The following is a 138,359-nucleotide window of genomic DNA, read 5'->3' on the forward strand; positions in this document are numbered from 1 at the left end:
CTCGTCCTAGCACTCAAGCAAGTGGACAAGGTTCACGTGCTTCCAACCACTTTGGTCGAGGCCGTGTGAATCACATTCAAGCTGAAACCGCTCAGGATGCTCCAGACGTTGTGATGGGTATGTTCTCTGTCAACTCCGTACCCGCAATAGTTCTGTTTGATTCGGGAGCTTCCCATTCTTTCATATCACAAGCTTTTGTGAAAAGAAATGGTTGGAAAACCCAAAATTTACGTGTACCAATGATAGTACATTCCCCTAGAAGGAATATAAGGGCAACTCAAATATGCCCGGAAGTTAACCTTAGAATTGAGGAAGTTGACTTCCTAGCCAAACCGATAGTCCTAGACTCGCAAAGCTTGGACATCATCCTAGGGATAGATTGGTTGGCTAAGCACAAAGGACAGATAGATTGTGCCGAAAAGTCCATCACCTTGCAAGGACCTGGAGGAAAGCAAGTCCGCTTTACCCCTAACACTCCTACCGCAAGTCGGTCTATCTTAACCTGTTTACAAGTCACCTCCTTGGAGTCGGTGCCCATAGTTTGTGAATATCCCGACGTATTTCGGGAAGAATTAACAAGAATGCCACCAGACCGAGAGATTGAGTTCGCCATAGAACTGGCACCAGGCACCGCACCAATTGCAAAAAGACCCTACCGAATGACAGCTAATGAGTTAGCAGAAGTTAAAAGACAAATCGAAGAGTTGGAGAGTAAAGGTTATGTGCGACCTAGCTCATCCCCTTGGGGAGCCCCAGTACTTCTAGTTAAGAAAAAGGATGGCTCTGAGAGAATGGTAATCAACTATAGAGCCCTGAATGAAGTAACTATAAAGAACAAGTACCCGCTGCCACGGATCGACGATTTATTCGATCAACTTAAAGGAGCAAGAGTTTTCTCAAAAATTGACTTGAGGTCAGGTTACCACCAACTGAAAATCAGATCTGAAGATATCCCAAAGACCGCTTTCTCAACGCGTTATGGTCTATATGAGTTCACAGTAATGTCCTTCGGACTCACCAATGCTCCAGCATTCTTCATGAACTTAATGAACAAAATCTTCATGGAATACCTGGACCAGTTTGTTGTGGTATTCATCGATGACATTCTGATATACTCCAAGAACGAGGAAGAACATGCTGAACACCTGAGGTTGATAATGGAAAAGCTCAGGGATCATCAACTATTCGCAAAATTCTCGAAATGCGAATTCTGGTTAGACCGAGTAGCATTTCTTGGACACGTGATTTCCTCCAATGGTGTCGAAGTAGATCCCAGCAAGGTTGAAGCTGTACTTGCTTGGAACCCGCCCAAGAATGTGTCGGAGATTCGCAGCTTCCTCGGCTTAGCTGGATATTATCGAAGATTCATTGAAGGATTCCCTAAGCTAGCCAGACCTATGACCGAGCTGTTAAAGAAGGAAAAGAAATTTCAATGGTCTGCAGCCTGTGAAGACAGCTTCCAAGAAATGAAGAAAAGGTTGACCACTGCCCCAGTTCTCACCTTGCCAGATATTCGAAAAGATTTCGAGATCTTCTGTGATGCATCAAGACAAGGCTTAGGATGTGTCCTAATGCAAGAACGAAAGGTTGTGGCCTATGCATCCAGGCAGCTCAGGCCTCATGAAGTCAATTATCCCACCCATGATCTCGAGTTGGCAGCCGTGGTTCATGCTCTTAAGATCTGGAGGCACTATTTAATCGGGAACAGATGTGAAGTATACACCGATCACAAAAGTCTTAAGTATATCTTCACACAGACCGAGTTAAATATGAGACAGAGAAGATGGTTGGAACTAATCAAGGATTACGATCTTGGAATCCACTATCACCCTGGTAAAGCCAACGTGGTCGCTGATGCGCTAAGTCGCAAGGCCTATCTCAATGTAGCTCAAATACGGCCTGACCAAGATCACCTGTGCAGAGAATTGGAGAAGTTAAGGCTGACCGTGGTACAGTCAGGTGTCCCTGCCAGCTTGACAGTACAGCCTACCCTAGAATCGCAAATCCGGGAGGCTCAGAAAGACGACGAAGGGATAAAAGAGTTAATAAAAAGAATACAGGAGAAGAAAGACATCAATTTCTCCATAGACGACCAAAGCACGGTTTGGTGCGGTCCACGCATCTGTGTACCGGCCAAAAAGGAGTTAAGAGATCTCATCCTAAAGGAAGCTCATGAGTCCGCCTACTCCATTCACCCAGGAAGTACGAAGATGTACCAAGATATCAAGGCATACTTCTGGTGGGCTGGAATGAAGCGAGATGTCGCAGAATACGTAGCCCTGTGTGACGTATGCCAAAGAGTCAAGGCAGAACATCAGAGGCCAGCTGGTCTGCTGCAACCCCTACCGATTCCCGAGTGGAAATGGGAAGAGATCGGAATGGATTTCATCACCGGTTTGCCAAGAACCCCTAACGCGTGCGACTCCATTTGGGTAATCGTGGACCGACTCACGAAATCAGCTCATTTCGTGCCAGTGAAAACCACCTATGATGGAAAGAAACTAGCAGAACTCTACATGACCCATGTCGTATGTAGATTTGGCTGTCCCAAGAAAATTGTGTCAGACCGAGGCACTCAGTTCACCTCAAGGTTCTGGAAGCAGTTGCATGAAGCCCTCGGAACTGATCTGAATTTTAGTACAGCCTACCATCCGCAGACCGATGGTCAGACCGAAAGGGTTAACCAAATCCTAGAAGACATGCTACGTGCGTGTGCCTTGGATTTCGAAGGCACTTGGGATCGTTGTTTGCCGTATGCCGAGTTCTCATACAACAACAGTTATCAGGCCAGCATTCAGATGTCGTCGAATGAGGCAATGTTCGGAAGAAAGTGCCGCACCCCCTTGTGCTGGAATGAGGTGGGCGAAGCACTGGTATTCGGTCCTGACATACTCAAGTCAGCTGAAGAACAAGTTAAGCTGATACGAGAACGTTTGAAGACAGCACAGAACCGTCAGAAAAATTACGCTGACAATCGGAGACGTGACCTTGAGTTCGAAAAAGGAGATCATGTGTACCTGCGGGTATCACCCCTCCGTGGTATGAGGAGGTTTGGGATGTCCGGCAAGTTAGCACCCCGCTACATCGGCCCCTACCTCATAACCACCAGACGTGGCGAAGTGGCTTATCAGCTTGAGCTACCTGAAGGCCTCGCAGATGTGCACAACGTGTTCCACGTATCCCAGCTAAAGAAATGTCTTCGAGTTCCAGAAGAGCAAGTTCCCCTGGGTAATATCGTACTGGAAAAGAATCTGACCTACAAGGAAAGACCGACCAAGGTTCTTGAAGAGGCAGAATGTCAGACTCGAAGGAAGACCATCAAGTTCTACAAAGTCCAATGGAGCAACCATTCTGAAGATGAGGCAACCTGGGAGCGAGAAGATCTTCTCCGCGCCGAGTTTCCGGAACTGCTCCCTTAGGTGCTGAATCTCGGGGTCGAGATTCTTGTTAGGGGGGTTGGTCTGTAGCGCCCGTTCCGTCGTGGCGCCTAGCAGAAAAATTATCTCTTAAAAACCCTAATTGCGAAATTTGTTTCTTTGCTTGTTGTCTAGTGTCCGTGCCATCTCAAGATCTCAATCCCCGATCTATCGTCGAGTTCAATTCCGAATCCAATCCCTCCAAATCAATTTCCTCCGCAAAAGTCTAGTTTGCCTCCCCCGGGTTCGATGGGCCGATTTCCGCTCGGCCCATCTCTCCCCCGGCCCTCTCTCTCTCTCTCTCTCTCGCTCCCCCCCGGCGCGTTCCCCCCCCCCCCGCTCGCTGCTCGCGTGTGCGAGAGCCGCGCCGAGCGCCCCCTCCTCTCGCGCGAGCTCCCCGCTCGCAAAGCCGGCCCCGCGCGCCGTCGCTCGCGCGCGCGCCCGCGTGGTTTCCCGCCCGAGCCGCGTCGTCTGCGCCGTCCGCGTCGCCCGGTCCCGCTGCCCAGCCGCGCTGCCCGTTGTTTCCCGCACGCGCGTGCCAAGTGGCCGACCGCCCGGTCGCCGCCGCCGTCACCCTCTGCCGCGCCAGCCCGCGCCTGTCGCCCGTGTCGTTGCGCCGCTCCAAACCGCCCCGCCGTCATCGCCATCGTCATCGCCCGGCCCCCGCCACTCCGCGCGCTAGCCTCCAAGGGGCGGAGGCAAAGAGCCCCTCTCCCTCTGCCGAGTCGCCCCGCTCCCTCCTCCTTTTCCCGAATCGGCAAAGGGGCGAGCCCCTTTCTCTCCCTCCTTTTCCTCTTTTTCTCCCCTTTTTCCCCTCTCGCCGGCGTCACCTCCTGTCGCCGCTTTGGACGCTAGCCGGAGCGCCAGCTCGCCGGCTTGACCGCCCATGTCGGTTCCCCTCTCTCAAACCGACATTGCCACCCTTTTAAACCCGTCTTCCCCCTCCCTTCCTTTCCTCTCCCATTCGCCTCCTCACCGTTGTCGCCGCTCCCGTGCTCTGTCTCGCCTCCGCCGTCCTTCGCCAAGCGCCGGGAGAGCCGGTGCGTTCGTGGACGCGGAAGGGGACTCCGGGCGCGCCCCCTTCTTCCTCTTCCTCGGCCCGAGGCCGGAGAGATCACTCCCGCGCCGTCGGCCTCTCGTCACTGCGCCCCGTCCCGCACGGTAGTGCCTCTCTCCGTTCTTCCTCCTCGCTCCATCTCCTCCCCCTAGCTTTCGGTAGTAGCTTGAGTAGCCTCCCCGTAGTTAGCCGGCGCCGCCCCGACCGTTGCCGTCGCTCGCCGTGTGCTCGCCGCCGTCGCCGCCCGAGCTCCGTAGCACCCGCTCGTCGCTGGCCTCGCTCGGCGTAGTTCCGTCCAATCCGACGCTAGCGTCGAGTTCCCGACGCCGCGTAGATGCTCTCACCACCGGGAATCGACCCCTCGTAGCTTCGTCGTCGTTTTCCCCTTCTCCCGCTGCCGGTTGCCGCCGCCACAATCTGCCGCCGTCGAGCAACCTCCGGCGAATCCGAGCCGTTGGTTCGTCTCCCCTCGTCACGAACAACCGCCCGGTGTGCTCGCTTTTGCCCGTATCACCGTGGTTCGCTCCGCCGCTCGCCGCCGCCGCCCGCCGTCCTTTCGCGGCCGGATCGTCGTCTACCTCCCGCCAGCCCACGTGGCAGCCACGTAGGCGCCACGTCGGCGCCAGCTCAGCCAGACCGGGTCGGGCCGACCCCGGTCGGTCCCTCCGCGTGCGCGCGATCCACCGCGAGCCGTGAGGCTGCGCGTGGGCCCGCCGCACTTGCGTCCACCGCGGACCGCGCGCATGCACCGCGTCCCTTCCCCGCCCGCGCGCGTGCACCGCGTGCTCCCTCCGCGCGGTGAGCCGAGCCGCTGACAAGCGGGTCCCACCCGGGACCGCGCGCGGTGAGCCTGGTCCACCGGTCCCCTCTCTCCTCCCCTCCCGTGCGCGCTCTGGGCCGCCTTTTGGGCCGGCCGGCCCATTAAGCTCGGCCGAGCCGCCCCAAATCCCTTGGGCCGCACCCTAGCCGCCCGAGGAAAGTCTAAATTTCCTCCCTCCTTTCTTTTCTTTTTCTTTTCCAAAAAGGATTTAATTAAATCCTTTTCCTTTAGGCCAAAAATTCAATAATCTTAGAAATTCAATATCTTCCCAACCGTAAATCCGTTGACTCCGTTCAACTTCCAAAATTCCCCAAATCTCGAGATCTATCTAATGGCACGCTTAGAGGTCATTAATAGGGCTTTATTTTCGCCGTTTGTTGAGTTGTCCCGTTTCGCGTGTAGTTCCGGAGCCCGAAGACCCGCAGTGCGAGGATTTCGAGGATCAAGCTCCAGATCTCGAGCAAGGCAAGCCACCTTTGAACATCTTGAGCCTATATTTGAAATTTAATTATGTTGTTTGAAAAATATTATGCATTGATAGGATCACGCTTAATCTGTTTGTCCCGTCTGCAAGGTAGATTGGCGGACCTACCTAATTTGTTGCATTTGATCCTTCCTTTGTTAATTGTTATACCATGTCCCCTTGTAACCACCCAGTTGCGCCTCGATATTCATGCACTCTGTGCGAGTATCGACGGTCGCCTTCAAACTTAAAATCTGAGTAACAACTTGGGTAAAACTTGGGTTTTACAAAAGATTTGGAAAACCCGACACCTGGGTCGGTGCTTGCGAACTAAATGAATTTCTAAAAACCGCGGACCGGGGAACGTACCGGGTGTACGGTTTTCCCGCTCTCGCACTTAAGGACCGATTCCTTGGAATTTCATCCAAACATAAGACAAGTACGACCACATGGGTGGAATGGGACACCCCTGGCTGAGTAACTAGCTTATCAGGGGAGCCTTGATGCCGAGAGACATGTGGATTCGCCGGGGTGGTGTCGGGGAGGACCCCTGGGCTTCCTGGCACAGTATGGTCTGGGACCTAACCTGTTGTTGGTCTGGGACCCCTCTCGTCGGCATATGGTAAACCTGTATCGGCTTTCGAAATGCCTTGTCATGAAAGCTTGGAGGTCTCCCGACGTGGCTGATCCCCACGGGCTGGGTGATCCGGGTTAGTAATGTCGTGTGGGTAAAGTGTACCCCCTCTGCAGAGGTTAACAAACTGTTCGAACAGCCGTGCCCACGGTCATGGGCGGATGTGAGGTGATTCCTAGCGTAGTTTTGTCTGACTACTGCTTGTGAAATTGCTGTTGTGAAACTGGGTTCGATGTTTGAAAAATCAGCAGCTGACGGGATCAGCTAGGCCCGGGTGGCCGTTTGAAAAGTTGTTGGCCCGGGTGGCCGTTTGAAAAGCTGTTGGCCGGGTGCCAACCCTGTTTCAAGATCTAAAGACTGATACATTGCACATACTCCGACCGGACGAGACGCACTGTCTCATCTGTGTCGTTTGAGAAGCACTCACTTAGACTTTTTAGAAAAGAGTTCAAACAAAATCAATTACGAAAACAACAGCCTTTCCTTGAAGCCTGCATTAAACACTTATTTCCCCTGGCTTGCTGAGTACCCCCCGTACTCACCCTTGCTCTATATAAATATCCCCCCCCAGTTGCTGAAGAAGATGAAGTGGATCCTGCTGATGAGGAGTTCTTCCAGGAGCAAGCCGGTTACGATGAGTTTTAGGGTTTCGGCCTAGTTCCCAAGTCGCGCCTGTGTTGATTGGTCCAAGTCCTGGCTTCCGTTTCCCTTTTGTAATGCAGTTGTGAGCTCGGGATCTGTCCGCAGCCCAACATGACTGTACTCCTACTCTATAATAAAGAGACCTCTGTTGCTGTGATATTCTATCTTCCTGTGATACCAGCACTGTTTCCTGGGACTGGTATCGATTAACAGGTTAATTTGGAGCGTCACGGGCTAATTCCAGTCGGGACTAGCTCGGGGCGTGACACCTGTTCCATGAACTCTAGTCCCTATGCGCTCTGAACGTAACGTTATCAGAAGCGAGAGGAGTTCTGGCATTCCCGATGTCTTTAGAGAGAACTGATTGTATGACACCATGTCATCACAATCAGGGTTTACAAACAATTTGTGCACAATTCATCTCATATATTTACCTGCGCCTCGGTAAATATCACAATTGCCCTTCGCGGCATAAATTTGCCTCCTGCGCGAGGACTTAAGAAGAACCACTATACAGAGGTACCACTTTTGCTAGATAACTTAATCAGCTAGGTCTATGCCCATACGAGAATTGCGGTCGTACTCGTATGTTCTTCACATATACTTGGCAGTCTTATGTCGGTTGGAACAGTACTAGCTACCCGAAAATCAACCATTTCTACCGTATTGTCCCAATCTAAGTTCATTATATTTTACGCAGTCTAACTAGGCAGGGCTAAACAAAAGCTAGCATATCTGGTTTGCTATGTTCAGGTTATGCATTTGAAATCATGTATGACTAATGCATGAGGTATCAGAGATATAGAATATAGGGTATTTATGCTCAAAGGAGAGGAATAATAACTTGCCTTGCTCCAACGCAAATAAATCCGAGATAGGCAACCTGATTATCTGATCCTCGAAATACCACAGGTTGCCATCCAAAAGATAATAGACTCTACTAACGAAGACGAAGAACTAAATTCAATAAAAGTCATTAAATAACAAGAAAAACAATAAAATGGTGAGAAGGGCTAGGTTTAGGGTGTAAATATTTCCTTTATAGGGTATAGGGATTATTGGGCTAATATTTCATGTGTAAGTTCTAAAGGTTGGAGGCTAGAGGGGATTAAGCAACTAATGTCGCTTATATTTCATGTGCAGGCCTTGGTTGCTTGGAGAATAAGGGATTTAACTGGTTCAGTGAGTATGTGGCTAGTATTGGTTGGTGGTAGGCTTAGGTAGTATAATACCTAGGGTTTGGTTATATTTAAGCCGTCTGCGGAGTAGGGAAGCATATCGGCTAGGCTCTGTATAGGTTCTAGGAGAGTAGGTGGCTGAGTATAGTGGATAGGCGATATTGGTAGGTGGGGTATTTGGATGACGGTTGGGTTTTAACTAGCAAGGTGTTACCTAGTATTTGGTTGTGTGCTAGTCGATGCTAGAGCATAATGACTAGGTTTGGTATTTTCTCTAGCCGGTATCGACAGATAGCATATCGGCTAGAGGGATTGGAGGTTTATACAGGTTCAGTGGGGCGGAAGTGTTACTCCGACAACCGTGAGTTGCGGCGGAGCGGCTAGGATCACACAGAGCTCGAGAGCTAACTGTGTGGTGTACTGTGGAGGTCGAGGAAATAATGAAGCTCCGACTGTTGTACGCAGCGAGGCGTAGGTTGCCAAGAGCAGCACTTCGACCTTAGGTTTGGTTTTTGCTGGGCTTTACAACCAACGGTTCGATGTTGAGGTCCGTAGACCGCACAAACGTCCCATGAAAGGCATAAAGTTCCGACCGGCGGCTTTTTAGTGGCTAAAGGGTATTTTTGGGTAAGAAGGAAATATTTGAAGGGCAAATCTAAGTTTAAATTGGAAATTCAAATATAAGATTAAATCAAATATTTATTCAAATGGAATTTGAATAAATTAAGGAAATTCAAATAAAATCTTAAAATAGCAAATTTGGTATCAAAATGTAGATTTTGAATTTAGAAGAATTTAGGTCCAAGTTTCACTGGAATTGGATCTACGGTTTAGGAGATATGGGCTTCTAAAGAATTGGATTTGAATTAAATAGGGAAATAGGAAGAGTTACTGTGCAGGGGCCCACCTGTCAGTGTTTGTTTTCTTTTCTTTTTCTTTCTCTTCTTCTTCCTCCCGTCTCTTCCTTCTTCTTTTTCAGCCGAGTAAACGAGAGGAGAGGGAGAGAGGGATGCCGGTGCTCCAGTGGCTGGGGGACGGCGACGTCGGTGGCGGAACGTGTTCCCGAGCAACGCGTACCCGGGGAGGGTGGTGGCTGGAAAAGAGGAACGGTGAGTTGGCCGGAACGGCGGCAACACGAGCTCACCTTCGGCTGGCTAAGGTGGTAATGGTGGTGGCTTAGTTTGGAGGGAGAGAGAAGGGGGAAATGGACAAAATGGATTCGCCGGAGTGAAGAGAGACTAGTGGTGCAAGGATTCGAGAAGTGGAGCTGTAGGGGAGGAGATCGGCCGGGACTTAGTGGTGGCCGGTCATGGTGGAGAGAGAAGAGAGAGCTTGTAGAGCTCGGATGATGTGGGGAAAAGAGAGGGCTTCACCGGCTATTTATAGGAGTCGGGAAGTCGGTTCATCGGAGGAGGACGAGGAAGGCACGGCGACGGTGGCGTGAGGAGGAGGATGACGGCGCCGGTCTCGTCCTCTGATTGGGCATCGATGTCGGTTCGGCTCGTGTTTGATGTCAGCGAAGTGTCATGTACATGGGCTGGGCTGGCTCTAGGCCCAACCAAACAGCAAGGAGGAGTATAAAACCAAGCCACACTATAGTTCTTGGGGGTATCGATGAACAGATATTCAACTTGTGGCTTTGCCATGGCTCTCTTCCTCCTCCAACTCTACCTCCTCTGATTCTATTTCTCTAATTCCAATCTCATGCTTCTGCCTTTTCTATATTGCTCTTCCCGATCCCTGATTCTATTCTCTTGATTGTATCCCTGAGCACTTGTATTCTTGAGTGGATTTGCAACATATCGGTGGCACTTGTGTGAGAGATTTGGTGTGATTGTGTTGGTTCGTGACACAAAGTGACGTGCAGCTGACGTCGACTTGATTTCTTAGCGGCGACGGAAGGACGTTGGCGGCCACAGAGGAAGGTACGGCACGACGTCGGCGGCGGCGCAAATCACGGCGCACGACAACGGCGCCCACAGGGAGGAGAGGGGCGGCTCAGCTGGAAGGGTTGGCTGGGCCGTCCTGGGCCAAGGGGGAGATGGGCCGAGAGAAGAAGAAAACGGAATTTTGGCCCAAAAGCAAATAGAAGTTATTTTTTGAATTTTGGAATATATTTGAAGAAGGAAGTTTGAATCCAAATTAATATTTGGAAGGAATTTAGGTGGCTAACTTTTGAAATGAATTTATTTTGGAGATAATTTCCAAAGAGAGATTTCCTAATTATTTGAGTGCAATATTTTAGAGGTAGCATATAATAGAATTTATTTGATGCACTCAAATGAAAGGGTAAGGGATATATGAATAAAATTGAATGTGTAAATAGGAAGGTGGGAAGAAGATAATTGGAGAAGGGTAAGTAGGGTTTTAGCCTCAAAATATATGGCATGGGTTTCAAAGAATTGTTTGAGGCTAATAGGAAATTTGGATGACAAAGATATAATCTGTTTTCTTAGCACAAGAGCAATTATTCAGAATATTTGCAATAATAATATTTCTTGTGCTGAGAAGAAAATCAAGCCACAAGAATTAAATTGGTGGCTAAATTAAAAGAAAGGATTTAGATATTTGGATCAAGAATCAAAGGATGGGTTAACAAATAATTCCAATAACATTGGAATTGCAAGGATTTGGTTTAAAGGATTTTCCTTGGACCACAATTCACAAAATAAAAAGGGTTTTCAAACTAAATTTGAATAAAAGGAATTTTGTCAAAATAAGGTTTTAAATTAAAACCAAATCGAGAAACACCTTAATTTAACCAAATATATTTTTAAAGGAAAGACATAAAAGAAATTAAATACCAGAGAGGGATTTTATGCAAGTTAATTTTTGGAGGTCTCTCTAATTATATTTTCCTAGGTTTAGAAGGTTCATAAGAACATAAGAACTGGCATGATGCATAATTAGAACATAGCTAATTTTCAGTATGTTACACCGCATCCGTTTAATAATATGGTTTAGGATATGTTATGAACACTATGTGTCCGAATCCGCTCCGTTTTCACCCCAATATGGACGATGAGAGACGGCGGCGGCACCTCCGGAGCCATGTGGATGGAAGGGGTAGCCCAACAAGCTTGAGCTGAAAAAATAAACACGAAACTAAAAAAGTTTTAAAAAGTAAAAGTAAAAACATAATTGGATTTGAAAATATGGTAATGGAAATGCCCCTTGATCTGATGTATGTGTCGGCCCAAGCAATTTATCCTAATTAAATGTGGAAAGTGGGCTTGTGCAAATTGAAGTATGTATTGGGCTTTTCTGGGAGAATAGCATCTGTTTGGGCCTGGGCCAAAACTTTTGGTTGTTGGCTTGGAATAAGTTCACCCTCAAAAGTCACTAAAATCTAATCCGTGACCCTAAACCACAAAACCGGATATCTCGATCCCTCAACTCTTAAAACCGGTGCAATTTGACTCCCTCGACGGTTTTGGAGGGCGGTTTCACTGACGTGGCGCCTACATGGCAGTATTGATCTGGTCTTCTTTCCACGTGGCGTTGACGTGGCGCTTAGATGGCATTAGAAATAAAAAATGTGTGTGGGACCCATTTATCATTCACCCAAAATATGGGTGGGACCCACTGACATGTGGGGCCCACATGAATCATCCCCCCTCCTCTCTCTCTTTCCCTTCCCTTCGGCGAGCTGTGAGCGTTGGATGGGGCCAGCAGTGGCGGGCGGGAACCGGCGGCGGCGACGGCTGTGGGCTGGAAAGGGAGCCAGCTCTCGCCCGTCGTCATCGATGGTCGCCGCACCCACCGCCCGCCAGCAGCGTCGGCCGGCGACAAGATCGTGATGCCCTGCATCATGACACCGGATCTGTCGCTACTGGAGTCTAATCCCGCGGGGAGCACCTAGATCGGCGGCGGCTCGTCCACTGATATGTGGAGTCCACGTGTCATCTTCTCCCTCTTTCTTCTTCCTCCCTCTCTCTTTCTTTCTCTCTCTCCCTTTCAGACTTTTGCAAGAGGCGGCGGCAGGAGGTTGGGTGCCGCCGGGCCGGAGCAGTGGCGGCGGCGGTGGCAACGAGCGGGGGCTGGAGTGGTGGCGGCGCTTCGGGCTGGAGCTGGCGCAAATGGATACAGAGGAGGAGGAGGCGGCAGCAAAGGAGACGGCGTACCCACGAGGCCAGCTGCTATGGAGATTTTTTTAGATAATGAGCTGCTATGGAGATTGATTTGCGAATTTTGCATCTCCACCACGTCGAAGCCGTCGAGGAGGCCATCCGGCAGCTGCTGCTCCTGATTAAGAAACTGCTGCAACGACGACGACGACGTCTCCAAGGGTTCTTGCCACAATGTGAGATCTCCATGGAAGTAGAGCTACTGTTGCTGATGCTGCATGCTCGTCATAGCAGGCGAAATTGTATTCTGCTTCTTGGTTGTTCTGCTCCTGTTGCTCCGGCAAGATGTAGCACTAGCTTTGCTCGCCGTGAGTAGAAGTCGATCGCGGGGACACAAACACGAGCTCGTCCGACAGCCGGCGCGGCCCGTCCACGCCGCTCGACCCACGGCGTCGTCGTCAGCTCCCTCTGCCATTCACGGCGCCGCCGGGAGGACGGAGCCTGTCCTCACCTCCACCGGCACAACGCCCTCACTGGGGGACGAGCTCCCTCACGGCACCGCCGCTACTCCCGACCGCCGGACGCCGCCGCCGTCCCCACTGCCGCTCCGTGGTGAAGAGAAAGGCTGGGGGAGAGAATGAGAGAAGGGAGAGAGAGAGAGAGAGGAGGAAGAAGGGGAGGAGAGAGAATGACATATGGGCCCCATGTCAGTGGGTCCCGCATGTCAATGAATTATTTTTCTAATTCTAATGTCACTTAAGCGCCACGTCAACGCCACGTGTAAAGAAGACTCGGTCAATACCACCACGTAGGTGCCACATCAGCAAAACCGCCCTCCAAAACCGTCAAGGGAGTCAAATTATACTGGTTTTAAGAGTTTGGGGTCGAGATATCAGGTTTTATGGTTTAGGGTTACGGACTAGATTTCGATCACTTTTGAGGGTCACGAAGTGAACTTATTCCTGTTGGCTTTGTTGCGCGAGTTGGGTTGGGCCACGCACGACGCCACGAATTAATTTATAAATAGAATGGGCTAGGAAGCTAGCGTACACAACTTTGACCAAATCCCTCTCTGCGGTTCAGCTAGCAGATGAGAGACCTCACCTTTCCAACAATAAATTAATCATAATATATACTGCTAGTGCCAGCTCACTCAACCGGATTATTCGAAGTCATGTGCTCTTTCAGCAGCGTTTGCATGTTCAGTAATTCTACAAACTAAACTCCATGAATACAAAAGGATAGGATATACTGTGCATGCATGCATATATGTATTGTTGGATGCATAATTATTTGTTTGCCAATATCATGTAATTGCCTGAATCTCCGTTATTTAGCTATCTGCAGGGGTGATCGATCAAGCAACTTAAACCACCATTTAATTTAAAAATAGTACCTCCCTCCTTTAATTTATTGATGACAAAGTAAAAAAATTCTTGTTTAGTAAGTTCCAACTTCAGAAAATTGCAGGTCCAGCTTCAACTCCAAATTAATGGGTTTGCAACTGAAAGTTTTCAAACCAAGGCAAATTAGGCAGCCACACAGGAGAGTGTGACCCACATGCACTTCAAAATAAAAATTAACCATGTATATGCTTCATTGGCAGTATCTACTAAGGTGGTATTTGAATCTCCTGAAGATGAAGGTAAAGATACAGATTAAATGTTTCACGTAAAACGAGATGGTAATAACGTGTGATTAATTAAGTTTTAATTATTATAAACTTAAAAAATAGATTAATTTGATATTTTAGAATAACTTTAAAGTTTTTGCAGGCTATATGTGTGTATGGATGTATCTGGAGCACAAGTTTCTCACTGCATTTGTCCATGCATCATCACCCAGGCTGCCAGGCAGTTGCCTTGCCTGCTGCCTGTCTGTCTGTCTTAACAACTCAATTGTTAATTATCTGTAGTTTGGAGAGGAATCTTCCTACCCCACAAAAGCCAATGAAGCTCTAAGAGCAAGTTTAATAGTATAGCCCACTAATAGCTCCAATTCATTTATAGATAATTTATACAATAGTTGCTTACTATACTATTAATATATGGTCCCACATGTCATACATACATTGTGTCTTGGAGTCCGTGCTGCAGCTGGCTATAGATCTGTAGTCCGCTGCTTTTCTCTCTCATCATTTACCTCATTAAAATATGTTTATAGCTGGCTAATAGTCTGCTATTGTACCTGCTCTAACTACTAGTAGCAACCATGCATCTCACAGAGTTGAGACATGCCAATGCAGTAGCGCCCCCACTCACATGCATGATCAATCTCTTATTGTTATGATGCCAACGAATGCAAGGCTCGTAATTCGTGCTATTAATTGGGTGCTTAATTATAATCAACGACCTAACTCTACACTTGCAGTAGTCATTAACAAGTTGCACGATAGCTAAGCTATTCTGAAAATGGGAATATTGCATCTCACTTTGTATATATAAGTTCAATCGACTCCTCTGTTGAAGTACAAGTGAATGTATTAATTGGTCATTTTTGCACCGTTAATTTAGTCTTTTGTTTGAATTAGAAGGGTATCCACAAACAACAACTATGACCTGATTGACAACTACGACAACGTAAGACGTCTACAATTTAAGCTTGTTAAGAGCATCATCAACAGTACTCTCAAATTCTAAATACAAAATATCCTTTTAAGAATCTCTAATATGGATTTAAGAAAAATCTTATCTCCAATAGATTACCTAAAATTAACCCCCTAAAATAAAAAGTAAAGTCACCTCCAATTCTCCTTGGTACGGTCGGTCCCCCTACCCCCTTGCACGATTGGCGCCTCCCCCTCCCCTTCGCGCAATCCACCAATTTGAAGTTGGAAGTCGCTGCGTGCTCCCGAGTTATGGAGAGCGAAAAAAAGATATGAGAATTCTAAATTTTGGGCATTGATTATAGGGGACTGTTGGAGCCCCATTTTCATCTAAAATTTCATAACTTTAGGATTGGGACCTGTTTAAGCCTATGGGAATGTTAGAACGACGCATGTATACAGGCTAACACAGTAATTAGGACAATTATATAATTAATTAATTTTCAGCGTAGATTGTGGAAGACATGAACTAACTATAGCTGACAAAATAAGTTACGTGGGAACATGTAAACAAAAGAACACGCTGATATGTTTTTTATTACTCTTAGTTTGGTCTCTGTTAGCGCGTTGGGTTCGGTTTGAAGTTAACACGTAGACATATAGATATAGTATGTTATGTCAGAACCAAACGGCTGGTGGAGTAGTGAACTATCAAGATGTAAATATATAAATATGTGTGTGAATATTGTTATTAGTATATACTTTTATATTGTTGTTAAGGGGATTATATTTTAATGGTTTAATTTGGTGTAATTGGTATGATATAGGCGGCATATTATATATATCATGTTAAAGCATGCACATGGATTGATCATTGGCTGCCTGCCTTCCTTTAAGGAAGGAAGGAAGAAATGGAAGCCGGGCGGAAGATGATGCATGCATGCATGATTATAGTATTAGTGTGGTGTGGTGTGTTGTTTATGCAATTCAGCGAGCGAGTAATTAACATTAGGGCCCCTTTGATTTGGAGGAAAAACATTGGAATTTGAGAGGTTTTCAATCCTATAGGAAAATTTCCTATGAAGCCCTTTGAAACAAAGGATTGAATCCTATCCAATCCTTTGAAATTCCTATGGAATGGACAGTCCTAAAGAGATTTTGGAGGAAATTTAGCAAGAGCTTCAACCTCTTGCTAACTTTCCTTTGAGTCTATCTCTTTCATCCAATTCCTGTGTTTTTCCTGTGGTTCAATCAAACGGTCATTCCTGTATTTTTCCTGTGTTTTGCAATCCTTTGTTTTACACTTACATTCCTATCAAAATCCTACGTTTTTCCTATTCCTACGTTTTCTCAATCCTGCGATTCAAAGGGGCCCTTAGAATTTCTGGTCAATGTATGCCCACCAACTCCCACATAACCGCAAATTTGAAGTCTTCGTGCATCATCTGTCGGTGCATGCAGCGTATATATCTCTAATTTAGTTAATTTAACTTGTTGATCGATCGCTATATATAAGAGCTAGCTAGCTGCCTGCAGTCCTGCACAGCCCACACAGTAAGTGTCAGCAACTACAAAGAGTCTATATAGCTACTAATTAATCATCCTCGATCGATCGATCTCGGTCGTGTATAGCAGTAGCACTGCATATGGCAATAAGCAGATTAATGGTGACGAAGAAGCAGCAGGCGGCCTTGTTGGCCGTGGTCGCCGTGGCAGCTCTGGCGCAGGTCGCGGCGGCGGCGGTGCATCCGGTGGGAGGCAATGGCGCCTGGGACACCACCGGCAACTACAATGCCTGGTCCGTCTCCCAAAAGTTCTCCCAAGGCGACTCCATCCGTAAGCACCTCGATCGATCTCAACTCTCTCATTCCATCCATGGGCCATGGCCATGGCTTGGATGAAGAAGCAACCTCTCAATTGACCATGAACATACGTACCATGCGTGCAGTGTTCACCTATCCCTCCTCGCACGACGTGGTGGAGGTCCCCAAGGCCAGCTACGACGCCTGCTCACCCGCCAACGCCCTCGCCTCCTACACCGGCGGCAGCACCACCGTCAAGCTCGACGCCCCGGGCAAGCACTACTTCATCTGCGGCGTGCCCGGCCACTGCGCCGCCGGCATGAAGCTCGAGGTCACCGTCGCCGCCGCCACCGCCACCAAGCCCAGGCACAAGAAGGGCGCCGCCCCCGCCGCCGCCCCGGCGATGCCTCCCGCCGTCTCATCACCCACCGAGGAGATGCCCGCTGTCACCTCTCCCACCGGATCTCCGGCGCCGTCGTCCGCGTCTGCTGCGTCAACCATCGCCATCAACGTCGCCGCCACGCTCGCCGCAGGGATGGCATTGGCCTTCCTCGCCATGTGAGACTGAGACTATAGGCTCCATTTAATTATTTTTTGGGCTCTGCTTAATTAATCCCTTCCCTTAATCATGTATGCATGCCACTGCTAGCTAAGCTGTTGAGAAATTTGCAGGCTTTTCGCTTCTTCTTTTCCTTTTCCTTTTGATTAAATTATTAGTTTACGTACATTTATTTGTTGTACACTTGTACTCTCTCGACGGAATAAATCGAGCTATATATTGTCATTCTTTCAGCATGATTCAGTGTTGATCCTCATGTCGCCTGTATTTTTCATCACTTAATTAATTAATACGTGCTCAGAGGTTCGCTATTTCAGAATGCATAAACCTAGGAGGGACTAGATCGAATTCCGAAATTTTAGAAATACTTGGGAAAAATTCGACTAAGATCTTCAGTATTTGAAGAAATTTTGCTAAATTAATTTGAACATTTTTCGCCAGGTAAAGAAGTACAAATAAATTTTGACCTGAAGAATACTGGGACCTACGACCGATAAAGCACGGAATTTCAAAAATTCAAATCCGAAATTGTAAACACTGTCTCTATATAGATTATCTATGTACTGATACAATGCTAGCTAACTATTGCTGAGATGCTCAATATATATATGCTCTTGTTCAAAGTCGTTGATTAGTGAAGTTTCAGTGATCAGATCTCTCTGGGCAGTGTGAATACTACACAAATAATTCAGACCATAGGAAAGAACAGACTACAAAACACCTGCATTCAACTCTCTGTAACACGTACATCACTGCATTACCTTGCAATCAGGGACCATATATATTTAACTTGTTGCCCTGTGGTCAACAACAATACCTGCAAAATCAAATCAGGAGCAACCATACAAATCCACACAACTTAATTATTTCCATATCTCAAAATGTCCAACACAACAATGCATTACATTAATTTTTTTAGTTTGGGTATTACCACTTCCGGCCAAAGTTCAATGAAAAGATACGACATTCTGAGTATTGCTCAACACATTTGCTATATATATGTTCATTTTGGTAAGGACACTCAATAATCATTTCTTCGCTTGAGAGCATGGTAATAGCTAGCAAATGTGTCCATTCCCTCATCTTCAGCGCGCTTCATACTGAACAACTGCCAAAGAAGAAGCAAATTAAAATGAAAGATTGCACATGGCAACATACTAGGGAAATGATAAATGCGTTAGAACAAAGAAGAGACAAAATTGTATACATGTTCAGATCAAACTGAACAAGACATAAACAAAGCCTCAGTATTCAGTTTTTAATCAAATATGTGATTCGCTATTGTGCTTATTGAACCATAAAGAAATGCCATGCCAATGCTCAGTTTAACTTAATTAGTCTAATCATTATGACCAAGTTAAGAACAAAGTACAAAATAGTACTAGTAATGCCTTGCTTTTGTTTGGGAGAAACATGCGTATGCTATAATTTTTACACCAAAAAAGGAAATGGATCAAGCTCAAGTTTCATTAAACAATGACATAAAACCTTTGTACGTACATTCACAACAGATGACCATAAGGGTTAATTCCACACTTTTATTACAATAATAGACCAACTCATCCTCGGATGGTTTGATATCGATCTCAAACTTATCGTCGTGTTTGTAGACCAACGTGGGATATATATCTCAATGTGATTAGCAAATATATGTTATTTCATTGCTTTCCATGTAATTTGAGTTTGGTTGTCATGGTTTGCACACTTACAACATATTGAGCTTTCCAAATTCCTTCCTCTTGTAGAGCACCTCATGCAAATATGCAATAGTTGTGATATATAAATCATTGTGATCGATCATAGTCACAACTCTTGGCCGGGTTATCAATCCAAGATCAATTAATTTGATGGCCGCAATCAAATTTCAACAGGCACATGCTATAAGGACATTATATAGTTGTATGTGTTGCAAAAGGCAACCTAATCTCACGTACTACTCCATTACACTTATACTCCAAGTGACGAGAAGCTAGCCAATGATAACACAAACAATGACCAAATAACAAAAATGTGCTACAAATAAATATGGAAAGCAAAAAGGAACAAGTTAAGGATTGGTATATAGAGTTATCGTACCTTGGCGGGTTCGCTTCTTGCAGAGGATGCGACAGCCACATTCATGGCACTGGACAACATCAGTCGGTTTGAGTAAGGTCTCAGTTCCACAATCTAAAACAAATACATATACACTTCGTATTAGGGATTAATTTAAAATCTAACAAGTCAGAACTGAACTAACCTAGAGTAAAACAAAACATCATTTCATCATGAGGGGATAGAATATATCAAAAATCAACACTTTTAGAAGAAATAGGTTATCCATCATCCTCGGTTGTAGTGCGGTTTGAATCTGGAGCCTAAATATATATGGAATACAATCATCCAATCATCTTGTATATGTGGGATCTACTTACATCCATAAGAACCAAAAAAACTAGCTAGAGGGTCATGAAATCCACAACATGAGCGCTTAGAAAAAGGAATCTTGCGTGATGATGCCTATTGTGCCTTCCTTGGCAACTCGCCAAAATCGCAACAGCAAATTGAAAAACATCACTCATCAAAGTTTGTCTAAAATTGTTGGAGGACGAGAGAGAGAGAGAGAGAGACGGGGGGGGGGGGCTCTCACCTGTGCATAGATAGCTGACGGGTTTCGGCTGCTGAGGATCCATTGGTGCCGGTGAGCTAGGGTCGTGCTGCATTGCGTTACGCCGCCACAACCACCGTGCTCAGAAAAGGGGGAGAAGAGAGCAGGAGCAGCCGCAAAGAAGGAAGGAGTTGGCTCAACCCTAAAAAGGGATTTTATATGCTAAGGTAGGATTATTGGGTTATGCAGTCAGCTCAGCCCAATTATGCTAGGGCAAAGAAGGAAAGAGTTGGCTCAACCCTAAAAAGGGATTTTATATGCTAAGGTAGGATTATTGGGTTATGCAGTCAGCCCAGCCCAATTATGCTAGGGCCATTTACTCGTACTCTTTTTCCTTTTTTTCCTTTTGTATGTAATCAAATATCAGCGGAGTTATTTTTACTATAAATAAATTGGATGGCTAGGAGCACATATTGATTCAGAGGTGATCTGTACAATTAATTCCAAATCTTGAAATTAAATGATAGATATATGCAGCAAATATCTCAAAGATGTCATGCAATCCACCCCATCAGTATAGTTGGATGTCATTAATAGATGCACTACATTGATTGCTTCCTTTGCTAGTACCTCTTTAATGGTGTGTTATTAGCATCATTTGATCGTAGTCAAATCTGTTTTTCTTTATCAGAAAAAGCCATAGAACATGCATAAATTACAGCTGGGTATAAAGTATGTATCATTACATTTATAATTTATTCAGCAACCAAAACTATATGGCTTTAGATCTAAGCACGCACCCTCCTCTTGAGAAAAAAAAATCTCCATCTCTCTTTTCTGTTCTTGCTGCAGGAGGTTTTCTTGGCTTGACAACAGCTAGTGAAATCATTCAAGGTAATCATCTTCAAGTTTAACCTTAGGGAAAGATTGGTATTATGCTTCTAGAGAATTTTTCTTATCACCTCTCTTTCATGGTTGTTTTCTTTTATTTTCTCGCATATTTGGTTTCCTTGTGGTGAAAGTCCATGTATCTTTACACCATGATTTTGCATCTTGCTAGCATACTAGTATTCATCTCTGCATGCCATAGAATGATATATTATACTTTCATTTAACTAGATCTGTACCAATTGTGTATTACAGCAACACATAAAAAAATCTTCACCTTTAGCCTATTACACACACTCTTTGTAACTAGATCTAGATATATGCAAGTATACTCATATTATGTATAGTTTTTCCTTCAACAGCATATACATAATTTTCTTCTTGCACAAATGATAGGAGTAAAGTTGTATATCCTATGGGTCCCCATGAATGTTCCTTGGGAGTTTAGATCTGTAGTCAAAATACCCTTATGGTCTCAAATGAAAAATAAGGAAGACATGATCCATAATTTAAATCTATGTATTTAGGGTGCTTTTCATTTGTAGGAAAAAATAGGAATTTTGAAGGATTTCAATCCTATAGGAAAATATCCTATGAAGGCCTTTGAAACAAATGATTGAATCCTTTTCTATTCTTTGAAATCCCTATGGAATAAATAATCATATAGAAATTTTGGAGGAAACTTAGCAAGAGCTCCAACCTTTTGGAAAATTTCCTATGAGACTATATTTTGTACTATTTTACCTTTCCAAGCATTACAGTGTGGTGGATGACACTTTAGGGTACCCAACTGTTAGCGCACATATGTAGATAACGGGGATCTGATGGGACCCCTCTTTGAGTTTGGGTAGTAAAAATGTGGAAGCGGATGAGAGCTAGGGTATATACAGGTTTGGGCCACCTAGGAGTATAACACCTTACTCCTAATATGTCTTTGATTTCTCTCCTAGTGGAAATTAAGATGTTATAAAGGTTCCCTAGATCATGGCTCCTACACCTTTGTTAAGCACTCGCCTAAAGTATTCAGACTAGTTGTGTTCCTCCTCCTCTCTTTCATATTTTCTAAGAACTTCACAGAGGGTGGCTGACCATGGGAACTTCACAGAGTCTTTCTCTCCGAGTTTTTTTTTCTCGGTCCCCCCTCTCCATGGTCCTAGCTCTCCCCTTATAATACACTAAGGAACACCACATGACCAAACTACGAAAGAGGTGTCAAGTGTATAGGCATTAGGTATGGAAAGTCTTGTTAGCAATTATCCATCTTGCTTGCTCCTCTGAGCTCGGGTGGGTCCCCGTGGGGCCATCCCGTGTCTGGGTATGGTGAGCGCTCGCCACGCACCGCCACCCGAGATGCACGCAGGCTCACTGGAATAGGTTTATCGTGTTGCCCTAGTCGTGAGGCTCATCTATTAGTGTTTGGTAAATGCTAGTAAAAACTGGTGGGCCCAGGCAAATGGCGTGGTACTCAACCACACCGCCTACGTCTCACCGCCTTGTTAGGGTGAGCTGTGGCCGAAATGATAGGCAACAAGGGTGGCAGATGTCATCATGTCCTTCACGTCTCACGCCTTAGCTTGCGTAGATATATGTTTTGTCGCCCTTAAATTGAAAGACAATCGAGTGCCAAGGCGAGACAGCTTACACCATCCAACCATTGGGAGCAGGACAGTTGTGGCTATGTGCCCTACCACCTCAATGGAGACCTGTTGGGGTAGCACGGGGATTGTGCCCAAGATGGGCCTTTGTGGCCAAGGGCTTGGGGCTCTACATTAATTGTTGCGGATATACCACTCTCCGTTGTCTTCGAGGAGGGCCACGTGTTGACCCGTGATCGTCACGTGCCATCTTCAGTAGCTCGAGAAAGAGATGACGTAGCACCAACACGCCCCGGGCCGCTGACCATGGGGACCTTGGTTCCTATGTCACTAACTCCAACTGATTAAAGGGCGCCCCAGCTCTAGAATTAGTGTATCAATGTTGGTTGGACCATGACCAAGGCAGGGCTCAAACTTAAAGCCTAAGGGCCAACTCATAAGTTGAAGTTGCCAATAAGGCCCAACCTAGACTTTAAGTGTAGGATCGCATTTATGGCATATAAAGCCCATAGCTCAAAAATGAAAAAGATTCACTCGACCATAAAACCAAGAGAAATATGTGTGAGCTAGCTTTGAGACAATCCTCTAGCATCAGTTATGTTTCAAACAAATACTACGGACTAAAATCATCCAAGAGCATTTGGCCATATGTGGATTTGTAACTCGATATATAGGATGCTACTTTCATATGTTGGGAAAGTGAAGTCTCACAGGTGTGGGGCCAAAGAAATCAAGGGGAGAGCAATGTTGACGTGAAGGATCAAACAACATGTTGCCATGATGAAGGGTTGTCAAGCAGAAAAAGACATTGTACAAAGACAATATGCAAGCTTAAACTTGCTGGTGATAGGCACACATGTCAGCGATATCAACTACTGGAGATGACGATAAAAAGGGTTTCTAGTCCTCGGAGTTTGAGTGAAAATAATGGTATTTGGCAAAAATGATACTCTTTGTATTCAAGGATTATATGAGGTAGTCTTCTATAGAGGATAGAAAGGTTTCAAAAATCTTTCGTCGATCTAATACTGCTTCTAAGTGGTTTCATCGACCTTCATGAATACCACTCAAACACCAATAAAAACCAATGAAATATGGGCAAGTTTTCCCAAAAAAAGAACTGAATCTCTTGTACTTGGCTGATTTACCGAGTAGTTTCTTGATGAGAGTAGGAGCGAATTGACCGAAAACTATGATGAGCATGTGTTTTGTCTCAGACACATCCGCAGACTAAAATCATCTGGCCATATGTGGATTTGAGGCTCGATAGAGGATGATGTTTTTCTACGTTATGCAAGTAAAATTTCACATGCATGGGGCCAAACATATCAAGGGAAGGCAATGCTCATGCGAAGGATCAAGCACAATGTTGCCAAGATGATGGATTGAAGTCAAGCCCAAGATGAAATTGCACAGAGAGCAAAAACATGCTTCAAGATCGACTATCAGTGATGATGGCAGAAAGGCATTTCCGCTCCTATGAGTTGAGGGAAAATAAGGGTATTCTGGTAAAACACACTTACTCAAATGTTATATGAGATAGGTTGTTCCCATTGAGGAGTGGGTTTCTCCACATATCCATTTGTAGTACTTGAAGAAATTCGAGTTCTTTGTCATTTTGGCTTAGTTTCAACCTTATGTTACCACCATCCTTGATGAACTGAGGGTTCCTTTCCGAGACTTGTCGTACCATGTATGGAATTGTAATATAATGTATGGTATTGAAATCTCCTTGTCATTATTACCTTGCCTATACTTCGAAGAAGCAACTAGAGATAACACACATGGTAGATTGGAAATTGCTTGAGGTTAAGCTTCGTTGGAGAGATCCTAACATGCTGAACTCTATGGGAGCAAAACCCTATAGGTACGCCATCCCTATGAGGTCTCTCGTATCTAATTGTGAAGTCCTCCAGTGATAGATGTAGGAATTTGGGATGCGCAACGGGGAGCGGGACTTGCACAGCAACTACATAACTATTACATTGGATTTTAGGGGCAAATAGAAATAATACATGTAAGAAAATAAGTAGAATTCAAATAGATATGAATACATTTTAAAATCCTAAGCTCGCTTTAGTCCATCCCTAGTATCATAGATACACAGAAGGATAATGAGCAAGTCATCAATTGGTCGGATATGGTGCATATGTTAGATGTTTTCCTTCGTGGGTGCAACCACCAAGCTCAACTTGGAAGCAATAGAAAGAGGCATACAATCTAATGGATTGAGAAGAAAATTTGGAGGTAAAATGGGTTAATTCTTAATAACTATAACATAAAGTTGTCTCAACAAGTAAGATATGTCTTTACTTTGGAAACACCATTACCATAAAGGGGCGAGGAGGAATGAGGGCACGAAAGCGATGGCATAAGGCTCGGAGTGTGGACATGCATAAGAGTTTTCGTGTGCTGGTCTGCTCTAGAAATTTAGGTCGTCCATTCCCAGTTTTATGATCTAAAGGTTCCGAACCAATGGGTATATATGTTGTGGCACGTGGACAGATGGCTAGATCAACTCTACCATGGATTTTTTTTTTTTTGGGAAGGGGAGGACGTAATTGTATTAAGATTTGATAGCTTAGGGATATTCTAGTCTTTTTGATATTGTATTGCTATGTATTTTGAGACGGAGGGAGTATTATATGCGTGGTTAATTTGTTATCACACTAGTCATCTCAAATTACATGATGAAATTTGGTGTTTTCCAGGTAAGTTGGAATTAATCAGTTAGCTTAATTTTGTTGGGTTGACAGGGCAGATCGATGGCGTGCATGGATGATGTTCCTCTATGCATCCTGCAGTGCATCATGATGTTCCTGCTGCCGGATGTGGGAGACGTGGTGCGCGCGTCAGCAGTGTCGAGGAGGTTGCGTGAGGCGTGGATGGGGATGGAGGCCTACGAGCTGGATGCATCCACCATCCCTGATCATCACCTCCTCGACCTCGACTCCACCTTTGCCGCCATCGTCGACCGCGTCGTCTTCAACCACTCCGGCCCCGGCATCAAGTCCATGTCGCTGGCGCACACGCGCTACGACACCGACGGCGACCGGAGGGTGACGGCCTGGCTGGACCGCCTGGCGTCCCGCGAGCACCACCGCCTGGAGAGGCTCGACGTCAACATTGGCGCCGCCCTGCACACGCCGGCGTCGCTGTTCCGGTGCGAGACGCTGGTGGAGCTGCGGCTGGTGGTGCACGCCGCCGCTCGTGGGTTGCGGCTGGACGTGGACGGCGCCGTCCATCTCCCGCAGCTGAGGCGGTTGTGCCTGGAGCACGCGGGGTTCCGCAGCTCGACCCAATTCCAGAACCTCATCGACGGGTGCCCGTTGCTGGAGTTGCTGCACCTGAGGTTCACGGCGGTGGCGCGGAGGGAGGACACGGTGGGCATCGAGATCCGCAGCCCGTCGGTCCGGCGGGTGGTGTTGGAAGGGTGCGGCGGGTACGGCATGGTGCCGTTCGAGGTGTCGGCGCCCAACGTGGAGGAGTTGGTGTTGTCCGGGCGGAACATGGTCGCCGTCGAGAAGGGCGGCGTGAGGAGGCTGTCGGCGCGGAAGGTGAGCCTGCTCATGGACGACAAGCTGTGGTGGTACAACGTCTTTGCACCCTTCCACCACTTCACGGCCTTCCTCAACGTCGGGACCAACATGAGTCGCATCATGGCTGGCTTCCATGGCGTCCTCGAGCTCGCCATCTCCGGCTGGTGCATCGAGGTATATATATATATATATATACACACTCATCTGCATATATTCTGCACTCTATACATATAACAAGAATATAATCGGAATTGCAATGCAAATGCAGTACCTGTCGAAGATCGTGGACAGCATGAATCTGCCGGATTGGGGAATAGAGGTTCTGAGAGTGGAGGGAATGTGGCCAAACCAAGGCCAAGCAGGCGTCGTCCTGCATCTCCTTCGCAGCTCGCCATGTCTCAGGAACCTTTTCATCACCAACGAGGTCGCTCACTCATTCTACCTCCCTACTCTCATCTTTAATTTCTAATAATGATGAATCCTAGCTAGCTACATGGCTACTTACATGATGAATATATGTGCATCAATGATTAAAGTGCAAGTAATTAATGGTGATACTACGATGTTGATCAGTTGGAGCATCCCAGGGAGATCTCGATCGATGAGAATCGGGAGCAGTATCCTGCAACGCCGGAGTTCCTGTTCGACGCCGTGCCCGGCCGGCTGACCCATCTGAGGCGCTTCTTCATGTTCAACTTCAGCGGCAACCGCAACGAGATCAGCATCATCAAGTTCGTCTTAGGAAGCTCATCCATTTCCATCAACCCGGACCAGTTCGGTGTCACTGATTACCTCGGCAACGACTGGAGTTCCACCCAGCTTATCCTAGCCTCGCTCTAGTTGATTCGCTAGCTCTCTCCTGTGTGTGTCTTCATCGACATTTTATCATCGATAGATCTGGCTAGTAGATGATGCCAGATGTTATTGCAGATATATGGTGCAACTGCACACAGACAATCCATGCAGTGGTTCATGCAATGCAAGTATGCAACAGACTGTTTTAAAGGAGAAGAAGCTTCGTTTAGCATTGCCGCATTCTCTGTTTTTTTTGTTATGTATGAGGTTCATCTGTATCTTTATATTGCTAGGGGCAAGGCTGGTGGTTGCTTTTGCCCTTTAATTTGTGAGTATGAGTATCACTGGCTAGGCAGCAAAACTATATATATTCTCCTAGTCCTAGGCTCCTAGCTATCTGAAGAAATGAACTTTTTTTTCTGCCTTCTTGATTTGTGCAGAATAGCTTTATGAGGGATAACAGGGGAAGAACTGAATATGCTTAAAGGAGATGCAGCATGTATGCCTGCTTTTTGTTTACAAATGTATGACACTATGGTGGTTGTATTGATTATATATTGGTCAAAACCTTTTCAACCTCTGTCCACCAATATGCTTTATTTATAATTATACAGGTTGGCTGATGGAGATTACACCGGTAGATTTGTTGTCGAAAAATACATTAAAAGAAAAGGAATCTACAGATTCATGGCTACACAATTCCTAGCATACATGTATAGATTAAGCTAAACAGAGGAAATGCTAGTACAGCTCATGTATCTGATCCATCCGGTGGAAACTTATGAAAAGTGACACCTGCTTCTGTTGTTTTGCGAGGAAAAATGATTCCATCCTTACAGGTCATATGTGTGCTGCCACTGCTTGTTTGTTTTGATTCTTCAAGTGCATAAGACAAGTTGATGAGTGAAAGTAAAGCCACCGACCTTCTTACATACTTCTAAGAAAACTAGCCTGTTACTGAAAATTTACAGTGGTGAATAACAGATGAAGGAAAACAAATGGATGGAGGGGAGCTCACTTTTGTCCTAGTGTTTGCCTAGAGGAAATGTAGTGGCCATACTGTAGGCTATCCACCATGCATGCAACAAGTGGAGAAGATTATATATTGCTGACTTTTCTGTTACAGTTATTTTTGTGCTTGAAAATGACATCTTCTCTTTGACACTGAAATGCCTTGAGTGTTTTATTTTGGATCCTTGAGGAAGGAGAAGATGCGCAAAGAGTAGTTTGGTGAATCTGAATGCATCCCCCAATTTACTTCCTCTGAGGAAAGAAAAGCAATTAGCAACTGAAGCACGGAAGAAAACAGTTGGAAAGGGATGTTCAGGATCCAAGGATGGTCAATGCCGGTCAAACATCCGTCGTGTGTACGGTACGAGATAGGTAGGTAATTTAATTGGCACAATCACAAACAAACAGATGAGATCCATCGCTGTCATGCTCCTCAGATAACTGAAATTCAACAAATGAATTTGATGGTGGAACAACAGAATTGTCAGGCAACTATTTGTACAGTGTAATCAACTCACGCAACATCAGAGATGAACTCAACTCAGCATTTCAGCAAGGCAAAATTTTGCGAATGAATTGCAAGATTAGCCAGAATCACTAGCAGTACATCGAATCGCCGGGCTACCTGACACACTAGAGTAGCCGCTCTGAATCTGAGATGAAGAATCGGCGGCATCAGGAGGCCGTTGGGCTTGGCGCCTCCGGTGCGGGCGGAGGAGCTGACGGTAACGCCGGCGGTGGCGTCACCAGCGCAGGCGCAGCGGGAGGAGGCGGCGGGGGCACGAGAGCGTCGGGAGGAGGCGGTGAGGCGAATGCGGGAGGGGGCTGCGCAATCGCTGGAGGTGGTGGCTGCAGAGGGGGTGGGGGCTGCGGCATGGGCATGGGCATGGCGGCGTCCGGTGGGGGGAAGGAGGGATATTGGTGCGGCGGCGGAGGAGTGGTGGCGGCTGTTGACGGCATGGAGGGCTGCGGGACGGTGTCGGGCAGGATGGGCTGGCACTCGTCGGCGGCGGCGCAGGCGGAGGAGGAGGAGCTGGCGCGCGACTTGGCGCGGTGGAGGAGGGCGCGGAAGGCGAGGACGACACCGATGAGGGCGAGGAGGGCCAGGACGGTGAAGAAGATCTTGGTGGCCTTGCCGACATAGCACCACCGCATCGCCATCGCCGCCGGTTGCTTCGCTACACTACACTACACTGAGATGGCAGTGTGTGCGTATGCAAATGCAAAAGCAACTTGACTTGTGTCGTCTCGTCTCGTCTCGTCTACTCTCTCGGTGTAGTTGGACTGGAGTATTTTCTGTGGTGAAACAAATTAAAGCAAGGACGGGCGTTGGATGGAGCAGATGAGAGGCCGTGGATCCATGTTGCAGCTACCTGATGATGCAGATGGCCTTGGAAACGCAAACCTCATCAATGAATGTCACTGGATCTACGTTATCTATACTTATGATTTATTGGTACCTGTACTGTACTAGTGCTCCTCATCACCTGCACGGCTGCATCTGCATGACCAGTGTTTACGACTATTTTAGGACTCTACTTATACCTGGCCAAATGGGCCGTGCCAAGCCGGGCCGGCCCGAGCACGGCAGTGCTGTAGCCGGCCCAGGCCCGGCACGGCACGCCAGCCTATGGGCCGTGCCAGCATGGCCCGTTATCCCGTGCCGTGTTTGGGCCGATGCCTCAGCCCGTGGGCCGGCACGGCACGGCACGTTTACTGTAGCGTGCCGGCACGGCACGGCCCAGGCATGGCACGGCCCACCGGCCCATTTATTTTTCCTACGATTTTCTAATTTTTCCCATATATTTCTCATATTTTTTATTTTTTTCCACATTTTATCCTATTTGTACCATATATTTTATGATATATTTCCTAAATTTTCCTCACATTTATCCTATATTTATAATATTTTCCTTTATATTATATTTTTTCTGCCTTTTTTCTTTTTTTTCCCCTCAAATTTTAATTTTTATGGGCCACATATACTAGTGGGTCGGCTACCAGCCCACGGTCCGCTACAGTAGCCGTGCCGGCCTGGCACGGCCCAGCACCTCCTTGGGCCGTGCTTGGGCCGAGGCCTTGGCACGTGGGCCGGCACGGCACGGCCCGCTACAGGAGCCGTGCCCTAGTGGGCCGTGCCGTCAGTGTGTCGTGCCGTGCTGGGCCGGGCCGCCCGTTTGGCCTGCTATAACTCTACTACTAGCTAATAGTAGTGGACGATTCTTCCAGGGATTAAGGCTGTGTTCGCCGTGGTACAGTATTAGCGCGTAATTAATTAAGTATTAGCTAATTTTTTTAAAAAAGATTAATTTGATTTTTTAAGCAACTTTCATATAGAAACTTTTTATATTAAAAAAACACGCCATTTAGCAGTTTGAAAAAGCGTGCGCGTAAAATGGGCATCGAACATAGCTTAAGTCTATTTTGCCTCCTTCCACTATTGCGTTGTGCTGAATCGCATCCTCCAAATTCGAAACAGTTACAAATCGATTTCTTCTATTGTTGCAAAGTTTCTACTCACGGGGTAGTTAACCATGGTCAAACTTGTTGACGTGTACAAATGGAATCACATGTAGGGATAGATATCGAGTTGACTCGGCTCGGCTCATCAACAAGCTCGAGCTAGCTCGTTAAGCTCACGAGCTAGGGGCAAGAGACATAGCCGGCGAGCATAGGAAGCAGCTCAACCTCGCCTGCACTTCAAGTCTGCAACTAGGGGAGGAGGGGAGGAGCTTGACGGCGGAGAAAACGAGCTCGAGCTTGAGCTCGACGGCGACTACAGAGAGGAGCTCGATGGTGGAGGGGATGAACTCAACCTTCACAGCTCCGCCGACACTTGGACAGTTCACGGTTGGACCACGAGGAGGAGGCGAGCTCGACGGCGGGCACTGGGGGAGAGGCGGAGAGCGGCGGCGGCAGGCGCTCGATGGGGGTTGGCGGCGGCGGCTTGGCGCGGTGGCGATGGCGCTCACACGGCGGCGTGGCGCAGCGCCGATGGCGATGGCCGAGATGCGGATGCCGAGATGCACCGAGCGCCCAAGCCGCTGATGCGATGCGAATGCGATATGTGCGAGACGGTGGTGGACAGGGAGTCAGGGTCTCAGGCTGAGGTGAACTAGGGTTTTTTTTGATGAGTCTATTGGGCCAATGGGCCATAATGTATGTGTGCTGTTAGCTGTGGACCTGACTTGGCCTGGTAACCCCATAGCTCGTTAAGGCTCGCGAGCAGCTCGAGCTGGCTCGTTATCTCTAACGAGCTAAGATGCCAGCTCGGCTCGTTAGGAAATTCAAACGAGACAAGCCAAGTCGAGCCTGTCACGAGCCGAGTGAGCTAACGAACCACAAGCTTTCTGTCCACCCCTAACCACATGTAAATGCCTTGGTTTGCACCAGATTGAGAGGAGGAAGAGAGAAGATTGAGAAGATACACAAAACGAGGTGAGACATTAGCACATGATTAATTGAGTATAAACTATTTTAAACTTAAAAAATTGATTAATATGATTTTTTAAAGCAACTTTCGTATAGAAAATTTTTACAAACACACCGTTTAGTATTCGGGAAGTGTGTGCGTGGAAAACGAAACAAACTAACTCAAAATCACTGAATCACCTCCTGCAGAATAAGAAGATGGTGGAGGCATTATACCAGGTTTAGCGGTTAAGAGAGACGATTCAATCAAGAGCGAGAGAGGAGGGAGGCAAGTTAGACTAATTCCTTCATGCAGCCATTCTGTCGGCCCCTAGGAGAGGCAGCCCCATCAAACCGAGAGAAATATCTATGTGGTGCACTTTTGCAAAGGCGAAGGTTTTCCTCATCCTCTCGTGGCATCGCGCGCTATCCATTCATTCCCTTGCTACACTGACACACATCCTCGATGGCCACTTATCTCCAATCAGCAGGCCTCACCGCCGCCACTGCCAGCACCAGCCGCCTCCTCCGGCCAACACCACGGAGGCTGCTCCTCCTCGTGGCGGCGTGCTCCACTGGCGGACGGAGATCAGCCTGCCTCTCCGTCGGCCTCGCAGCCGCCGCCGCCACCATCTTCCAGCATCATCCCGCCTGCGCCGCCACCGACGACGAGCCGGCAAACAATGGGTGGTGGCTCACCGAGTTCCCTTTGCCGGTGCCAAAGATTGTCAACAGTGAGTAGTAAATTAATTACCATTACACACACAAAATATATAAATATAGTGATTGCAATATATATATATATATATATATATATATATATATATATATATATATATATATATATATATATATATATTGTGTGTGCAGAGGAGCTGAACAATGGCGAGACGGGGAGCCGGACGTTCGTGAGGAACGGCATCTACATAGCCGACATCGGGCCGAGCTACGCGGCGCACGCGTACAGGCTGCGGAGCACGGCGTTCGACCTGCTGGCGCTGGAGGACCTGCTGGGCAACAACGCCGACAGGGCCAACTACGTCACCAAGTACCTCCGCCTCAAGTCCACCTTCATGTACTTCGACTTCGACAAGCTCATCTCCGCCGCCTCCGACGACCAGCGCCCCCCGCTGCTCGACCTCGCCACCCGCCTCTTCGACAGCTTCGAGCGCCTCCAGAAGGCCTGCGGCACCAAGGACGACACCCAGATCGGCTCCTCCTATGCCGACACCAAGATCATCCTCCAGGAGGTCATGGCAAAGATGGCCTAGTGTTTCTGTTGGTGTACTAGCTAGTACTGTATTTCTCTCACTTTACTTGTCATACATACATATATATATATATATATATATATCCTCCTCATCACACACATATTCATATTCACATCTACGCTATGCAATATAACTTCATACTCAGTAAGTACTAAAAAGCAACAGAGCATTTCAATTCCAATTACTTGTCTGTCTTTATCATCCAAACAAAGCCAGCCCAACACAACACAGGGCACTTCTCCAATAAAATACAACCAACCTCACATCTTGTTACTACCACTGCACATTGATGCAGCCACAAATTAGATACTACAGTACTATCTGTAATGTAATGCAATGCGATGCTCGTACAATCAACAAAGCCACATGCCAAATCAGAATATTATACACACCCTCTAAGCAACCAACACACGGAGGGGATGCAAATGATCCATTGCATCCCTCAAACAACACACAAATACAATTAGTCATGGACATTCATTTTGTCCAAGCCAACTCATCCTTGCGCCAAGCTACGCACTTGGGTTTGACGACGAGGGATGCCAATCTCGCACGAGTTCACCCGTGCTGCGAACCGTAGCGAGCAAATTGACTCCCCTGTAGACGACACCTCTGGAGACAGATTCACAAACATAAGTGTCTTCGAGTCTCCTCCAAGGCATGGCTGTGTCCAAGGGGAACAAAATCATTCACACATTATAGCCACGGAAACTAGAACAAGTTTGCAGATATTCTTAGCTGAGTGCTTAGAATTTACCTGTAGCAAGTACGTTAATTTTGAGTTCCTGAACGGAACGTGCTCCTCTTTCTTTGCAATGGAGAAGATTACATCGCTCAAGCATGAGAGGCTCTTATTAATAGCCTAAATAGCAAATTTATATCATAACAGTGGTTACGCATTGTACCATGTACACACCTTAGATGCAACAAAAACTGAGGTGTGAAATAGCAAATTACCTGTGTCTCCTTTAGCCTATCTCCGGTGGCACCGCTCTTGTTAAGCCGCTCACTGCCGGCAAGATCGATTAGATTGAGCACTCCTTGCACCTGCTGGTCTGTTCCCTGTAGAGAAAACAATCCAAATGATGAATACAAAAAATTACCAGGCATTAGCAAGACCTACATTAGAAGATATCGCATACCTCATTGACACCAAAAATTCGAAGCGTGAACACACAATGACTTCTAGATGATTCTTCGTTCATCTGTGTTCTTCCAACAGATCTGCAGATAAATAATAAAGCTGTGTACAACGTATGGCAGCAAATTTAAGGTACAGATTCGGAACTCTTTCTTGGAGAATTCAGCTAAATTATTGTGCACTCTATAGCACAACAGTATGTAAAGCACAAAGATTTTGAAAATGGTGTCATAATAAAGCTAGTTTTTGACTTATTGCATTTCATTGAAATTATGCTTCTAACTTCACTTCAGGCTTTATGCTAACCTGATTATGTTTCTATGTGCTCACAGAAACTATATCCAGGTTCTTTGCCTTCTTTGTATTCTTCTGTTCTCATGAATTTAATTGAAGATTTGAAAAACTGATGAGAAGAACTAGAGTGTAACCTGCTCTGAGCAGCCCGCTTGAGGAGAGAAGAAACTTCATTGATACTCGATACATCGACAATTGTGAGATCTGATACATGGGTATTACCATTGGCATCATGCTTGATACTGTACTTTGAAGCGCCACCATCTTGAACAGTTGTGCGATTAGTGGCTAGCAGATCACGTATGGCTTCATTGTAGATTTCCAGCATAGATGCCTAGATGTTCAATGTAAACATGACAGTTACAACTATAGAAAGCCTGCACCTTTGTTAGCTCAAACAAACTGACCAATTGAAGTGGGTAAGAACTCACCTGCATCTTATATTTCCATCCCTGTGAAATAAGAGCCTGGCTTGTTTGGAAAATTTGTTCAAGTGATCTCGGAATTAATCCTTTCTGGTCATGCAATTCTGGATTTCCCATCATTGTGTATGTTTTACCCGAGCCAGTTTGGCCATATGCAAATATGCACACCTGAGTTGTTTTCACATTAGTTAGCACGAATTATAAATACTAACTTTTATGGACAAACTTTTTTCCCTCTCCTATAGCGAGGTTGTGCTCTTGCACTTCTCAAAACACAGCAACAAGTAAATGTTACCTTGTAGCCATCAAGGGCGCTTTGGATGAGTTGGGAAATCTCAATGAACACATCTTCTTGTGATGCCGACTGCTCAAATACTTTGTCAAATGTGAAAGAATACATTTGAGCTGTGAAGAAAAATGAAGATTTACTGGAATGAGATAAATCTTCCAAGAGGTGCAGACATGAAAGTAAAAAACACAGAAGGATCGCAGTAAGTGTTACTATACCATTATGTGTCAACTCAATGCCACGACCTAAGTTTTCTCCACTCTTTGGATAAGCAACAGCTCCTGATTCATTTGGCAATAAAGGTCGCACCCTACAGAATACTCGAATGTTTCCCTTAAGCTCCTGCAATGCAAGAGTCTTAGCAACAACACTAGAAACACAAAAGACCAAGAACAGTTTAAGAGACAGTACGAGTATTGTATTATGGAGTCTTTTCCGCAAATTCTCTCCGTCCAAAATTTGTTGCTCAGCTTCTTCGAGTCGTAATTGCAGATCCTCCAACATTCTTTTTTGCTTCTCATACTCAGTCATCGTCTCCATAGTAGTCAAATCAGATCTCTACATAATTAAATAAAATAGCAAGTCCTTAAGTGCTTGTGGATATAATATATTGAAACAAAGAGGCTTTCAGTATGCACCTTTAACTTTTCGTTAGCTGATGCAAGCTGCAGCTCCAATGTTTTAATTCTCTCTGCTTGGGACGAACATGTTTCCTATATTGAAAATACATTAGCTACACTGATAGCAGTAATTAGACATTGAATCAATTACAGCACAGGAGCATACCTCAAGGGCAGTACTTCTTGTCATGGCATTATCCAATTCTGCTACCGACTTTCCAGTCATTTCCTTGTATGTACTTACATCGGCCAACAAGGAATGTATTTCAGCTAATTTATGATCACGGTCATCCCTTACTTGCTGGAGTTCACCCCTGAGATTATCAACTTCCTTTAGCAAGTCGGTCTTTTGTTTTAGAGCTTCATTTTGGGAAGACTGCATGGAATAGAGGCGTTGTTTATCACCACGGAATCAATGCAATACAGCAGTATAATTTAAGATGAACAGATGTTTGTACTGAAAGGCCGGGACTAAGATCATACCTTTGCCAAATCTAGCTGCATCTTTACAGAGTTAGCATGGTCCTTCAAACCATTCATTGTTTCTACCATAGTGTTCTTCTCTTTCTGCAGCTTTGCTATTGTTTCACCATTCTTCGTTGCATCTGCCTGGAGGTTGCTGTTATACTGCTGCAAACTAGTGTTGTATTCTTGAAGCCTCTTATTTGTGTCCTGAAGCATCTTGATCTAAAGGAGCCAAAACACAGTCAAAGCATAATCTGTAGTGAATGGAAAGTGCAGAGTTATTTATTAACCACATAAGCTTTTCTAGAAAGAAAGTAAGACCTGATCATTAAGGCGTTTTTCCTCCAACTTAATCCTTCTAAGATCTTCCAAATGCTCATTTCGGGAAGCCTCAACAGCAATCCTTGCTTCCTTTTCATCTCCATAAGACCTAAGGGCATCCTACATTTCAAAAATTTGTTAATCATAGAACACTCCTGGAGCAATAAGAGGGAACTTAACCAGACGCACGAGTCACCCACCAGTTTCTCAGCCTCCACTCTCTTTAGATTCTCCTCTAAAGAAGCATACTGTCTCTGAAGCTCCTCATTTATTGCCTTTGATTCTTCTATTGCACTTTTCAGCTGAGCCACTAGATGACATAGCATAGATTCAGTCAGTAGAATCAACAAGCGCACAAAGTGTCATGATATGAAATGAAAGGGTGGTACCAATCTCAGAGTGATGTTTCTCTGCCGCCTCAAGTAGACCATTGAGCTTCCCAATCTCAGCCAGGTTTGTATCCTCCCTCTCTAGCAGCCACTTGATGCAAGCCCGTAGCTTTTTTATGTATTCCATCATTTGCTCGCTCTTCCCCTGCAGAAACAATCACAGCATGGGAAAAGAAAATATCAGCCAGTGTAAACAACTAAACACAGATGATGAGTCATTCAAGGTAGCAAACCAAGCGGCAAAGTAACATTCAAAATTTCAACTACTAAGTCGAAAAGAACATCTTTTCACCGAGGCGGTGGAAGGACGCTGTCCAATTTTATATAGTTCAGTGGACACATTTGCGGTTCAGGTCCTTGGAGCAACATGGTGCTCAGGATTATCCATTGTGAAAATTAGACAGTTGTTTGTCTCAGACTGTTTGAGGGTTTTGTATTTGCTCTAGCTAGTCCTTTTGGTGTGAGCATACAGAAATGACTTATCCAAATTACTGAGTAGCCAACATAACATATGACACAGCCTCTAACCTAACCAATTGTTACAGGTAGTTCAGTAGGGTTACTGCCACTGTAGTGTTGTCGAATCCTCTGGTTGGAACTCTGGGCGTGGCTTAAGTTGTTTAAACATTTTAAGGTAGAGAACATAACATGCATCAATTTTGACAGCCGGGAAGGAACACCGGCTATGTACTAGTATTTACTTAGTACAGTATTTAGGAAAGAGGTAAAAAATATTCCAATCCGCAGTAGCAAGCCACGCATAAGGCCAAGATCCATAAGAAACGACTATGGGGGGAAATACTGATCTAGCAATAGTAAGTCTGTCCGTAAATTAGGGTGTGGGGGGAAAAGAAGAAGAAATGGGGAGGAGAAAAATCCTTGACCTTGTAGTCCATCTTGTTCTTGCCCTTCATCTTCTCGTTGAGGAGGGCGTCGACATCGTCCCTCCCGGCGAACTCGATGGCGGGGTCAGGGGCGGGCGGAGCGGCGTTGGCGGAGAGCGGGGCGCGGGCGGCGGACCCGGCGGCCGTGCGCTGGCGCTTGCCGGCCTGCGCGTCGGCGGCGTTCTCCTTCTGGTGGAGCATCCCGGGGCGAGTGGCGCGCGTGGACATGGCCGGCGAGCGGATCTAGGGCTAGGGCGAGCGGCGGCGGAGGCGGCGGGGAGAAGAGGAGGAGAGGATTTTGGATTTTGGATTTGGATTTGGGAATGGAGCGACACAAGAGAGAGAGAGAGAGGGAGGGAGAATTGAAATTTTCGGTGGGAGTGGGACCCAAGCCAACGCGCCGCCCCCGCTCCTCTAACTGGGCCGCTCGGCCCATAATGAAAACCTAACGACATGTGCGATTTACATTGTGGGCCGGAAAGTGCAACGGAGGAGATTGTGCTTGTGCTTGTGCTTGTGCTTGCACTTGCACACAGGGAGGACTATACTTTCCCTCCCTTATCGTTTGCTCGTGATTTAATCTCCTCCCTCAACCATAAAACCGGATATAACGTCTCCACCATCTCTTAGAATTCGGTGCAAATAGACTTCTTAGCTGGTTTGAAAAGCACCTTTTTGTTGACGTGGCATATTGACCGCATGTGGGACCCACATGTCATACACTCTATATTCTTTCTCCATACTACTCTCTTCTTCGTCTTTCCATTTCTCCCCCTCTCTTCCTCATGATCTCCAGGCCAGTGAAAGGGGAACATACTTCAATCGGGTCATATTTCTTAGATCCGAAGTAGTCGAAGTATCCCCTCGTTGAAAGATCCACTACTTGAAGCCATCTCTTTGCAAATCCTTTGAATACCAGCGCCCCTTACCTAGCATGTTATTATCGACAGGTTGTACCCCGATCTCCATCCCTATGTGGTTTTTTAATTTGAAGGACATATGGATCAGCTGATACGAGGATGCAGACAAATATGTAAAGAGAGAAGGGAGACGGAGATTTTTGTGTGGGTTTAGACCCTCTGATCATGGGTAATAGCTCTACTCCTATTGGATGGGTGTTGCCATTATATATCAATCTCTCATGAGAAGTATAGGGATGAATACCTAATCTAGTTTGGCAGTATATCGGTGTAAATCTTGGGCTCGACAATTACCTATAGTCAGTTTCGTCACGTATTGACTCGCGAGATCGAGGGTGGCTTATATCGATTTGTATCTCTCTTGGGTTATTGTCTTTTGCATTATGCTTGTCTTGTCCCGTCTAGGGTCTTATATTTATAACCCCCCACCCCCAAGTGTCCCTTGTCCAATTAAAACCAGGGAGGTTGTCGGTGACATGGGACCGGGAGTATTATGACTAGAGGCTTGGGCAGGAGCAATCACCCACGGGGCCTGACCCCCTCGGGGGGGGGGGGGGGGGGGGGGGGGGCGGGCCCGAGGGTGATGTGGCCGCCCCCCTCTTTGTCTCCCCGAGGGGTCGGACCGCTTCCGTTCCGGCCCCGGGGGCTGAGGCGCCCCGACCCCTTGTGGGTTTGGCGCCGCGTGTATAGGTTAGGTGAGCGCAGCGGGGCTCACCTAACCGCATTCATTGCGATTGGGACAAGCGCGTCACGCCGCATGTAACGCAGTGCAGCGCGCTCGTTTATCCGGTCTGTGATCAGTCACAGACCAGATCGTGGGTTAGGTGGCGACAGGCGGTCTGACACACGCCTCGCCCCATCCCGTCAGGATGAGCGCCTCCAAGCACCCGTCCCTAAGCCGGAGCCAGCGTGTTACCTCCTGGAGATGGCACGTTGATCCCGGTCAGGTATATGCCAGGCTTCATCCTAACCATTACAGGCAAGATATTGTATGAAGAAGGGCGAACATGCAGATTGCTAAACTGACGCGTGATGGACAAGAATGACCGATTTGTGACCGGTCAGACACTGGTCATGTCGTCAGCAGACAGCCATGATCCCACGTCGCGCCTGCCTCCGGCGGAAGTGGAGGTAGGTATGGGCCGTCCCATCAGAAGATCATTCGGACGGCAACCATACAAATCTCCGTCCATTTATGAAAAGATAGGAGAAGTCCCCACAAAAAAGAAAGAGAGATGGTGCATGTGGTATCCCCTTGAAAGATAAAAGGAGGACCTTACCCACTTAGAAAGGGGGATTCGGATCCAGGACGAAAAGAGAAAAAGAAGGAGGAGGGGGAGAGTTAGAGTTCTCTAGCTCTCCAGCTCTTTGTAGCTTCTTCATACACAGATCCACCAAAAACACAGGAGTAGGGTATTACGCTTCTCAGCGGCCCGAACCTGTATACATCGCCCGTGTCTTGTGTGCTTCTTCCACTCTCGCGAACCTTCCACAAACTAGGAGCTTAGAATCTCACCCAGGGTCCCCGGCCGAACCTGCAAAGGGAGGCCTGCGCGGTCTCCCGGTGAGGAGCCTCCCGCTCCGTCATCTGGCGCGCCAGGTAGGGGAAGCGGACTTGCACGCAGTACAGCGAAGGGATGATGAGTCACTTCGCTCGTACATTCAGCGGTTCTGCCAAGTCCGCAACACCATACCATGCATCCCTGCACACGCGGTGATCTACGCGTTCAGGGGGGGTGTGCGGCACAACCGCATGCTCGAAAAGATCGCCTCCAAAGAGCCCCCGACTACCGCGGAGCTTTTTCAGCTCGCGGACCGAGTGGCTCGTAAGGAGGAGGCATGGACCTGGAACCCCTCCGGTTCCGGTGTGGCAGCTTCGGCCGCCCCCGGATCCGCTGCTCAGACAGGGCGGCGTGACAGGAGGAGGAAGAAGAGGTCAGCCCATTCCGACGACGAGGGTCATGTCCTCGCCGTCGAGGGCGCTTCGCGGGCCACCCGAAAGGGGAGGCCTGCGAGCGACAAAAAGAAGAAGGCCAGCGCTCCTAGCAGGGAGCGCCCAACCGGCAAGCGGTGCACCGTCCACAACACCTCCCTTCACGACCTCGCGGACTGCCGCGCAGTCAAAAGTTTGGCTGAGCGGACGAGGAAGTAGGAGGAGGAGAGGAGGCAGGAGCGCCGAGAAGGCAAGTCCCCGGCGGTTCCTTCCGGCAATCGGCGAAGTGAGGCCAAGCAGAAGGCCCCCGCCGAGGACATTGATGACGGCGATGATGACCTAGGCTTCCAAGAGCCTGGGGCCACCATTGCCACCGTCGATGGGGGAGCGTGTGCTCACGTTTCTCGCCGGAGCCTCAAGGCCATGAAGCGAGAGCTTCTGGCCGCGGCCCCTACTCATGAGGCGACGCGCCGGGCGCGGTGGTCAGAGGTTACCCTCACCTTCGACCAGACCGACCACCCACCGTGCGTTGCCCGGGGAGGACAGATTGCAATGGTGGTTTCCCCCACTGTTTGCAACGCGAAGCTGGGGCGTGTCCTCATTGATGGAGGAGCAGCCCTCAACATCCTTTCCCCCGCAGCCTTTGACACCATCAAGGCCCCGGGGATGGTGCTCCGGCCGTCCCAGCCGATTATCGGTGTGACGCCAGGTCACACTTGGCTGCTAGGTCATATCGACCTCCCGGTCACCTTCGGTGGATCCGCCAACTTCCGCACGGAACGGGTGAACTTTGATGTGGCGGACCTCAGTCTGCCCTACAACGCGGTCCTGGGGAGGCCCGCGTTGGTGAAGTTCATGGCGGCGGTCCACTATGCCTACCTCCAGATGAAGATGCCGGGCCCCGGTGGCCCCATCTCTGTCCATGGCGACCTCAAAGTCGCGCTCGCTTGTATGGAGCAGCGCGCGGACCACCTCTCCGCCGCGTCCAAGCCCGAGGGTGGCGACGAGAGGCTTGGCACCTCCGTCCCCGCCGCCCCGAGGCAGCGAATGATCACATGCGACGAGGTCCCGGTCAAGGAGGTTGCCCTGGGCGACGGCCCGTCCAAGACCACACGGATCGGTGGTCTTCTGGACGGCAAATAGGAAGACGCGCTCGTCTCCTTCCTGCGGGCAAACGCTGACGTCTTCGCATGGAGACCGGCGGATATGCCCGGGGTCCCCAGGGAGGTGATTGAGCACCGTCTCGCCGTGCGGCCGGGCGCAAGGCCGGTCCGATAGAAAGTGCGGCGGCAAGCCCCGGAACGTCAAGCCTTCATCCGCGAGGAGGTGGCGCGACTTCTGGAGGCCGGATTCATCCGCGAGGTCATCCATCCGGAGTGGCTGGCGAACCCGGTGGTCGTTCCCAAGGCGAACGGCAAGCTTCGGATGTGCATCGACTACACCGACCTTAACAAGGCATGTCCTAAGGACCCTTACCTCCTGCCTCGCATAGATCAGATTGTCGACTCCACCGCGGGGTGCGACCTTTTGTGTTTTCTAGATACATACTCTGGTTACCATCAGATTCGCATGGCTAGGGAGGATGAGGAAAAAACTGCGTTCATTACCCCCATAGGAACTTATTGTTATACGACAATGCCCTTTGGGTTAAAGAATGCAGGTCCTACTTTTCAACGTACTACTCAAATTTCTTTGGGTAGCCAAATAGGACGTAATGTTGAGGCTTATGTCGATGACTTGGTTGTAAAGACGCGCAACCAAGAGACCTTACTCTCAGATCTAGCGGAAACTTTTGAGAGTCTCCGCTCCGCCCGCATAAAACTGAACCCCGATAAGTGCGTGTTCGGTGTACCTGCGGGCAAGCTTCTCGGGTTCTTGGTCTCTGCCCGAGGCATCGAGGCCAACCCCGAGAAGATACGAGCTATAGAGCGGATGCGCCCCCCAGCAATCTTAGGGATGTGCAATGCGTCACCGGTTGCATGGCCGCCCTAAGTCGGTTCATATCAAGGCTGGGAGAGAAGGCGCTACCCTTATTCAAGCTCCTCAAACGCTCCGGGCCGTTTACTTGGACGGAGGAAGCTGAACGTGCCCTCACTCAGTTGAAGGCGTATCTCAGCTCTCCCCCAGTTCTGGTCGCCCCGGAGCCAAATGAGCCCTTGCTACTCTACTTAGCGGCGACTCCGCAAGTAGTTAGTGCAGCATTGGTTGTGGAGCGCGATGAGGATAATCCTCATTCCGCGCATCCCCACCCTGTGCTGGCTTGGCCCGGGAGAGAGCAGGGAGGAGAGGCCCCCGAGCCGAACGGTGGCCCAAGGCCCCCGACGACCGGAGCTGGCCCTCTGCCCGCTTGTCAGACGGTGCCAGGTGCCCCCGACCCCCAGGATGGCCCGGCGGCCACTGCGGGAAGGCCGCACCTATCACCCTCTGACCCCGAGGCTAATCCTGTGCCGACTCGACCCGGGAGAGAGCAGGGAGAAGAGGCCCCTGAGCCGAACGGTGGCCTAAGGCCCCTGACGACCGGAGTTGGCCCTTTGCCCGCTTGTCCGACGACGCTAGGAGCCCCCGACCCCCAGGACGGCCCCGAGGCCACTGTGGGAAGGCCGCCCCTGTCGTCCTCCGACCCCGAGGTCGTCGGCACAGAAGACGAGTGCGTCCCGCGAGGCCGCTTGGACGAAGAGCGCCCCAGGGATGCGGCCCCTAGCAAAGAGGATTGGCCCCACCGAAAGGTGCAGCGGCCCGTCTACTTTGTTAGTGAGGCCCTCCGGGACGCCAAGACCCGATACCCTCAGGCCCAAAAGATGCTTTACGCTATCCTGATGGCTTCGAGAAAACTGCGCCATTATTTCCAGGCGCATCGGGTCACGGTGGTTACGTCTTACCCCCTCGGTCAAATCTTGCATAATCGAGAGGGTACTGGACGGGTGGTAAAATGGGCAATCGAACTTTCTGAGTTTGATTTGCACTTTGAACCACGCCACGCTATCAAGAGCCAGGCCCTTGCCGATTTTGTGGCAGAGTGGACCCCAGCTCCCGAGCCCGTCTCAGTCCCCGAGGCCAGCTCCGACCCCTCGCAGCTGCCTCACACCGCCCACTGGGTGATGCAGTTCGACGGCTCCCTGTCTCTTCAGGGCGCCGGTGCGGGGTCACGTTGACCTCGCCGAGCGGAGACGTCCTCAGATACCTGGTTCGCCTTGACTTTCGGGCGACCAATAATATGGCAGAGTACGAGGGACTCCTTGCGGGACTCAGGGTGGCAGCTGGACTGGGGATCCGCCGCCTCCTGGTGTTAGGCGACTCCCAGCTGGTCGTTAACCAGGTCTGTAAGGAGTACCGGTGCTCTGACCCGCAGATGGACGCTTACGTGCGCCAGGTACGGCGTATGGAGCGCCATTTTGACGGGATAGAGCTTCGGCACGTGCCCAGGCGGGATAACACGATTGCCGACGAACTCTCACGGCTCGCTTCCTCGCGAGCCCAGACCCCACCGGGCGCCTTTGAAGAAAGGCTTACCCAGCCGTCGGCGCGACCCGACCCCTTAGGGGAGACGGACGCGCCTGACCGGCCCCCGAGGCCCGTCGGAGTCCAGGCCTCGGGACCCGAGGGGAGCGCTCCCAGCTCCCTTAGATTGATTGCTTGGATCGCTGAGATCCAAGCATACCTCACAGATAAGACTCTACCCGAGGACCGCGAAGGGAGTGAACGCGTCCAGCGCATCTCCAAACGCTACGTGCTGGTAGAAGGGACCCTCTATCGGCGCGCGGCTAACGGAATCCTCCTGAAGTGCATTCCTCGGGAACAAGGCGTCGAGCTTCTCGCCGATATCCATGAAGGCGAATGCGGAGCCCACTCCGCCTCGCGCACCTTGGTTGGCAAAGCCTTTCGCCAGGGTTTCTATTGGCCGACAGCTCTCAATGATGCGGTCGACCTGGTCCGACAGTGCAGAGCGTGTCAATTCCACGCCAAGCAAATCCATCAGTCGGCCCAGGCCCTGCAGATCATACCACTTTCATGGCCATTTGCTGTCTGGGGGCTCGATATCCTCGGGCCGTTTAGGCGGGCCCCGGGCGGGTTTGAGTATCTGTATGTCGCGATCGACAAGTTCACTAAGTGGCCCGAGGCTTATCCGGTCGTCAAGATCGATAAGCACTCCGCACTTAAATTCATTAAGGGCATCACAGCCCGGTTTGGAGTGCCTAACCGTATTATTACGGATAACGGCACCCAATTTACTAGTGAACTTTTCGGTGACTACTGCGAAGACATGGGCATCAAGCTCTGCTTCGCCTCACCTGCCCACCCCAGAAGCAATGGCCAAGTGGAGCGCGCCAATGCAGAAATCCTCAGAGGCCTTAAAACCAAGACCTTCAACATCCTCAAGAAGCACGGCGATTCGTGGATTGAGGAGTTGCCAGCGGTGCTCTGGGCAAACCGAACCACACCAAGCCGAGCGACCGGGGAAACGCCTTTCTTCCTCGTCTACGGCGCGGAAGCGGTTCTCCCATCCGAGCTCACCTTGAGGTCTCCTCGGGCCACCATGTACTGCGAGGCTGATCAAGATCAGCTTCGCAGAGATGACCTCGACTACTTGGAAGAGCGAAGGCGGCGCGCGGCCCTTCGAGCCGCGCGCTACCAGCAGAGCCTGCGGCGCTACCATCAGCGCCACGTCCGGGCCCGATCACTCTACGTCGACGACCTCGTCCTACGCCGCGTCCAAACGCGTGCTGGATTGAGCAAGCTCTCACCAATGTGGGAGGGTCCGTATCGAGTGATCGGCGTCCCCCGGCCGGGCTCCGTTCGGCTGGCCACGGGCGACGGCACAGAGCTGCCTAACCCGTGGAACATCGAACACCTTCGTCGCTTCTACCCCTAAAGGGGGATCGGGTGTCAGGTTTCGGGCTTGGGCCAACCCCGCACCCCCCTCGGGCGTGCAGGGTTGGCCGGGGGCTACCACACATGCATATTTTTATTTCTCTTATATCTGTATTTCAATAAAAGCAGTTTCAATTTCCTAAAGGCTGTATCTGTGCTGTTATTTCCTTTTGAAGAATCTTGACTTGAAATAGGTCACTCGTGTTCAATCCTGCCCTCGGGGGCTCGGGTCGGCTAAAATCGCCAAACGGGGCCCAGAACCGAGCCGTGCCCCGGGGCGTGGTGAACTCCGGGGGGGAATCGGCAAAAACCCACAATCGGGTCACCCATAACCCTCGGTCACCACGCTCCCGGCCTGGCCAGTCTCGACACGTGGATCTCCCCAGGCACTAGCCCCGACCCGCGCCTTTTGAGGACTGGAACCTGGGCATGAGCCCTTAATCAAGCTAAGACACAAAAGGACCACGGCACAGATCATCCTCATCTCATACACATAGCAAAATGAAATTGACACAAAAAATTTCTTCATTTTTGATTGCAAATTAAGTTAATCTATACAAAAAAAGAGGCCCGAAGGCCTTAGAAGAAAGAAAAGAAGAAAAAACTGAAGATTGGCGGGGGCCTGGGGGCTCAATCCGATGCGCCCGGGTCGCCAGCCTCGTCGCCACTGCCGCCCACTCCGCCGTCATCGTCCTCCTCGTCGGAGTTGAGGGCGAACGCGAGCCGAGGGGCCGAACCCTCGAAGCTCTGGACGATGTGGTCGGCGGCGTCCCGGACCTGCGCGCGCGCGCCGTCCTCGGTCCCGGGAGGGAACTCGTCCAGCGCCGTCCATGGAGAGAAGTCGGGATCCCTGGCCTGGTAGCTCGCCAGTACAAGCTCCACCGCTCCTCGGGCGAGGTCCCTCGAGGATGACTTAATCGTCCTCTCGAGCTCCTCGGGGAGCCGTTGGAGAGTCCCGGCCATCTCCGAGGGGCGCTGGGCGAGGCCCCCCTGGTTGGCGGCGTACTTCACAGTCCGCCCGCCCCAGAGGCCCACCTGCCGGCCGGCGCAGTCTAGACGGGAGACGGCGTCCCGAAGCATGCCGGGCCCTACCTCGCCTGCCAAGCGGAGGGCCTCGACCTCCCCGGCGGACGAGTCTAGCGCGCCCTGCAGATCGGCGATGGTGTGTTCGGCAGCTGCGAGGCGGGAGGCTAAGTCGCTTTCGCCCGCGGCCGCCCCGCCGCTGTGCGCCCTCGCGTCCAGCTCCTTCGCCCGCGCCTCGAGCTCAGCGGCCCGCTGGTTCAGTACGGCCCTCTCGGCGCGGGCACCTTCCAGATTACGGCGCGCCTGCTCTTCCCGCGCTGCCTCACAGAGGGACAGGCTGTCCGCCAGCCGTCGCGCCGCGGCCTCGGCCTCCTCGAGAGCACGTTCCCGCTCGGTGAGCGCGTCCTCGCGGAGGCGGAGTGCGGACTCCTCTTCGGCGCACGCGGCCTCGTGCACCGCCAGCGTTGCCTCCCGGATGGTGACGGCGGCCTCGCGGTCCGCCAGGTCCCTCTCCACGACGCAGGCGCGCTCTTCCAGCGCCATGGCACGCGCCTTAAGGGCCTCTTCACGCCGCCGGGACGCCACTTCGGTCTCCGCCGCCCGCCGCTCTCGGGCAGCGGCAGCGTCAAGGACCCCCTGGGCGGCGTCGAGCTTCTTCCCTAGCTCCGCCTCCCAGCTCCCGTATTGAAGGCGGAGGGTGTCCTGCGCCTCGGTCATCACGGTAGTGGCGATGAGGGCAGCTCCCCGCTCCTCCTCCACCTCCTTGGCGATCTCCGCCAGCACCTTCTGACGGGCTTCAAGCTCTGAGACGTGCCGGCGGTGTGCCTTGCGGCCCACCTCCACCATGGCCTCCACCGAGCGTCGCCCCTCTTCGACACGCGCCCATGCGGCGTCGAGCTCCGCCCGCTCTGCTTGCAGGGCCTCCACCTGGGCACTTAACCCGTCCAACACCGTGGTGTTTGCGGTGGCCAAGGCCTGCAGAAGGGGCTCTGCGCTCAGTGGGGCAACAGAAGGCGTGGGGAAAAGCCGCCTTGGAGAGGACACCGCGCGGCTCGGCCCGCCGACGGACGTGCCGGACTCGGGGATGTCCCCCGGACCTGGTTGGTCCTGAGCGTCGCCCGAGGGAGTGGGCCCAAGCGATGCGCCCGCGGCCTCGTCGCCAGCTGCCCCGGAAGTCGTCGCCTGAGCATCGCCCGAGGGAGTGGGCCCAAGCGACGCGCCCGCGGCCTCGTCGCGAGCTGCCTCGGAAGTCGCCATCGCCTCGTCCTGGCGAAATCCGGCCTCCTCCCGAGCGGCTTCCTCGGCCTGGCGAGCCCGGGCGGCCTCCTCCCGAGCGGTTTCCTCAGCCTGGCGAGCCCGGGCGGCCTCCCGGGCGGCCTCCTCGGCTTCCCGTAGGCGATCCGCGGCTTCTCGCCGGTCAGATTCCCGCCTCCGTGCCTCTGCGGTCGCCGGATCATCGGCCTCAGACTGGCCGGACTTGGAATGGCGGGAGGGACGCGACGGGATCTCGCTGAAGCAGAAGAAAGACCAGAAGACGAACAAGATGGGTGAGTGAAAACTCGCGTTGAGAGAATGAATACAGCCACGATGGGCGTGGGACGAACCTGCGAGGGGGTCGGTTAAACGACCACCTTGGAGGGGAAATGAGGTTTCCCCGGGATGGTTCTGTCCCCCCCATCTTGCGGAGCCGCTTCTTCTTTCGCTCCCCCTCGGGCTGCGACGTCGGCGCGGCCCCCTCCGGGCGCCTGCTGCTGGCACGCACCACCCCGCCCCCTCGGGAGGAGATGGGGGAGGTGTTCCTCCCTGCTTCCTCTTCCCCCGAGCGTCGGCAGGGCGGCTGCTCCCCGGGCCCCCGTCGCGGGGCCCAGAAGCACGACCCCCTCCCGGGGTAGATTGTTCCCCCCTGCGGCTCCCGCCCGCGCCGTCGTGGCCCTTAGGAGCTCGCTCCTCTGAGGCCCCGACCGCCATCATGATGGTCAGGATGGAGGCGCGGTCTGGATCGCTGCAGAGGGGGAGGACTCCTTGGGGAATGAGGGATGCCTCCACGGAGCTGAGATTCAGCACCCGTTGGACCACTATCTTGAAGTCCTCAGGAGCCCAGTCCCATCTGACTCCCTGGTGGGTCCTCATGTAGTCTTCGGACCCGGTGTACTCCCAGGCGCCCCAGGCGCGCCGCTGGAGTGGCGCAATCCGGCGACGGAGGTAGTCGCCATACACCATGGCCCCTGTGAGCCCCTGGGATCGCAGGCCCGCCAGGCGGTCGAGGACGGCGTCATAGCCATCCCCCAGATCTACCGGCGCCCGCCAGCTGGAGGCCTGCGCCGGGGGCTGGCTCGGAAGTCGGAGGCGCGCTTCGTCGGCGACGGGGGTGTAGAACCAGTCGCTCTTCTAGTCATCCCACTTCTTGCGGAGGACGCAGGGGATGTAGCGGTTCAGCACCGGCCCCCGCGGCTGGAAGTAGCAGCCACCAACCACCGACGGCGGCGACACCGACTGAACGGTGAAGAACCACCGGAACAGCCGAAGGGATGGGCGCACCCTGATGAACATCTCGCACAGGTGCGCGAAGATGGCCAATATCATTACCGCGTTGGGGGTGAGATGCGCCATCTGGAGATCGTAAAACTCCAGAACATCCATGAAGAAAGAAGAAAATGGCGGAACCAGCCCTGCCATTGCAAAAGGGAGGAAGAAGACGGACCGCCCCGGGTAGCTTGGCGCCGGGCGTCCCTCGCTCAGCGTGACTATCTCCCGGCCGGTGGCAGATTCCGGCATGAAGCGGCGCGGCAGCCCGGCCTGCCTCTCGCTCACGATGCGGGAAGGCGGCAGTACGCTACCATCGAGCAGAGCGGAGCCCCGTGCCATGACGCCGGAGGAAGAGAAGATTGAGAGCGAGCGCGTGTGGCGAAGGTAGGGCACAGGAAAGAAGGAGTTAGGGTGCAAGCGGCGAAGACAAGGGGAATAATGGCGAAAGGAAGGCAGCAAATCTCTTCCTCGGTCTCTTTATACCCTTGCCAACGCTGTGCCCGGCTCCTCGCTTCTCGCGCCCACTATTTCGCTCCCTCGTTTCTCGCGCCCACGCTTCCACTAATCCCATTCGCCCGCTTGCGGCGCATGAGGTGGATATGCGGTTGTGGCAGTCGAGATAGAACATATCGTGCGCGCGTTAATTACGCTCGCCAACCGAAGCGCCATCACCATTTCTCCAGGCAAAACGAACCGGCTCATCCCGATTCATGTGCTACTCAAGTAATGTGGCAGCCTTGAAGAGGCCGCTCATTATTGACAGTCGAGTTACCGTTGCCGGAGTGCGTGATTTGCGACCGTTGGGTTTCTGCCCAACTATGGAGACCGGTCCCACCTGTCACCAGGCTTTTGAAAGTGGCGTTATGCCCGACCGCTTCCCTTGAGGAGGGCGATCGCCCTGGCATAACGCCGGGGGCTACTGTCGGTGACATGGGACCGGGAGTATTATGACTAGAGGCTTGGGCAGGAGCAATCACCCACGGGGCCTGACCCCCTCGGGGGGGGGGGGGGGGCGGGCCCGAGGGTGATGTGGCCGCCCCCCTCTTTGTCTCCCCGAGGGGTCGGACCGCTTCCGTTCCGGCCCCGGGGGCTGAGGCGCCCCGACCCCTTGTGGGTTTGGCGCCGCGTGTATAGGTTAGGTGAGCACAGCGGGGCTCACCTAACCGCATTCATTGCGATTGGGACAAGCGCGTCACGCCGCATGTAACGCAGTGCAGCGCGCTCGTTTATCCGGTCTGTGATCAGTCACAGACCAGATCGTGGGTTAGGTGGCGACAGGCGGTCTGACACACGCCTCGCCCCATCCCGTCAGGATGAGCGCCTCCAAGCACCCGTCCCTAAGCCGGAGCCAGCGTGTTACCTCCTGGAGATGGCACGTTGATCCCGGTCAGGTATATGCCAGGCTTCATCCTAACCATTACAGGCAAGATATTGTATGAAGAAGGGCGAACATGCAGATTGCTAAACTGACGCGTGATGGACAAGAATGACCGATTTGTGACCGGTCAGACACTGGTCATGTCGTCAGCAGACAGCCATGATCCCACGTCGCGCCTGCCTCCGGCGGAAGTGGAGGTAGGTATGGGCCGTCCCATCAGAAGATCATTCGGACGGCAACCATACAAATCTCCGTCCATTTATGAAAAGATAGAAGAAGTCCCCACAAAAAAGAAAGAGAGATGGTGCATGTGGTATCCCCTTGAAAGATAAAAGGAGGACCTTGCCCACTTAGAAAGGGGGATTCGGATCCAGGACGAAAAGAGAAAAAGAAGGAGGAGGGGGAGAGTTAGAGTTCTCTAGCTCTCCAGCTCTTTGTAGTTTCTTCATACACAGATCCACCAAAAACACAGGAGTAGGGTATTACGCTTCTCAGTGGCCCGAACCTGTATACATCGCCCGTGTCTTGTGTGCTTCTTCCACTCTCGCGAACCTTCCACAAACTAGGAGCTTAGAATCTCACCCAGGGTCCCCGGCCGAACCTGCAAAGGGAGGCCTGCGCGGTCTCCCGGTGAGGAGCCTCCCGCTCCGTCAGAGGTAAATATGGATACAATCCAAATAGTCTTGATCAAGCATAAATTGGACTATGTATTTCTTTTCTTATATTGGGACTCATTCCTTATCTATTTAGAACTTTTGCCATATGCACAGGGTTTGTTTCCTTACAAGACTTGGCATATGATGGCCCCGTGCGATCTAGTTACACATGTACAGGGCATCCCATATCTAGGATATTGACAGTTTTGTCATTTCAAAAATATATGTGATTTTTAGTGAATTCAGTTTACATTCTCAGTCATAGTTATTAAACCTGGATTAGTGGATATACCAGTCGAGTTATCGGTTCGCTAGTCCGATGGTCTTACTGACCCTCTAGACGGTCCAGTTGCAGTTTGTTAAGTTATATGAACTGTCTGTTTGATTACAACCACAAATGCGCGGGCTAGTGGGATGGTTAATTAGTTTGCGCAACAAACAGTGGTCGAATCCCTCTCCCTCCGTCGCGTCGTTGCAATGCACAAGCAAGCATGATACTCACGATTAGAATAGCATCTGTGTAAAAGGAAAATCCATAGCAAAAACAAAAGGTTCGCAGCTGCATGGGATGTATGTGCATCAGTGCATATGCATGATGCACAGATCTGTAAGTGCGACAAGCATAGCACTCACGCATCGATCGCATGTCTAGCTAGCTCTGCCTTTCACCCTAGCTACACTTCTTCATGTATTATTTGTTGCACTAATTCTAAATTGAGAAAGTATTAAATTAATTCTGAAAAAAAAACTTAAGATTGAATATGCATATTTTCGATGGTATGTTAACGTCTAGGGTGTACTTGCCTCGGTGTTAAAATATAAAGCGAGGTCTCGGTGCTTAGAGAGTAATAAGTTCTACTAATCTATCTTGTTAATTTTCTTTTAAAAAATAATAACTATTTAATTAATTGATATGTAATAAATGAGTGGATGTTTACTACTCGAGTGATTATTAATTAACAGAGTTTTCCTGCAGTGCTATACGATGAGATGCAACTCAATTCTAGTTAGTAATTGAAGTAATGTATACAGTAGCTAGCTGGTCCGACAAATTTACTTTCACGCTTTACCCTTTCTCTTTTCCTTTGGAAGAAAAAGGGAGTTATTCGATATATGATGTGTAAGCTACTTGATGCAAGCCACGATGGAACAAGGCACATCGATCGAGATCATATCATTTGCGCTCGCCGAATCGCTTTTTATTTTTCTCTCTCCAACCCTAAAAAAAAAAACAATCCCGGATCGCTTGGCTGCCAAGTAATTTACTGAAGACGGAACTCGATCGATGGTGTACTGTGTACATGCAGTATGCATCGATCGATCAGTTGCATCTATATATATATATTGCTAGGTACCATATAGTATGATGCAGCAATATAATGAATACAACAGCAATACTATAGCTAGTCGATCGATCTCCAGCTCCTACCGCATGCATGCATGTGCATTATCGATCATAATTAGCAGGTGAGAGATATTTAATTAATTTTCTTGTATCGATCACTTAATTAACTTGGTTCTTCCTTTAATTTCTAGCTATATGGAGTTGCATGATATATATATTCTGTACGTCTGTGTGTGTAGTCAACCTAAAATAATTTTGTCTGCATGGATATATATATTGACGTTGAAGGAAGCATATGCATGCATGCATGAGCTGATCAGAGGAAGACAACGACGAAAGAGAAGAAGAAGAAGCTAATTAAGCTAGCATCGTGGATGGGTTTCAATCCGCCGGTGCCGCAGAATGACAGCGACTGGGAGATCCGGGTGGCTGTGCTGCTCAGCCTCACCCTCCAGATTCTCCTCATCTTCGTGGGGCCCATGCGCAAGCGCTCCTCCCACCCTGTCCCGCGCTTCGCCGTCTGGTCGTGCTACCTCCTCGCCGACTGGGTCGCCGACCTCGGCCTCGGCCTCCTCCTCAACAACCTCGGCAACATCAGCGGCGGCAACGGATCCTCCTCCTCCTCTAGCAGCAGCAGCATCAGCCACCTCTCGGCCGGTGTCGGCGGCTTCAAGCGTGGGCCCGGCGGCGGCAGCACCAACAACACATCCTCCGGCGGCGGCAGCCCGCCCATCTTCGCCTTCTGGACTCCATTCCTGCTGCTCCACCTGGGCGGCCCGGACACCATCACCGCCTACTCCCTCGAGGACAACGAGCTCTGGCTCCGCCACTTGATTGGCTTGCTCTTCGAGCTCTTCTCCGCCTTTGTCGTCTTCTCCTGCTCCGTCAAGTCCAACCCCATGGTCCCGGCCACCGCCCTCATCTTCCTCGTCGGCATCATCAAGTACGGCGAGCGCACCTACTCGCTCTACTCCGGCAGCGTCTCCGGCTTCCGCGACAAGATCCTCGGCGAACCCAACCCTGGGCCAAACTACGCCAAGCTCATGACGGAGTTCGACTCCAAGAAGAAAGCCGGACTGCTGGTGGAGATCACCATCGCGGACGGCGAGGCCAGCAAGGCGAAGGAGGCGCTGGAGGAGGGCGAGGAGGTTCGGCTGGTGAAGGAGAGCAACAAGAGCCTGGAGGCGATGGCGTACGACTTCTTCACCATGTTCCGGCTGCTCTTCGTCAACCTCATCCTCAGCTACAAGGAGAGGAGGATCAGCCAGGCCTACTTCCTGGACCGCCACGACATGACGGCGGGCAAGGCGTTCGAGGTGGTGGAGGTGGAGCTCAACTTCATCTACGACATGGTGTACACCAAGGCGCCCGTGTCCCACAGCTCGGCAGGCTGCGTCCTCCGCTGCGTCGGCACCGCCTGCCTCGTCATCGCCATCCTCCTCTTCGCGCTCCTCGACAAGACCGCCATCCTCCCCGTGGACCGTGCCATCACCTACGCGCTGCTGCTCGGCGGGCTGGCGCTCGACGTGGCCGCCATCCTCATGCTCCTCTGCTCCAACCGGATGATCGTCTTCCTCGAAGCCAAGCACATGGCGTGGCTTTCCCGGGTGGCCAGGGCCGTGCGGCTGCAGCCAAGGCGGTGGTCGGAGCGGACCTCGCAGCTGAACTTCATCTGCTACTGCCTAGGCAAGCCCAAGGAGCAGGAGGGTCGCCGCCGCCAGTGCTGCAGGCGGGAGACGATCCCGCCGAGTGTGATGCGGTTCCTCATCTGGGTCGCCGACAAGGTGAGCGTCAGGGAGACCTTGGACGACTTCTTCTTCATCCAGCGCAAGCCGGTGAGCTGCAGTCACATCGACAACAACAACAACAAGATGAATCACTTGTGCTGCTGGCACAAGGAGGAGAAGCCGCACGTCGACGTGCTCACGTATGTCTTCGATAGGCTTAAGAAGGAGGCCCAAAAATTCAAGGGCTCCACGGACTACGACTTGATGAAGAAGCTGTGCGGCTACCGCGGCCAGGGGACCCTCAGGGATGACGAGGAGCTTGTCAGAGACATCCAGATGGAGCTGACCAAGGCAACACGAGAGGCGGAGCTCAACAAGAAGGATAATAGCTCATCAACCAACAAGGAGGAGGAGATGGACGAGTCCGAGTACTTGGTCGAGAAGATGGTGAAGGAGAAGCTGGATGGCGTCCTGCGGAACAGCATCGAGAGGGAGTTCGACGAGTCGCTGCTGCTATGGCACATCGCCACTGACCTATGCTGTCACCGAGAGCGGGAAGGGCCTCGGATGCACGACACCAACGGCTTGATGTCCATCAGCGAGACCCTGTCGGAGTACATGCTCTACCTCCTCGTCAGGCAACCGGAGATGCTGTCGGCCACCGCCGGCATCGGCCTACTCCGCTACCGGGACACGTGCGCCGAGGCGCGCCGCTTCTTCAAGTCGGCGGAGGCGTGGGACCCCAACCACGACGACGCCCGCCGGATGCTGCTTTCCGTCAACACGTCCAAGAAGCCGGCCGATGTGAAGGGCGACCGGAGCAAATCTGTGCTGTTCGACGCCTGCATCCTGGCCAAGGTGCTCCTCCAGCTCCACGACGACACCATGTGGAGGGTGGTGGCCGGAGTTTGGAGGGAGATGCTCACGTACGCGGCCGGCAAGTGCCATGGGAGCACGCACGTGCGGCAGCTCAGCCGCGGCGGCGAGCTCATCACCTTGGTCTGGTTTCTCATGGCGCACATGGGGATGGGAGACATGTACCGGATCAATGAGGGGGACGCCAAGGCCAAGCTCATCGTCCACGACCAGTAGCCCCACCACATCCATCTCCCTACATGCATTAATATTTATCTCATCCTTCAATTCGCTAGCTCTCATACATATACAAGTATAATACATCCATGCATACTATATACTTCCTCCATACCAAAATGTTTGATGCCGTTGACTTTTTAAAAAATGTTTGATCGTTCATCTTATTCAAAAAAAAATTAAGTAATTATTAATTCTTTTCCTATTATTTGATTTATTGTTAAATATACTTTTATGTATACATATAGTTTTACACATTTCACAAAAGCTTTTGAATAAGATAAACGGTCAAACATGTTTAAAAAAGTCAACGGCGTTAAACATTTAGGAAATGATGGAGTGCGTGTGTCTATATATATATATATATATATATATATATATATATATATATATATATATATATTTATTTATTTATTTGTAAGAGATGGATATTTGTTCCTTAATTAAGGGGGTGTTCCCACCCCCTTTTTTTTATGCCTTGCATGCACATAATATCCAAATTTGATGTATACAAATATAAAAATGTACGTGATATCACTCCACAAACATACACCTATAGAATCGAACTAGTATGTAAGTATAAAAAAAATTAAACTCTAACTAATTATTCCCTGTCATATTTGATATTTTGTTGCAACTTAGGTTGAATTTAAACTTGTTTATAAATTTATATATCATATATTTAACTATGAATATTAAAGTTACATGTCCATCACAGCCAACAAATATTTTTTAGAACTTAACTTTAGGTTGATTTGTTCTTTTTTTCATTATTGTCCATTTTCAGTATTTTTTTAAAACCGTTAATAACACATATAAAAATTTTATGGACAAATTATTTTGAATTTCTTCATTCATTTTTTCACAGCATTAATCCAATACTCTATAATTTGAGAAATAATCGTGTCATACTGCCATATGATTAAAATTTTAATATTTATCATATATATACTACTATCAGCATGGATTAATAAGGATATAATTCAAAGTACTAATATAAAATGAATGTTCAGGCATGAGGATAGTTTCCCTCAATGTGGGGTCTGTTTGGTAGGGCTCCAACTCTCTCAGATTTTAGCTCCAAACTCAAACTCCAGTGGGAGCTAGCTCTTATAAGATCTGGAGTGGCCTTGAAAGTATTTGGTTAGCTTAGTCAGCTCCAAAAATTCTCAAAAAGAGGATATGAGGGAGATGGACAATAATACCCTTATTTTTTTTCTGCTTAGTGGTGGGACTAATAATGAATAAAATTTCTTAATAATTTGAACACTATAATTCTCACTGGTTTATAATTAGAGATTACTGCTCATAATACTTCAATTGGAATGGTTAAGTGGATAAAAAATTGCAAGGGCATAACACAGCACATCATATCAAAACAAAAATCTCGTTTTTTTATCAATAATCTGGCACAAGGACAGACACAGGCGAATACAGTACAATGAGTCATACTGATCAAATTTGGACAAAAATTATCCTTGTAACTATTATCTTGACCCAACAGGAAAAATAATAAATTATCTTTTAGGAGTTGGAGTTGTGGAGTGACCAAAATGCCGCTCCACACAGCTAGTTCGTTTTTTAGGAGCGATCTGGCCTACTCCGCTCCACTTTTTTTTTTTGAGCTAGACCGTTTGGTTAGGTGTCGGTGATATGGGACCGGGAGTATCGTGACCAGAGGCTTGAGGCAGACACAATCGCCCACGTGGCCTGGCACCCTCGGGGACGTCGGGCCCGAGGGTGAGGTGTCCGCCCTCCTCCTGTTTTCCCCGAGGGGGGTCGGGTTACTCCTGCCCCGGCCCCGAGGGCCGAGGCGCCCCGACCCCTTGTGGGTTTTTTGCGTCACATGTATGGGTTAGGTGAACACGGCAGGGCTCACCTAACCGCGTTTATTGAGGTCTGGTCAAGCGTGTCACGCTGCATGCAGCGCAGTGCAGCGCGTTCCTTTATCCGGTCTGTGACCAGTCACAGACCGGTCAGATCACGGGTTAGGTGGCGATTGGCGGACTGACGCACACCTCGCCCCATCCTGTCAAGACGAGAGCCTCTAGGCACTCGTCTCTAACTGGAGCTAGCGTGTTGCCTCTTAGAGATGGCGCGTTAGCCCCGGTCAGATATATGCCAGGCTTCATCATAACCATTACAAGCAAAATGTTGTGTGAAGAAGGGCAAACATGCACGTTGCTAAGCTGACGCGTGGTGGACAAGAATGACCGATTTGTGACCGGTCTGACACTGGTCATGTCGTCGGCAGACAGCCACGTTCCCACGACGCGCCTCCCCCCGGCAGAAGTGGAGGTAGGTATGTGCTGTCTCGTCAGAAGGACGTTCGAAGGGCAACCGTGCAAATCTCCGTCCATTTATGAAGAGAAGAAAAGTCCAGTTTGGAAAGGGAAGGGTGCATGTGGTATCCCCTTGAAATATAAAAGGAGGACCTTGCCCATAGAGAGGGGGGATTTTTGGATTTTTTACAGATTCAGAACCTAGAGCAAGGGGGAGGTTGCCTCACACTTTGTAGCTCCTTCACACTCAGATCCACCAAAACACAGGAGTAGGGTATTACGCTTCTCAGCGGCCCGAACCTGTATACATCGCTTGTGTCTCATGCTCTTTTGATAGGTCGCGATCTTCCCACATACAGAGAGAGCTTGGAATTTCACCCTGAGCCCCCGGCCGAACCGGCAAAGGGGGGCCTGTGCGGTCTCCCGGTGAGGAGCCCCGCGCTCCGTCATTAGGCTCCAGCTAGATCAGAGGTGAATCTAGGAGCTGGAGCTGTAGCAAACAGGCCCTGACTTTCTCCTGGTGTAGAGCTCGACTTTTCCCATAACATATATATGGAGAAACACACAAATAAAAAGATATACACCCTATTAATTAAGGGATTGTCTATACAACTTATGACAGATAATACCATTCCATGTCAGGTGTTGAATGTGATTTAAGATTTGTGCGCACAATAACCTTATCATTTTCTTCCTCTCCCACTTCTCTCACGTTCACACTGCCCACTGCCCGCTGTCCGCTTTCGACACCGTGGCTCTGACACTGCCACCAACACCTTGCTGCCTGCCCATGTTCCACCCATCACCGGTTCTCGTCTTCATCCACCGCTATATCCCTCTAAGCCCGGGAGAAACCTCCCTGATCTCCCGGTAGTGGATTTTAATCCCTTGAGGGGATATCCCCTCGTTGTTTGCATGTTACTCAAAATAGTTATGAAAAAAATTAAAAAAATTTGAGAAGATGTACATGTGATATATCACTCCACAAACCTGTAAATTTAAATTCAACTTCTACATCTCGCAACGAAAAAAATAAATTAAACTACAAACTAGTTAACGTATATTCATAATCAAATTTGTTTTTTTTCATTGTGAGATGTAGAAGTTGAATTTGAACTTGTATATTTGTGGAGTGTTATAACACATGTTAATACATCTTCTCAATTTTTTTATAACCATTTGAGTGACATACAAACAACGAGGGATCTCCCCTCAAGGGATCAAAATAATTTCCCTTGATCTCCCCCCTCCAGCAACTGGCCTCCTAGCACGGTCTATACCCATATGCCCTCTACCGAAATTGGGGAGTGGATTTTGATCCTCGAGGGGAGGTCCCCTCGTTGTTTGCATGTCACTCAAATGGTTATAAAAAAAATTAGAGAAGATGAATAAACATGTGATATATCACTATACAAACATACAAGTTCAAATTTAACTTCTACGTCTCGCAACGAAAAAAACAAATTTGATTGTGAATATACGTTAACTAGCTGTATTTTAATTTTTTTTCATTGCGAGATGTAGAAGTTGAATTTAAACTTGCATATTTGTGGAGTGATATATCACATATTAATACATATTTTCTATTTTTTTTATTTTTTTCATAATCATTTGAGGGACATGCAAATAATTGCGGAGTTGCTGGCACTAGAGAAGAGGAGAAGCTCGCCTGGTTGGAGGGGAAGGAGCTCATGCACTAATGTTTGTGTGGATTTGATGGTGAAAAATCTGTAGAAGTACGTAGGAGTACACAGACACAAATTAAATACAACAAGAAAACTCGATGTGTACCTTACATTCATTATATTAGGAAGAAAAATGATGGACGATATATATGGCATTGCGAGAGTAGCATGCGTGTGCAGCAAAACATTAAATTACGGAATATATGTATAAGTATAGTGTTTGGATGGATGAGAGTGGATCTAGGCGGCAGCATGAGCAGGGTCGCCGGCGTCGGCACCTTTAGCAGTAGTGGGTTGAGTAGTTTTGGCATCGTCGTCATCAACGTAGGTGCAGTACTGGGCGAAGCCCTTGGCGGCCTCGAGGATGGCCACCGGCAGGCCGAGGCACTTGCCGACCATCTCCTCCTGCACCACCTTGAGATCATTGTACAGCACGTCGTCCTTGACGTTGTACCCGACTTGTTTCTTCTCGGCCTCCTGCAGGTACTCGCGTTCGAAGAGCTTCCAGGCGTCGGCGACGGCGAGGAGCGGCGGGTGGAAGACGCGGCCGGTGCGCACCATGGCCCTGGCGTGCTCCTCCTTGCGGCAGGTGACGAGCACGGCGCTCTTGTTCAGCTTGGGCAGGCCGTAGGCGAGGCGGTCGCTCCACTCGCCGTGGGGCGGCGGCGGCAGCGCCAGGTTGGTGTACCAGGGGTCGTACGCCCGGATGTCGTCCAACACGATGAGGTAGGAGGTCTTGGCCAGCGCCACGTGCAGGATGAAGAGCAGCACGCCGATCTTGGACTCCTTGGCGGCGTCGCTGTCGCCGCTGTGCTTCTTGACGGCTTCCGAGCCGTTGACGACTTCCTCCACCTTATAGGTGTCGAGGCCGAGGTTGTCGAGCATGCGGTAGAGGAGGCTAAACTTCACCTCGTACTGCTGTTGCTTGTCATCGTCCGGCGGCGTCGGGCCGACGCACACCCAGAGGCGGAGCAGGAAGGTGTCCTTGATGCGGTCGTGGACGAACACCTTCTGGGCCAGCGCCGTCTTGCCGCTTCCGTGGATGCCGAAGATGCCCGCCGCCCTGAACAGCTCGTCGTCGTCTTCCTCGGGGCCGGCGAGGGCGTCCGCCACCTCCGTGGCCTCGTCGTCCCACCCGTATAGCCTCTTCTCGTCGACGTAGCTCGTCGTCCACTCGTACAGCACCTCCTTCTTATTAGGCCCTGCAGCTGCAGGAGCAGATGATGATGAGTCGCCGAGAATGTCCCTGGCCTGCATCAGCAACGGCGCCACCACCGACGTCGACGACGTGTGGTCAGCAGGCGGCCTGGACGACGACTTGAAGGGGATGCAGTCGCCCATCTTGTTCGTCGTCTTCTTCTTCTTCTCCTCCTGATTCTTGCACAGCTCAAGGACGCCCTCGATGTTGCGGAGGAGGGCGTCGAGGTCGTCCTTCTTGTCCCCTGGAAGCTGCGAGAAGGCGGCCTCGTGCTCCCTGAGGAAGCTGAAGAGCTCCTCCAGCTCCTTCTGATGCCTCACCGCCTTGTTGCCTTCCTGATGGTCGTGAAACGCCGACATCAGCTTCTCCAGCTTCTGCTCCATGCCCTCGACCTCGCCCTTGCCCTTGCCCGCGCCCGCCATTGATGATGTCTGCTCACCTTGGCCTTGCTCGCTCGCCATATATAGCTGCTTGCCCTTGCAATCTTGCTCAATTCACTTCACATCAGCTGGCAGCATCCGATCCCATTTTATATCGATCCAACAAGAGCAAGCTAGATACACTAGTAGTAGTAATGAAGATATGCTTGCCTCGCTCCACGAGCAAAGCCACACACACTGCTCTCATGACTTTAGGATTGGACAAGCTAGCTAGCCAAATTTGCAAACTGGCCGGAGTAGCTTCTTTTCTCTGCTCATGCAGCTGCCATGATTATGATGATTTATGCCTCTCTTCACATACAGGCTAGAGACACTTTGGTCCAACATGCTACTACTACTTTGTACAATATGCGTTCACCAACAAGGCGAGTAGCATCCAAGCAACGTATCGATCAGCCCATACGCCTCAGTTTCTTTCTAGCTTCCAACTGATCTACTGATGATAACAAGATTGATTTTATTTACCATGCTAGCTGAAGCAATCTCAATAGTCTACTTCAAGCAATACAACCAATCAGGCCTTACAATTTTGCTGAACTAATAATCATTTCTTTGTTACTAATTCTATATATACTCTGTAAAACTCCATTTCTCTAAAATGCAGGCTCACTTGTCAGTTCGGCAGACTAAGTCAGCTGGATCTATAAAGATAGCAACGCGCACCGCAACTAGTAGTTGTCCATTCCTCGACCCACCATGTGTCTAATCAACAAGAGGTGTTGGGATCTGATGTTCTTGTTCTTGAAATGGTGAAATGGTCGACAACCCGTACCGACGTGACAGGGTCTGGGGAAGAGGATGACCTCCACTTGCTGGGGTGCTTCCGGTGATGGCTGAGCTGATGAGGCCTCCTTTCCTCTGCCTCCCACTTGGGATCCAATTTCCAATCCTTTGGGACCTGCTCACCATATTGGCGTGTTTAAAGATGGATAATATATGTACTTTGTTTCTGTGTACACAAACATGTATTGACACTTATATATTTGGGTGATATGGATCAGCGGATTTTGAAATTCAAGTTCTAAATGGATGAGATCAACGCAATCAAGTTGAATTGTTACCTTGTCTACTGCAAGCGTGAATATTTCCAGGTTACCATCCTTCTTAATGTGGAATCTTGTGAATGATTTGTAGTTTGCAATACGCAACGAAGAGAAGGCTTCATCAAAGTGTATGTGGAACCAGTTGATGCAGATATATAGGTAACTACCAAATATGAGGGAGACAACTGGAGTTGAGAAAATCCAGAAGTAGATAAACACAGAAGTGTAGTACATCATCAGAACACTCCGAGAAAGAGACATCATCCCATTCTTGCAGATATTAATTCTTGTCACAGCCATGACCTGAATAAAGATATACATTGTAAGTAAACTATCCAAAAAGTGCATGGAAACTGTAGTTGTTTCCAAGCTGAGACACTTGTTACCTCAGGAACGTCAAAGGCTGACATTAGGTATTTTATGCATGCTGGGTACAGTCCAAGTGTCCATTGCTCCAAGCGAGCACGAAGACCGGTTGGATCAGGGAAATGCTCACTTTCCATTGACCGATACCAATCGTATAGTGTGTGATAACCTACAACAAATGAATTTACAGTAAAATTTTCAGTTCAAGTTGAATTTTGCTTGGAAGAAGAAACAGGACACAAGCAAAATCTCTGAAGTCGGGAACAAATATAAGGATCGTAGCTACATCACTCACTAAACCTTTTGTGCAGTGGAGCTCAGAGTAAATGGCTGAGGTATATTATCAGGGACATGGCATGATAGTTTTGTCAAATAAACTTCCTAGGATATGACATGTCTGCACAGGAATATCTTTTGCCTTTAATTTCCTCTAGGCACTTCAGGGATGAAATATGAAATGTTTACAATCTAGTCCAGTTGGAAACCATAAATTAGTATATCCTGAGTTTAAAAGACTAGATAAAGATCTTTTATTTTTTACATATATTAGAAGACATATCATAAGCATGAACATTTGAATGATTTCTATTTGGTTTGCAGCTTGCACATACACGCTGTGGAAAGCACGCGACAACATGATTTTTGAGAGACAAAATGACAACTTGCAATTCATCATTCAACAAATCTCAGACACACTAAAGCTCTGGAGCATGAGAGCCAATGAAGCAACCAAAGAACGAATTCTCTCCTGGTGTGCAGGGCTGTAGTTGTGACATTACTTTGTATATACCCTTGTAATTCCAGCCCCCTGTTTCGTTTCTTTTCTTTTCTTTTATCTATTTTATTTTTCCCGTTTCCCCTTTCTTAATACCCCCTCTGCTATAACCTGTAACTTGTAAACCTCATTTCTCTTAATGAAATGACTATAAGGTAGAGCACGCTCTACCTTCTTGCGTCAAAAAAAATAAGCATGAACATGCAGTTTGATCTTGACCTGTGATAAGAATTTTCATCTTGATATGAGAATGACATGGAATACCTGATGTTGCCAATAAATGATTCCGAATACAAATTTCAATTCCCAACTCCAACAGCAACATTAAAAGCAGGGCTGCAGTGAGATGGGCCAAAACATGTAGACCACCTATAATAGCTCTTTTTCTCCGTGAGAGCTTGGATGGTACAAATGAATATGATGCCAGTAATAAAGTTAGACTTCCTACTGAAGAGACATAAGAGTGTTCAAAAATATAGAGCAAAGCACTCCATATTGTATTTGAGAAGCTTCCCAGACGCCCTGACCAAGTTTCTTCATTTAAGATGTGACCAAGATTACACTGGAACAAAACAGAAACATGATCAATTAGTCGTAATTAGATCAAGATTATTATAGCATGATAGAGCATCAAACAACATCTTAGCAATGCAAGGATACACATCAATGCTTGCTATCACCAAGTTTGATTTTCCAAGTAACCAGTAGGTGGTTAAATGCATGTTTTTTCTTTTTTTTGAAAAAAGGAGCAAAAATGAACAAAGCCTGAATGAGTTTTACAATAATTGAATACGTTGAGCAACTGGGTCAACAACAAAAGTCAAATACATTTGTCAAAAGAGACGAAATAACGTAGAGAAGCATGAATAAGGTTTCTTTCAACCAATTCAAAGCTATACAGCAGCAGGTTTTCCTGTAAATTCCATGGTTAATTTCTTAAAAGGATGTCCCTTGTTTGCGGATTTTTAAGTCAAAGTAAATATATTCAAGGAACAATACATTTTTTGAGAAACTACATACAAGAAAATTATAGCTAAATAGGGTATAGAACTGACCTGTGGGAACATTGAGAATACCAGTATGAAGTAGATAAAACCACCAATTGTGTCAAACTGCCAATTCTTCTTGCGGAACTTTAGTATATTACCCAGCGCAATCTGCATATTTAATTGATAAGATTTCCTTATTTCACTTGTACACAACATACAAGCTACTTAAGCTAGTTAGGCTATAAATTTCAGAAATTCCATTATCATAGAGAACAACATACCCCGCTGGAGTCATCGAAGGATGGATACGCAGCCTTGCACTCATAAGTAGCTCCAGAGAACTGCTCAAAGTTTTTGAAAACATGTGTTGGGTGCAAAAATGCACCACCGCATCCATTGACAAGCAAGTGTTGCACAGAAGTAGGGTTGTCTATCTGATTAGCTGAATGCCTCATAAAATGGTGTAAATCCCCGGCCAAACGAAGTTTGCATCTTCCATTCAAGTAGTCCTGGATTAAATGTGAAACATTCTTGCCAGTAGTCTCCTTCCAATACCAATCAAGAAGCCAGTTTGGCTCATGTGTCATCACAATCACAGAGTCATTCTCTCCAATCTGCAGAACTTCAGAAATGTAGTGGATCAACAAGATCTGGAAATAAAAAAAATAGTCCCAATATCCAAGAGATTCTGATGTTCTTGAAATTTTATTGGAAATGATTAACAGTTCATTCATCAGGAACTAACCAAAATTAAATGATAACAAAGTAACATGCAAGGAAGTTCTCCACCTAAAAAGCAAAAGGGGCTATGATTAAGAAAAAGAAAAGAAAAAGAAAACTTTGTTCATATTGGGTGTGTTTACTAGCCACTCTGATGGCAGTATACATGGTTGAAGCAATTTTTTTTTTAAAAATGTCATGTACATGAGAAACCAAAAATATGAAAATAAAAGCAAATGCATAAACAGAATTAAACAGAAGGATATACAAGGAACAAAAAGAAATGCACCTTGTTTCGGCAAAGCTCTGCAAAGAACTTGAATTGGTATACATCAATGTCACCATGAAGAGCTAGATCAAGTCCAAATACCCACCAACCCTGGGGAAGCCGCAATGCAAAATAACTCTTCTTCTGAGGCAGAAACCATCCACCTAACCAACTTTTGTGACATACATATCTCATAAAAGTGTGCAGCCCATCAAACCAGTCTGTGGTAAATGGAATGGAAATCATGAAATGAACTTCATAAAAACAGGCATATATTATCTACCTTACATACTTAACAGTTTACAGAGTCCAAAGGAAAGGAAACAGGATATGATATAGTAGATTAATCAAGTTAAGAATTAAAAAAGTACAGAGTACACACCATGATTCCCAGGAATTATGAAACACTGTGGTCCGTCATAATCTTTCATCTTTGATATACCAAGAGGAACCTCAGGCTTGTCCAAAGCTATATGTTCAGCTCTATACCAAGGTGGAGGTTGCAGGGCATACTCATAAGGACTAAAGAAGCGCATCTCATATGTAAATGACGATGGGTTTGGGTATCTGTATATTCCAAAATTACAGAAAGTTAAAGGAAACAGAAACTACAATATCCATATTGCACAAATAAAATGGACTAAGTTCCACATACTTCACGGAGAACGACTATGGATGGGGAATTCATGGAAAGAACATTAAAATTGTGTAATCATTCATTTGTTAATTTGAAAAAAATTGTGCTAGGTTTAGCAAGAGTTCATTGGAGTCATGTGACTGCAATGCTTGAATTCAGATCCACCCATGGATTGGTAATGAAATATGTGAAAACACCATCATCGTGTGCAAATGATAACAATTTATAGTGCATCCAAAAATACTGAGATGCGCCTAAATAAACTCGAGCCTTTGCAATTATAGAGAAGAAGCTTGATGTGCTTATCCATGAGTAGCTGTTGCTTGAGACAGAACATAAGAAATGAGATCATCAACAGGTAACTCGGTCTATTCAATTATGAAGGCTAAGGTGTTCAATACTGAAGATGCAGTCTAATGCTTCAACGGGACATAGAAAACATTTCATTCAAAAATAACTGTGAAACTCAACCATGCTGTTAACAGTCTGAATCTCCAAACATTTAACAAGAGCTATAGTCTGTATAATTTCCCATGGTATAAGGATGAAATCAATCATGTGATCCAACTGGCTAAACAACAATGAGTCTAGATTTGTAAGTATGAATTAATTGACCACAGGAAAAGCGCAACTCTGATAAATATGCTGTAAACTTACGCAAGGTCTCCGCCAATAAGAAGCAGATTTCCACGTGGAAGAGTATGCATGGAGCCACCAATTACAGTCTGAATGGATGGTTGAGCTAGCAATCGGGCAACTGTATATGATGAATTTCCTCCATCACCAGTGTCTGCGACAAAGTCAAACCAAAGGTCTTCTCTTTCATTGAAGTAGTCATACAAAAGGTCATCATTCTGAGTTTCATCTGTTGTTCTTTTCATTGCAGCCTATAAGACAATGTTAAAAAAAGAGAAGTTTGAGAGACCATGCATCATAGACTTGAACATAGACGCACGTGCACAGTGACAGGATATAAAGCTGAAAATTGGAGTGTTAAAACTAGATAGCCATGACCACCAAGGCAAAACATTTTCAGTGAAAAGAACCAAGGAAATGAATCACAATTCTGACTTGGAGAACCTTAGAGCTTATATTCATGTTGGGCATATCATATTGAGTAAAAGTTCCAGAGGAAACACTCTTACTTGCATCATGCGCATATCAAATCGCCCAACAAAAAGAGTTACAGAGACCATAAGATCAAATGCAGTCTTGAATAAATCAGCTGATGTCCTGTATAAAGCAAAGCCAAAGATGTTGGATTTTTCCATTGGACTAGCCTGTAATCTACTACCTCCGTCCCAAAATAATTGTAATTTTAGGTTGTTCCGTATGTATTAAGGTTTGAGAAAAAAAAATACTATGATGCCCCTTATTAAATGGTGTACAAGTAAGAGTAGGAGGGTAGTTGAGCGTAAAATTGGGAAAAAATTGAATGAGAGGTGATTAATGAGACCATCAGTACTCTATTGTGACAATTATTTTGGGACAAATTCAAATCCTAGAAATACAATTATTATGGGATAGAGGTAGTAACTTGCTGCCGTCAGAACAATAGAAAGGCCCTACCCTGAATACCAAGGTACCATGTCCAGGAAATCTGGTTTCATTTGTCTCTTCAGCTTCTCTTCCTCCAATACAGTTGATGGGTGTGTAAGAGCCCATCTGAAATAATCGCAGTGCATAATTAAGAGAAAGACTGAATGTATGCAAGCAATATTTTTGGAAAGGAAATATTACTAGCTTCTATTATAAGAAAATTAATGCATCAATAAGAACATGCACGGTGCAAAACAATAAACACATACCCAGTTGATCTCTCCACAACAAAGTTAGCAATATAAAGGCCAACAAATGTAGCCCACAATGAGTACAGAGGAGATATTTCATCTGAAGGGCCAGCACAGGATCCACTGCAAACTAGCTGGAGAATAACATGATCAAAGAAGTGTAACATGGATATTGTCAGCTGGAAACATGAAAAGAAAGAATAGATGAATCGAGGCCAGCGGTACCTCCCCATAGATAACCCATTTGGATAGAAGAGGATAATCACTAGCAGATCCAACCGGAGCAAACCAAGATGAACATATCTGATCTTTTAACTCATTCATACGGAGAAAATTTGATATCCAGGTGGTTCCCTTTTCATTCTCAAGAAAAGCAAGCAAATTTGGATCAGAATTCCTACTGAAAGATTTACTTTTGTGCACAGCAAGATTCCCACAGTGACTGTAGAATACACAGCAAGCAATACTGATTACCTGAAACAAATGCAGAAATAATCTTCCAATGAGCAATCTGACAGTTTAGTTTTTTTTATAAAAATGAGTAACAAAAACAAAATTTCAGTAAACTTACAGTACAGTTCTGGAATATGGTCCAAATTCCAGGTCTTGTTCCTGCCATGCGAGCAACCAGTCCAATGTACCAGAGACCAATAAAAACTATATGAAAGGCGATGATGAAAAGGACAGAAGAGAAATATATCGTCAAAAAAAGTGAAAGGTTCATGCGCATATCAACTCCCATTGATTGGAAGCTGGGAAGATGATATAGTGAAGCGAAGCAAATCCAAGCGACATACCTGCAATTATGCAATACAAGTGACAGAATCACTTCTCCTAACAACTTAGTTATGCATTTGCAGAAGTTTCTGTGGAGCAATAGAGACAATCCAAAAGAAATATAATGTTGAGTTGTTGAGGCATACTAAAGAGTTGACAACATACCATCGGTTGAAATTCGAGTAACTCGGCTGAATAGTTCTTCCGAGAAAGGGAGAAGAGAAGAAATAGAAGAAACCGATTAGGCAAACATACATGGACCACCACTTGATATTGTTGTCCAGTTTATGTATGAGGGTATGCATATTGTCAGACGAGATGAAAAAGAGGCATGCAATTATGACTGCAGTCATGATATGCCTTGAGTGTTCATGAGGATATGGATATGTGTGTGTCAGGATCGTCCTGACGCTCTTCATCTTGAGGGTTCCCAATAATGGGCTACCACTCTGCTTATCTGAACCCATTGAAAATGTTTTGCTTCAAACAATATATAGCTGTTTTACCCAGAGAAATGGGATGGGTGCATTAGAGCTTCTCTTTCAAGACTGGAAGATTGACGCTCAATTCATGTTCTGCGTATATTAAACAATGTGAGATTTCAGGCAGATAAAACAACAAGGTTGATTCTTGAATTTTGTACTAGTTGGTTGCATGATTGCATAAAATCCTAGTACAACCATTGATAAGCAAATATGCAATGTACGATACTAGCATGCGTGTCGTAGATAGAGTCAACTGTGCAAAAGCAAGGAACTGTGCCTTTACTCAAGAATCAATAGGAGCAGATAATAAACTTTGCGTTACTCAAGAGCGACTCATTGAGTTTGAACACATATGTGGTCTTTTTCATAACTATCCCAAGAGATAAAAGAAGGAAAAACAATCCATCCTACTAGGCTACTACTAGTAATTAGTACTCCTCCATTCTCTCGGAATCGGAAGGAGAAAAAAATCATGGTAATTAATGATGTGATGTCATGTACTTGTTGTACTGGACACAAGAGGAGTGATGTGATGTCAGCTCCTAAAAACAGAAGACCAGATTCATTCATTCGGATCAATATTATAATTACAAAAATGGTTATTAAATTGTGAAAACAGCATTTGGCAAGAAGAAAGAGTGAGAAACTGGTAGTGTCATTATTATTGTGGTGTGGCAAGGCATGGCACTCCATTGGAGAAGAAAAGAAATACAAGTGCGTGTATTGTTGGGACTGTTACTGCAACAAGGAGAGTGCGCATGAACACCTAGATGAGTAATGCAGGGCGCAAATATTATATACATACATATATATATAGTGATGATAAATACTGTAATAAATAGATAGCGCACCTGAGCTAGCAGTGTCGTGTCGTATAGGCAGGGTAGCCGCGGGAATGCGGTGGGGAGATACGGCCGGGCGCAGTCGGCGCCGCCGGCCAATGGCCCGCCCCGCCCCGCGGCGCAGGGACGACGACGACGAGGGAGAGAGAGAGAGGAAGCTTTTGGCTTGGATTTGGGAATGGATCGACTCATCCATGGGAAGGGAATGGGATTAATAAACAAACAAGGGCAAAGGCGAATGGAGGGGAGGAAGAAGAAGGGAAGGGAATATCCTCCGCAGCCACAAGGCCAGATGCCATGGGCTCATATATGGGCCATGGCCCACAATCCCGTCCATCCGGCCCGGCCTAGCCCAGTAACATCTTCCCTTCTGCTTCTCTCGGTCTCCTCCTCATCACCAGAAAAAAAAAGGGAAATAAATAAATAAAACGAAGAAACACTTCCTTTCCTTTACCCGGTCGGTCTCCAAGTCCCAAACAAGAAGAAGGAGCAGCAGCAGCGAGAGAGAGAGAGAGAGAGATTGATAATTACAGATCCAATCACAGGTGAGGTAGGTTCTCCTGACTCTCTTCGCCGCAGCGCACACCACCCCAACTAGCTCCTAGCCATTAGAGCCGGATTCTTTTCTGGACGGACAAGGCGGAGAGGGAAGAAGAAGGTATGTACCACGGACGGCTTCCTCCCCTCCTCCTCTTCTAGGATTTGTAGATTCATGCATGGATTTCTGTTCATCTTCTTCCTCGGACCTCTATGTAGTTTGCTCACAGATTTCTCCTCTCTCTCTCTCTCTGTCTCTCTCCCCTGATTTTGTTCAGGTAGTATATTGTGCGTGTACTATTATTATTCGCCCTGAACTGAACCCATGCCGTCATCGAGTTACAGAGAGCAGCTCCAGTGGATTAGGCGCTAATTCATCACTTTTCTTTTCTCTATCTGCCATGAAACTTTTGGATCTAGTTGTCTCTCTCTTTTCATGGACGAATCATTCAGATATTTTTAGCTTTTTGTTCAGTACACATCTTGGTTCCGTTTATTAATTCTTCAACATATATCCAATCAAAAAAAGAAAGGTCCTGCTTTTGTACATGAGATTTTTAAGTACCTCCCTAATAATGACGATGGCAATCACTGTACCAAAAGAAAGTCGTCTTCTTTACGGCTACACGTTAGATTGTTACTGCACCTCTAGTGGTCAGGGACGGGAGAGGTCCATGGACCCAAACCATCGCCATCGCCAGTCTGTTTGGTGGCGCTGCTGCAGCCACTCAAGTCTCAAGGGAAGGGTGGTGCAAATATGTGCTCACGAGATGAGACAGTGCTGGGGAGCTTTCGGTCCAGGACCTCTCGTACTCGTATCTCATTAACTGTTGCCATTGGGTCGTCCAACGATGGACTCGATAAGAGCATAAAGCCTTTTCATTTCTATCTCGTCCTTGCTGTTGCAATTTTCAAAGCGTTTTGTGCTCTTAGGGTGTGTTTGAGGAGAAGGGGATTGAGGAGATTGGGAAGATACGCAGAACGAGCTGAGCCATTAGCGTATGATTAGTTGAGTATTAACTATTTTAAATTTTAAAAATGGATTAATATGATTTTTTAAAGCAACTTTCCTATAGATTTTTTTTGCAAAAAACGCACCGTTTAGTAGTTTGGGAAGCGTGCGCGCGGAAAACGAGATGTTTTCTCTCTCAATCTCCCAGAACACCCGGGAACGAACGAAGCCTTAGTCTTGGTTAGTAGCTGCCTTTGGATGAGCTCACAACAATCTGCATCCTATCATCTCTATCTCGTCCTTGCTGTTGCAATTTTCAAAGCGTTTTGTGCTTTTAGTCTTGGTTAGTAGCTGCCTTTGGATGAGCTCACAACAATCTGCATCCTATGGGATTCTGTTATTTTCTCTTGCATGCAACCAGAGTAAGTTGGACTCGTTTGGTTTCAGTTTCAGCTCAGCGTTAGTTTTGATTATTGGGTACCAAGGCCAATACAGAGTGCTTTCTTTTTAATAATAACTGAACATTCGCTGATCATGAACATCACCTTTTAGAGATTAAATGTTATAGAGCAAAACAATATTTGGACTATTGTTTTATTGTGTTTAACATGGTGAACATCATGAGAATTTCTGGTCAAGTTTTCTTTATTACTCATGGTAATACGTAATGCGTTTTCTGTTTGCAGGATTGTGCCAACCATATGCATCCTTCTGGAATTATCTAGTTCCTTAATCTTTCGTCCAGCCTGGCAGATATCAAGAGGTCAGGCACATCTCGCACCTCTAAGTGGGTGTGGGTTTGCAACTACTCTGCAACCAACTTAACCTCGCCTCTGGGGAAAAGCCCGTCTTACATCTGGAGACTACGCCGAGCATTGGAGGGTCTTTTCGATTATGGTTAATTTCCAACAATAGTTGAGATGTAACACGTTTGCTGAACTGAGTTCTCATCGAAGGTAGTCCTTTGATATAGCAATGTGATTGGGTCGACTCTGTTTGTGTTGTACTTGTGATTGCCATCAGAGTTGACTTATGGTTAGGTTTTTCTGCTTCTCATCCTCGACCAGTACCACACATCATAGGGCAAAGGTATCAAAAAGTACTTATTACATTTTAATTTGCTTCTCGTTGTTTTGTCCTGAAGAGAGCATTTGGATTGATTGGCTTGTCAGACTAATTTGCTCCAACCACTCATTTTTCTTTCCTTTTATACTTTTTATTATTAGGAACACTTTCTGCCAGCTGAACAAGTCATTCTCGGTGCTTCACAGAAGGATACCATGCTTGCTGTTTCACAGATGGATTCTCAGGATCAAACAGTGAAGTCCAACGCTGGATCAGCAAGTCCAAACCAGTTGACAGATGTAAATGATCATTCAAATGTTAGCCGGCAGTATGATACTAGCCCATCGTCTCATCAAGAATGCTGGAGATCTGAAGACTTGAACAGATATGCATGCTCTGATGACAGTAAGGAGTCTGGCCACCTAAAGAAGAGCCTATCTCTTGGAAACATGCTTCACAAGGATCATGATCATCATTTTAGTGAAGGTGCTGAATGTGATATTATTGACTGTGACCACAAAGGCCATTGCTCTAGTTTGAAAAGCAATTCAGCTGTTGGAGATTCTGCTAAGTTAAACACTAAGGGCAATGAGAATGCTTTTGATGCCTTGTCTGACTTGGTCAGTCCTTCAGGTGACCATGTTGTTGACTCTGATAGCCACTACCTGTGTTATGACCAGACCAAATTTCCAAGATCACAATCTGCTATATTTCAGAATAATTCCAATTGTGGTACAGAAGGTTCTGCTGATTCTGAGATACTAGGGCCTCGTTGCAGGTCTTATGAAGATCTGTGTTCAGCGGTTAGTGAGAAGGTTGATTATCTGAATAGCGATCTGTGTTCAGCGGTTAGTGAGAAGGTTGATTATCTGAATAGCGTCGAGCCACATCACTCTAAATCAAATTTGGATGTGCATTGTGCTGGACCTTCTTCTCCAGATGTCTATGAAAGAATGAACTTTGAGGACAATGGTTCAATAGGTTGTTCTGATGCTGCTGATGGGGGTCAAAGGTCTACTGCAAGTGCAGAAGAAAGTTTTGTTAGGGATGGGATGCTAAGTCATGAATATTGGGATAACAAATATGTGAGCGGTCACCAATCAGTTGATCCAGTTGCCCCCTACTACTCTGGTACAGGGGATGGTTCTCACCATTCCAACAATGACGGTGGCATCAATGAAGCTCTAGATCAAGAGAGAAAAGATAACTTGTGGAACAGAGATAGCACTCCCTACCACAAATCACTTGTCATTGATGCGAGTGATCTAAAGTTGTGTGATTCAAAGGATATTAGTGAAGAACTCAAGCACAACAGAACTGGAATTAATGACAACCAGTATTTCGATGTGGACCCAGATGAACTTTCCCCAAGAACTTTTAGCATTAAAAGAATTGAGGATTGGATCAACCAAATTGATATTGACGATGGCACCCTTGTCGAGGAGCAAGGAGAAAGTTCAAACTCGGTGTTGACAAAATATAATGAGCCGGTGGCTGGTGTTCCTGCTGTCCGGCCTGATGCTAAAAGTCCTCTTGGCATGGAGATAGCTTACACTTATATTTCGAAATTGACTCCGACTTCTTCGTCGGCACAATTAGGAAACCTTGGCTTGGTTGCAATTCCAAGATTGAGCGCTTTCTTAGGCCTACGCTTGTTGAACTTGTCTGGGAATTCAATTGGTGTGTTCTTCTTCTCTCCATAATTCAGTAGATTAGTCACTGGAAATGTGCTTTCATTTGTTATATAAAGATTACAAAATTATCTCATTTGGGGTCTTCCTATGCACTATGCAGTGCGAATAACTGCAGGGGCTCTTCCAAGGGGTCTTCACATGTTAAGCTTGTCAAAGAATAATATCTCAACAATTGAGGGCCTTAGAGAATTGACACGCTTACGCTTACTGGACATCAGCTATAATAGGATATCCAGAATTGGCCATGGTATTGACATTAACATCATTTACTTTCTTCTTATTTATATGCTTTTTTTTTGTTTATATGTCGTATGTCAAATGTTCCTTTGTGCATTGGTAGAGGGAGTTTACTCTGGTCTGTCTACGTAATGAATTCATGATCTGTTTCCCCCCTTGATATGTGGGCTGTTGAATTATCTGAAAAAGAAAGATCCCCATTTTAGCATGCTCTTACTGAGAATTATTATGTTCTGCCATCCTCACTGTGTCGATTGTTGAATTAAAGAAAAGACTATCCAACAAATGAACTGAAATTGAATTTCTGCCTCGATTCTGGACAAAATGTCTCAATACTTTTGTATTATGAAAATAAAATTGAATAGGCTTCTGTCTGTTCTCATTGACTTATGATCCAAGTTATTTGTTAGGTTTGGCGTCCTGTTCTTCTTTGAAGGAGTTGTATCTGGGTGGTAACAAGATCAGTGAGGTAGATGGTCTTCACCGTCTTCTGAAGCTAAAGGTTCTGGACCTGCGCCACAACAAGATCTCCACATCGAAGGGGCTTGGTCAGCTGGCTGCAAACTATAGTTCTCTTGAAGCCGTAAACCTAGATGGGAACCCAGCGCAGAAGAATGTAGGTGATGAGCACCTGAAGAAGTACCTTGTAGGTCTCCTGCCAAACCTTGGTTTCTACAACAAGCATCCTATAAGAGCATCTGGCTCAAAAGAGGTATCGGACCGGCACACCCGCAAGATTTCTTCTTCCCATCGTTCCGATCGCAGCGGTAGATCGGATCGTAAATCCTCGAGGTTGGTGGCTAGCACATCCTCTTACAAGGCACAGAGTTCACGGCATGCGCGTTCTGGGCATGCCTCGAGCTCTTTTCTGAAGAATCCAAGGGGCCGAAGCATGGCGGTGGCAGCTTCAGGGCCTAGACTGATGGAATATGGCGGTGCCGGGGATGTTCAGATCGAGAGAAAGGCTCAGTAATAAGTTTTTCAGACTGCCAATGCTCTCTCCTGTTTTCTTTTAATTTGTTGGTAAATAAAGCTCAAACAATATGCTGAGTTTCAGCTGCAGCAGCAGTTCGTATGATATGTTTTCCTAGATGGTGTTGAGTAGTATTACATTGGAAGACAAATGGTGATTGTGTTGAATAATTCATTGCTGACTAATGAGGAACAAAACAATATTTAGATGGGCACCCTGTACACACTCTGCTAATGTTATTCTTGCTGTACATACAGAGTGAAATTAATTGATTAATCTTTCCGTGTGATAATGGTAACAAGGGACGCTCTTTGACAGTGAAAGGTACAGCAATTAAGATCAATTTGGCCAAACAAGAAACACACGTACATTAAGATTGAAGACTGACTAGGCAAAACAAAACAAACTAATAAAAGGCATCTACTGTACACGGGGATGAACACAAGAAGAAGAATATAGGGCGTGACGGAGACATGGACGACGATATTCGTGAGCGGATTATGGTTGGAGCTTATTGTTGGAGACGTGGTTGGCGCCGACGTGGACGTCGTGGTCTCCGATGAATCGGCGCCAGAACCAGTGGGACTTCCAGACGAGCACCATCTCCTCGATGGGGACGTTCTTGGTCTCGGGGAGGAAGAGGGCGATGAAGACGGTCATGATGACGACCCATCCGGCGAAGAAGTAGAAGAGGCCGAACTTCATGTGGCAGAGCATGGTGAGGAAGGCCTGCGCGATGACGAAGGTGAAGAGCATGTTCACCGACACGTTGATGCTCTGCCCCGCCGGCCGGATCTCCAGCGGGAAGATCTCGCTGGGGACGAGCCACCCCAGTGGGCCCCACGACCACGCGAACCCTGCCACGTACATGCAGATGAAGAGCACCACCACCGCCGCGTACCCCTTGGGGATGTCGCCGATGCCGCTCGTCCCGAACTTGACGGCGATCAGCGTCCCCACCACCACCTGGCACACCACCATCTGCGCCCCGCCCTGCAGGAACAGCTTGCGGCGGCCGAGGCGGTCCACGGTGAAGATGGACACCAGCGTGGCGAAGACGTTGACGAGGCCCGTGATGACGGCGGACATGAGCGACGCGTCGCTCTTGAAGCCCAGGGTGTCGAACAGCACGGGGGCGTAGAACATGATGACGTTGATCCCGGTGAGCTGCTGGAAGAAGGGGATGCAGATGGCCATGGTGAGCTGGGCGCGGTACTTGCGGCGGAGGATGTTGCGCCACGGGTGCTGCACCAGCTTCGACTCCTCGCTCGCCGCCACCAGGTCCGCGTACTCCTCCGACACGTCCACGTCGGAGCCGCGGATGCGCCGGAGCATGCGCTCCGCCGCCTCCGGGTGGCCCCTGTCGATGAGCGAGTTGGGGGTGTCCGGGAGGAAGAGGGAGCCGAGGGTGATGATGGCGGCGGGGACGGCGGCCAGCGCCAGGCTCACCCGCCATCCCCACCCGGCCTTGATCTTCGCCGTCCCGTAGTTTATCAGCTCCGCCGCCAGGATGCCGATGGTGATCATCAGCTGGAACCCGATGTTCAGCATCCCCCGCAGCCGAGCCGGCGCCATCTCCGACAAGTACACCGGCACCGACTGCATATCATATCCATTCATCATTTCTCATATTAATTTCATCCATCACCAATATATATATATATATATATATATATATATATATATATATATATATATATATATATATATATATATATATATATATATATATATATATATATATATATATATATATATATATATATATATATATATATATATATATATATATATATATATATATAATTCATTCAGCATTCATGGAATTAATATATATAGCAGGAAATAAATTACACTGTTTGTTAATTAATTAATTGTTCATCACATATATATGTGTTAATAATTTTCTGCAAAGTAGAAGACTACTAGCTACTACTATGCCGACATATATGTTCATTTTTCAGCAGATAGGACAATATTTTATATATCGATTGAGACAAAGGCATGAATTTTTTTTAATGATTGTGTTATTCTCCCTTCAAATTCAACATATCTCACATCGATCGATCGATCTGTCCCTTTATTTCCACTAGTCTAATACGTACAGTAAGTAATAATACGATTCTTTTTCAGTCTTGTTCCTTTGCTGAAAACGACGCTGCTGGTATAGTTGTAACCGTATATATATGCAGGTCAAGTCTTCAATCTAAGAAAGAAAGCAATGGCCTACTCTGCAAGTGTACGCAGAATTCTTCCAACTATCGTGACGACTAGTCTAATCTATCCACACGACTATTCTTTCATACAATGACGTCCACAATTAAAACCCTATATTTTCCTTTCTACTCCAGTTTCTGCTTAATTATTTTACTAGTAGCAGATAATTATCGATAGCTTTACCCTTTAATCAATTGGAAACGTACCGACAAGGATCATCAGTGATCGACTAATATTAACATTATCATTTCAGTCCTTGACTAATTAACATGAATGCAGTTTCTAGATGATGGAAAAAGGTTTGAAATTAATTATCTTAGTTATCTGGATAAGTTTCCTTTGCCGCTATCGACGTTTATGCTTCAATTCAAGGTTAATCAGCTTCACATGCATCAACACGTACTCTTGCTTTTCATCAATTAATTGAAAAAAAAATAAAGAGAAAAAGGCGTCTTCAATTCCACGTGAATCTTGGATGAATGCATGGATCATGGATGATCCATCGAGAGTTCAAGCTACAGCTTGCATGCCACCGATGCATTCAATGCGAGAATTGATTTGCGAAGAAAAATATGAATATTTTTAATAGATTTTATAAATATGTGCATGATTAGGAAAAGATGATGATAAAATATGCATATTTGGCTATTGCGTTTATGCATAAGAACAGATGATGATGCATGCTTCAGAAATGGAAGGATATTTATATATATTAATTTGGTACGCAAGAGAATCTTACAGTTGAACCTCATCACGTCAGACCTTAAACTAATTCACATTTAATTTAGTTTGAGAGCGGATATATCAGCTGCTTGCCAATAATTCGGGCGAGATTCTCGCTCTTTAATTTTCAGGACAGTTTACATATATGCCAATAATATTCGTTAAGTGGCCATCTACTAATTAATATCTTCCATGTGGGGGATGAATGAATAGTATAATATGCTATGAGAGTCAAAATCACAGCTCAGAGCAAGAGACAAATTAAGCAGCAAGAAGAGAAGAAGTGGCAATGGGAACAAGTAATCAAATCATGGCCAGCTACTGCGAGTGATAAACAAACAAATCAGTCAACCTCTGTAGCTTTGGAAGTAAACATCCAGCTTGGACTTTGGGAAGCACATAATATTTGCATATGCATGCATATCACCATCAACCTATCCAATTGGGTGGGCCCTATACTTTCTCTTGAAGACTATATATGAAAATGAGATACTAGGGACTTTTGTAGTACTTGAGAAATTAATTAACATAAAAGAAATCTATGGCTAGCTAGCTGATAGGCCTACCAGCTTGGACTTCTTTTTTAGATAATGACCAGCTTGGACTTAATTTGCACATGTAAGTTGCTGGCTTGCCCAGCTTGGCATGATAAAGCATACATATTTGTTAACTAATCAATTGATTGTGTTCAAAACGAGCAACGTACCTAATCTCACCCATGGATATTTCGTTGATCTCTTTGTGGAAAAAGTATATATTAATTTTATATGAGTATATACTAATGGTCATGGAAGGAATCGATGTTATAACAGTAGAATAATGATGGGTGGTGGTGCAACTGGCCGGTTTATATTAACATTTTTGTCTCATATATTGGATGGCTCCATCAGCGTAGCGCATGTGAGACGCCGGCTAGCTTTACATAACATAATTTTCTTCACGATGTAACCATCACATGAGACTGATCGAGCAGCATCGTCTTCGATCGTGTTCTCATTAATTGATGTAACCCGAAGAAAAGCATATCTTAATTTACTTAATTAAATACACGATAACTAAGAGTATATGGTAGTGTGTTAATTTTAAGCTGGTTAGGGGCATGCAACTCGATCCATATACTCTGTGTCGCTTAATAGTAGTATATATTAATTGAGACCAATAATGGAGTAATAAATAATTAAATGGACAAATAAGAATAGGGCGGGCGGCTGGGTACCTGATTGGCGAAGCCGACGCCGACACCGAGGAGGATACGACCGACGATGAGCATGGCGACGTTCTCGGCGGCGCCGTTGAGGGCGGCGCCGATGAGGAAGGTGAGGCCGCCGGCGAACATGGACCACTTGCGGCCGAGGACGCGGGTGACGGTGGCGGCGAAGAAGGAGGAGACGAGGGCGGCGAGGTAGAGCGACGAGGTGAAGGTCTGCAGCAGCTGGTTGTCGTACTTGCAGTACTGGTTGTTCTTGTCCGCCATCTGCTTCTTCCGATACACCTCCGGGAAGAACTTCCTCAGGAACGGGTCCATGGACGTCACACCACCTGTGTATTAATTTTGTTTTAATTATTATTATTTGTTCATGATTGTATATATATAGATAGATTCAAGGCACCATGAACAATTAAGTGAGTATATATAGTTAATTAATTGTTCGTACCTGATATACCGATGTCATATCCGAAGATGAGACCACCGGTGGCGGCGACGACGCATGTGAAGAAGACGAAGAGGGTGAGCTTGCCAGGGTAGTCCTTGCCTGCCCCCGTGCTCACCACCGCGCCGCCGGCCATCGCGACCTCACCGCCGGCGCCCGGGCAGGACTACAAACTTAACGATCCACGAGCTAGAAAGCTAGCTCTACCTACTCTCTAGTCTAGTAGCGAGAGGAGGGAGAAGCAATCGATCGATCAGACAAAGAAGAGGGATGAGAGGGCTCGACGACGGGCTGCGCCTTTTATAGATTCTTTGAGCTACTCCACTTGATATAATACGTACGCGCCATCTCATCATCTTCTTAATATTGATGATATTGTTAGTTATGTCTGTCGTTTCTCTCTCTGTAGCTCATAAAGTTACTCATCATTTTCATATTATAAATCGTTTCAGTTTTTTCTTACTTAAAATTCTTTAGGTTTGATTAAATTTATAAAAAATAGCAACATCTGCAATACCAAATTAAATAATTTCATTAAATTTGATATTAAATATATTTCGATAATATATTTGTTTTATATTGAAAATATTAGTATTTTTTCTTATAAATTTAATCAAACATAAAGAAGCTTAATTAAGAAAAAGTCAAACAGCTTATAATATAAAATGGTGGGAGTATCTTATAATTTGCGCCAGTTGTGTGTGTATGCATCATGGCATCTGCGCAGATAATTCAAACTTATTAGAAAAAATAATTAATTGGGTGCCAAACATAGAAGCAATTAATCAAGTCAACGCTTGAGAGATGGCCGGTCAGTGCAAGCTAGCTAGCCAGCAGCTGCTTGATTGATTGGCCAGATTGGACTCACCGTACGTTATACTATCATGGACGACCATATATATGATCGAATTAACCTGCTTGCAATTGCATGTTTAACTTGCATACTGCTATAGCTGGTATAATGTGCTGTACTTTTGTGACGCTGAGTTGGAGAAATTATCTAATCCAATCCAATCCAGCCGCCGCCGCTTGCTTGCTTAGTTGCGTCGCAAACTAGTAACAAGCTTTGACTCCACAATCGTATTTCTGCCCGTTGGTTCACATGTATGCTTGTAGTATCATATATATATATATTCGCAATATAATTAATTGTATAATGCACGCACACTCATGAACCATCCGTTCAAATTGCATGCCCAACTTGACTGTTATATATACATACAAAACCCGCCCGATTCCTTAACTTTTCTCCGAAAAAGAAGATTGCTAATTGATCTTGATCAACACATCGCTCAATACATGATCAATTCATTCACACGGACAAATTTAATTGATCGATTGAAAAAAGAAACATGTACTACGACTCATATATATCCACCGGCGGTTTAAAGTCCGAAAAATCGGCCGAATCAAATCTGAATATATAATATATGTCATATGCATGCCGTGTTTATCCCTTCATTCACATTGAAGTGATTATTTTCATTCAGCACACACAACAAATTTAAAAAGCTAGCTAGATTTTTTAGCTTGTTTCTTAGAAAAAGTTCAGAGTATATATATGACAAAATAACGTACGATATATAGACATATACTAGTAGCTAGGAAAGGCTTAAAAAGGGAGTACTTATAATTATCGATCGGTATGATGGCATCAGTAAATTAAAGCTGCCGATTCCTAGATAGTAGTTGCGTGCGTGTACTGAGAAAAGCAAGAAGATTAGATTATAGCAGGGGTTCGATGGCGACATGTACATATATGCATGTGTTTGTTTTTCTCCACTCGAGATGACGATGCATATTTTCGTCAATTTTACCTGCGTATGAACCTATCATTCCTGTTTGATATTATATGAGTCAACAACAAATATGTAGACAATGATATCTATCTGTTTGATAGGAAAACAAAATATCCTAGCTACATCATGCATGCCATCTCACTTATGACCTATACATATGTAAAACAGTTTACCGGTCGTAGCCCAGCCCGCGAATTCTACCTAAATTACTCTTCTATTTAGTTGTCATGTCATTGCCCTGCAACCAAAACAAACCCTTAAAATTATCTAGTTTGTCTAAAACATGTTCTGATGTTCACTAGTATTTTAACTTTTTCGAAGGGGGAACCAGTATTTTAACATATATAAGTTCTAGTGGAAAAATGTCAAACCAAGGGAAGTGCTACCTCGCTCCTACCACCGGTGGTGCCGGTGGGTACGGCTTATTTCCAGACCTCTCTATAGCCGCTTCACCCTTAAATTATAATCCCTCCGTCCTTAAATATTTGACGCCATTGATTTTTTTTAACATATTTAATTATTTATCTTATAAAAAAATTAAGTAATTATATATTAATTCTGTTCCTATTATTTGAATAAGGTGAACGGTCAAACATGTTTAAAAAGGTCAACGGCGCCAAATATTTAGGGATGTAGGGAGTAGTTTTGAATCGATCTTGTGATGAACATCACGCTCTATCTCTATGTACAACAAACTTTAACTCTTAAATTAACTAGTCGCGTTATCGTTGAGGGGAACAGGATGAGATCGCGCCAAAGAAAGCGGAGAGTGGATGATGCATGCATACATATGATGATATGAACTATTTTAATCTAGGAGCAAGGTCAATCAATGATGGCCAGCAAATCCCTAATTTTGTCAATCAGTGATGAAGCCAGCCAATATAGCTATGCAGTACTTTTGCATACTTTTGCTCCAGCTCGAACCAACCGGCTGTACCGACATGCATGCATGTGGATATATAGATAAAAAAAAATTAAGCACTGGTAGGAAGCCATCAACGACATGTATAGTATAGTATGGTTTCTTACGACCGTTTAATTAGTTGCCCAGTGGCGCTAACGTTCGAAAAGCTGGCGCGCGGTCGATCGATCGAACATATGGATCGATAATGCGACGATCAATTAAGAAACTGTTTGCTATTATATTAATTATTACTTTAATTAGGTGGGAGTATAATAACTAATCGATCTGATCACTGCTGGCTATTTAATTTATTTATTTACATATTTTAATTTACTCCTCAGCTCAATATTGATTTAATTTCTTTTAACCAAAATTTCATACAATCGTACATACCCCAGAAAGCTGTAAGGGTTATATACATCTGAAGACGCACTCACATCCCTAAAACAACACGGCACATATCAAGGCTTGGACGTATGGATGAGTAGTGTTAATTATTAGTGCTTTGTGTTGTAGTGGATCTTGGCATATATACCTAGCTAGAAAGAGAGCAATCAAAACTTACTACTCCCTCTGTTTCAAAATGTTTGACACCGTTAAATTTTTAGCACATATTTGACCGTTCATTTTATTAAAAAAATTTGTGAAATATGTTAAATTATATGTGTACATGAAAGTATGTCTAACAATAAATCAAATGAAATAAAAAGAATAAATAATTACTTAAATTTTTTGAATAAGACGAATGGTCAAACACGTACTAAAAAGTTAACGGTGTCAAACATTTTGAAACGGAGGGAGTATTTGTTTAGCGGCATATATATCCAACAAGCAAGAAATTATTGGGGAAAAACAGATAGATTTAGTATATATAAATATATATAGGAGTAGTTTTCAGTTGTTAATAGGCCGTAGTAGCAACTAGCTAGCTGCCGTTGGTACAAATAAGATAGTAGATGGGAGGGCAGTACATATGCGCTGTGGGTTGCGTTGACACTCAAGCTTTGATACTAGATTACTAAAATTATTACACGAATCACGGAGCTCACGCGGCATGTTATCAGGACAAGTTATATATATACTCATTGAGTATATTATGCAATAAATATATATGTACTCCCAGTGGGACGTGCAAAGTGATCATCAGTTCATGGATTAATAAATAATTAACTACTCCCGTATGGTTATTAGCCGTTGAACCGAAGTAATTAAACCAGCGCGCGCAAATTAAGGTAAACAGCTATAGTAGATATCTTAGTCCTACCTATATGTGTTTAAAACAGTTTCCCAGTCTCCACTCCATTGTACTAGATACATGTAATGTGGATAAGAGGCATGCGTCATCGATCAACAGGTTATTAGTCTTCGGAGCCAGCTAACTAGCTAGATTTCCCATTAGCCTGCGCCAGTGATACGATACAAATTACAAGTCGTTGACTTTTTTTCTTAATTAAAATTCTTTAAGTTTAATCAAATTTATATAAAAATAGTAATATCTACGACACCTAATTACTTTTATTAAATTTAACATTGAATATATTTTGATACAATATTTACTTTGTATTAAAAATGTTACTATATTTTGCTATAAATAAAGTTTGACTAAGAAAAAAATTAAATGACTTATAACATGAAACTGAAGAAGTAGATTGGTTTTGATATAATCTAGTATAATGAATCTTTTTTTTTAAGTCGAAGGAAGTATATATACGAGAATTGAATTAGCTATATATAGCTAGCTAGCTACACCATTTCATTGGGAGATGGATGATCCAAAATATATACAACAGCGCAAATTCAAGCTAGCTAGCAGATCGATCGGTCGATCGAGGTCGGCATCATAAATAATCTTGATGATTTAAGTCTGAACCATGCATTAACTAACTAGCAATTCATCGATCCGGCTGGCTGGTCAAACGCACGCGCGATCGGATGCAACTAGCTAGCAGTATCTGTCTATAATCTATCTATATTTCTGGTCAAAGTCAAGTTTCTTCTTCATCAATGGAGTATTTGTTTCACATGTCGAGTCGACGACGACGAATCAACAGAGCAGCGGGCCCGGGCCCCGGCCGATTATATTGACCCATCAACTTCAACTTATATATGGGCCTCACTCACACTCCCGTTCCAGCCCATCCAAACCTATATAACGGCCTGCCTGCCTGCCTGCTCGAACTCTACACTTCCTTTCCAGCCCAATATAAGACGCCCTGCTCAAACACTACGGTAGTGTTTGGTTGCAAGGATGGGATGGGATGGGATGGGACGAACCCACTTTTAGGGGTGTGTTGTTTTAGGGGTGGGTGGGATGGGTTGGTCCCTGGAGAGGAATATTCCTCTCAGATCCGGGACCAACCGATCCGCCAAAAACTGGCGGACAAACTCGTCCCACCTGGGACGAGCGACGGCGTCACCGCGCCATCCACCACCTTCGCGAGCTCCGCCGGGCGCCCACGAGCGTCGCCGCCTCGTCCACACCCGCCGCCACCTCCGCACGTCCTTCTCCGCCGCCGCCGCCTCCTTGAGCGCCGCCGCCTCTGCCTCGTCCGCGACCGCCGCCGCCTCCATGAGCGCCGCCGCTTGCCCGCGACCACCACCTCCGCGCGTCCACGAGCGCCGCCTCGCCTCCACGGCCGCCGCCGCCGCCTCCACGAGTGCCGCCGCTCATCCGCGACCGCCACCTCCGCTAGCACCGCCGCCGCTCCACTCAGATCCAGCCGCCGCCTCGCCTCCGCGCCCGGCGCCTCCTCCGCTTCGTCCATGACTGCCGTCACCTCCACGAGCACCGCGACCGCCATCTCCACAAACTCCGCCACCTCTGCCTCGTCTACGACCGCCGCCGCCGCCGGTCCTCTCAGATCCGGGCGCCGCCGAGTGCCTCCGCCCCTAGACGGCACTAATGGTGAGTACAAATCCGTCCATCCCATCCCACCTCAATTCCTTCTACCAAACAAAAAACTATAACCATCCCATACCATAAACCAAACAGACAACTGGAACCATCCCATCCCACAAAACTAGGATAGGTCTGACCCATCCCACTTCGTCCCCAAACCAAACACTACCTACAAGCACCAGGAGAGCACCAGCATGCACCAAGATACTACCTCCATCCCAAAATATAAACATTTTTAACAATAGCTAAAAATATTTATATTTTAGGACGGAGGGAGTGTCCGTCTTTCTGTGTCAAACTTTAACCATCCTTATTATTTATTTTTTTAAAAAAAAAACCACGCACAAAGTAGTATTCATATCTTATTATCTAATAATAATAAAAGTAATCGAATGATCAAATGTTGGACACGGAAACCCATAACCACACTTAAAATGGGACGAAGGGAGTAGTTTGACAGATACATCAAATTCTGCAGATAAGTTGAGAACAAGGCTAGTTTCACTTTAACTGCAGACTGCCAAGTTGATATTAATATTATACTGTGCCACACCTGATCTAATTAAGTTTCCCATTGTTCTCGAGGTCCTGCTGATCATCATCATCCAAAAAAGGCCCCACAAATCCAAGTGAGAACAAAGTCAATGAGGATACTCCAAACAGCCATGGTGATATGATTGCACGTCGCTGCTCCTTAGCCCAGCTGCAAATTTGTGAGGGAGAAAAGGATGAATTGATAGAGGCAGGATCAGGCAGAGAACAGAAGTGAATAACATGCAGAGATCGATACCTCTTAGTTAAGTTGCGAAGATGTTCCTTTTTCGACAGATTATCAATATTCTTCAGCAGTGGATGAACTTATATATATAGCACAACCAATTATCAATTAATGCTGGCTATATATCATGTTAACTGGTGGTTAAATTAGAAGTTTTTTTTTTAACGATACAGTGCAAAGATCTATTAATAGAGCAGAAAAAAAAATACAAGATTACAACCTTGTGAGGTCGTAACCAGGAAAAGAAAAAAATTATATCACCGTCCACACACCAACAGCGTCAACACACAAACCCAGGAGAAGACTAGCACCGGTCCGACCGCCGCTAAGAGTGACCGACCGCCGCTAAGCCAACACTGGAACATAGCCAAGCTCGCCCAAATCACCGACAGCGTCAACACACAAACCTAGGAGAAGGTTAGCACCGGATCGAGTGCCGCTAAGCGTGACCGACCGCTGCTAAGCCAACACCGGAACACAGCCGAGCTCGCCCAAATCCGACCCTTGCAAACGACATTAAAACCACGCTCTATCCAAATCTTTGGGATTGAGTGAGAGAGAAGATGGAATCGCTCTCCTCCTTAGGTCCTCCGATGTGGCCAACTTGCGGAAGCTAGGACGCCAGCACAAGAGGATAAGAATCTAGAGCGAGCTTGCACCAAATGCTTTGTAGGTTTTGGCAAGAGGGTGCTTAAATAACGTCTCTAAGGAGAGGAGCGATGGATACACCGTCGCCGCTGCCTGTCAAGGCCTCTGAAGGGCCGAGACTGGGTTTTCACCCGGCAGCCCCACTAGAGATGAAGGGGCGGCATGACAACATGAAGCATCTAGGCCCCCGGTGTTAATTTTGGTAATTAATGACAAGCACTAATTGTGGACTAACCGTCTTTGAGCTATACATTTTAAGTTATGTCCACGTCATATGTGCGCATGAATGATTATCGATGGATTAAAATTGACGGCGCAAAGCAAAGGGAAAGAAGACGGTAAAACTAGCGCTTTAATTTAGAATTGATCGAGGTGTAGGGCGATCAAATTTGCTAGTTTAATTTTAGTTTCGCCGTACTATTAAGAGGGGTAATGACCTAGCAAAGAGATGATTTTAATTGCCACATTAGGTCATTGCATTTTCATTTGTGCTCTCTTTTTCCTTACACAAATTCACTGGGTTTGGCTTGACCAGAGGCGGTCAGACCGGCCACATAGTGGCGGTCTGACCGGCGGCACTTTCCCGGTCAGACCGGCCTCCTGGAGGCCGAGATGATGCTGCTCGGGATGGCCGATACCCTCGTCGCCCCGGCGAAAAACCCCTCTTTGCTCGCCGGCGATAGCCGCTGTCGCGCTCGGCCATAAGCCTCCATCGGCTCGAAACCTAGCGATTTCTCTCACCACCGCAGCCTGCAGGACCCCTTGAACCTCCCCGGCACGCTGCCGCGGCCGCCCGCCTCGCCGGCCGCACCCGCGCCGTGCCACCCATCCCGCCGCCGCACTGCCGCCGGCCGCCTTCGCGCCTCCTCTCCCACATCCGAGCCGGTGGATGGAACCTCCTTGACCCCCCTCTCGCTTCCGGTGCCCGCTGCCCACTCCGGTTCGCCGCCGTTCGCCGTATTCCGCCGCGCGCCGACGGCCGTCCGATGCGCCGCCTGGCCTCCTCTCCCTCCCCATCCGACGTGGCAGCCACGTCGGCTTCACCAAGTCAAGTTGACCGGTCGCGCCTACCCCACCCCCTCTCTCCTCCGGCTTGTGGGCTTGGCCCATCGGCCCACCTTCCCCTCGGCTCCTTAAAGTGAATAAAGTCTATACTTACTCCCTCCTTCAAACCAGCCATATAACCAAAGATCATCTCTCCTCCATTACCCTTTGATGGCCCCACTTGTCAGTGACTATCAAAGAATATTCTTGAGAATATTCTTTTTCATAAAATTTAATAAATCTTTTCTTTAATCCAGAAACTCCATAAATCATTTTCCCTTGTTCCACAAATATCTTCCTTCGCCCAGAAATCCCAATTAAACTTCCAAAATTCATATCTCTCGATCCGTTCATCCGATTGACTCCGCTCCGCTTCCAATAATTCCGTAAAATTGAGATCTATTTAATGGCACTATTAATTAGTCTAAATAGGATTTTTCTTTTGGTCCTTGTTTAGGTTTTTGATTGTTTGCGTATAGTCGCGGTTATCGAATTTTCGTCGACCGTGGTTTTCTCGAAGATTCATGAAGCTTCGTGAAGACCTTGAGCAAGGTAAGTCACCCTTTGACCAATTGCTCATATAATTGGAAAATCATTATTATTTTGTTTGCAACTTACATTATTAGAATCACACACTTAACTTGCTGGCCTCGGTTTGCGTGCCAAACCGACGGACCTACATACCCTGATTTCCTTGTCGCTCCACCCTTGTGGTACATCGGTATCCGTGCTCTCTAAGCGCGTATACCAAATATCCCACATACACCGTTGTTTGTCGAAAACTTGGGAAATGGGTTTGTGAAGCCTTCAAAACCCGACATATGGTGTCGGTGTGTTTGAAAATAAAATGAATTGTGAAAACTCGCGATGCGGGAGCTGTGCCTACGTGGCGTTGTCCCGTATTCGCATATAAGGACCGATTCATGTGGGAAACTCATCTAACATAATCAAAGTGCAACCACAAGGTGGAATGAGACACCCTGCCTAAGTAATTAGTCGGTTCAGGGAAACCTCGCATGCCAATAGTTGGGGAACGCCGGGGCGGGGTTGGTTGGAGCCAAATCGGGTTCATGGTAAGGAAGAGAAGCTTGCTGAATTACCGATCGAGGTGGTTAGAGTTTGATTTGTGAAAACTAAAATGGCCTATATTTATGTGAGGATTTGATCCTTCTATGTGGCATGAGGTATCCCTGGGTCGGCTTGGGAAAGGCTTTGTTGCGAACCTCTGATACCGACGGGTGTTTGGAATAAGTTCGTATCTTGTGAGTAAAGTGTACCCCTCTGCAGAGGTTAACTAACTGTTCGAACAGCCGTGCCCACGGTCATGGGCGGATGTGAGGTGGTTCCTGTTGCGTAGATTTGACTGCCTGTGCTTTGTGAAAAGTTGTTGTGGAATGGGAATCGTAACTAGAATCAGCCTATGTGGCAGATGGATGACCTGAGTGGTCAGAAACGAATCTGTGTGATTCGGGATGTCTGTAGGCATCATAAACTAGGCTTCCCGAGTGGAAGCGGATTGTTGTGCTGCTGGGCAGTTGGACTCTGGGAGTCTGTAAAAATGAAAAAGGCTCTGGGAGCCTCCTAATCAAGTGAAATGGCTCTGGGAGCCGATAATTAATGATCTGACCTGGGAGGTCGGTACATTACTATTTGAGTTGCTGAAAAGCATCTCTTAAGTCGAATCGAGACGCAAGTCTCCTTTCGACCCAAAGTTAAAGAAATAAATCACTTAGTGATTTCAAAATGATTTCAAACAAAGGATTTCAAAACAACCTTGCCTCTCTTCCAAGCTTGCATTAAACACCTAAGTTCCCGTGACTTGTTGAGTACGAAAGTACTCACCTTTGCTCTATATAAATATATATAGTTCCTTCGCCCTGAGCTGAAGATGAAGTGAAATGAAGATTAGGGTTTCGTCCTGGTTCCCAGCCGTCGCCTGTGGTGTTGGGTGTTAGTCCGTTGGTTCCGCTGCTGCTACTATTGGTGTTTCCTCGTCCGTGTCGTCGGTTGCATTCTCGGTCTGTTCTGAGTTGCAACCTAAGTTAAGGTAAATAAGTCATCTATTTATTTTAAGGATTGCAATGATTCATATTTGTCACAGTGGGTACCAGCGCTATGTCCTGGGACTGGTACTGAGATCACGGTTTCGTAGGAAGCGGTTCGCACCGTTTCTCCTACGACACGCTCTTGTCAGGTACCGTTGTACGGCGGTGCCGGATTGAGGTGTGACATTATCTCTATATCTCTACTACTAATACTAATACTAATACTAATAATAATCTCTACTAATATACTACCCGTTCATCAAACACAACACATATCTTCTAACCCTTATGGGAGAGCAGATGAGACATCACTAAATTTCTGGTGCCGAGCCACGCCTTCCACCCTACGTCACCGCACCTCCAGTCGAGTCGCCTCTATGGGGCATTGCTTTGGTTTGATGTGATGTGATATGGTAGTGCTCGCACGTGCTTCTCTCATTTATGTAATTAGTTTTATTATTAGTCTATGTTTAATACTTCTAATTAGTGTCAAACATGCGATGTGACAGGGACTAAAATTTAGTCCATATATCTAAACACCACCTTAGCATGTTTCAAGTTACATACAACAAACTAAAGGTGCACATGCCAACTTTGTGCATTTTTTATTCGATTACGGGAATTAAGGTTAAGAAGTCCCCAAATATCTCCTGCAAATAGGGATGAACATGCAAGTTGAGAAAATTGAAGCCACTGGGGAGGATGGTTATAGAATTTGACAGCATTCATATAGTTCATATATAGGAGATATATATATGAGCAAGCAGTTGGTTGTAACTATGGACGGCGGTTAGTCCGGAGGCCGAGCTCGTGGTATATCCGTTCGCCAAGGTTACAACCACAGATGAATGAAGCAGGGATCATGACGAGCACATGGAATACTCGACGAGCCCTGAAAGAGAAGAGAAGAGAAGAAACCTTATTTACTAATAAGAGAAGAAATCTATCATGCATGCAAGAGAGAGGAGAGGTGGGTTACCATGGAGGATCTTCCCCATCCGGCACAACGTTGTAGGTTTGCATCTTTGATTGCACTATCATTCTGACGATGGCATCCCAGTCTTGCTGCTGCTCATCCTGCAGCTTCTTCTTCATCATCTTGTTGGCGAGCTTCTAGTGTACGTAAGAAAATCAAGCGTAAGAGGGGATAGAATCGATCGAGCGTATCATATCGATGGAAGAGTTAATAACCGATCGAGCTGACCTGATCTGGCGCCGGCGCGCCGTGGAGGAGGCGGCGGAAGTGGGTGGTCAGCGGCGGGCGACCCAGGAGGGATCCAAGTGCAGCCGCCATATGGATGTCTCTCTCTTTCTATGCAGACTGCAGAGGAAAGGGGATTGGTTTTAGGTTTGGTTAGGGTTTCAGATCGGATCGAAGCTTTTCCTTAATTTCCTTCTCTTCTTCTCTCCTAGTACCGGGCTGGGCTGGGCTCCGCTCCTCCCTGGGTTCAACTAGTATTTTTTTTCCTTTCTTTTCTTTTCTTTTTGACAGCAAAAAAAGAACTACTAGTAAATGTGAAGCCGAGCCGAGAGAGAGGCAGATCATCGATCCCTAGCCCTAACTTCTCAGAGGAGAGGAGAATTGCCATGGCAGGCCTGGTACGATCCATCGGCGAGAAGCTGCTTCGGCGCCGCTCCTCTCCCCGCCGCTTCTCCTTGGACGAGGTACGTACCCAATTAAATCATACTCCCTCCATCCCTAAATTTTTTACGCCGTTAATTTTTTTAATCATGTATGACCGTTCGTTTTTTTTAAAAAATTTAAGTAATTATTAATTCCTTTTCTATCATTTAATTCATTGTTAAATATACTTTTTATGTATACATATGATTTTACATATTTCACAATTTTTTTTAAATAAGATAAATGGTTAAATATGTTCAAAAAAGTCAACGGCGTCAAATATTTAGAGACGGATGGAGTAGTACTAATCTATCACTGGACTAAATCCATCCATCCATGGATGGATGTAACAAGATAAGATTGGTCGTCACTCACAGGTACAGGCAGCGCTTATGAAGCTGGAGGGTCCCAAGAGGGAGGAGGTGGTGGGGATGATGCGCGATTGGGAGGCGAGGCTGGACGACCACATCCTCGCCAATATCCGCAACATCCACGCTCTGCGCACCCATCAAGCTGGCTTCTTCAATTGGTACGACCTACACTTTTTTTCTTTCTATCTATGTACTCCCTCCATCCCTAAATATTTGACGCCGTTGATTTTTTTAAACATGTTTGACCGTTCGTCTTATTCAAAAAATTTAAGTAATTATTAATTCTTTTCCTATCATTTGATTCATTGTTAAATATACTTTTATGTATACATATAGTTTTACATATTTCATAAAATTTTTTGAATAAGATGAACGGTCAAACATGTTTAAAAAAAGTCAACGGCGTCAAACATTTAGGAAGGAGGGAGTACGTATTTGTATGGTCATGATGAATTGAATGTCAATTACATACCTTATTATTACCAGCGTGCTGAATCGTTTGGGAGTGCCCAAGGGGGACTTAAGAGATAAGTGGCTATGGCGCTCCAACCTTACTGCCATGTACTTCACCTCTTTTGCGCTTGGCTACCGCTCTACTCAACACATCATCAACAAGCATATACAAAGATGCATGAAGCCTAGCTAGGCACTTCTTCCCTGCCTTTTTATTTCCAAACTGCCAGGCTGCCCCCTCTCTCTTATGCCGATTTATTCACTTAATTGCCTAGGATCATGCCGTCTTGTGTTAACCTGACTCCCCTTTTGCTACTGATCGGATCTATCTCTTTGTGTTCTCTTATGTTGTACTCCAGTATGTCGTTGGTTGCTTCATCATTGCTACGTACTGACAAACCATTCTGCTATGTTATGTTTCCATCTTCTCCGTTACATGTATAACTATAATTATGACCTCCCGTTTTGATCATCGATACCACTCGGTCAGGCAGGACTTCAAATTTCAGATCCTTCGATCAGGTGACAATGACTTAATTTCATATTTTTCTTGTATTCGATCACACTCCATCTTACAGGAAACAAGTTATTAAACAGTTTGTTCCGTACGTGTTTCATTTCTTTCCTTTTCGAGGTTATAATTCTAAGTTCCAAATAGGATATACTCCCTCCGTTTTACCATGTAAGTCATTCTAGTATTTCCCACATTCATATTGATGCTAATGAATCTAGACATATATACTTATTTAGATTTATTAGCATCAATATGAATGTGGGAAATGTTAGAATGACTTACATTCTAAAACGGAGGAAGTACGTCGGCTTACAGTATATAGCATCCCCTTTCGTGTTACTAGGATTTAACCGGCTTGTCCACTTGATACATCTTCTGTACTAGACCAACAGCCGCAGTTCATTCATTCATTAATTCCCTTCAATTATTATTATTACAGTTAGTTTACAAGGTTCTAAAATCAAAGACGTACTGGGTTAGTAGCTACTAAATCAATATTGCGTTGGGGGGGGGGGGGACATGGATAACATGTGTACTCTTATTAAGAATCAAATTGTGCTTATTCATGCATATATATATATCACGATAACAATATATTTATGCCCTTATTCATGCATATCTAGACAAGATATATGCCCTTACGTACAGTGGCAATTAAGTTTCATTGAGCGTCAGGATCCCATACAAAATCAAGTGTTATACATAGTCAACATCGATCATCTTCAATTACGGTGCAAGCCGACATATATATAGAGTAACTTGGAAATTAAGCCGACATATCTAGCTATAGCTGCTTGCCGGATCGAGTGGCTGAGAAGGCATCAAGTGTGAAGCCCATAATAACGACTGCAGCACTCGCGCATGCCCGCTCAACTCTACGGGCCATCGCACCCGAGAGTGCTGAATTAACGCTACATACACATGGAAAACATATATAGATCGATGAAATTAATTTAAGCTTAGAGAAAGAGAGACATTGAGATATATATATAGCAGTAAACTCTTTAATTAGTGCTCGCTCATACATACAAGTAGGTAGTCTGGTCCAGTGTTGCCATGTCCATTGATTTAGTACCTGTTTCCTTCAAGCAATCCAGAATGATATCAACCTATAAATGAGAGTGAAAATATTTTTTTTTAGAAAATGAATTAAAATTCGGCCTCTACATCCACAATGGATGTACACAGCCTGAGAGTGAAAATATTTAGTGTTAAAACTTGTTGCAATGCATGACTGATGAACGACAATATATAATAAGAACTTTTAGTCTGGAGTACATGGTTAATTTGATAAAAAAAACTTTAGTCTGGAGTCAGAGTCATTAATATAATTAAGGGGGACGTGCCTACTTCAAGAAAGAACTTTAGTCCTCGAATAGAAAGTACATCTATCTTTTGAGTGTACAACAGGAAAATCATCAAATAGTAGAATCTAAGCTAAGCAGGCAGACGCAATGCGACCGCAATAATATACTCTCTTCATATTTTAATGTATGACGCCGTTGACTTTTTAACAAACGTTTGACTTTTTGTTTTATTTAAAAAATTTATATAATTATCATTTATTTTATTGTGACTTGATTTATCATCAAATGTTCTTTTAAGCATGACATAAATATTTTTGTATTTGCATAAAAAATTTGAATAAAATCAAAGGTCAAACATTGGTTAAAAAGTCAACGGCGTCGTACGTATTTAAATACGGAGGGAGTACCTCCTTTGCCGGCCGGCAATATATATATCTTCCCGTAGACACATTTGTACGTACGTGTCTCTCTTCCCGGTTCCCGTCTTAATTACCTGCTGCTTGCTCCTGACCAACACTAGCTAGCGTCAATGCAAGCACCACAGCAGTAAGTAGCTAGCGAATCCATGCATGCATCCATCCCCAATTTTGTTTGATTCGTTTTTTTTTTCATCGATATGATTCCCCAATTTTGAACATCCAAATTAACAAGTACATAAACATATTTATTATTATTATTATTTATTTTGATTACTAATCATCAGTTTATAATAGTTGTATATATGCAGATGTAGCCCTAGCTAATGGAGATCGATCGAGGACATATACATATCCAGTATCCTAGCTATCCAGTGAAGGGAAGGGAGAATTGAAAGGTAGCTAGGGCGTGGGAATTGAAGAGAGTGCTAGAGGGAGATGCAAATTAAACCTCTTCCTTGGTAGGAGTAGTAGTTGTTCTATGGGAAGAAGGAGTGCCGTGGAGAAGACGATGGCGATGAGCAAACCTCATCACCGGCCTGCTCGACCTCCACGCGGCTCGCATCATCATCGCCCTCCCCATCGTCGCTGACGACGCGGAACCCATGCATTACTCTCTCTCTCTCTCCCCTTCGATATGATTGTGGCGGCTAGCTAGCTAGGGTTTCCTTCCTTTGAGTTTGATATATACTCCTCTTCTTTTTCTCTTTCTCTCTTGCCTTCCGTCGTTTTTCTCCCCTGGATCGGCTTCCTTTCATGCTGGACCGACGGCACCATTACGGGCCGAATATAATGGGCCATGAAAGTACGTAGAGGAAGGGCCTCTTTATATATCTACTAAGATAATCAATAAATAAATTCATTTTAGGTCAGCGAGTTTGATTTTCATACCTAAACTGAAATACCACGTACAACGGATTCCTCAACTGTCAAAACTGATGCAATAATATTGAGTCCCATAGCAGTATATATAGCAGGTGATTTTTTCCGACGTGTCAATTTAACACAAACTAACAACGTTGAGTCATCGTGAAACCTACGTAGACCCCACGTCTCAGAAGCCAATCTTCTTGCTCCTCTTTTCCCCGATCTCTTAAGTGTTGCATGCTTGCCTGCATCCGCGTCTCCGCAATGAGTGAGTGCCCTGGCGCCGATATGATGTGCTCGTGCTTCCTCTAAGGGCAAGTGATATAATGTCCCATATGTTGCCCCTAAGAGTGCCACGTTAGATTGAGTGATGAGGTGGAGGAGAGAAGTGAAGAGAGATGATGAGCCACCCCTAAATTAAGAGGCAACCTCCACACAAATTTTAATAAGAGTATGAGAGTATTAGAGATATTGGTATTTGTGTACTATAGGTGATACATTGTATGAGTTGCCTCTTAGTTCATGAGTGAATAAAATAGATAAATTTAAAGGTGGTAGTCACATCTAACATGGAGGAGCACTTGCACTAAGACCCTGTTTAGATGTGACTAAAACTTTTAAGTCCCTATCACATCGGATGTTTGGACACTGATTATAAATATTAAACGTAGACTATTAATAAAACCCATTCACAATCTTGGACTAATTCGCGAGACGAATCTATTGAGCCTAATTAATCCAAGATTAGCATATGTGATGCTACAGTAAACATTCTCTAATTATGGATTAATTAGGCTTAAAAAAATTGTCTCGCAAATTAGCTTTCATTTATGTAATTAGTTTTATAAGTAGTTTATATTTAATACTCTAAATTAATGTCTAAATACATGGACTAAAGTTAAGTCCCTGGATCCAAACACCACCTAATTCTGGTCGCTTTCTTCGTCCTAGCTAGCTACTGTATATCCTACAGCTTTAATTATTTCTCCCTCCTCTCGCGCGTCGCTTGTTGATTGGACATGAATGCATGGACACAAACAACAACTGCATATGGCTCTCTGCGCCCTTCCTCTATCACCGTACGTATGTGGTCTCCATCATCCGAGAGGGATCGAGCTGGCCGGCGGTGGTCGGCGGGGCACGTGCTGTGGACGGACGACGACGGCGCGTGCAGTACACGGTACTGGAGCTGGACGTGTAGCATGCACGTTATAGCTACTCTAGGATTCAATTGGATGATCTCCCAACAATTAACGCCAGATAAATGTTCTCCACCAATCCCACAGCATGTTATTGGCTTAATTTCTTCTTTCTCAAGACAAGAAAACAGAATTATACAGAGTTTGTTACTGTGTGTTTAGTTTACGAAAAGAAAAGAAAATTTTTTGATGTAACATCGGATGCTTGACCGGACGTCGAAAAGGGTTTTCGGACACGAATGAAAAAACAAATTTCATAACTCGTCTGAAAATCACGAGACAGATCTTTTGAGCCTAATTAAGACATCATTAGGACATGCGGATTACTATAGCACTTATAACTAATCATAGACTAATTAGGTTCAAAAAATTCGTCTCACGATTTCCATACAAACTGTGCAATTAGTTTTATTTTTATCTATATTTAATGCTACAGACATATATCCAAAGATTCAATTTTAGAAAAAAAAATTTAGGAACTAAACAGACCTTAGTAATACTATACGTCTCTCTCTCTCGCCAACCCACGGTACAGCCTGGACATGGTGCTCATTAGGCCCAAACACTCGAGGGCCTGCTCTTCGTAGTCTGCTCAACCTCCTCCTGATGATCTGAGTACTGTAGCAGAGCTGACAGTACTGTACGTACGCCATCCGTTGGTCGCCGCTGCTGCCTCCACACAAACGTCGTCACGGCTGATGCGCCTCTTATTCTTATTACTCCATCCGTTTTAAAATATTTGACACCGTTGATTTTTTCGTACGTGTTTAATCATTCGTCTTATTTAAAAAATTTAAGTAAATATTTATTCTTTTCGTATCATTTGATTCATTGTTAAATATACTTTCATGTACACATATAGTTTTACATATTTCATAATTTTTTTTAATAAGACGAACGATCAAACACGTGTTAAAAAGTCAACGGTGTCAAACATTTTGAAATGGAGGGAGTACTAACTATTACTCCCTCCATCCCATTTTAATTACAACTATAAATTTTCGTGCCTAACTTTGACCGTTCATTTTATTTAGAAATTTTTTATAATTAGTATTTTTATTGTTATGAGATGATAAAATATGAATAGTACTTTATACGTGACTTATGTTTTTAAATTCTTTCAGAAAATTTTTAAATAAGCCGGACGGTCAAAGTTGTGCAAAAAAATCATGGCTGCGCTTAAAATGGGACGGAGGGAGCTAGTAGTACTAGTGTTTCTTGTGCATATATATATGTCGCAATCATGCATATGACAATAAGTATTTTCCTTCAATAATACTCTACTATTATATATAAAAAAAGGACAAAATGATTGATAAATAATGTTCATTTCAGTACGTACACAATAAGTATTTTCCTTCAATAATACTCTACTATAATAAAAAAAGGACAAAATGCTTGATAAATAATGTTCATTTCAGTACGTACACGCATGGTGATCGATGTATAATGACCCTGAACCTGCAGCGTTTTACTGACATTACATTAATTCACATTGCGCATGGACAAGTGGAATTAAACATATATCAGAAACAAGAAATGCCATGTATTTACTGGCGGGCTAGCTCATAAGGTGCATGGACAATTCCCCATAGCTAGCTAGCAATGTGTGACTTGTGTTGTGTACGTATCATAATGCAACATCATTTTTAATTTATATATCTGCAGATTTAATTATTTGTTCTTTAAGCATATATATCAAGTTAATTTGGGTGGTGATGGTAGAAAATTTTGGCTTATCACTGTTGGAATTGTGCTTTATGAGCTTAACTAGCGCGAAAATTTACTTGCTCTCTGTACGATTGGCAACTAGAATCTTGTACAGATCTACGGGGATACTGGCCGATCACAAAAACATATTGTTGGGGTTCCTGTCATCTTAGTTTGTGCCAAGCTTGCCCCAAGAATTTTTCAACTATATATTTGGTTGGTTGTGATCTTTTAATTTGTACATTTCCTTGTATATTATTCAATGCTAGCTAGCTTGGCCAAATATCGAGGACCAAAATAAACTTGAGCCAAATTTCTTGTGTTCAGGAGGAGAGATTGGGTAGAAACCATATATATATATATATAATATATAGTATATACTGCCGTTTTTTCTGTCACTGTTTGTGTTGTTCATATACTCTTATCATTGGGCACGCTGGTCATATGTATTAATTATGGAGTATGATTTTCAGTGGAAAGAAATTAAATAATATCATGAAATTTCAGTTTGGGTCTGATTTGGTTAACCTACCTAACTTTTCCATTAATTTGCTTTGAATGAGCTGATCGATGTGTTGTCTGAATTTTTTTTTAGATAATGGATTTTCATTAATCCAGTCTCTATATCCACGAAGGATATACACAATCAAAAGGGTACACGGATACTTAGACTCACACCTCAACAAAGAGGAAAACACACAACCAAAAAACAAAAAGAAAACCAAACAGCCTTGGCACATCCTTGCTTCTCTGCGTCCCACCATATCCTCCTGAAATAGCTAGATTTGACAAGTGGAAGTCGTCTAGTCGCCGCCGCCCCTAGTGCGCCGTCGATGCAAACCTCCGTTGGTGCCAGTGCCATCTTTATCTGTTTCAGGTAAGCTGATGCCACATACCGCCAGTTAGCCTACTTTCAACTGTCGTCATTCGTCGTTTAGCCGAAACTAGCCAACCATACACGAACCGACGGAATTGGCTTCCGCTTCATCGGATTTACAGTGCCTAGACTGCCGCTGTCCTAGGCCACCGGCGCCAACGAGGCCGCCATCGTCCCGCAGCAGCCCCTAGGGCCGCCGGCGCTGACGGGAGCCATCGCCATCCTAGGCCACCGCAGCCCCTAGGGCCACTGGCGCTGCGCCGTCGTCCTCCGCCGCAGCCCCTAGTGTCGCCGGCGCCAACGGGAACTGCATCCGCCCCAAGGGCCACCAACGCCGACGTGAGCCTCCGGGCCACTGCTGCCCCTAGGGCTGCCGCCGCCCCTACCACCGTCCAGAGAGACTACATTGCTGACTCCTTGCCGCTCCCCACCGCCCTCTCGACCACCTCCAACCATCCCTAACCCACACAGCCAGGCGCAGGCCTGGCTGCCTCTGGCCGCCACCGCCGCAGCTTCGCCTACCACCTCCCCGTCGCCGCTGTCCTAGCCGTCGTGCAGACGCTGTCAGATCTAGCGGCGGCAGGGCTAGATCTGGCTGGGAGAGAGAAAGAGACACATGGGGGAGAGGAAGAGACGCGTGGGAGAACAAGCGCCGGTCCCATTGATAGAAGGGAGAATTTGAATCATGCCACATAAATTTTGCAAAATTTGTTATACGCCACCCTGACCCACATGTCATTGACTCATATGGGTCCTACATGTCATTGAGATACGGGTGGTATATCTCAAATTTTGCAAATATAGGGTGGCATGGTTCCAACAAACCCTTCATATAATGGTCAGTAATTGAAGGGTTAATGGTCAGTGGGGGAGCAAGCGTCGTGTGTTGTCTGAAATGATTGGAGACTATAACAAGCTCTGCTAGGGAGTAGGCCAGGAGGAGCGGCCAATGCGAATTTCTCCATCTCCTCAGCCTCAGGCTCAGGCTGCACTGAAGGCAGAGACGCGATGGCCAAGCTCCACCAGTGGCCAGTACTCCTCCTCGCCGCCGTCATCGTCCTCGCCGCCTCGTTCGCGGTGCCGGCCTCTGCGGCGCGGCGGCGGGCGGTGCGGCTGCACTTGTACATGCACGACATCGCCGGGGAGACGGCCGTGCAGGTGGTGAAGGGCACGGGGCCTCTGCATCCGTCAATGCCGCCGGGAAACAGGCACTTCGGCGACACGACGGTGATGGACGACCTCCTCACCGAGGGCCCCAGCCTCGACTCCAACCCCGTCGGCCGCGCCCAGGGCTCCTACGTCCTCGCCGGCCTCGTCGACCCCGTCGTCGTGGTCACCGCCACCTTCAAGCTCACCCACGGGCCCTACAACGGGAGCACCCTCGTCATCGCCGGCCGCGACGAGGTCCTTGCGGAGGTGAGGGAGCTGGCGGTGGTCGGCGGGACGGGGAAGCTCCGGCGAGCGTCCGGGCACGTGCTGTGGAGGACGCTAGAGGTGTTGGAGGGGGCGCACTATGTGCTGGAGCTGGACGTGTACGCCTCACTGCCCGCTACTGCTGCTGCTGCTGCATCTGCTCTTGCTCTTGCTACCAATTAAACGTCACCCTCACCCCTCCTCCTCATGCTGCAGCCTGCAGGTAACCACCTATAATTAATAATCCTTGCTACTTTTGCTAGCTTTTCTACAAGTTTCAAACTAAGAATTTTATTTCGTTTGTGTTTCAAAATTAAATGCATATGTTCAAACAATTAGTAATAGGAGTAGATATGATGGACAACTCTCATTTCTTAATTATTTGGTACTTGGTTTTTTTTAAAGATAATGGAATGAAACATTCTGGCCTTTGCTCATCAGAGCTACAGCCAATTATTACAAAGTATCACTCAAACAAAGAGTGTAGTTCAAAATGAAATTAAACACACCCAACAAAATAAAAGACCAAACCGAGATAAAGAGTACACATTTATTCAAATCTATTTGTTAATCTCCATCCATAGGAGTAGTTTGCAAAAAGTTGCATAATTGTCGTCTCAAGCCTACGACATACAACCTTCATAAGCTCTCCATCATCTTCACACTTTTGCAGCTGTGCCCAACACCGGAACCAATATGTTGTCTTGAAAATTACTTGCAAATATTAGATAGATGGTGATTTGTCAAATATCATATCATTCTTATTCAACCACAGAGCCCAACATATGGCAAATGCTCCTACAAGTATGAGTTTACTCTTCTTGTCAACCCTCAAAAGCCAATCATCAAACATATTAGATATGGTTCAGTATTACATATTATACTTGAATTATATGTCTTAAAATTAATTTATTAGCAAAATAGCATGCTTGTCAAATCAGTACCATCAACGTTAAACAAAAATGCATCTTGCGCAATGCAAATCCAAATCACTACTACTATATTACCCGGGCCCGTGTCTGCATTATTCAATTCGTCTGAATTAATTTGCTTGCTTGTACTCACTGTACTTATCTTGCTGGTGTTAATTTTAGTTGGGAATGGAGAGGAAGATTAATAGTATGATGACTTGAGAGAAGGACCATATATACCTCTGAATCTCTGATGATGGGAAATTAAGAGTTACAGGATCACGTCTCGTCGACTACCTATGGCGTGACTCATCGTCACATGCTCATAGTGGCTAACTGGCTATGGATACTACTACTACAATAATCCATTTGGCCACACAATTTGTCACAATGCCCTTAATCATTGTGCTTTTCAATAATTAACATATTTCATGTTATGAATAATACCATCCATATATAAACTGCACTACGTCTCAGCGTCGATTCAAAGACCGATATCGATGCAGTTTATGCGCTCTCAACTGAAACAGTGATGAATGTTCGTACATGTGAGAAACGATTCTAAATTTTTTAGGGGCATTCCCTCATTCTTAACATCTCACTCAAATAGTTATAATTATTTTAAAAAAACAAATGAATATATCATTTCACAAACCTACAAATTTAACTTCTACATATTTCAAAATAAAAAAAATAACTTTAAATATGTGTCAACAAGTTGGAGTTTAATTTGTTTTTTGCAATTTTTAGATGTCAAGTTTTAACTTCCATGTTTCTATAATGATATATCATATATTAATATATTTTTATTTAATTTTTTTCATAACTATGTAGACGGCATGTGAGAAACGAGACATGTTATCGAGAGTTTAAAATCCCTTCTCATGTGCAACTCGTAGAGTGTTGTAGAGTACTGGATGACGCGTGTGTTTGCCCCTTGCAACACTCGAGATTTCAAGAATCTTATCATGGCTATCATTTTTTTTGCAAATCTTTAATATAAGAATTGGCACTGGCTCATCGCTCTTAGATGTTCGATTTCAAGCGCTTATGACCGGATTCAGCTGTCTGAGCAAGAGCCCCAAGCCAGTGCACCATCCAAACACACCCCCAAATCTTTTAAGATAAAGATAAAGTTTATGTATCATATATCCGTGTGTGGTGACTGCAGTTACTCTTTGGACCAAGAGTAAATCAAACATAAACAACAACTCAAATATATGCACATACACTTTGCTATATTTATATGAGTTAATTGGATCATGCCATTGCAAATTTGCCGTATTAGAAAAATACCACTACTATTCGTGATATCGGATAAGTGTCACTGGAATTTTTTAAAATTAAATCCATACCATCACTATCACATTTTCCGTCACACTCTCCTTCTTCCTTCTCTTAATTTTTTTTCCTCTCCTTCTTCCCCATTGTAACATCCTGAAAATTCCCAACAATAAAAATCACTAAAATTTCAAACTTTTTAAAACTTTTGCATCATGCTGGTTGTTATGATTCCTATTGCTTGCCAAACCGTAAATGATCACCAAGAAGGTAAAGAAAAGAACTACATTTAAGCAATAGATATGATTTATGAGAATATACTTAATCCTACGAATAATTATGTGCAAGATATTAAAATCAAATAAATTAAAAGTTATTATTAACCTATTTTATAAAATATTAAAATATTTGAATAATATAGGTGGGTGTCATAATACGAGTACACATGAAATGATGATCATTCAAATGAACTGAGCTCTCTGTATATATAATAGAATTACGGGAGTATTTAATTCGATATGTAGATCGATTTTGCACCAAGTTCCTAATTGCATTTAGGGATTGAAATTTGATATATTAAACCCCTCCATATAAAATAAACTAACATATAGATAAATTGAGCTAATGTGCTATTATGTTAATAACGGTCTCATTAGAAAATTATAGAATCTTTAATAAACCTTAAAAACAAATTGGTAAAATAAATATAAATTAAAAATAAAAGATTAGGTATGGATAGTAATAAATAAAATATTATCGCGACCATATTTGGATCAATTAAATTTAATTGCGATAGAATAAGAATTTACCCTAATTAAAACTCAAATAAATTATATAAACAAAATATGAGTGATATCAAATTAAGGAGAATTTTAGTTAGGATAACACAAATATGGGATAAACTTCATTTACACAAGATTTAGAAATTATGAAATCAAATTTATATTGAAAATAACCTAAAATCGGGAATAATAGGAAAGTGCACTATTCATTGCCTGCAAGGTGTTCGATTTGGTCCCTAACCTTTCCCCTTCTCTCCCACCTCTGCCCTAGCCGTCCCGAGCCGCGCGTCGCCACCTTGCGCCGCTCGCCCGCCGCGCCGCCGTCGCCATCGTCGCCGTCGGCCTCGCGCCCCGTGCCGCCGCCTCGAGCCCCGTGCCGCTGCCTCGCGCCTCGCGCCGCCGCTGCCACGCTGTCGCCATCGCCGTGGGTCGCCGTCGTCTCGCACCAATGTCGCCCGTCGCCGCCGCATCGCCGTCCCATCGCGCCGCGCACCGTCTCGTCGCCGCTCGTCCGTCGCCATCGCACCTTGCGCCCCGCGCCGCTGCCGCCCGCCCATCCCATCGCCGCGCGCCCGTCGTGTCGCCGCTGCCGCCCCGTCCCGTCGCCTCGCGCCCCGCGCGCCGTCTCGCGCCCCGCGACCCGCGCGCCGCTCGCCCATCGCATCGCCACCTCGCGTCCCGCGCCGCTGCCGCGCCGCGGCATCGTCGCGTCGCCATCGCCATCACACCAAGCCGCCCCGAGCCCCGCCGCTCCTCCCCTCTCTACAAATACCCCCCCCTCTCTCCATTCTCCCCCACCCCATCTCATCCTTCCTCTCCCCTCTCCCCTCTCCACTGCGCCGCCGTTCTCGTGCCGCCGCGCCGCCGTTCTCGTGCCGCCGCGCCGCCGTTCCCGTGCTGCCGCGTTGCCGTTCCCGTGCCGCCGCGCCGCCGTTCCTGCGCCGCCGTTCCCGTGCCGCCGTGCCGCCGCTCCTGCGCCGCCGTGCGCCACCGTCGCCGCCGCCGTCGTCGCCGCTGCCGCCGCCGGTGAGCCGCCCTCCTTCTCCCTCGCGTCCATCGCCGCCGCCGCTCGGGTGGGAGAGAGCCGAGAGAGGGAGATAGAGCCGAGAGAGGGAGATAGAGCCGGGAGAGAGGAGAGAAAGAAAGGAAGAGGAAAAGAGAGGCCGACAGAGAGAGAAAGAGAGAAGAAAGGAAAAAGAGAGAGAAAGAGAGAAGAAAGGAAAAAGGGAGAGAAAGAAAAAGAAAGGAAAAGGGAAAAGAGAAAAGAAAAGAAAAGAAAGAGAGGGAGAGAAAAGAGAGAAAAAGAAGGAAAGGAGAAAATAAAAGGGAAATTGGGGAAGAAATTAGGAGAATTTAGGAAATAAACATGGTCGGGGTTAATCCTAGATTATTTTTGGAAATTCCTCGAGCGTAATAGTATTTCGATCGAAATTCCGAGTTAATTATAAATATATGTTTCTTGATCAGATTAGATTAAAATTGGTAGTAATTTAGATATAATTAATAACCAAACAATTAGATGAATTCTTATAGATTATTATAGATTATTTTTGGTAATCTCTATAAGTCATCGGTTTATGGTAGAAATTCGGATTCAATTACTAGGAATCTTAGCCGTGTATTATATTTAATCGTTTAGTCATAGACTAAATTAAATTGTATAATATTTCTAAGATTTCGTCCGATATTTAGCTCGTAATAGAAATTTCTAACCTGTTATATGGATATAATGCTCGGGATGAGTAAATTAAAAACTTATGACAACAAAATATTTATACCCGTAAAATAGTTTAAATCGAAATTGGGTTTGCCGTAGTTCGCAGATAGTAAAGTTAATAAAAAGGAATCGACTTTCGCATTCGACTTTTACTCAGATTTAAGTGAAACTTGAACCTAAATTCATCTAAATTCATAAGCTTTCCAATGAAATATAATTCACTATTTGATAAAATATATTTATAAATATTAAATAATTAATATCAAGATGATGCATAATAGTCAACTTAAAAATATGTTAATAAATAAAATTAGTATTGTACAGTAGAGTAGATGTAATAATATTTGTCTCTAACATGTCTTGCCACTGTAACAACCACACAAACTAAATTCATGTGATGTATCAAATGGATGGATGTATAGGAAAATACTAGTACTTATTTAATATTCGATGGCCATGGCTTATAGGTTATTTAAAGCAAGTGTAGCCTTATGATTATGTAACTAAAATATAAACACACATAGATGAATCTTTAACCTGTTTAGGAGAATAATAATAGAGCTAGATGTGGAGGAATCCCTAAGTAAATTAATCGATGCAATACCATATAGAATAGCATATATATGCCTAAATTGATTACCACTTATTAGTAACCCAATAGAACCAGTGCTTAAACATTGTCGCGTCACATATACAATATCACTCATAGAAACTAGCTAATGTATAATTAAACTACAATATATTCAAGAATCACTTGGAGCATTGGGTAGTACTCTTTCTAAATAAGCTCATGTACAGTAGGCGACCGAAACCTTATACGTTGTTGCACACATATATTGTACATCCCATTATAGTTACACAATTAATTTATCTTTTTCATATATGAAACTGGGGAGTATATAACAAACATGAATAGTAGATAAGTACTAATTATAAATCTTGACCTCATATGTTCATAGTTCAATTGTAACTCCGAATTGTTCATTAAGGGATAATCTGTAACTATAATATTATAAACTTCCCGAATTTAACATATAGAGCATGGATAATTGTTAACCTTTATAATTTATTTTGACAAGTAAAATATGTACATAATTAAAATAAAGCCTCCATCAATAAAATAATAATACAAATGATTCACAGTAATTATTTGACCGATCGAAATCCATCCGGCAACAGAACCTCTAGTGTATAACCGTTCTATTTAGATAGATGCATGAATAGCCATTTGCTAGACTAAACTACATAGTAGCCAAATACGTATCTCCTTCATACTACATTGGTTAGCTCCTATATAGACCACCATAACAACAGAAAGATTAAGAAACCCTAGCCCCTAGCGTGATTGGAATCCATTAGTAGACATGAATAGTATATTTTGTTGTGCATATTTGGTTGTTATTTGAATATTGGTTTTTCTTGCGTGTTATAGAATTTATGTATCGGTTAGTCGTGAGGCAACGTCAGCAACCTCCAGGAGGTGAAGGTTGATCAAGAATTATATCAAGAATAAGGACTATCCTGAGCAAGGCAAGTCATCACTATCCCTTGAACATATTGATCCTAATTGCGAAATTGTTTTGTTTACAAATAAAATTGCATGCAATGATGAACATCCTACTTGTGATTATGCCATGCCTTGATTATTGTTTACCCTTAAAATCCTTGTACCCATGATTACGTATGAGTCCCTAGTCAATTATGACAATTGCTTAGAAATGCTATTCTAGAATCATGCATACTCATATTTATCAAATGCTATATGCTTGGGCAATTACCTTTGGGAAGGTAATTGAGATGCGGCATGTGGAGACATGAGCGCCACATTGCCATGATGTTGATGACATGATTTGTGAAAGGAGAAATAAAATTAAACAACTGTTTTCGACCGGGGCGGACGGAGGATTTGGGTGGTATCTGGAAAAGGCTAGTACCGTCCCCGGTCAATTAAGGACCGAGCCATGAAGTTAAGCATGAAACGACCCCGTACAACCGTACTTCTCGAATGGGTATAGACCTAGCGGATTAGATAGCCGAGCGGAGGCAGTATCCCTGCATAGATGGTTCACCCCTGAGTGAGGCAGGTGCGCTACAATGGGATAGCCGTTGAGGTAGGGCCGAGAGGCATGCCCTACATCGGTGTCGCCATTGGTAGGACTGCCATGTGTGTGTGAGAGAGAGAACTTAACTTGAACCATAATTTAATATGCGTGTGAGACTTCTCTTTCCCGGGAGCGCCAGAACTCCTCTCACTGCTAGAAACATGGACGCCTAGAGTGCATGAGGATTTAAGTTCATGGAGCGGGTACTGCCAATGCGAAGTTATCGAAAAGCTTTGCCGTGACGCGTCTCATGTGTTGGGACGAGGCTCATGTGTTGGGCAGTCGCGGAGTGCGGGTAAAGTGTACATCCACTGCAGTGTGAGTAAACCAAATCTATTCGAATAGCCGTGCTCGCGGTAATTGAGCACCGGGACATGTATTACACTTGGCTAGACTCTAAATTCTTAACTTGTGGGGAATGAGATATTGCATGATGAATTTTATGCTGATGGAGCCACATCCCGAGAGGGGGGAAGGTGGACATCCTCAGAAAACCATGACGATTCAATGGCAGGAAGCTATCCTTGGGATCACAATGGATGGTGGACAGAACCGTCGTTGTTTAAAGTGAACACTGGTACTAAAATTTGATCAGTCTATGCTAGGTTTTAGGCTTGTGAAAAGAATTGTAAAATTAGCTTTATGCAAAAGGACCTGAAGCCATTCCTTGAAATTCCCTCTATCATATGCATTGTTATTGTGGTGGCTTGCTGAGTACGGTTGGTACTCACCCTTACTATTTATATATCTTTTAGGAGAGTGTTGAAGAGAAGCCCTTGTCGGTACGCTTGCGTATCCCACAAGATGATCGGAGTGCGGTCTTGTTCTAGGTCTCGTTCCCCAGTCGACTGCCTGTGGCATGTTAACCGGGCCCTTATATTATTTTGTCTTCCGCTGTTGTTCTCTGATAGTTGTTGGCCTACCTGGCCCTAATGTAAGTATTTAACTCTTTTAGCCTAAATTCATTCGTGATATGTTGTGATCCAACTATGTATGTGTGTACCAACTACTGATCCAGGGATTGGTACGAATAAACACAGAAGATTTCCGATTTCCAAAATCGGGGGTCTACACCCATCGGCCAGCTTCTCCTCCTCGGAGCTCCTCTTCACAGTGGCCCGTCTTTGTCGCTCATGGCGACGATGCCATCAACACGTCATGGATGGGTGATGCTTCCTGTCGGTGATGGCGGCTGTGGCAGTGACTAGCGAGCGGTGCACCAGGGAAGAGGGCCACTGACTGCCAAGGTGGATATATAGGAGCCCGGCGCGATGCGGAGCTGGGACGGCGGCAGGCTCCATGCGAACCTGGTGGCGCGACGTTGACATGCTCAACAGCACCTAGGCGGTGGCGAGGTCATTGGCACGGAAGTGCATCATGTCCTCACTGAGCACCCTCAGCGTCACCTCCTGTGGACGGTGCCAGTTTGGTCGCATCCTCTTCCTCTTCCTGCCCATGGCATGCCGGCAAGGACGGCAACAACATTGTCTCGTTGATAGCTACCTGGATCTGGAGGACAAGGCAGTGGTGGTGATGAGCGGAGTAGGCGCGCCGAACATCGTTGAATCCGGCCGCTGCGCTGGCCACCCCAGGCTCCACTCCGACGAGATAGCTTCGTGTTGGCCAACGCATCGTCGAGGCTGAGGACGGTGACGAGGAATGGAAGGAGCTCAAAGGAGGTGAGGGAGAAGATAGGCACGTCAAAGAGAGAAGAGGGGAGGATACAGGAAAATGATGAAACATACATGTGGGCCTCATCAGTCATGTTAGGGTTATTTTGGTCTATATGAAGATGAAAAACGTGACGGCGATGGCATTGATCCAACTTTATAAAGTTCCAGTAGCACCCAGTCGATATCGCGAATAATAGTGGTATTTTTCTAATATGGTAAAATTACAATGACATGGATCCAATTGATCCTATTAAACCTTGTCATAAACATTACTAGTAAATTATATCTATAAACACAAAGCACCTGTCGGTTCGTGGTGACGGAGGTTTTTTTTTCTTTTTCTTGGTTACAATCTTTCATGGTGCAAGCCAAATAATTTTTTCCTATTCTATCCAATAAATTATCGCGTTGTCTGGTGCTGATCGTAAAAAAAAAGCATAAACCACGTAAGTGTGCATATATCTCTTTTAATAAATTGGACAGATGTAATTTAATATTATATACAGACATAAATGTATAAATATATGATATTTATGACAAGACTTAGTCCAGTGGATATCTATATCAAAGAAAGCATGCATATCCTCTGTTTTTAATGAGCTACCAGCATGTATATCATCTGTGTTATAATGAGGTGATCTGCACCGGAAGGAGACTTTAATCATCCAGAAGGATATATACAACTAAATTAAATGGTTGGACTCCTCATGTTGAAGATATACTAGTACAGTACTATATATCGAAACCATCCAACGAGCAGAGCAGGTAACAGCAATGGCCATCATCTCCATTGCCGGCCATCTCCTTGCTCTCATCCTCGCGGTGGCGGTGCCGGCCTCGGCCGGTGGGCTCCCGGTGCGGCTGCGGTTGTACATGCACGACATCACCGGCGGGCCGGGGCAGACGGCCGTGCAGGTGGTGAACGGCACCGGGCCGCTGCACCCGGCCATGCCGCCGGGCAGCCACTTCGGCGACACCATGGTGGTGGACGACCTCCTCACCGACGTCGACGACTCCAAGCCCGTCGGCCGCGCGCAGGGCTCCTACACGCTGGCGTGCCTGCGCGCCCCCGTGTTTGTGGTCTCCATCACCCTCGTCCTCACCGACGGGCCCTACAAGGGGAGCACCATCCTCATCGCCGGCCGCGACGACATCTCCGAGGAGGTCAGGGAGCTGGCGGTGGTGGGCGGGACGGGCAAGCTCCGGCGAGCCACCGGGCACGTGCTGTGGACGACGGCGAGGCGGGAGTCTCCGGTGCACATGGTGCTGGAGCTCGACGTGTACGCGTGGGTGCCCGCGTCATCTTCTCCGGCTCGCCGTTGGTCGTCACTGCTGCGTGGCACAAACGTCGTCACGGCTGATGTTGACGACGCTGATTCTTATTTCTAATTACTATACTTTACTACTCGAGTTGGTTGTGCATTTGTCGCAACCGCAACAAACATTTTCCTTCAATAATAAGAAAAAGGACAAAATGATTGATCGATAAATGTTTCATTTCATTTTAGTACACGCATTGGCGGCACCTGCATTCATAATTAAAAATTCGTCCTTCAGCTATAGAAATATAATTGCATCTCCATTTTTCGTCTTGCGAGTGAACCAAACATAAAGATCAAATGGGTAGCTCCAGTGTTCCAGAGCACCGTCGGCAGCTTGTCGCCGCCGTGGCTCTCATCCTCGCCGTCGCGGCCGCCGTGGCGCCGCTGGGCGAGGCGCGTCGGCAGGCGGTGCGGCTGCGGGTGTACATGCACGACATCGTGGGCGGGGCGGGGCAGACGTCGGTGGTGGTGGTGAAGGGGCCGGGGCCGGCGAACCCGTCCATGTCGCCGGGGAACAACTTCGGGGACACGGTGATCATCGACGACGTGGTGACGGAGGGCCCAAGCCTGGCGTCCAGGGAGGTTGGGCGGGCGCAGGGGACGTACATGCTGGCGTCCATGGCGAGGCCGGTGTTCATCGTCGACATCACGGTGGTACTCACCGACGGGCCATACAACGGGAGCACCATCCTCATCGCCGGCCGCGACGACACCTCCGAGGAGGTCAGGGAGCTGGCGGTGGTCGGCGGCAGCGGGATGCTCCGGCGAGCGTCCGGGCACGTGCTGTGGAGGACGGCCAAGGTGGAGTCCAAGCTGCACGCCGTGCTGGAGCTCGACGTGCACGCCTCGGTGCCTGCTGCTGCTGTTGCTCCTAGTGGTAGTGGTAGCCATGGCCACCCATTTTTGGTGACCTCTGCCTCAGAGTAGACCACTCACAAACTACCAGTTAGGTGTGCAATTATCCTTTTGTCCTTTTTTTTTCTGAAATTATCTGCAATATCTTTTTTTCTGGACAATGAATTGCACACAATAATCAACATCGTTCATATATATACTGTGCCACCACGATCATCAATTTCAATTAATCACTTGTTGTTGAGATTGGCTCGCTGATCAGCATTATCATCATCCTTCAACAAAGTCCCGAAATATCCGAAAGAGAACAAAAGCACATATTCAGTGCCCTGCAGTTCGCACAACAATGCGATTATTGTACAGGGCTTTCAATTTCGATTTCATCCAAAATTTTGGTCATTTCTGTAGAACCGAAATTCCTGAAATTTCAGGATTTTCGGCACCTTTTGGACTAATTTTTTAAAATGTTTTTAACATGATTTAACTCAATTTAACTAAATTTTCATCAAATTCGCAAAAAATTGAGTAAAATCGAAAATTTATGTCGAGGTAATCACTTGCCGAGGGGAGGGGGGGGCTTCCGAAATTGCGAACCAAAATTGTGCACTGTTGTTGTACAACATCCCTTCTCCTTAGTCAACCTACAGGGAATTTTTTTCAGAGGGATCGGCAAATTAATTAAGGATGAATGAATTATGTATGGCATTTAGTCTCAAACAGAACATTTGTGTATACGGTACGACACCTCTCAGGCTGTGTTTAGTTCACACTAAAATTAGAAATTTGATTAAAATTGGAACGATGTGAAGAAAAGTTGAAAGTTTATGTGTGTAGGAAAATTTTGATGTGATGAAAAAGTTGAAAGTTTAAAGAATTATTTTAGAACTAAATACGGTGTTAGTAAAGTCGCAAAGTAAATCTTTTTCCACCAAATAATCGATATTCTTCACCAATGGATCCGTGGATGTAGGTAAATAGCCAATAATTTGGAGGGTGACATGTCAATAGCCAACAAATTAAAGGATGGAATTGATATCCTACTGTTGAAAGAAGACCAAAGAGGAAAACTTTCGAACTTTTTGCCGTCTGATCCATCATCCATGTTAAGATTCATTAGTACGATGTGGAAAGAAGACTTGGAGAACGCTATGGATTGGACGTCCGATTTTTTTTTAAAAAAAATCCTGCAATAGCAGGCTATAAGCCAGCTATAAATATATTTTAAAGAGATAAAAAGGAGAGAGAAGGACAGGGGGGCTACAAATTTGTAGCCAGCTATAGCATAGGCTCTAAGGTGCATGTGTGTATGACAGGTGTGACCAGATATTAATTATATAGTATATTGACGGAGCTCGTGGCTCCTCACCGGGAGACCGCGCAGGCCCCCCTTTGCCAGTTCGGCCGGGGGCTTAGGGTGAAATCTCAAGCTCTCACTCTCTCTGTATGTGGAAATATCGTATGCCAGCCAGAAAACACGAGACACCGACGATCTATACAGGTTCGGGCCGCTCAGAAGCGTAATACCCTACTCCTGTGTTTTGGTGGATCTGCGTATGAATGAGCTACAAGTGTGAGCTGACTTCTCCCCCGTTCTAAGCTCATAATCTGGGAAAGAATCCACCCCCCTCTCTATGGGCAAGGTCCTCCTTTTATACTTCAAGGGGATACCACATGCACCCTTCTCTTTCCAAACTGGACTGTTCTTTTTCTCTTGAATGGGCGGAGATCAGCACGGTTGCTGTCCGAATGACGCTCCGATGGGACAGCCCACACCTACCTCCACTTCCGCCGGGGGTGAGCGCGTCGTGGGAGCATGGCTGTGCGCTGACGATATGATCAGTGTCAGACCGGTCACAAATCGGTCAATCTTGTCCACCGCGTGTAATCTTGGCAACGTGCATGTTTGCCCTTCTTCACTCAACATCTCGCCTGTAATGGTTAGGATGAAGCCTGGCATATATCGTCCGGGGCTAACGTGTCATCTCTAATAGATAACGCGCTTAACTCCGGCTTGAGACGAGTGCCTAGAGGCTTTCGTCTTGACGGGACGGGGCAAGGCGTGCGTCAGACCGCCAGTCGCCACCTAACCCGTGATCTGACCGGTCTGTGACTGGTCACAGACCGGATAAAGGAACGCGCCATACTGCGCTGCATGCAGCGTGACACGCTTGACCAGACTGCAATAAATGCTGTTAGGTGAGCACAGCTGTGCTCACTTATCCCATATATGTCGCGCAGACTTCCTTAAGGGGTCGGGGTGCCTCGGCCCTCGGGGCCGGGGCAAGCGCAACCCGACCCCCCCTCGGGGGAAATCAGGAGGAGGGCGGACACCTCACCCTCGGGCCCGACGTCCCCGAAGGTGCCAGGCCACGTGGGCGGTTGCGTCTGCCTCAAGCCTCTGGTCATGATACTCCCGGTCCCATATCACCGACAGTAGCCCCCGGCGTTATGCCAGAGCAATTTCCCTTCCCAAGGGAAGCGGTCAGGTGTGACGCCACCCTGTGACAGGTGGGACCGGTTTCCGTAGTTGGGCAAAATACCCAACGGTCTCAATTCACGCACATTGGTATTGGTAACTTTGGTTGTCCATAATGGGCGGTCTATTCAAGACTGCCACACCACTTGAGCAGCGCGCGAATCTGGGTGAGCAGATTTGTCTCGCCCGGAGATACGGTAACGCCGCTTCGGTTGGCGAGCGTAATTAACGCGCGCACGATACAATCCGTTTCGATTGCCACAACCGCATATCCACTTCAAGCGCCGTAAGCGGGCGAATGGGATTAGTGGAAGCGTGGGCACGGGAAACGAGGGAGCAAGATAGCGAGATACGAGGGAGCGAGGTAGTGGGCGCGAGAAACGAGGAGCCAGGCCCAGCGATGGCAAGGGTATAAAAGCATCGAGAAAAGGATTTGCTCCCTTCCTTTCGCCATTGTTCCTCTTGCCTTCGCTGCCTGAGCTCTAACTCTTTCTCTACCACGCCCTACTTTCGCCACACGCGCTCGTTCCCAATCATCTCTTCCTCCCCTTCGCAATGGCTGGGCTGGTCCCGCCATTTTCTCATTTCTTCATGGATGTCCTGGAGTTCTACGATCTCCAGATGGCGCACCTCACCCCCAATGCGGTGATGACATTGGCCATCTTCGCACACCTGTGCGAGATGTTCATTGGGGTGCGCCCCTCTCTTCAGCTGTTCCGGTGGTTCTTCACCGTGCAGTCGGTGTCACCGCCATCGGTGGTTGGCGGCTGCTACTTCCAGCCACGGGGGCCGGTGTTGAACCGCTACATCCCCTGCGTCCTCCGCAAGAAGTGGGACGACTGGAAGAGCGACTGGTTCTACACCCCCCTCGCCGACGAAGCGCGCCTCCGACTTCCGAGCCAGCCCCCGGCGCAGGTCTCCAGCTGGCGGGCGCCGGTAGATCTGGGGGAGGAGTACGACGCCGTCCTCGACCGCCTGGCGGGCCTGCGATCCCAGGGGCTCACCGGGGCCATGGTGTACGGCGATTACCTCCGTCGGCGGATTGCGCCGCTCCAACGGCGCGCCCGGAGCGCCTGGGAGTACACTGGGCCTGAAGACTACATGCGGACCCACCAGGGAGCCAGATGGGATTGGGCTCCTGAGGACTTCAAGATCGTAGTCCAAAGGGTGCTGAATCTTAGCTCCGCGGAGGCGTCTCGCCTTCCTCAGGAGATCCTCCCCCTCTGCATCGATCCCGACCGCGTCTCCATTCTAACCATTATGCTGGGGGTCGGGGCCTCAGAGGAGAGAGCCCCTAAGGGCCACGACGGCGCGGGTGAGAGCCGCCCGGGGAAAAAATCTGCCCCAGGAGGGGGTCGTGCTTCTGGGCCCCGCGTCGGGGGCTCGGGGAGCAGCCGCCCTGCCGACGCCCCGGGGAAGAGGAAGCTGGGAGGAACACCTCCCCCATCTCCTCCCCGAGGGGGCGGGGCAGTGCGTACCAGCGGTCGGCGCCCGGAGGGGGCTGCGCCGACGTCACAGCCCGAGGGGGAGCGCAAGAAGAAGCGGCTCCGCAAGATGGGGGAGATGGAACCAGCCCGGGGAAACCTAATTTCCCCTCCAAGGTGGTCATTCAACCGACCCCCTCGCAGGTTCGTCTCATTCTCATTGCGACCACCTTTCTCCCAAAGAGAAGTTTTTTCTTACTCATTTTGTTCGTCTTTTGGTTTTTTTTCTTCTGCTTCAGCGATGTCCCGTCGCATTCCTCCCGCCGCCCCAAGTCCGGCCAGTCCGAGGTCGAAGATCCAGCGGCCGCAGAGGAGCGGAGGCGGGAGTCTGACCGGCGTGAAGCCGCAGCCCGCCTTCGGGAAGCTGAAGAGGCCGCCCGGGAGGCCGCCCGGGTTCGCCAAGCGGAGGAGGCTGCTCGGGAGGAGGCCGCCCGGGCTCGCCAAGCCGAAGAAGCTGCCCAGGAGGAGGCCGCCCGGGCTCGCCAGGCTGAAGCGGCAGCTGCTGCTGGCGCGTCACTCGGGCCCACTCCCTCGGGCGGCCCTCAGGCGACATCCTCCGAGGCGGCTCGCGACGAGGCCGCGGGCGCGTCGCCTGGGCCTACCTCACCGGGCGACGCCCAGGACCAAACGGGCCCGGGGGACATCCCCGAGCCTAGCGCATCCTCCGGGGGGCCGAGCCGCGTCGCCTTTTCTCCAAGGCGGCTTTTCTCCTCTTCTCTCGTCGCCCCAGTGAGCGCCGAGCCCATTATGCAGGCCTTGGCCGCCGCAAACACCGCGGTGCTAGATGGATTTAGCGCCCAGGTGGAGGCCTTGCGAGCGGAACGAGCGGAGCTCGAGGCCGCATGGGCGCGTGTCGAGGAGGGGCGGCGCTCGGTGGACGCCATGGTGGAGGTGGGCCGTAAGGCCCACCGCCGCCACATCTCGGAGCTCGAAGCCCGTAAGGCAGCGCTGGCGGAGATCGCCCGGGAGGTGGAGGAGGAGCGAGAGGCCGCCCTCGTCGCCACCACCGCGATGGTCGAGGCGCAAGACGCCCTCCGTCTTCAGCACGCAAGCTGGGAGGCGGAGCTGAAGAGCAAGCTCGACGCCGCCCAAGGGGTTCTCGACTCCGCCGCTGCCCGAGAGCGGCGGGCAACGGAAGCCGAAGCGGCGTCCCGGCGGCGCGAGGAGGCCCTTGAGGCCCGTGCCATGGCGCTGGAAGAACATGCCGGCGCCGTGGAGAGGGGCTTGATGGACCGCGAGGCCACCACTGCTCTCCGGGAGGCGACGCTGGCGGCGCACGAGGCCGCCTGCGCCGAGGAGGAGTCCGCGCTCCGCCTTCGCGAGGATGCACTCGCCGAGCGGGAGCGGGCTCTCGAGGAGGCCGAGGCCACGACGCGACGGCTGGCGGACAGCCTCTCCCTCCGCGAGGCGGCGCAAGAGGAGCAGGCGCGCCGCAACCTTGAAAGCGTCCGCGCCGAGAGAGCCGCGCTGGAGCAGCGGGCTGCTAACCTCGAGGCACGGGAGAAAGAGCTGGCCGCGGGGGCGCGCATCGGTGGGGCGGCTGCGGGCGAAAGCGACTTAGCCGCTCGCCTCGCGGCTGCCGAACACACCGTCGCTGACATGCAGCGCGCGCTGGACTCCTCCACCGGGGAGGCCGAGGCCCTTCGCTTGGCGGGCGAGATTGGGCCCGGCATGCTTTGGGACGCGGTCTCCCGCATGAAGCGCGCCGGTCGGCAAGCAGGCCTCTGGGGAGGCCAGACGACGGTGCCCCCCACCAATCTGGAAGGCCTCGCACCGCACCTCAACAGGATGGCTTGGGTTCTCGAGCGACTCCCCGAGGAGCTCGAGAAGACCATTAAGGCATCCTCGAGGGACCTCGCCCGGGGGGCGGTCGAACTCGTGCTGGCGAGTTACCAGGCCCGGGATCCCAACTTCTCCCCATGGATGGCGCTGGAGGAGTTCCCTCCCGGGACCGAGGACGAGGCGCGCGCGCGGGTCGGGGATGCTGCTGACCACATCGTCAACGGCTTCGAGGGCTCGGCCCCTCGGCTTGCGTTCGCCCCCAGCTCCGACGAGGAAGGCGACACCAGCAGCGAGGACGGCGGTGGCGACGAGGCCGGCGACCCGGGCGCATATGAATGAGCCCCCAGGCCCCCGCCACTCTTATCTTTTTTCTTGTTCTTTCTTCTAAGGCCTTCATGCCTCTTTTTTGTACAATTTTAACTTAATCTGCAATGAGAAATGATGAAAAATTTTTGTGTTAGTTTTATTTTGCTATATATATGAGTTGAGGATGATCTGTGCCATGGTCCTTTTGCGACTTAGCTTGGAATAAGGGCTCGCGCCCAAGTCCCGGTCCTCGAATGGCTCGGGTCGGGGCTAGTGCCTGGGGAGATCCGCATGTCGAGACTGGCCAGGCCGGGAACGTGGTGACCGAGGGGTATGGGTGACCCGATTGTGGGTTTTTGCCGATTCCCCCCCGGAGTTCACCACGCCCCGGGGCACGGCTCGGTTCTGGGCCCCGTTTGGCGATTTTAGCCGACCGAACCGAGCCCCCGAGGGCAAGGTTGAGCACGAGTGACATTATTTCAAGTCAAGATTCTTCAAAAGGAAAAAACGGCACAGACACAACCTTTAGGAAATTGAAACTGCTTCTATTGAAATGCTGAAAGGAATATATATGCATGTGTGGTAGCCCCCGGCTAACCCTGCACACCCGAGGGGGGGTGCGGGGTTAGCCCGAGCCAAAACCTGACACCCGACCCCCCCCTTCAGGGGTAGAAGCGACGAAGGTGTTCGATGTTCCATGGGTTTGGCAGCTCCGTGCCGTCGCCCGTGGCCAGCCGTACCGAGCCCGGCCGGGGGACACCGATCACTCGATACGGACCCTCCCACATTGGTGAGAGTTTGCTCAATCCAGCACGCGTTTGGACGCGGCGTAGGACGAGGTCGTCGACGCAGAGTGATCGGGCCCGGACGTGGCGCTGATGGTAGCGCCGCAGGCTCTGCTGGTAGCGCGCAGCTCGGAGGGCCGCGCGCCGCCTTCGCTCTTCCAAGTAGTCGAGGTCATCTCTACGAAGCTGATCTTGATCAGCCTCGCAGTACATGGTGGCCCGAGGAGACCTCAGGGTGAGCTCAGATGGGAGAACCGCTTCTGCGCCGTAGACGAGGAAGAAAGGCGTTTCCCCGGTCGCTCGGCTTGGTGTGGTTCGGTTCGCCCAGAGCACCGCTGGCAACTCCTCGATCCATGAATCGCCGTGCTTCTTGAGAATATTGAAGGTCTTGGTTTTAAGGCCTTTGAGGATTTCTGCATTGGCGCGCTCCACTTGGCCATTGCTTCTGGGGTGGGCAGGTGAGGCGAAGCAGAGCTTGATGCCCATGTCTTCGCAGTAGTCGCCGAAGAGCTCACTAGTGAATTGGGTGCCATTATCCGTAATAATACGGTTAGGCACTCCAAAACGGGCCGTGATGCCCTTAATAAATTTAAGAGCAGAGTGCTTATCGATCTTGACAACCGGATAAGCCTCGGGCCACTTAGTGAACTTGTCGATCGCAACATACAGATACTCAAACCCGCCCGGGGCCCGTTTGAACGGTCCCAGGATATCAAGCCCCCAGACAGCAAATGGCCATGACAGTGGTATGATCTGCAGGGCCTGGGCCGGCTGATGAATTTGCTTGGCGTGGAACTGACACGCTCTGCATCGCCGGACCAGATCGACTGCGTCATTGAGAGCTGTCGGCCAATAAAATCCTTGACGAAAGGCCTTGCCAACCAGGGTGCGCGAGGCAGAATGGGCTCCGCACTCGCCCTCATGGATGTCAGCAAGAAGCTCAACGCCTTGTTCCTGAGGAATGCACTTCAGGAGGATTCCATTAGCCGCGCGCCGATAGAGGGTCCCTTCTACCAGCACATAGCGTTTGGAAATGCGTTGTACGCGTTCACTCCCTTCGCGGTCCTCAGGTAGAGTCTTATCTGTGAGGTATGTTTGGATCTCAGAGATCCAAGCAATCAATCTAAGGGAGCTTGGAACGCTCTCTTCGGGTCCCGAGGCCTGGACTCCGACGGGCCTCGGGTGCCGGTCAGGCGCATCCGTCTCCCCTAAGGGGTCGGGTCGCGCCGACGGCTGGGTAAGCCTTTCTTCAAAGGCGCCCGGTGGGGTCTGGGCTCGCGAGGACGCGAGCCTTGAGAGTTCGTCGGCTATCATGTTGTCCCTTCTGGGTACATGCCGAAGCTCTATCCCGTCGAAATGGCGCTCCATACGCCGCACTTGGCGTACGTAGGCGTCCATCTGTGGGTCAGAGCACCGGTACTCCTTACAGACCTGGTTAACGACTAGCTGGGAGTCGCCTAATACCAAGAGGCGGCGGATCCCCAGTCCAGCCGCCACTCTGAGTCCGGCAAGGAGTCCCTCGTACTCTGCCATATTGTTAGTCGCTCGGAAGTCGAGACGGACCAAATATCTGAGGACGTCTCCGTTCGGAGAGGTCAACGTGACCCCTGCACCGGCGCCCTGAAGAGACAGAGAACCGTCAAACTGCATCACCCAGTGGGCGGTTTGAGGCAGCTGTGAGGGGTTCGTGCTGGCCTCGGGTATTGAGACGGTCTCTGGAGCCGGGGTCCACTCTGCCACAAAATCGGCGAGGGCCTGGCTCTTGATAGCGTGGCGTGGTTCAAAGTGCAGATCGAACTCGGAAAGCTCGATTGCCCATTTTACCACTCGTCCTGTACCCTCTCGATTATGCAAGATTTGACCGAGGGGGTAAGACGTAACCACAGCGACCCGATGCGCCTGGAAATAATGGCGCAGTTTCCTCGAGGCCATCAGAATAGCGTAAAGCATCTTCTGGGCCTGTGGGTATCGGGTCTTGGCGTCCCGGAGGGCCTCACTAACAAAGTAGACAGGCCGCTGCACCTTTCGGCGAGGCCGATCTTCTTCGCTAGGGGCCGCACCCCCGGGGCGTTCTTCGTCCGAGTGGCCCCTCGGGGCGCACCCGTCTTCTGTGCCGATGACCTCGGGGTCGGAAGACGACAGGAGCGGCCTTCCCACAGTGGCCTCGGGACCGTCCTGGGGGTTGGGGGCTCCTGGTGTCATCGGACAAGCGGGCAAAGGGCCAACTCCGGTCGTCAGGGGCCTTAGGCCACCGTTCGGCTCGGGGGCCTCTTCTCCCTGCTCTCTCCCGGGTCGAATCGGTACAGGGTTAGCCTCGGGGTCAGAGGGTGATAGGTGCGGCCTCCCCGCAGTGGCCTCGGGGCCTTCCTGAGGGTCGGGGGCACCCGACACCGTCTGACAAGCGGGCGGAGGGCCGACTCCGGTCGTCGGGGGCCTTAGGCCACCGTTCGACTCGGGGGCCTCTCCTCCCTGCCTGCTCCCGGGCCAAGTCGGCACAGAGTGGGGGTGCGCAGAATGAGGATTGTCCTCATCGCGCTCCACAACCAACGCTGCACTAACTACTTGGGGGGTCGCTGCTAAATAAAGTAGCAGGGGCTCATTTGGCTCCGGGGCGACTAGAACCGGGGGAGAGCTGAGATATGCCTTTAACTGAGTAAGGGCATGTTCAGCTTCCTCCGTCCAAGTGAACGGCCCCGAGCGCTTGAGGAGCTTAAACAAGGGTAGCGCCTTCTCTCCCAGCCTTGATATGAAACGACTTAGGGCGGCCATGCAACCGGTGACGCATTGCACGTCCCTAAGTTTGCTGGGGGGGCGCATCCGCTCGATAGCTCGAATTTTCTCGGGGTTGGCCTCAATGCCTCGGGCAGAGACCAAGAACCCGAGAAGCTTGCCCGCAGGTACACCAAACACACACTTATCGGGGTTCAGTTTTATGCGGGCGGAGCGGAGATTCTCAAAAGTTTCCGCTAGATCTGAAAGTAAAGTTTCTTGGTTGCATGTTTTTACAACCAAGTCATCGACATACGCCTCAACATTACGTCCTATTTGGCTACCCAAAGAAATTCGAGTAGTACGCTGAAAAGTAGGACCTGCATTCTTTAACCCGAAGGGCATTGATGTATAACAATAGGTTCCTACGGGGGTAATGAACGCAGTTTTTTCCTCATCCTCCCTAGCCATGCGAATCTGATGGTAACCAGAGTATGCATCTAGAAAACACAAAAGGTCGCACCCCGCAGTGGAGTCGACGATCTGATCTATGCGAGGCAGGGGGTAAGGATCCTTAGGACATGCCTTGTTAAGGTCGGTGTAGTCGATGCACATCCGAAGCTTGCCGTTCGCCTTGGGAACGACCACCGGGTTCGCCAGCCACTCCGGATGGATGACCTCGCGGATGAACCCGGCCTCCAAAAGTCTAGCCACCTCCTCGCGGATGAAGGCTTGACGTTCCGGGGCTTGCCGCCGCACTTTCTGCCGGACCGGCCTTGCGCCCGGCCGCACGGCGAGACGGTGCTCAATCACCTCCCTGGGGACCCCGGGCATGTCCGCTGGTCTCCATGCGAAGACGTCAGCGTTTGCCCGCAGGAAGGAGACGAGCGCGTCTTCCTATTTGCCATCCAGAAGACCACCGATCCGTGTGGTCTTGGATGGGCCGTCGCCCAAGGCAACCTCCTTGACCGGAACCTCATCGCATGTGGCCATCCGCTGCCTCGGGGCGGTGGGGGCAGAGGGGCCAAGCCTCTCGTCACCACCCTCGGGCTTGGACGCAGCAGCGAGGCGGTCCGCGCGCTGCTCCATGCAAGCAAGCGCGACTTTAAGGTCGCCACGGACAGAGATGGGGCCACCGGGGCCCGGCATCTTCATCCGGAGGTAGGCGTAGTGGACCGCCGCCATGAACTTCACCAACGCGGGTCTCCCCAGGACCGCGTTGTAGGGCAGACTGAGGTCCGCCACATCGAAGCTCACCCGCTCCGTGCGGAAGTTGGCGGGTCCACCGAAGGAGACCGGTAGGTCAATGTGACCTAATGGCCACGTGTGCCCCGGCGTCACACCGATGATCGGTTGAGACGGCTGGAGCACCATCCCCGGGGCCTTGATAGCATCAAAGGCCGCGGGGGAAAGGATGTTGAGAGCCGCTCCTCCATCTATGAGGACACGTCCCAACTTCACGTTGCAGATGGTGGGGGAAACCACCATCGCAACCTGCCCTCCCCGGGCAATGCACGGTGGGTGGTCAGTCTGGTCGAAAGTGAGAGCAACCTCCGACCACCGCGCCCGACGCATCACCTCATGGGTAGGGGCCATGGCCAGAAGCTCTCGCTTCATAGCCTTGAAGCTCCGGCGAGAGACGTGAGCACACGCCCCTCCATCGACGGTGGCAATGGTGGCCCCAGGTTCTTGGAAACCTAGGTCATCATCACCATCATCAATGTCAACAGCGGGGGCCTTCTGCTTGGCCTCACTTCGCCGTTTGCCGGATGGGACCGCCGGGGACTTGCCCTCGCGGCGTTCCTGCCTCCTGTCCTCCTCCCACTTCCTCGTTCGCTCAGCCAAATTTTTGACTGCGCGACAGTCCGCGAGATCGTGGAGGGAGGTGTTGTGGACGGAGCACCACCTGCCGGCGGGGCGCTCCCTGCTGGGTGTACCAGCCCCGTTCTTTTTGTCGCTCGCAGGCCTCCCCTTTCGAGTGGCCCGCGGAGCGCCCTCGACGGCGATGGCGGTGACACCAGTCGCTCTTCCAGTCGTCCCACTTCTTGCGGAGGACGCAGGGGATGTAGCGGTTCAACACCGGCCCCCGTGGCTGGAAGTAGCAGCCGCCAACCACCGATGGCGGTGACACCGACTGCACGGTGAAGAACCACCGGAACAGCTGAAGAGAGGGGCGCACCCCAATGAACATCTCGCACAGGTGTGCGAAGATGGCCAATGTCATCACCGCATTGGGGGTGAGGTGCGCCATCTGGAGATCGTAGAACTCCAGGACATCCATGAAGAAATGAGAAAATGGCGGCACCAGCCCAGCCATTGCGAAGGGGAGGAAGAAGATGGACCGCCCCGGGTAGTCTGGTGCCGGGCGCCCCTCGCCCAGCATCACAATCTCCCGACCGGTGGCGGACTCCGGCATGAAGCGGCGCGGCAGTCCGGCGTGCCTCTCATTCACGATGCGGGAAGGCGGCAGTACACTGCCGTCGAGCAGAGCAGAGCCCCGTGCCATGGCGGTGGAGGAAGAGATGATTGGGAACGAGCGCGTGTGGCGAAAGTAGGGCGTGGTAGAGAAAGAGTTAGAGCTCAGGCAGCGAAGGCAAGAGGAACAATGGCGAAAGGAAGGGAGCAAATCCTTTTCTCGATGCTTTTATACCCTTGCCATCGCTGGGCCTGGCTCCTCGTTTCTCGCGCCCACTACCTCGCTCCCTCGTATCTCGCTATCTTGCTCCCTCGTTTCCCGTGCCCACGCTTCCACTAATCCCATTCGCCCGCTTACGGCGCTTGAAGTGGATATGCGGTTGTGGCAATCGAAACGGATTGTATCGTGCGCGCGTTAATTACGCTCGCCAACCGAAGCGGCGTTACCGTATCTCCGGGCGAGACAAATCTGCTCACCCAGATTCGCGCGCTGCTCAAGTGGTGTGGCAGTCTTGAATAGACCGCCCATTATGGACAACCAAAGTTACCAATACCAATGTGCGTGAATTGAGACCGTTGGGTATTTTGCCCAACTACGGAAACCGGTCCCACCTGTCACAGGGTGGCGTCACACCTGACCGCTTCCCTTGGGAAGGGAAATTGCTCTGGCATAACGCCGGGGGCTACTGTCGGTGATATGGGACCGGGAGTATCATGACCAGAGGCTTGAGGCAGACGCAACCGCCCACGTGGCCTGGCACCTTCGGGGACGTCGGGCCCGAGGGTGAGGTGTCCGCCCTCCTCCTGATTTCCCCCGAGGGGGGGTCGGGTTGCGCTTGCCCCGGCCCCGAGGGCCGAGGCACCCCGACCCCTTAAGGAAGTCTGCGCGACATATATGGGATAAGTGAGCACAGCTGTGCTCACCTAACAGCATTTATTGCAGTCTGGTCAAGCGTGTCACGCTGCATGCAGCGCAGTATGGCGCGTTCCTTTATCCGGTCTGTGACCAGTCACAGACCGGTCAGATCACGGGTTAGGTGGCGACTGGCGGTCTGACGCACGCCTTGCCCCGTCCCGTCAAGACGAAAGCCTCTAGGCACTCGTCTCAAGCCGGAGTTAAGCGCGTTATCTATTAGAGATGACACGTTAGCCCCGGACGATATATGCCAGGCTTCATCCTAACCATTACAGGCGAGATGTTGAGTGAAGAAGGGCAAACATGCACGTTGCCAAGATTACACGCGGTGGACAAGAATGACCGATTTGTGACCGGTCTGACACTGATCATATCGTCAGCGCACAGCCATGCTCCCACGACGCGCTCACCCCCGGCGGAAGTGGAGGTAGGTGTGGGCTGTCCCATCGGAGCGTCATTCGGACAGCAACCGTGCTGATCTCCGCCCATTCAAGAGAAAAAGAACAGTCCAGTTTGGAAAGAGAAGGGTGCATGTGGTATCCCCTTGAAGTATAAAAGGAGGACCTTGCCCATAGAGAGGGGGGTTGATTCTTTCCCAGATTATGAGCTTAGAACGGGGGAGAAGTCAGCTCACACTTGTAGCTCATTCATACGCAGATCCACCAAAACACAGGAGTAGGGTATTACGCTTCTGAGCGGCCCGAACCTGTATAGATCGTCGGTGTCTCGTGTTTTCTGGCTGGCATACGATATTTCCACATACAGAGAGAGAGCGAGAGCTTGAGATTTCACCCTAAGCCCCCGGCCGAACTGGCAAAGGGGGGCCTGCGCGGTCTCCCGGTGAGGAGCCACCAGCTCCGTCATCTGGCGCGCCAGGTAGGGGATGTAGCCCTCACTGGTCTCCATGGCGCGCCAGATGACGGAGCTCGTGGCTCCTCACCGGGAGACCGCGCAGGCCCCCCTTTGCCAGTTCGGCCGGGGGCTTAGGGTGAAATCTCAAGCTCTCACTCTCTCTGTATGTGGAAATATCGTATGCCAGCCAGAAAACACGAGACACCGACGATCTATACAAGTTCGGGCCGCTCAGAAGCGTAATACCCTACTCCTGTGTTTTGGTGGATCTGCGTATGAATGAGCTACAAGTGTGAGCTGACTTCTCCCCCGTTCTAAGCTCATAATCTGGGAAAGAATCCACCCCCCTCTCTATGGGCAAGGTCCTCCTTTTATACTTCAAGGGGATACCACATGCACCCTTCTCTTTCCAAACTGGACTGTTCTTTTTCTCTTGAATGGGCGGAGATCAGCACGGTTGCTGTCCGAATGACGCTCCGATGGGACAGCCCACACCTACCTCCACTTCCGCCGGGGGTGAGCGCGTCGTGGGAGCATGGCTGTGCGCTGACGATATGATCAGTGTCAGACCGGTCACAAATCGGTCATTCTTGTCCACCGCGTGTAATCTTGGCAACGTGCATGTTTGCCCTTCTTCACTCAACATCTCGCCTGTAATGGTTAGGATGAAGCCTGGCATATATCGTCCGGGGCTAACGTGTCATCTCTAATAGATAACGCGCTTAACTCCGGCTTGAGACGAGTGCCTAGAGGCTTTCGTCTTGACGGGACGGGGCAAGGCGTGCGTCAGACCGCCAGTCGCCACCTAACCCGTGATCTGACCGGTCTGTGACTGGTCACAGACCGGATAAAGGAACGCGCCATACTGCGCTGCATGCAGCGTGACACGCTTGACCAGACTGCAATAAATGCTGTTAGGTGAGCACAGCTGTGCTCACTTATCCCATATATGTCGCGCAGACTTCCTTAAGGGGTCGGGGTGCCTCGGCCCTCGGGGCCGGGGCAAGCGCAACCCGACCCCCCCTCGGGGGAAATCAGGAGGAGGGCGGACACCTCACCCTCGGGCCCGACGTCCCCGAAGGTGCCAGGCCACGTGGGCGGTTGCGTCTGCCTCAAGCCTCTGGTCATGATACTCCCGGTCCCATATCACCGACATATATGTTTATAGGTAACTATTGTAAAAATTAGCTATTAAATTAACTATAAATGATTTGGAGCCAATAGTTAGCTATACTATTAAACTTGCTCTAAGCATGCATCCAACCTTTTCTTTCTAGTCCCTCCATCCCATTTTAAGTGCAACCATAAGTTTTCGCGCCCAACTTTAATCGTCTATCTTATTTGAAATTTTTTTATAATTAGTATTTTTGTTATTATGAGATGATAAAATATGATTAGTATTTTACTCGTGACTTATGTTTTTAATTTTGTTCAAAAAATTTCAAATAAGACGGACGGTTAAAGTTGGGCGCGGAAAACCATGGCTGCACTTGAAATTGGATGGAGGGAGTAGGAAACCTCCATATGCATGCATGCAGTCATTTCTTCTCTTCCTTATGTTGGGTACATGTAAACTCCTGCCATCCAATTTTTGATCTGATTGCACCGTTGAATTTATTGTAATTAAATCTTTACAACGAGATTTCACATGATTATATTTTGGATAAATAAAAAATATATAATTATATTACTAATTAAAACATTTTTATATTATAAATGAAACATTGATTTGTAACCGTAGAAACATTACAAATATATACGTTAAAACATCGAAATAACAACGTGCAACATCCTAAATGATCTAGTGAAACATATGCTAAAACATCCAAAAAAATACCACATGCAACATTTCAAATGAGCTAGTAAAATACCTAGTGAAACATCATAAATACTTGCTCAAAAATCCAAAGAACACCACGTGCAATATTGCGACTGAGCTAGTGAAGTAGCTACTGAAACATTACAAAATACCTTCTGAAGCATTCAAATAACACCACGTGCAACATTCCGAATGATCTAGTGAAATACGTTCTGAAACGTCACAAAATACCTTCTGAGACATCTAAAGAACACGGCATGCAACAATCCAAATGACATAGTGAAACATCATAATATATTTATTGCAACATTTATAAAATCTATTGCAACAAAAAACTTAAAAAATATTTTTGTCGGAACATAATCATATAAGATCATGTTATAAAGATTTAATTATAACAAATATAATGGTATAATCAAATCGTAGATCCGATTAGGAGAAAAAATGCTTAAAGTTTTGTTAAAGTTGGACATGCATGAATACTAACGCTAGGGGCATTGGGGACAGCACGCAACGTGGCAGCAGTGCTGGGGAGATGAGCCCGATTTTTCTATCGCTGGATCAGTGTAGCGCCCGTTCCGTCGTGGCGCCTAGCGGGAAAATTATCTCTTAAAAACCCTAATTGCGAAATTTGTTTCCTTGCTTGTTGTCTAGTGTCCGTGCCATCTCAGATCTCAAATCCCCGATCTATCGTCGAGTTCAATCCCGAATCCAAATCCTTCCAAATCAAATCCCTCCGCAAAAGTCTATTTTGCCTCCCCCGGGGTCGATGGGCCGAATCTCCCTCGGCCCATCTCCCCCTCCCTCCCGGCGCTCGCTCTCTTTCTCTCTCGCTCTCTCTCCCTCCGCCCCGCTCTGCCCGCGCGCTGCGTGCGCGAGCGCGGGAGCCGAGCCGAGCTCTCCTCTCCGCTCCCTCGCTGCCGCTCCCCGCGCGTCGTTCGCGCGCGCGCGCCCGCGTGGTTGCCGCCCGTGCCGCGCCGTCCGCGCCGTCCGCGTCACCCGGTCCCGCTGCCCTGCCGCCTGCAGCCGCGCAGCCGCTCGGCCCCGCAGCCAGCGCGCGTGCCCGAGCCGCGCCACTCAAACCGCTGCGCCTCCCGTTGCATCCCGCGCGCGCGTGCCGTGGTGGCCGACCGCCTGGTCGCCGCCGCCGTCACCCTCTGCCGCGCCAGCCCGCGCCTGTCGCCCGTGTCGTCGCGCCGCTCCAAACCGCCCCGCCGTCATCGCCGTCGTCATCGCCCGGCCCCCGCTACTCCGCGCGCAAGCCGCCAAGGGACGGAGGCAGAGCCCCCTCCTCCCTCTGCCGCGACGCCCCCGCTCCCCTCCTCCTTTTCCCAAAGAAGCAAGGGGCGAGCCCCCTTTCTCTCCCTCCTTTTTCCCCTTTTCCTCCCGCCGGCGTCATCCTCCCTCCGCCCTGTCGCCGATTTGGATGCGAGCGCCGAGCGCCAGCTCGCGCCTTGACCGCCCAAAGTCGGTTTCCAAACCGACATTGCCGCCCTTAAAGCCCCGGGCGCCCTCCCTCTCTTCTCCTCCTATCGCCTCCACTCCATTGTTGCCACCGCCTTCCGAGCTCTGTCTCGCCTCCGCCGTTCGCCGCCAAGCGCCGGGAGAGCCGGTGCGGTCGTGGACGCGGAAGGGGACTCCGGGCGCTCGTCTTCCTCCTCTTCCCCGGCCCGAGGCCGGAGAGATTACTCCCGCGCCGTCGGCCTCTCGTCACAGCGCCCCTCCTCATCTCGGTAGTGCCTCCCTCCGTTCTCCCTCCTCGCTCCGTCTCCCCCCCTTAGTTTTCGGTAGTAGCTCGAGTAGCCTCCCCGTAGCTAGCCGGCGCCGCCCCGACCGTTGCCGCCGCTCGCAGTGTGCTTTCCGCCGTCGCCGCCCGTGCTCCGTAGCACCCGCTCGTCGCCGGCCTCGCTCGGCGTAGCTCCGCTCAATCCGACGCTAGCAACGGATTCCCGTAGCCGCGTAGATGCTCTCACCGCCAGGAATTGGCCCCTCGTGACCTCGTCGCCGTTTCCCCCTTTGCTCTCCGCCGGTTGCCGCCGCCGAAATCCTCTGCCGACGGGCTCCCTCCGGCGAATCCAAGCCGTTGGCTCGCTCCCTCTCTTTCTTCCTCGTCATCCCGGTGTATGCCCCGTCCCCCCTCATCGTCGCAAGGCGCCCCGGAGAAACCGCCGCCGCCCGCCTTCCATTCGCGGCCGACGCCTTCGTCTTCCTCCCGCCAGCCCGCGTAGCAGCCACGTAGGCGCCACGTAGGCGCCACGTCGGCACCAGCTCGGCCGAGATCGGATCGGGCCGACCCCGGTCAGTCCCTCCCGTGCGCGCGTTCCACCGTGAGCCGTGAGGCTGCGCGTGGGCCCGCCGCATCCGTTCCACCGCGAACCGCGCGCGTGCACCGCATCCCTTCCTCACCCGCGCGTGTGCGCCGCGTGCTCGCTCCGCACGGTGAGCCGTGTCACCGACAAGCTGGTCCCACCCGGGACCGCGCGTGGTGAGCCCGGTCCACCGGCTCTCTCTCTCTCCTCCGCCGGACCGCTCCATTTCTCTTGGGCCGCGCCCTAGCCGCCCGAGAAAAGTCTATATTCCCTCCCTCTTTTCTTTCTTTTCTTTTCTTTTCCAAAAAGGATTTAATTAAATCCTTTTCCTTTAGACCAAAAATCCAATAATCTTAAAAATTCAATATCTTCCCAACCGTAAATCCGTTTGACTTCGTTCAACTTCCAAAATTCCTCAAATCTCGAGATCTATCTAATGGCACGCTTAGAGGTCATTAATAGGGCTTTATTTTCGCCGTTTGTTGAGTTGTCCCGTTTCGCGTGTAGTTTCGGAGCCCGAAGACCCGCAGTGCGAGGATTTCGAGGATCAAGCTCAAGATCTCGAGCAAGGCAAGCCACCTTTGAACATCTTGAGCCTATATTTGAACTTAATTATGTTGCTTGAAAAATATTATGCATTGATAGGATCGCACTTAATCTGTTGTCCCGTCTGCAAGGCAGATTGGCGGACCTACCTAATTTGTTGCATTTGATCCTTCCTTTGTTAATTGTTATATCATGTCCCCTTGTAACCATCTAGTTGCGTCTCGATATTCGTGCACCCTGTGCGAGTATCGACGGACGCCTTCAAACCTAAAATCTGAAAAATTTCTTGGGTAAAACTTGGGTTTTACAAAAGACTTGGAAAACCCGACACCTGGGTCGGTGCTTGCGAACTAAATGAATTTCCAAAACCGCGGACCGGGGAACGTACCGGGTGTACGGTTTCTCGCTCTTGCACCTAAGAACCGTTTCCTTGGAATTTCATCCAAACATAAGACAAGTACGACCACATGGGTGGAATGGGACACCACTGGCTGAGTAACTAGCTTATCAGGGGAGCCTTGATGCCGAGAGAGACATGTGGATTCGCCGGGGTGGTGTCGGGGAGGACCCCTGGGCTTCCTGGCACAGTATGGTCTGGGACCTAACCTGTTGTTGGTCTGGGACCCCTCTCGTCGGCATATGGTAAACCTGTGTCGGCTTTGGAAATGCCTTGTCATGAAAGCTTGGAGGTCTCCCGACGTGGCTGATCCCTACGGGCTGGGTGATCCGGGTTAGTAATGTCGTGTGGGTAAAGTGTACCCCCCTCTGCAGAGGTTAACAAACTGTTTGAACAGCCGTGCCCACGGTCATGGGCGGATGTAAGGTGATTCCTAGCGTAGTTTTGTTTGACTACTGCTTGTGAAATTGCTGTTGTGGAAAGGGGTTCGATGTTTGAAAAATCTGCAGCTGATGGGATCAGCTAGGCCCGGGTGGCCATTTGAAAGTTGTTGGCCCGGGTGGCCGTTTGAAAAGTTGTTGGCCCGGGTGGCCGTTTGAAAAGCTGTTGGTCGGGTGCCAACCTTGAATCAATTCTAAAGACTGATACATTGCACATACTCCGACCGGACGAGACGCACTGTCTCATCCGTGTCGTCTGAGAAGCACTCACTTAGTCGTTTTTAGAAAAGAGTTCAAATAAAATCAATTGCAAAAACAACAGCCTTTCTTTGAAGCATGCATTAAACACTTATTTCCCATGGCTTGCTGAGTACTCCCGTACTCACCCTTGCTCTATATAAATAATCCCCCCCAGTTGCTGAAGAAGATGAAGCGGATCCTGCTGATGAGGAGTTCTTCCAGGAGCAAGCCGGCTACGATGAGTTTTAGGGTTTCGGCCTAGTTCCCAAGTCGCGCCTGTGTTGTTTGATCCAAGTCCTGGCTTCCGTTTCCCTTTTGTAATGCAGTTGTGAGCTCGGGATCTGTCCGCAGCCCAACATGACTGTAACTCTACTCTATAATAAAGAGACCTCTGTTGCTGTGAAAATCCGTCTTCTTGTGATACCAGCACTGCTTCCTGGGACTGGTATCGATGAACAGGTTAATTTGAAGCGTCACGGGCTAGTTCCGTTCGGTACTAGTTCGAGGCGTGACAATCGGGCGGCCATCCCGAATCATTTTCTAGAAAAGAGCATGCGTGCGGGAGTCAAAATTATACTATACTATACTATATCCCCCGGTGTCCTAAAATACCTAGTGAAACATCATAAATACTTGCTCAAAAATCCAAAGAACACCACGTGCAATATTGCGACTGAGCTAGTGAAGTATCTACTGAAACATTACAAAAATACCTTCTGAAGCATTCAAATAACACCACGTGCAACATTCCGAATAATCTAGTGAAATACGTTCTGAAACGTCACAGAATACCTTCTGAGACATCTAAAGAACACAACATGCAACAATCCAAATGACATAGTATTAAACTTGCTCTAAGCATGCATCCAACCTTTTCTTTCTAGTCCCTCCATCCCATTTTAAGTGCAACCATAAGTTTTCGCGTCCAACTTTAATCGTCCATCTTATTTGAAATTTTTTTTATAATTAATATTTTTGTTATTATGAGATGATAAAATATGATTTGTATTTTACTCGTGACTTATATTTTTAATTTTGTTCAAAATATTTTAAATAAGACGGACGGTTAAAGTTGGGCGCGAAAAACCATGGCTGCACTTGAAATTGGATGGAGGGAGTAGGAAACCTCCATATGCATTCATGCAGTCATTTCTTCTCTTCCTCATGTTGGGTAAATGTAAACTCCTGCCATCCAATTTTTGATCTGATTGCACCGTTGAATTTATTGTAATTAAATCTTTACAACGAGATTTCACATGATTATATTTTGGATAAATAAAAAATATATAATTATATTACTAATTAAAACATTTTTATATTATAAATGAAACATTGATTTGTAACCGTAGAAACATTACAAATATATACGTTAAAACATCGAAATAACAACGTGCAACATCCTAAATGACCTAGTGAAACATATGCTAAAACATCCAAAAAAAATACCATGTGCAACATTTCAAATGAGCTAGTAAAATACCTAGTGAAACATCATAAATACTTGCTCAAAAATCCAAAGAACACCACGTGCAATATTGCGACTGAGCTAGTGAAGTATCTACTGAAACATTACAAAATACCTTCTGAAGCATTCAAATAACACCACGTGCAACATTCCAAATGATCTAGTGAAATACGTTCTGAAACGTCACAAAATACCTTCTGAGACATCTAAAGAACACGACATGCAACAATCCAAATGACATAGTGAAACATCATAATATATTTATTGCAACATTTATAAAATCTATTGCAACAAAAAACTTAAAAAATATTTTTGTCGGAACATAATCATATGAGATCATGTTATAAAGATTTAATTATAACAAATATAATGGTATAATCGAATTGTAGATCCGATTAGGAGAAAAAATACTTAAAGTTTTGTTAAAGTTGGACATGCATGAATAGTAACGCTAGGGGCATTGGGGGCAGCACGCAACGTGGCAGCAGTGCTGGGGAGATGAACCTGATTTTTCTATCGCTGGATCGGGCGCCCATCCCGAATCATTTTCTAGAAAAGAGCATGCGTGCGGGAGTCAAAATTATACTATACTATACTATATCCCCCGGTGTCCTAAAAAAACTATACTATATTCATATTTGAAAGATTTAAAAGGGATTTTCTATAAAAAATAATACATATAAGCCATATCAAAGAATTTTAGGAGATAAAACTAAATAATTGACCATCTTTATTGTGAAAATAAAATGTATAGATAGATGGTGAAGATGGTGGTCAAGGTGGGGACCTTTATGCTGCAGTACAGTAATACCTTCACGGTCAAGGTGGAGTGACAGGAAGGCAACCAACCAACCAAACAATTAACTTGCAGTAAAAGCAGGTTCAGTACGGGAATCCGATTCCAACAAACTAAAAGACTCGAAAACAAAGAGAAGGCACCAACGAATCTCTTGGACACCGACGACTCGACGCCTCACCAACCACGCCCAACCAACGCCACCACCAACCCCACTACGCACGCACTCACCCACCCCACCTGTCGCCCCGCCGCGCCCGACTTCGCCGTCGACGTCGACCCGCTGCTGCCTCCGCCGTCCAACGGCGACACCGGCGCGGAGGCGTCGATGGTTGTGGCGTTGGGCGTGGTGACGTAGACGTCGAGCTCGAACACGCCGGTGCTGGCGCTCATGCTGGCCGTCTTCCACACCACGTAGCCGGTGGCCATCCTGAACTTGCCCGTGCCGCCCACCACGGACAGCTCCCTCACCGTGGCCGTGGTGTCGTCGTGGCCGATCACCGCGATGGTGCTGCCGTTGTTCTCGCCGGCGGTGAAGTAGAGGTTCACGCACATCATCAGCGTCGGGCTCGACAGCGACGACATCATGTAGAACCCCTGCGCGCGCCCCACCTCCGGGGACGTCGCCGACGAGGTCTCCGTGAGCGCGTCGTCGACGACGGTGGTGTCTCCGAAGCCGGTGCTGACGCCACCGTTGGCCGACGTCGGGCCCTTGATGACCTGCACCGCCGTCTGGCCGCTGCCGGAGACGACGTCGTGCATGAAGAAGTGGAGGTGCGTGTCCGCCGCCCGCAGGAGCGGCGGCGCGGCGCAGGCGAGCGCGAGCAGCAGGAAGAGGGCGGCGGGAGAGCGAGAGGTGGGCGCCATGGCTGAACCTGGACTGGACGAACACTAGCTGCTGCTGCTGCCCACAGGAAGTTTAATTTATCAACAGGTATTCTCTCAGAAAGTGGGAGTAGGTAGCAGAAATGACTATATTATTTCTACTATTAATTAACTAATAATAACCATGTGAAGCTTAGACTTTACGGCAGGCATGCATGCTGCAAAGCAAGCATGATTCAGGTCAAGAAAAATGCATCCTACTTGGGTTAATTTAGTTGATGTCAATGATGAGTAATAGTCCAAGAAATAAATAGCACGTAATTAATTAATTAATTAAGGAGCGGGAGAGCGACAGATTGAATTAGTAGTTGGATACGGTGAGTTGTGTGGTTGTGCTTCGGCAGCCAACGATGACGATCGATCGAGTCATCCATCGAGAGAGAACCAAGTAGGCGACGGAAAACGAAGTAATAGTAGACTAGTACTATTACGATTGTTAGTTGGGTAATCGATCAGCTGGTCTGCAGTTTACCTACTAACGACTTTGCTTGAGTACTACTACTACTCCTTGAGAGTCTTAATTAGGACATGTTTGGGGAGCTCCATATCCTCGTCAGTTGGATTCGTTCTCGTTGCTTCTAATTAATCTAAAGCTTTTTAAACAGATCCTTAATTTAGTTCTAGATGGTTAATACTTCCTATGTCCCATAATATTAAAGGATTTTGTATTTTTGCTTGTACTGTTTGACCACTCATCTTATTAAAAAATTTGTGCAAATATAAAAAACGAAAAGTTGTGTTTAAAGTACTTTAGATAATAAAGTAAATCACAAATAAAATAAATAATAATTCTAAAAATTTTTAAATAAGATGAGTAGTCAAACAGTGCAAGTAAAAAGTTAAAATCTCTTATATTATAGGATGGAGGGAGTAGCTAGCTACATCATTGCCTGCCTGCCTCTGCCTTTTCTTACCAGCTGCTTTGATAGATGCTGTTCGATCGATCAGTTTACGCCGTGTCCACTTTTCTTTCTTTTACAGATCAGCTTCCAGTACCATCCATCATCCACCCTTCCGGCCATTACTAGCACTGTTGCAGCTCAGAAAAAGGCTTATCTCTCCCTTTCTTTTTCTTTTTTTTAACACACAAACAACTTTATTAACCAAGAACAGAGTTTAGAGGATAAACCCCAATACATATCCAAAGATAAATAACTGAAAGCAAAGAGCCATCCTTGTGAGAAGGAGGGTTAAGTAAACTACAGAAGCAACCTTCCTAATATAACCAAACAACAGAAAAAGGAGCATGTCGATAGGGAGCTGTGGCAATGCCGCGACGATGGCTACCTTGGACCTCATTTGACGTGCACACCGTTTGACAAGCCATTAATCCTATATGCTGCCTCCGCGGAAACGACACAAAACAGAGGTTTGTTATACTGAGCCATAGATTTTGGTGTGAGCATCACTGGACTCAGCAAAGGATTCCCACGAAGTTTGTCATTGAATTTGAGGAGATTTAACATCAAACCTGTCAACCGATATTGTGCATGTGGTCCGAGCTCAACCCAAATGACAAACCCAACATGGTTTCTGCTGCTAGGGAACAAAAGAGAGGGCAAATTCGAATATCAGCCAACCTTCAACATTGGAGCATTTGAATGACTGCAAATCAACTTATCTTGCTGAGAGGATGAAGATGACTGAGGAAGAGGTGGCATGCAACTTGAAACTACAAGATCATGGCCAGTGCATACACCCATCCACAAAGATCCCAATATAGGCGCTCTCTCCTCCGCCGCCGCCGCCGTGATGCTGTTGAACCTCCGGTGAGCCACCGGCCGTGACAGGTTCTCCGACACGATGTTCTCGAGCGAGTTGACACGCCACGACAGGCACTGCCAACGGTCGCTCCACCGCGTCGGTCCCACCGCCGTTGCCTGCGTGTGCGCAGAGCCTCTCTAGCCACCGCCATTGGGACCGCCGCCACCTCCACCACCATGCCTCAGCAGATCTGGAAGAAGACCCGCCACCTCCACCACCCATCGGGACCACAGCAAGAGGGTGTCTCCACCACCGGAGATGCGATTCATCGTCCTAGAAGCACATTGCCACCATCTCCAACCACCTCCGTCACCAAGGACCCCTACACCGGTCACCGCCATAGGCCGACAAACCCGACAACTAACAGGACAACCACAAGGACTAAACTAGGCTTGAAAGGAGAAAACCCTAACCCCTCTTCCAGCCATCACTGACGGTGAGCCACTGGAATCAACGACGAAAGAGGGGACGGAGGGGGGACTGTAGCGAGAAAGAGAGAAGGGGAATTTACTGTAGTGAGAAAGAGAGAAAGGAGAAGAGTCTCTAAAATAACTCAGGCTTATCTCTCTCTTCAATTCCCCCATTCATAATGCAATGCAAAAGTTGGTGGCCTAAAATAGTGGCAAGAGAGAGTATCATACTCCATGTAAAACTAGTACTCCTACAATTAAGTAAACTACTATACTCCCTCCGGTTTCAAATTAATTAACATTTTGGATAGGATCTCACATACCAAGAAATGGTTAGTTAGTGTGCGTATTCCTGTTTTATCCATATTAAATACATTAGGAAGGCGCATCTAACAAGCACATCCTCTTAACCTAGTGGTTGGCTGTTAGTCCCAAAGCATCTTCTTACTGTTTTGTGCAGGACTCGATGTATGCATGCAGCCATGCAGGGGTAAATCAGTCTAAATTAATCACATGGAGGCTAAAACGTCAAGTTTTATCATCCAAAGGGTCCAAGCTCCAAGCATCAACTAATTTGAAACTGGAGTGAGTAATAGAAGTAGTAAGCTACTCCCTCCGATTCCATATTAATTGACGTTTTGGACAAGGTTGAGGTCAAACTTTTATAACTTTGACCATCAATAACTTTAATAATATTTAGTTTAAAGGAACTAGAACAACATTTATAGATTTGTCTTTTAAAGTACTATAATAAAAGTAAACATGCATTTATTTATTATATAGAAAAATAAGATCAAAAATATATCTTGTAGACCGTGTCATTGTTCAAAACGTCAATTAAAATGAAACCAGAGGGAGTACTAAGTAAACCTGCAATTAATCCTGGGTACTTTCAAATGGATCCATGCATGAGTGTTTTTTTAAAGTCCCCTTAATTTTCAAGTTTAGCCCTCATGTTTTTTTTCCAATTACAGTACTTGTTCAAATTAACTTTTATCCAAGTGCCTTAGGGTTAAAATAAACTAAGAGTAACATGCACCTTAGGCTACCTTATATTACAGCTGGGTAAACCAAACTTTTAATTTTGGACCGGATATCTTTATGGATGATTCAATTCGGATTCATTTTTCTTCCTCCATAAAGCTCTCATGGTACAGTAGCTCGAAAAGGAGCAACGCACATGAAGGAGAAGCTCGGGTAATATGTAACGCAGTAACGGAGGTTGAGCATGAGCGCAGAATTCATCTCTCCTCCCAGGTCCCTCCACATTATCGATCAAGCAATTCTACTCGTAAAAGCTACCAAAGAATTCAAAAGGATGCTTGCATTTCCAATCATCGATCGACTAGCTAGTGTTTACGGTTTCCGGCAGAAAAAGGGCACACAACACAAGTATTCCTGCTAGTAGCACTGAGGAGAAAGGGAAAAGAAGAGGGCCCAAATTGAAACGTGATGTAAAGACACCCGGTCCAAAATGTGAAAGGGCATGAAGTGGTTGAAATGATCTGAGTAGCACCCTAAGCTCTTGAGTTCAAATCTTTATAGGAGCGAATTTTAAATTAGGTAATTTGAGAGATAACTCCATATAAGCGAATTTCAAATTGAGTTATTTGAGAGCTAAGTTTTCTGTTTGATAGGCTATGTTCCAAATTTAAAAGGGCTACATATATCCAGTTGGATGTAAAGTAAGAAAAAATTACTCTTCTTAAAAAATATAAAGTAAAAAAATATCCTTCTCTACAAAAAAATAGAGGTAGTCTAAGATCTAATTTTCTCTAAAATAAATCATAAACAGGTCCGGCACTATGAGAAAAGTACATCCAGCTGCAGTACAAATACTATTGTACTACCAGTTGCTACACCGCCATCTAATTAGCCCTGCGCCCCTGCCAGCTGGGCTAGCTTTACAATCAAATTATTTGGGCCGGAATTATTGTGGGTCCCACTCAATTAAACTGGGCCTTCACGAGCGTAATGCAGGCCCACGGATGACCTCATTATACTTTCCTTTGGTTTCTCCCGTAGAACACTGATTGCATTGCAACAATGTTAAATTTATTGATAAATCAACTGTGTTAGCCTAATTTTTTGTTTGATCCACCTGGCGTATTGAAAAAACAATATCTTATTTTTACTCCCTATATTATATATATCTCACCACAAAAATGGCTTATTTCGAATATATTTGCAATATCAAGTTAACTTCTAAAACTGGGGCATCAATGTCTTTTTGAATATCAGGATTGGATGCATGCATAAATGGTAGATGTATCGTGAATAAATTTCAAAATAATAGTATAATTATTTTTCACGTTTTTACATACAATATATGATACTGTATTTATTTTCATATTTAATTCTCGTATAAATGGCATGGCTTTAATTTTAGCAAGATGCATACGCAGACACAAGGCTCTGGCTTGCTAGATGTCCGCAACAAATTGGCTTAGTTCGGGAGGCAAGGTTGGGAACCTTGCCTCCTGACACGGAAAATGAAGCAAGCGATTATAGTGAGATTAATTAAGTACTACTATTAGCCTAAAAAAACTTTTAAAAGGGATCAATATGATTTTTTAAAAGCAACTTTCATATAGAAAACTTGTAAAAAAAAATGCACCGTTTAGTAGTTTGAAAAGCGTGCGCGCGGAAAACGAGGTAAGTGAGTTGGGAAAGAGGGGAAAAGAACGCAACGCATGTGTTTGGTTTGCGATGTGGTGGGATGAGTTGTACTCATCCTTGTTTTGGGATTGTCCGCATGTCAAAGAGACAGAAAAGTGGGTTAGATTTATCCGTTGGTTTTTGAGAAACCATATCAACCTGGATCGTAAAGGAATATTCTCTCTTTAAGGGATATCTCATCTACCAATTCCCAAAACAAACATCTTAAAAATGGGATCAACCCAACCCAACCATTCTATCCCTTGAACCAAATACATGCTAAATAACCTATAGTCCGTTGATATTGTAATCACCTTTAACGTTTTTTTTTATTTAGGACTTTAAAAAATTCCTAGGCCGACCACTTAGAGTGGGTAAGATATATGCGGCAGCTAGCAACCATGGAAGTAACTAATTAATAATAATCTCATATTTATTCAGTTCGATTGTTTTTCAACTTCTTATTT

General features: G+C 47.5%; 18 protein-coding genes across 21 annotated transcripts; 9 read left to right on the forward strand and 9 right to left on the reverse strand.

The window, feature by feature from the left end:
• The first annotated feature begins 16,331 nt into the window (after positions 1-16,331).
• On the forward strand, positions 16,332-17,419 carry LOC4342189 (blue copper protein). The gene is made up of 2 exons (XM_015790204.3): positions 16,332-16,658; positions 16,771-17,419. Exons 1-2 carry the CDS (start codon positions 16,469-16,471, stop codon positions 17,184-17,186), a joined length of 606 nt encoding a protein of 201 aa, XP_015645690.1. The 5' UTR covers positions 16,332-16,468; the 3' UTR covers positions 17,187-17,419.
• A 613-nt stretch (positions 17,420-18,032) lies between these two features.
• On the reverse strand, positions 18,033-19,986 carry LOC136357350 (DNA-directed RNA polymerases II, IV and V subunit 12-like). The gene is made up of 3 exons (XM_066312569.1): positions 19,813-19,986; positions 19,260-19,352; positions 18,033-18,291 (listed from the first exon to the last, which is right to left on the reverse strand). The coding sequence occupies exons 1-3, from the start codon at positions 19,883-19,885 to the stop codon at positions 18,269-18,271; spliced, it is 189 nt and encodes a 62-aa protein (XP_066168666.1). The 5' UTR covers positions 19,886-19,986; the 3' UTR covers positions 18,033-18,268.
• A 4,972-nt stretch (positions 19,987-24,958) lies between these two features.
• On the forward strand, positions 24,959-27,158 carry LOC4342190 (putative FBD-associated F-box protein At1g55030). The gene is made up of 3 exons (XM_015790872.3): positions 24,959-25,966; positions 26,061-26,216; positions 26,366-27,158. Exons 1-3 carry the CDS (start codon positions 25,019-25,021, stop codon positions 26,630-26,632), a joined length of 1,371 nt encoding a protein of 456 aa, XP_015646358.2. The 5' UTR covers positions 24,959-25,018; the 3' UTR covers positions 26,633-27,158.
• An 862-nt stretch (positions 27,159-28,020) lies between these two features.
• LOC4342191 (classical arabinogalactan protein 9) lies at positions 28,021-28,848 on the reverse strand. Its single transcript, XM_015790799.3, has one exon. It carries the CDS (start codon positions 28,757-28,759, stop codon positions 28,274-28,276), a length of 486 nt encoding a protein of 161 aa, XP_015646285.1. The 5' UTR covers positions 28,760-28,848; the 3' UTR covers positions 28,021-28,273.
• A 2,553-nt stretch (positions 28,849-31,401) lies between these two features.
• On the forward strand, positions 31,402-32,461 carry LOC4342192 (photosynthetic NDH subunit of lumenal location 3, chloroplastic). Its single transcript, NM_001421958.1, has 2 exons — positions 31,402-31,743; positions 31,880-32,461. Exons 1-2 carry the CDS (start codon positions 31,476-31,478, stop codon positions 32,278-32,280), a joined length of 669 nt encoding a protein of 222 aa, NP_001408887.1. The 5' UTR covers positions 31,402-31,475; the 3' UTR covers positions 32,281-32,461.
• LOC4342193 (kinesin-like protein KIN-14N) lies at positions 32,431-37,438 on the reverse strand. The gene is made up of 16 exons (NM_001421957.1): positions 37,109-37,438; positions 36,225-36,369; positions 36,036-36,145; positions 35,836-35,955; positions 35,533-35,736; positions 35,216-35,425; positions 35,068-35,142; positions 34,841-34,987; positions 34,648-34,771; positions 34,436-34,545; positions 34,147-34,308; positions 33,850-34,049; positions 33,423-33,504; positions 33,238-33,342; positions 33,038-33,142; positions 32,431-32,944 (listed from the first exon to the last, which is right to left on the reverse strand). Exons 1-16 carry the CDS (start codon positions 37,334-37,336, stop codon positions 32,777-32,779), a joined length of 2,295 nt encoding a protein of 764 aa, NP_001408886.1. The 5' UTR covers positions 37,337-37,438; the 3' UTR covers positions 32,431-32,776.
• Positions 37,439-45,267: 7,829 nt separating this feature from the next.
• On the reverse strand, positions 45,268-46,699 carry LOC136357273 (uncharacterized). Its single transcript, XM_066312315.1, has 2 exons — positions 46,118-46,699; positions 45,268-45,276 (listed from the first exon to the last, which is right to left on the reverse strand). Exons 1-2 carry the CDS (start codon positions 46,697-46,699, stop codon positions 45,268-45,270), a joined length of 591 nt encoding a protein of 196 aa, XP_066168412.1.
• A 5,073-nt stretch (positions 46,700-51,772) lies between these two features.
• LOC112939579 (uncharacterized) lies at positions 51,773-55,103 on the forward strand. Its single transcript, XM_026026802.2, has 2 exons — positions 51,773-51,880; positions 52,047-55,103. Exon 2 carries the CDS (start codon positions 52,133-52,135, stop codon positions 54,575-54,577), a length of 2,445 nt encoding a protein of 814 aa, XP_025882587.1. The 5' UTR covers positions 51,773-51,880; positions 52,047-52,132; the 3' UTR covers positions 54,578-55,103.
• A 3,522-nt stretch (positions 55,104-58,625) lies between these two features.
• Positions 58,626-60,397, reverse strand: LOC4342195 (probable disease resistance protein At5g45440). The gene has a single exon (XM_015790963.3). It carries the CDS (start codon positions 60,201-60,203, stop codon positions 58,785-58,787), a length of 1,419 nt encoding a protein of 472 aa, XP_015646449.1. The 5' UTR covers positions 60,204-60,397; the 3' UTR covers positions 58,626-58,784.
• A 222-nt stretch (positions 60,398-60,619) lies between these two features.
• Positions 60,620-69,059, reverse strand: LOC4342196 (uncharacterized). 2 transcript variants are annotated; one of them, XM_015790959.3, is made up of 16 exons: positions 68,884-69,059; positions 67,713-68,122; positions 67,342-67,567; positions 66,996-67,244; positions 66,789-66,904; positions 66,550-66,645; positions 66,126-66,213; positions 65,638-65,867; positions 64,726-64,910; positions 64,365-64,564; positions 63,637-63,969; positions 63,422-63,523; positions 62,631-62,928; positions 61,612-61,760; positions 61,244-61,528; positions 60,620-61,080 (listed from the first exon to the last, which is right to left on the reverse strand). In XM_015790959.3, exons 2-16 carry the CDS (start codon positions 68,012-68,014, stop codon positions 60,889-60,891), a joined length of 3,051 nt encoding a protein of 1,016 aa, XP_015646445.1. In that variant the 5' UTR covers positions 68,015-68,122; positions 68,884-69,059; the 3' UTR covers positions 60,620-60,888. The 2 variants fall into 2 exon arrangements, with proteins under 2 accessions (XP_015646445.1, XP_015646446.1); XM_015790960.3 differs by lacking the exons at positions 67,713-68,122; positions 68,884-69,059 and adding an exon at positions 67,568-67,705 and having other exon boundaries at positions 67,342-67,427.
• A 258-nt stretch (positions 69,060-69,317) lies between these two features.
• LOC4342197 (uncharacterized) lies at positions 69,318-74,553 on the forward strand. The gene is made up of 5 exons (NM_001402977.1): positions 69,318-69,532; positions 71,050-71,452; positions 71,590-73,108; positions 73,223-73,369; positions 73,770-74,553. The coding sequence occupies exons 2-5, from the start codon at positions 71,396-71,398 to the stop codon at positions 74,330-74,332; spliced, it is 2,286 nt and encodes a 761-aa protein (NP_001389906.1). The 5' UTR covers positions 69,318-69,532; positions 71,050-71,395; the 3' UTR covers positions 74,333-74,553.
• LOC4342198 (sugar transport protein MST3-like) lies at positions 74,535-79,196 on the reverse strand. Its single transcript, NM_001402972.1, has 3 exons — positions 78,928-79,196; positions 78,489-78,811; positions 74,535-75,931 (listed from the first exon to the last, which is right to left on the reverse strand). The coding sequence occupies exons 1-3, from the start codon at positions 79,058-79,060 to the stop codon at positions 74,831-74,833; spliced, it is 1,557 nt and encodes a 518-aa protein (NP_001389901.1). The 5' UTR covers positions 79,061-79,196; the 3' UTR covers positions 74,535-74,830.
• Positions 79,197-89,625: 10,429 nt separating this feature from the next.
• On the reverse strand, positions 89,626-90,447 carry LOC107277213 (uncharacterized). The gene is made up of 3 exons (XM_015790919.3): positions 90,249-90,447; positions 90,024-90,157; positions 89,626-89,936 (listed from the first exon to the last, which is right to left on the reverse strand). Exons 1-3 carry the CDS (start codon positions 90,336-90,338, stop codon positions 89,822-89,824), a joined length of 339 nt encoding a protein of 112 aa, XP_015646405.1. The 5' UTR covers positions 90,339-90,447; the 3' UTR covers positions 89,626-89,821.
• Positions 90,448-90,502: 55 nt separating this feature from the next.
• LOC107281735 (uncharacterized) lies at positions 90,503-92,109 on the forward strand. The gene is made up of 3 exons (XM_026026696.2): positions 90,503-90,709; positions 91,046-91,197; positions 91,526-92,109. Exons 1-3 carry the CDS (start codon positions 90,632-90,634, stop codon positions 91,683-91,685), a joined length of 390 nt encoding a protein of 129 aa, XP_025882481.2. The 5' UTR covers positions 90,503-90,631; the 3' UTR covers positions 91,686-92,109.
• A 7,138-nt stretch (positions 92,110-99,247) lies between these two features.
• Positions 99,248-107,575, forward strand: LOC107278609 (dirigent protein 1). 3 transcript variants are annotated; one of them, XR_010742551.1, is made up of 3 exons: positions 99,248-100,018; positions 105,919-106,016; positions 107,344-107,575. XR_010742551.1 is itself a non-coding variant. In XM_066312459.1 (2 exons), exon 1 carries the CDS (start codon positions 99,391-99,393, stop codon positions 99,976-99,978), a length of 588 nt encoding a protein of 195 aa, XP_066168556.1. In that variant the 5' UTR covers positions 99,248-99,390; the 3' UTR covers positions 99,979-100,018; positions 107,344-107,575. The 3 variants fall into 3 exon arrangements, 2 of the variants coding, with proteins under 2 accessions (XP_066168556.1, XP_015646093.1); XM_066312459.1 differs by lacking the exon at positions 105,919-106,016; XM_015790607.3 differs by lacking the exons at positions 105,919-106,016; positions 107,344-107,575 and adding an exon at positions 100,890-101,201.
• A 1,460-nt stretch (positions 107,576-109,035) lies between these two features.
• LOC4342200 (dirigent protein 1) lies at positions 109,036-110,633 on the forward strand. Its single transcript, XM_066312457.1, has one exon. The coding sequence runs from the start codon at positions 109,036-109,038 to the stop codon at positions 109,648-109,650; it is 615 nt and encodes a 204-aa protein (XP_066168554.1). The 3' UTR covers positions 109,651-110,633.
• LOC4342202 (dirigent protein 1) lies at positions 109,881-110,633 on the forward strand. The gene has a single exon (XM_015790221.3). It carries the CDS (start codon positions 109,881-109,883, stop codon positions 110,508-110,510), a length of 630 nt encoding a protein of 209 aa, XP_015645707.1. The 3' UTR covers positions 110,511-110,633.
• Positions 110,634-132,209: 21,576 nt separating this feature from the next.
• Positions 132,210-133,072, reverse strand: LOC4342203 (dirigent protein 1). Its single transcript, XM_015792525.2, has one exon. It carries the CDS (start codon positions 133,040-133,042, stop codon positions 132,353-132,355), a length of 690 nt encoding a protein of 229 aa, XP_015648011.1. The 5' UTR covers positions 133,043-133,072; the 3' UTR covers positions 132,210-132,352.
• Between the last annotated feature and the right edge of the window lie 5,287 nt (positions 133,073-138,359).

The sequence above is a fragment of the Oryza sativa genome, chromosome 7 (assembly GCF_034140825.1).
Source record: "Oryza sativa Japonica Group chromosome 7, ASM3414082v1".
NCBI classification, from domain to species: domain Eukaryota; kingdom Viridiplantae; phylum Streptophyta; class Magnoliopsida; order Poales; family Poaceae; genus Oryza; species Oryza sativa.

Bases quoted from the DNA above. Each gene is read 5' to 3' on its own strand.
- LOC4342196 (XM_015790959.3), bottom strand. From the start codon at position 68,014: ATGGGTTCAGATAAGCAGAGTGGTAGCCCATTATTGGGAACCCTCAAG. The intron at 67,568-67,712 runs GTATGTTGTCAA...GCATAATTGCAG, and splicing joins TACTCGAATTTCAACCGATG to GTATGTCGCTTGGATTTGCT. The intron at 61,529-61,611 runs GTAACAAGTGTC...ATCTTTATTCAG, and splicing joins CAGCCTTTGACGTTCCTGAG to GTCATGGCTGTGACAAGAAT.
- LOC4342191 (XM_015790799.3), bottom strand. From the start codon at position 28,759: ATGGCGATGCGGTGGTGCTATGTCGGCAAGGCCACCAAGATCTTCTTC.
- LOC4342190 (XM_015790872.3), top strand. From the start codon at position 25,019: ATGGCGTGCATGGATGATGTTCCTCTATGCATCCTGCAGTGCATCATG. The intron at 25,967-26,060 runs GTATATATATAT...ATGCAAATGCAG, and splicing joins TCTCCGGCTGGTGCATCGAG to TACCTGTCGAAGATCGTGGA. The intron at 26,217-26,365 runs GTCGCTCACTCA...GATGTTGATCAG, and splicing joins ACCTTTTCATCACCAACGAG to TTGGAGCATCCCAGGGAGAT.
- LOC4342197 (NM_001402977.1), top strand. From the start codon at position 71,396: ATGGTTAGGTTTTTCTGCTTCTCATCCTCGACCAGTACCACACATCAT. The intron at 71,453-71,589 runs GTATCAAAAAGT...TTTTATTATTAG, and splicing joins CCACACATCATAGGGCAAAG to GAACACTTTCTGCCAGCTGA. The intron at 73,370-73,769 runs GTATTGACATTA...GTTATTTGTTAG, and splicing joins GATATCCAGAATTGGCCATG to GTTTGGCGTCCTGTTCTTCT.
- LOC4342192 (NM_001421958.1), top strand. From the start codon at position 31,476: ATGGCCACTTATCTCCAATCAGCAGGCCTCACCGCCGCCACTGCCAGC. The intron at 31,744-31,879 runs GTGAGTAGTAAA...TTGTGTGTGCAG, and splicing joins GGTGCCAAAGATTGTCAACA to AGGAGCTGAACAATGGCGAG.
- LOC107278609 (XM_066312459.1), top strand. From the start codon at position 99,391: ATGGCCAAGCTCCACCAGTGGCCAGTACTCCTCCTCGCCGCCGTCATC.
- LOC4342198 (NM_001402972.1), bottom strand. From the start codon at position 79,060: ATGGCCGGCGGCGCGGTGGTGAGCACGGGGGCAGGCAAGGACTACCCT. The intron at 78,812-78,927 runs GTACGAACAATT...ATTAATACACAG, and splicing joins ATATGACATCGGTATATCAG to GTGGTGTGACGTCCATGGAC. The intron at 75,932-78,488 runs GTACCCAGCCGC...TATGATATGCAG, and splicing joins GCGTCGGCTTCGCCAATCAG to TCGGTGCCGGTGTACTTGTC.
- LOC4342193 (NM_001421957.1), bottom strand. From the start codon at position 37,336: ATGTCCACGCGCGCCACTCGCCCCGGGATGCTCCACCAGAAGGAGAAC. The intron at 34,772-34,840 runs GTACTGTCTCTT...CTTGCATTGCAG, and splicing joins GACTCCATAATACAATACTC to GAGCTTAAGGGAAACATTCG. The intron at 32,945-33,037 runs GTAAATTCTAAG...CCTTGGACACAG, and splicing joins AATTAACGTACTTGCTACAG to CCATGCCTTGGAGGAGACTC.
- LOC4342189 (XM_015790204.3), top strand. From the start codon at position 16,469: ATGGCAATAAGCAGATTAATGGTGACGAAGAAGCAGCAGGCGGCCTTG. The intron at 16,659-16,770 runs GTAAGCACCTCG...CCATGCGTGCAG, and splicing joins CTCCCAAGGCGACTCCATCC to TGTTCACCTATCCCTCCTCG.
- LOC107277213 (XM_015790919.3), bottom strand. From the start codon at position 90,338: ATGGCGGCTGCACTTGGATCCCTCCTGGGTCGCCCGCCGCTGACCACC. The intron at 90,158-90,248 runs GTCAGCTCGATC...TACGTACACTAG, and splicing joins GCGCGCCGGCGCCAGATCAG to AAGCTCGCCAACAAGATGAT. The intron at 89,937-90,023 runs GTAACCCACCTC...CTTCTCTTTCAG, and splicing joins GATGGGGAAGATCCTCCATG to GGCTCGTCGAGTATTCCATG.
- LOC4342195 (XM_015790963.3), bottom strand. From the start codon at position 60,203: ATGGCGAGCGAGCAAGGCCAAGGTGAGCAGACATCATCAATGGCGGGC.
- LOC4342202 (XM_015790221.3), top strand. From the start codon at position 109,881: ATGGGTAGCTCCAGTGTTCCAGAGCACCGTCGGCAGCTTGTCGCCGCC.
- LOC112939579 (XM_026026802.2), top strand. From the start codon at position 52,133: ATGGGTTTCAATCCGCCGGTGCCGCAGAATGACAGCGACTGGGAGATC.
- LOC4342203 (XM_015792525.2), bottom strand. From the start codon at position 133,042: ATGGCGCCCACCTCTCGCTCTCCCGCCGCCCTCTTCCTGCTGCTCGCG.
- LOC136357350 (XM_066312569.1), bottom strand. From the start codon at position 19,885: ATGCAGCACGACCCTAGCTCACCGGCACCAATGGATCCTCAGCAGCCG. The intron at 19,353-19,812 runs GTGAGAGCCCCC...TATTTGTTTTAG, and splicing joins CGTCAGCTATCTATGCACAG to ATTGTGGAACTGAGACCTTA. The intron at 18,292-19,259 runs GTACGATAACTC...CTTCTTTGGCAG, and splicing joins CAAGAAGCGAACCCGCCAAG to TTGTTCAGTATGAAGCGCGC.
- LOC136357273 (XM_066312315.1), bottom strand. From the start codon at position 46,699: ATGGTGGAGGTGGGCCGCAAGGCACACCGCCGGCACGTCTCAGAGCTT.
- LOC4342200 (XM_066312457.1), top strand. From the start codon at position 109,036: ATGGCCATCATCTCCATTGCCGGCCATCTCCTTGCTCTCATCCTCGCG.
- LOC107281735 (XM_026026696.2), top strand. From the start codon at position 90,632: ATGGCAGGCCTGGTACGATCCATCGGCGAGAAGCTGCTTCGGCGCCGC. The intron at 90,710-91,045 runs GTACGTACCCAA...CGTCACTCACAG, and splicing joins GCCGCTTCTCCTTGGACGAG to GTACAGGCAGCGCTTATGAA. The intron at 91,198-91,525 runs GTACGACCTACA...TATTATTACCAG, and splicing joins CAAGCTGGCTTCTTCAATTG to CGTGCTGAATCGTTTGGGAG.